General features: G+C 44.8%; 1 protein-coding gene and 2 pseudogenes across 5 annotated transcripts; all 3 read left to right on the top strand.

Annotated features, from left to right (window-relative positions):
• The first annotated feature begins 8349 nt into the window (after window positions 1-8349).
• On the top strand, window positions 8350-8978 carry LOC130882533 (high mobility group protein B1-like; annotated as a pseudogene).
• Window positions 8979-75202: 66224 nt separating this feature from the next.
• Window positions 75203-75637, top strand: LOC130887280 (60S ribosomal protein L36a-like; annotated as a pseudogene).
• A 3371-nt stretch (window positions 75638-79008) lies between these two features.
• Parp11 (poly(ADP-ribose) polymerase family member 11) lies at window positions 79009-117655 on the top strand. Of its 5 annotated transcripts, XR_009057388.1 has the most exons (10): window positions 79009-79189; window positions 94846-94965; window positions 96853-96981; window positions 97737-97857; window positions 100359-100434; window positions 103344-103416; window positions 103507-103637; window positions 112461-112612; window positions 115033-115930; window positions 116032-117655. XR_009057388.1 is itself a non-coding variant. In XM_057774180.1 (9 exons), the coding sequence occupies exons 3-9, from the start codon at window positions 96856-96858 to the stop codon at window positions 115347-115349; spliced, it is 996 nt and encodes a 331-aa protein (XP_057630163.1). In that variant the 5' UTR covers window positions 79009-79189; window positions 94846-94965; the 3' UTR covers window positions 115350-117655. The 5 variants fall into 5 exon arrangements, 4 of the variants coding, with proteins under 4 accessions (XP_057630163.1, XP_057630153.1, XP_057630177.1 ...); XM_057774180.1 differs by having other exon boundaries at window positions 96856-96981; window positions 115033-117655; XM_057774170.1 differs by having other exon boundaries at window positions 115033-117655.
• Window positions 117656-144179: the final 26524 nt, after the last annotated feature.

Below are 144179 nucleotides of genomic sequence, written 5' to 3'. Positions count from 1 at the left end.
GAAGCATCCAGGCTGCCAGGGGAACGAATGCACACACTGACAGTCTGTATCCCGCTGAAGGTTCACTGGGGCCCATGTCCTAATGGTGATCACAGTGCTTCATGGGTATTTGTGTCATGACAGATGCCATTCCTAGCACTTCCCTTTAAAAAACAAACTGAGTCTCTTAAGAGTACATTCTGTGGTTAGCCCTCAATTTAAAGATGGGGACTTCAAGGCTCGGGAAGATGAATCACTAGGTCAAGAGAGCAAAGCCTACTGTGATGGACCAACCATCTAAGCCTCAGCAAACTGAAGCTCTTAGACACCATAGGATCCCCACCCTACACACACCAGAATATTACTCCTTTATATTACTCCATTTTGGTAAAATTTGGGAGGGGGGAAGGCACTTTGTATATGCTTGGCAAGTGTCCTACCACTGAGTGATTCCTAGTACTTTTAAATTTTTTTAATTGATTTTATTGAGCTCCACATTTTTCTCTTCTCCTCTCCCTGCCTCTCCCCTCCCCTTCAACCCTCTTCCGTGGTCCCTATGCTCCCAATTTACTCAGGAGATCTTATCTTTTTCTACTTCCCATGTAGATAAGATCCATGTATTTCTCTCCTAGGGTCCTCATTGTTGTCTAGGTTCTCTGGGATTGTGGTTTGTAGACTGATTTTCTTTGCTTTATATTTAAAAACTACCTATGAGTGAGTACATATATTAATTGTCCTTCTGGGTCTGGGTTACCTCACATAATATGATGTTTTCTAGATCCATCTATTTGCCTGCAGATTTCAAGATGTTAGTTTTTTCCTGTTGTGTAGTACTCCATTGTGTAAATGTACCACATTTTCCTTATCCATTCTTCAGTTGAGGGCATTTAGGTTGTCTCCAGGTTCTGACTATGACAAACAATGCTGCTATGAGCATAGTTGAGCACATGTCCTTATGGCACGATTGAGGATCCTTTGGATATATACCCAAAAGTGGTATTGCTGGGTCTTGAGGAAAGGTGTTTCCTAATTTTCAGAGAAATCGCCACACTGACATCCTAAGGGGCTGTATCAGCTTACACTCTCACAAATAATGAGGAATGTTCCCTATACCCCACAACCTCCCCAACATAAGTTGTCATCAGTGTTTTTGATCATGTCCATTCTTACAGGTATAAGATTGATGGAGGAGGGTTTATGTGTTACTTTCATTGGTTAATAAAGAAACTGCTTTGGCCCTGATAGGAAAGAAAATTAGGTAGGCGGAGTAGACAGAACAGAATGCTGGGAGAAAGAAGCAGAGTAAAGCAGTCACCATAGCTCTCCTCTCCAAGATGGATGCAGGTTAAGATCTGACCGATAAGCCACCATCTCGTGGTGCTACACAGATTATTAGATATGGGTTAATCAAGATGTGAGAGTTAGCCAGTAGGAGGCTAGAGCTAATGGGCCAAGCAGTGTTTAAAAGAATACAGTTTCCATGTAATTATTTTGGGTAAAGCTAGCCGTGCTGGAGCCGGGCAGCGGGAAGCAGCCCGCAGCTCCCTACTACATAAGATAAAATCTCAGAGTTGTTTTGATTTAGATTTCTCTTACTTTTACATTTTTAGACTTTTTTTTCAGTCAGGATCTTATTCTGTAACCCAGGCTGGCCTCAAACTCACGGCAATTCTCCTGCCTCAGCTTCCCAAATGTGGAATTGAGATGTAAGTAAGCCATTGTGCCCAGTGCTCATTCATTATTTTTATTTGGAGACAAAGTCTCCCTAATGCTCAGGTTACTCTTGAACTTGCTGAATATTGCAGGCAGGCCTAGAACTTGTGACTCTCCTTTGTTTGTCAGGCTTACAATTAAATACCATCATGACTGGCAGAAAACTGATTTTATTATTTTATGCCAAATTTCCCCACCCCCATGTCTTGTCTTTGTAGATCTAACTGCTGTGAGTTCTACAGTAAATCCAAAGAGACACAGAAGAAGAGCTGACTTTTCAGGCCCTCTGCACACATGTCATTTCTGGTAACATTCTTAGCCATCTATAAGGGAGGGCTCCCAACTTGGAGGAATCCATGGGGTAGAGGGGGAAGTGGTCCTAGGAAGGGGTGACTGGTGTGCAGAAGTGCAATACTCTTGTATAGAAATACACACAAGGTGAGAAAAGACGGGACATCGTCACATCCCTGTGCTGTAAGACCATTTCTTTGAAAAGAAAATGTCTTCCATGCCAACTTGAGGTAGTGACCGCCAGCACAGAGGACTTGGACTCCATGGAGTAAGAGTTTAGTGTGTCTGTGGTTGGGCAATGCGAACCATGGAACCCAACTGCTGAGTGCTTGCCGGCTGCTGTGTGCAGGGTACTGCTTCCATCTCCACAGCCCAGACTCCAAAATTCAAAATCCAAATCTGTGTATTGGACATCCTAACGGTGTATCCGCAGACCCTCCAACAGTTCCTGCCTGTTTCTCCTGGGATCTGTGACTCAAGAAGACCAAGTTTTATCTAAGAGTTAGTCTTCCCTGAGGGCTCTGGGCCTTGACATGCTGCACTGTTGAATGGGCACATTTTGAACATTTTTAGCTAGAAAGCAAGAGAGAAAAGAGCTCAGAGAGTGTTGCTAATTATCCTTTTCCTCTCAGTACTTGTCCTGACTCTTGGATGGGTGTGTCTCAGCTAAACACTAATCTCAGGGGGTATAGCAATGATCTCCTGAGGGGTCAGAGTACCAAGACTCAGGATATCCAAAAAACTGGGGTTCAGAAGGGAATAGAGAAAAGGGAGGGCCGAGTTATGTTGTGTGTGAGGGGGTGGTGGGGAATGCTACAGTTTCTAGATCTAGTTAGATCCTATCTGGCTGAGGTCTGGATTTTGTCTGGCTTCAGTTCCCTGTGGGGGAGGAGTGTGCGTGAATACCCTGAACATCCACGTCCAAGATGGAACACGGGTGGAGTTAAATCCATCTGTGTAGGTCAGCCCCAGGGTGACCTTGGCCTCTTCCAAAACCTGTTCAGCCAGGCTAGACTAAAGGCCAGGGCATGTCAGGAGGCCATATGGCAAGGCTAAAGCTGGGGCAGGAGCTCTGTTGATGGGTTCAGAGCCCCTGGCTGGACTTCTGCCCCGACCCTAAAGAGATCTTCCTGCTCCTGATGGGAGGAAGAGGCTGGTGGCTCTGGGGATTAGTAATGAGATACAGAGCCATTCACCTTGAGGTCACTAGTTCAAAACCAGGTCACCAGTGAGTCAAAGTTCCTGACCAATGGTGGTAGAGCGAGTATTTCCTTTGAGTGACTCGAAAGCAGATATTTGCCCTCCCAGAAGCCAGCTCAGCCAGGTCAGATTGGCCCACAGGGTAGGAAACAACATCCTGCTGACACTCTGCGAAAAGTCAGAGAGGCCACGGAGTGGGGGTGAGGGGACTCATCCTTCTGACTCTGTTCTCCCCAGACCCCTGCATCGTTGCCCCCAGGCCAGGTCACACCCTGTGTTGAAAGGCCCCAGGTAGGGAACAATTACTCAGGTCAGACCCCATTTGCTTAAGAGCTCAGTCTGTCTGAAGCAAAAACCTGTTTCTCACTCTGTCAACATAGAAGAAGGCATCTGCCATCTTCTGCCCGCCCACCTCCATTTTTAATCTCATCATTATATAATTTTTAAACCTGATTTCTTTATCCATCTATTCTGAACCCTACCACTATCATTGCTTAAGCCCGTGGAAAGCAAACACCCTACCTAAGCCCCATCTTTGTTGAGAATGCTCTATTGAATGAAGGGGCAAATCAAAGACGTATGAAGTTTTCATTAGATACTGTAATAGCATTATATTGTATTTCTATCATGTATGTCAATTGTCTTTACATCACCAGTGAAGCTTAAAAAGTCGTATTGGATTAAAGCTGCATACCAGCCTATGAAAAAGGAGAAATAATTGAACGGTCTCTCACAGAGAAGGTGTACTGAATGAATTAAGTAAATGAATGAATGAATCACAGAATGAAAACTTTGAGAGATACTAGCTCCCAGCACATTGGCAATATCACTGTACACTTGGAGACTCATGAAGCTTTTCTTAAACACAAAGCAAAAGGCTTGGCTCAAACAGATGGTTAGGAAGTTTATTTTGATCAAATGAATCATAAATAGTGTGTGTGTGTGTGTGTAAATTGATGAATTAAGTGCAAAAGTAGGGTAAAACATAATATACTTAAAAGTAATGAATTCTTCATTTTCATCCAAAAAGATAACATTTGATTTTTTTTTCTCTGTCTGTATTTTGTTTTTGAGGCATTGTCTTATTATGCAGACCAGACTGGCCTTGAACTCACAGAGATCTTCCTGTGTCTGCCTTCTGAATGCAGGTATTAAGAGACGTAGACCTCGGCATCCAACCTTTCTCTATAAATATATCTGAGATTTTATTATGTATTTAGTCTCTACCTACTTACAACATTCACTTAGCTATCGCTCACTGCGTATGATTACGGACCAAGTAAAAATGAGTCAGGTGTAATCCAGGCCCTGATTCAGCGGTGGAGTCCTGCTCACTCAGGAGTCCACTGGGCACCTGTCCCATGCCAGTCACTGTGCTATAAGTGACCACTGGTGAGACAATTAGCCTGTGTGTTGATGTTTCTAAGCATCCATCTATCTGTCCATCCATTTAACCTTCCATCTACCCATCCATGCATCCATCTGTCCATCAGCCACATAGCTATCTGTCTATCCATCACCTGCCGATCACCATAGATCACCCAACTGGTGCTTGTCCTTTCTGTTTTAAATCATAAGTTCCTCCTTAGTGAGATACAAACTTGAATGATGTTGTGAATCAGAACTAGGATGAAAAATGCAAACATTCAGTCTTTTTGATCTGTACTGTGACCAAACCAGCCCCACTGTCTGAAGCTTTGTGAGACCTATGAATATATGGCTGCTCCTAACACTCCAAGGTATGCTCTCAAGCTGTGTTTCTCTGGGCCAGAGTTGAGTGGTCTCACAATTCCGGGCAATTGCCATAGAATTTATGACTAACTACGATGTGCCGAAGACTGTGCTGTGTATTGGAGGCGATGAATGGAATCTTGCTATCATCTGTGCTAAGACCTAAGTCAAGGAAAGTCTAAAAGCCCTGATGTCTGAAAAACCATGGGGAATACTGTGGAGGGAGAAATTGCTGGGGTGCTAGGCAGAAGAATGAATGAGTCAGACCCCCACACTGAGGCTGGGTTTGAATCCTTTCTGAAGAGCTATGGGGTGTCATCTTAGGAGTCCAGTTCAGTGCGGAAGAAATTAGCTGAAATACAGCTGAGAGAGAACGCATGCATGGTCGGATTAGCAGAGGGCTGTAATGACTGTCTCCTGGTGAGAATGCCATGGATGCGGCTGGACCAGGCTGTGGGGTCCTTGTTAAGACACCTGTGACTGTGCAGGGCCACCATCACCTGCAGTTCACTGTTCTCTGGAGCATACTGTCCACAAGGCCTGCTCTAGACAGAATTGTGTGTTTATATCTTGTTTGTACTCTGACAAAGCTTGGGACACATCTCAGTATAATTCCTGAGGATGACCAAACCAGAGAGGTCATAATTCCCAAATCCTAGTCTGACAGTTTCCACTTGCAAACTACCACATATACCTTGGTCGATGAAGACCGCTCGACATATTCAAAATGCATAGTGAGTGGAGAGGTACTACATATTAGCATTTTAAAAAGAAATATGTATATATATATATATATATATATAGAGAGAGAGAGAGAGAGAGAATTATTTCTATATATGAAAATATCATAGGAAGAAATGGGGGAGAGGGAAAAGGCCAGGCAGATTTGAACCAAGAAACACAGCATGATAAAAGTGCCATGTGATAGTTGACAGAAGTGGCATCAGAGTTTAAGAACCAGCAGGTCTGAAAAAAGAACCCAACATACAGTTCAGAGATACAAGAAGACAGAAAAAAAGCAAGATGGAGGGTTAGAGAGGCCAGAGTGAAGGTAAACATATGACTCATAAGAACATCGGGCAAACATTGTGTGAAGCGGAGGTGGGTGGGGGGATAACCAGGGAGAAAATGCCTGAGAATTTTCCAGAACTTATGATAGAAATGAATCTTCAGAGGTAGAAAATGAGTCTTAAGTCATATAAATAAAAATGAAATTAGTACTAAGTAGTACCATAGGAAACCTCACAAAAGGCAAAACAAAACCAATGATCCCTAGAGAAGATCTTGAGAGCAACCAGGGGAGGGGAAAGCACTTAGAGAGAAAGAAAAATGTGGATGTCCTTAAAAGGACTTCAGTAATGAGGCTGAAAACATTACATTTTAAGTTTAAAGCATTTCTCACCGATTCATTGTATTAAAGAAAGACTGTAGAAATCAGTAAATATTTAGAGAGAACAAAATTTTAAACCTTAGCCAATAAAGACCGAAGGCCACAAAACATGGAGAGCAGTTATTCTCCGGGGTTCACAGGACGCATTTACCAAAGTGTGGAAGCATGTTTGAATGTTATAACCATGGGTGGCACCCTGCCAGCGTCCTGTCCGTGGAGACTAGAAATACTGGAGTCCTGCAGCACATTGGACAGCTCTCCTCAGTGACAGTGACCTGGCCCCAAGGGCTGAAGTTGTGATGTGCTGACTCTGAGGAAATGCTTGCGTTTCAAGCATTATTCAGGTGGGCGCCAACCGCCAGCGGTCTGGTTTATGAGCTTTGAGCACTTATGTCATGAAAGTAATACGCATGCGGTAGAAACTGCACAGCTGATGGGCTGTAGCCCGAAGCTGTAGTTCCCTCTCTGGCCTGTGGTCACAAGGGTAAATGATATTAATTTTTAGTCCAATGCATACTCTGGTGAAGACATTTCCCCCCAGAAATAGTTTTTCAGTGAATTCCATGAGACAATCAATACCTTTATTATAAAATGGGCTGTGTGGGCTGGGTGGTGGTGTTGCTGCTGCACGCCTTTTATTCTAGCACTTGGGAGGCAGAGAAGATGGTCCAGCCTGGTCTACAAAGTGAGCTCCAGGACAACCAGGACTACACAGAGAAACCTTGTCTCAATAAACAGAAAACAAACAACAACAAAAGGGGCTTTGCATTCGATGGTTTTGCTCAACTGTAGGTCACATGAATGCTTCAAGGATGTGCAAACAGGTTAGACATGTTAAAGGCATTTCTGACGGAGAGTTCTCGACTTTTTATGGACTGATGGGATGCCACCCCATAAAACATTGAAGAGCTCCAGTACTCGAAAAGAAGGAGGAGACCCCGGGAAATGGTTCTTTTGAACAGAAAAGAGTCAGGTAGCACAGAAAGTTAACAGACTCATCAGCCAGTAAGGTGGACAACCAAGAAGACTCAAGCTACAGGAAGGCCAAGAGAAATGGAAAGAAAGATACGGGCAAACCTGCCAGGATTTGGGACTAAGTGAGGGAGGAAGATGGCAAAAACTGAGCCGCCTCAGAAGGGACGCCCTAAAGCAAACCATGATGTTGACAGATTAATTGATCAGCCATGGTAGACCTCCAGGATGACCTTGAATGGTCTGGGACAGACCTTGAATGGTCAGAACGGATGGAAGCCCCAGGGGACAGGTCGTCAATGTGGTGTTGACTCCCACAGTTCAAAGGCCCTGACTGACCTGCCATGGTTTCCAAAGGAGGAAATGAATTGAAGGCTGTATTCAGGAAGACTAGAGGGCACACATGTGCACGCACATGAACACACACACACACACAGAGAGAGAGAGAGAGAGAGAGAGAGAGAGAGAGAGAGAGAGAGAGAGAGAATTCCTTATCACTTATCAGGTACAGATATGAGATATGAATTCAGCTGAGGTGGGTGTGAGTAAGTTGCCCTCAGACCTTTGCCTTGCTCACATGGGCCTGACACAAGACACTGCAGAGCAGTTTCCAGTTACCCTGCGGTGGAAAAAAAAAAAAGACAGAGATACAACCACACACGCCACAGCTCAGAGTCTCAGAGACCACATTTAAAGCGTGCTCAAACAGACACTGTTGTGAACGAGCTCCGCCTAGATCCAGCCTGTGTGAACAGTTATCTTCACAGTCTGAGGACTGGAAAACAGGCAGCTAGCTCTTCCCTCACTAGCAATATCTGCACACCCAGGAAGGGGTATGTGAGGGGCGAGCAGCAGTTACTGCCTCAAGTAGGACCGATGGGGAGAGCTTAGCCAAATCTTTCCTTTAGGCTATGGAATGGGGTGCTTGTTTCATTCCGGGCTGCCCAGAACGGAAATAAACACAGAGAAACTATATTATTTAAAACTGCTTGGCCTGAGAGACAGCGCAGGGGCAAGCGAGAGCCGGACGGGCACTGGGCGACTCTGTGCCTCGCGGATGAAACCAACTAAACATGGGCAAAGGAGGTCCTAAGAAGCCAAGAGGCAAAATGTCCTCGTATGCTTTCTTTGTGCAAACTTGCCGGGAGGAACACAAGAAGAAGCACCCGGATGCTTCTGTCAGCTTCTCAGAGTTCTCCAAGAAGTGCTCAGAAAGGTGGAAGACCATGTCTGCTAAAGAAAAGGGGAAATTTGAAGACATGGCCAAGGCTGACAAGGCTTGTTATGAAAGAGAAATGAAAACCTACATCCCCCCCAAAGGGGAGACCAAAAAGAAGTTCAAGGACCCCAATGCACCCAAGAGGCCTTCGGCCTTCTTCTTGTTCTGTTCTGAGTATCGCCCCCAAATCAAAGGAGAACACCCTGGCTTATCCATTGGTGATGTTGCAAAGAAACTGGGAGAGATGTGGATGACAAGCAGCCCTACGAAAAGAAGGCTGCCAAGCTGAAGAAGAAGTACGAAAAGGATATTGCTGCTTACAGAGCTAAAGAAAAGCCTGATGCAGTGAAAAAGGGGGTGGTCAAGGCGGAAAAGAGCAAGAAAAAGAAGGAAGAGGAAGATGATGAGGAGGACGAAGAGGATGAAGAGGAGGAGGAAGAAGAGGAAGATGAAGATGAGGAAGAAGATGATGATAATGAATAAGTTGGTTCTAGCGCAGTTTCTTTTCTTGTCTATAAAGCATTTAACCCCCCTGTACACAACTCACTCCTTTTAAAGAAAAAAATTGAAATGTAAAAAAAAAACCACCATTTCTGGTGGAGCTACCTGGCTTCTCTCTGACTCTGCCTTCTTCCTCCCAGCATTCAGTTTAGTTTCCTCACCCAGCTCTGTTCTACCTGATCAGGCCAAGCCAGCTTTCTTTATTAATTAGCCAATCATATTCATGGCATACAGAGGGGAATCCCACATTCAAGCACTAGCAACACCCCTGTTGGAAACAGTTTTCTCCCCTCCAGATCCAAACAGTCTCTCCGGTTGACTGTTGGACCAGAAGAACCTAGAACATAACCTGGAACAGGAGACTGAGGGGACTTACAGGTTCACTGTATAAATGATGCTTCCCAAGGCACGGGGTTTCAGGCCTGTAATCTGTACCCTTGAGATGCTGAAACAGGAAGATTGCAAGTTCAAGACCAGCCTAGGATAAGTAGTGAGATCTTGTCCCACGATGAAATAAAATAATGCTTGTTAGGAAGGTCTTTGACTGTGTATGTAGCTCAGAGGTAGAGCATCTGCCTAGCATTTGAGAGGTGGTGGATTCCATCACCAGCATTGAAAATATACATATATGCATACTGATAAATTCGCATAAACACACAGGCATACACATACACACAGAGACATATACACATGCATATACACATACAGACACACATAGACACACAGATACACATACATATACACATGCATGTACACATATGCACATATAGTCACATGCAGAGAAAGACATATAAACATACATAAATACACACAAGCACACACATGCATTCAAATAAGAGACCCATCATACCCTGGCACGGAATAACTACAGATAACAACAATACACTATGTGTTGCAAAATTCTGGGTGAAAGGATTTTGAATGCTTCTACCCTGAAGAAATGATGGACGTTTATGGGAACAAACACATCTCCCTGATTTGCCCATATAATGTATACGTGTATGGAAATCTTACACAGTACATACTCCATTAGTGTGTACAATTTAATATTTTTTTTTCTCACGAGGTAATCAAAAATAATTTAAATTACAAACAGAAAAAAATATGAAAGTTATTCCTAATGCTAATTTCTTTGAACTTGATTTAGAGTCTATCTCACTCCTGTTTTAATGAATGGTTTGCTTTTTCTTTGTTTTCCATCTAGAAGAGAGACTATTACTACAGCTGCTACTTTTGTTCAGGTTTTCCATCAAACTGTGTCTCTGAGGTAGACACAAATCCTTTGTGTGTGGGGGGGGGAGCGTTTTTTTGTGTGTGGGAAAGATACAGTTAGGCACAGCCTAGCAGTCACAAAGGCAGGTAGAGAGCTGCAGTGTCTTGTCTGCTCTCAGGTCACCCCCTCTGCTCAAGATCTCTATTGTTGAACTGCCTTTCTCCATGAAACTGAAAATGAATACAACTTCCTCTGAACAAATGGCTTTGTGATAAAAAAGAACTAGCAGAGAGAAATACTAAGAGATGAGAGAGGAGGGCTGGCGGAAATAGGCCGGTCTATAAATTGCTTGCTGCACAAACATGAAAACCTGGGTTCAATTCCCAGAACCCATGTAAAAAAATATCTAGGCATGTTAAGCATACACTTGTAACCCCAGTACTGGGGCAGTGGAGACAGGGAGGTCCCTGAGGCTGGCTGGCCCGCCAGATTAGCCTACTTTCCAAACTCCAAGCCCATGAAAAACACAGTCCCCTAAAACAAGGTGGGAGGCTCAAGAAATTGCTCAGCGGATAAGAGCCCTTGCAGTACAAACACAAGGACTGAATTCAAATCTTCATCACTCATGTAAAAAGCCAGGCATAGCTGGGTGTGTTTGTAACTCCAACACTGGGCAGCAAAGACAGGCAAATTCCAATTGGTTGCCAGCCAACCAATCAAAACGGAAAGCTTCTAGGTCAATGAGAGATGCTGTCTCGAGGTAATAAGGCTGACAGCAGTAGAAGTCACCCAACATGCTAATTTGACTTCTGCGTGTTCATGCACAAGTGTGGACACAAGCATGGCCTTGTGACTACAAGACACACACAGACATACACACCTCACACCAAACGAAACGAATGGCACCTGAAAAACAACAGCCAGTGATTTCTGGTGTTTGTCTGTATGCATGTATGTGCGACACATGTGTGCCTAGTACCTCTGCAGGCCACAAGAGGGCATTAGATCCCCCGAGACTGAAGTTACATGTGGTTGCAAACCATCATGTCGTTTTAATTCTTAACACTGTCAGTAGAGACTGAGCTATAAAAGGGCCAGAATCTGTGTTTCTCTCCCAATAATGTTTTCAGAGTCTAGAAAACAACCTGACACTAATGGGCGCTCCCCAGAGAACCATTCAGTGTCACCTCCTGGAGTCACTGAGCTGTGTGCTGGGAGGTGCAGTCTGAGCTGATCTATGGGTGTGACTATGGGGTATCCCCAGGGCACCGAGCCTAGAGGAACCCTTCACCTACATGACAGCTCTCTACTCAGAGAGCCCCTGATACCACAGTGTTCATGTGGCCTAACACACTGCCATCGCCATCTTGAAATTCCCGAGACATTTAGAAGGAGACCTGCCTTTCTGTTTCACACTGAGCTCCATATCCTGTGACAAGTCCTTGCAGGAATCTGATGGTGCTGTCACCTCCAGGAAGGATTTGTCACTGAACAAGGAATCACAGAAAGATACATTCTATAAGCATTTATTTTAACCCAGAAGATTTATGTATACACACATGCATGCACGCACGTGCACACACACACGCACACACACACGCACACACACACACACACATTCCCATGAAACTTCCTTATTGTTGTCACTTTGGTTTTGGTTTTGTGATACAGAGTTCCATGTATCTCGGGCTGGTCTTAAGCTCACTACAGAGCCAGAGATGACCTTGAACTCCTGATCTTTCTGCTTCCATCTCCCGAGTACCAGAATCATGTCCGTGCACCACCAGGCCTGGCTCACACCTGGCTCATAAGCATCTCTTGGTGCAAAGCCCAAACTCTTTTTGTGATCTTTGTCTACACCACACCCCTTACTGCAGTGATTTCCTGTTTTCACTCTCTAAAGCAGAGGAAGAATTTAAAGGCACCCCTGAGAAGAACCTGGCTGCAGACTCTTGTAGCTTTGGAGTCACCCACTTCCCGGTCTTTCCGGTTGCTTGGCTGACTGCTGAAGGGGACTCTCCACTTTCAGGACGCCTTTCTGGCTTACTCAGTTTAGCTTGCAGATAAATGATTATCCTGCATACTCACGTTTCGTTGTTTCTGTAGGGCCAGCTTCACCTATGCACTTAGCATAAATCAACCTGGGCCACGGTACAAATGACAAAGCAAACAGGGTACAAGGAAGGAATACAGTTAGGTGGTCATTTTACAGAGTGGCCAGGTGGCTGCCGCATGCAGGATGCTGTAGACACTAATCTATGTCTCATGGAGAAGTGGGACTGCTAGTAGCTTGGGTCTTTGGTCCCTGACAGTTAGCTTTAATTATTAAGCTGACACAGATTAGAGCTGTCTACGAGGAAAACATCTTGCCTGGATCAGATTTCTGTGGGGGGGATTAACTGATGCAGGAAAACCAACCTACTGTGGGCAGCACCATCCCCAGGTAGGTGGTTCTGGGCTCTACACAAACGCCTGTTAAGCATGAGCCTGGTACTCGGCCAGAAAGTGAAGGAGCAAGCAGTGTTCCTCCACAGCTCCTAGGCAGATTTTTCTGTCCTGCCAGTCAGCTCCCAAATAACCACACGGAGACTTATTATTAATTATAAAAGCTCAGCTGATAGCTTGGGTTTGTTATTAACTAGTTCTTACAACTTGAATTAACCCATTTTTATCAAACTATGTTTTGTCTTGTGGCTTTGTTGGCTTTACTCTGTACCGCCATGCTGGTTCCTCTCTGGCGACTAAGTCTATCTGGTGACTTCCTGTTTCTTCTTCCCAGTGTCCTGTGTGCCTGAAAATCCTGCCAGCTAGTGGTAATTCAGCTTCTTAATAAACCAACCAGAATGATGCCTCTTCACAGCGTACAAAAAGATTGTTCCTCCACACTTCCGGCCTCTAGGTTTTTGCCTTGAGCTCTTGCCCTGGCTTCCCTCTGTGACGAAGTGTGAACCAATAAGCCTTTTCCTCCCAAGTTGCTTTTGGTCAGAGTGTTTCTCATCACATCAGCAGAGCTCATGCCACATCTGTCCTCCTCAGGCTCAAGGTTGATCCCTCCCCCCCCCCCCCCGCCCCCAGACACTGTCAGGATGCCGTGAGAGGTGGGGCATTATGGGAGAAAGTTAGGCCACTTTGGAATGTTCCCTTCAAAGAGATACTGGGACATATCACCCTCCCACATTGTCTGTATTCTGATATGAAAAGATGACTTTATATATACGATGTGCCTCTACACAAGCTCAAAATGATGGGGTCAACTAACGATGACTTGAAATTTCCAAAATGGAACCAAAATAAACCTGTTCCCTTCTTAAGCTGACCAGCTGGGGTACTTTGTTGCAGTATCAGAAAGCCAACATTGTTGTTAAATCTGGGGTGTCATTTAAGTGGGAGTTAGGTGAGAGGAGAGGGTGTCTATGGTAAGCAGCGCTGTGAGGGCAAGCGCCTGGCCAACCCTGGTGGGTGGAGGGCACCGCAGGAGGAAGTGGTAACTTCTGACAATCAGATGGGTGGAAGTCATAGCTTAGGCAAAAGGAAAGGGGTGTTGTAGGTTCTGGGAACATCTGCACAGGACCTGTGTGCACATGTGGTATGGATGCTTGTAGTGTGCACACTGTGTGTGTGTGCATGTGTACACGCCTGCACACGTATCCCTGTTCTTAGCTGTTGAGAAACCAGGTACCAAGCAAGTATGTGATTTGCTGAAAATCACAAAGAATGCCCACAGCCCCGCCAGTCCCTGTGTCTTTTGCGAGGGTTCAGTATGGCTAAGGAGGGAAGCTGGCAGCTCACTGTCTTTCCAAGCCACCGTTTCTTTAGCTTCACCACCCTGGCTGTAAGGATTAAGTTAAATAACCAGACTGAGAACCTGTGTTAGCGACACTTGATGAGCGTCAGTCCCTGCGTCTTCCTTATCTAGTGATGTAGCTCTCCCCTCCTCCCCTTTCTCCAGGAAGAGAGGATTGCAGGGAGGGGAAGTATGTGGCCATGTGTTTTGTGAAGGGCGGAGAGCTGTATACAAGGTTAACTTAGACAGAGAGAGACAGGCGTTCTGCCGAGAGCAGAGGAGAGCTGGACACTGTCTTTGCCTGCAAGTCTTCCAGGGAGGGCAGTTATGCCTTGCTGTGTACTTCAGGTCATTTCAAGTCTGAGAATGCCATAAGCGGCTCTGAAATGAACCACTTTCATTAGCATTTCAGAGACACGTCTAGCTGCTCCTCTGAAGGGCAGGCTCCCCTGGCCTCAAAGCACACTGGGCAGATTCCTGTGATGCGGGGTCACTGAGCTGCGTTTCCAAGGGTGACTGAGTAGGAAGGAGGCTGCTCCCTCCCACACCCCACAGAGTGCAGAAAATGCAGGTCACCTCTGGCCCCTTGGACCACAGGCCTCCATCGCAGCCCCCGAAGATGTTAAACCAAACCCAAGGCTAGACTGAGGAGGGGGGGAGCATTTGGGGCTTTCACTCAGTCAATTCTTCAGGGATTCTGCTATTTCTCCAGCGGAGTCCAGGCGAAGAACGAAGCCGTTTCTTATCAGCTTGAGCAACCCAACGAATATTGAGCATTACCTGAAAACTGGGGCTGGGACGAGGGTACAGGGTAAAGAGACCTCTTAAATTCTGTCTGCCACAGAGCATACAGTTTGCAACTTTGTAGGTAAAATTTGGCTTCTCCTACCCAGTGAGGTATTGTTTCTGTTTTTGACATGAAACTTGAAGATGACTCTCTACACGACTGAAGAGACAATTTTCCAGATAGCTCTGAATCTCAGCGGCAAGCCAGAGAGAGACTCCGGCACTGCCAGATAGGGACAAGGCAGAGGGGAGCAAGGGTCGAGAAAGCTGACTGAAGGTGGCTAGAATATCTGAGTGTGGTAGGGTTACAAGGCAGATGAGAGGCAGCTCTTGAGGAAGGGTAAGTCAACAACCCCGTATAAGATCTGAGCAAAAGAGAGGACACCCCAAATCTCGCATCCCTCAGAGACCTGTCTGCCTAGCGTCATTGACCTAGCTGTCCTCTCGGGTCACCCTCTTCAAGGACATATTTTCTTTCTATCCCCCTCCCTGCCTGTTCCATCTCATTTAGGTTAAAAGCATCTAATCCTTTATTTATTTATTTTCGAAGGGTCCAGCACCCAACTTGATATCTCCTTCCTTGCTGGCTTTTAGGCAGTGTTCAACATCGGATTGACAGTGCTAACATCTGTCTAAAATCATCATCTAGTGTTTTACAAGGGAGCAATTCTCAGCCTTCTCATCTGTTGTTTTCCACTGTGTTATATCAATTTTTCAAATTAGCCAATCAGAGCTGGCAAGACTGCCCAGTGGGTAAAGGCACTTGTCTCACCAAGCCCGGTGACATGAGTTTTATCCCCATGACTCACATGCAGAAGGGAAGAACTGATTCCCATTAGCTGTCTTCCAGTATCTACAAGGGACACCATGGCGTGCTTGTGCCTGCACACACAGACACATACAGATACATATATACACAGAGATACACACAAAGACACACATACAAACACACATACACAGACACACACACATACAAAGATACATACACACAAACACACATACATACAAAGATACACACAGACACACATACAGACACAGAGAGATACACACACTCAGATACACACAAAGATACTCACAGGTACACACACAGATACACCCAGACACACACAGATACACACACACTTACACACAGAGACATAGACACACACTAAATAAACATAAAAAAATTGAAAAGAATTAACCAATTAGTTACCAGACCTGATTCCTAATTGTAAAGATATTCCTACCGAAACCTTGTTCTATCTAAAAAAATAAAAATAAAATACTTGTTTGCATTTATTCTGCCTGCTAGATTGAGTGTAGAATCATTTTTGGAGGATATGCTGAAAATTCTGTTCCCGGTTTCACTGAGGTTTGATGCATTTTGGGTCATAGGTCATGAGACTTCACTTTTGTGTCACATGGAGACAGGTGAGGAGAATAGAAGGAAGAGGGCAAAGAGTTCTGGGCAGAGGAGACGGCCTGGCTAGCACACAAGTGGGCTGACAGGATGGTTCAGTAGGTGAAGGTGCTGCCGCCAAGCCTGAATGTCCGAGTTCTATCCTTGGGACCTACGTGGTGGAAGGAGAGTACTGGCTCCCACAGATTGTCCTCTGACCTCCACATGTGTGCTGAGGCATGTGTGAGCCCACAGACAGACAGACAGACAGACAGACAGACAGACAGACAGATGCACACCTGCCAAAACACCAAATATAACCCAAGCATCCACAGATGTTTTAAAGAACACCATTTGGAAACTATTGAGTTTTTTCTGTTACACTGTGTTACAAGAGAGTCTACAAAATCAGTAGAAGTCAAAATGCATTGAACATTTCTTATGTGCTGCACAGTATTCTTAGTCCTCTCTGGCTATGTCTTGGGTGGATGCTACCCCTGAACTGAATCTCCAGCCCTCCTAAGAGCTTTAAGTGTATTGACTCATTCATTCTCCCAATGGTTGTGTTTTATTACTCCCATTTTACAGATGAGAACAGTAAGGTACAGAGATGTTCACACATGTGGAAGGTAAAAGGCAGGTCCTGCAACCTGTAGAATGCTAGGACTCAGATCATGGGGTCTAGGAGTGAAGGGCTATGCAGACTGCCCTGGGAGCTCCTTCCTGTCCTCCAACTGATAATTTCTGAGCTTTGCTCTGTGGGAGCCAATGTTCTTCTTCTTTTTCTCCTTCTCTTTCTCCTCCTCCTCCTTCCAGATTTATTTATTATGTACACAGTGTTCTGTCTGCATATACACTGCACACCACAAGAGGGCACCAGATCTCACTACAGATGGTTGTGAGCCACCATGTAGTTGCTGGGAATTAAACTCTGGACCTCTGGAAGACTAGCCAGTGTTCATAACTTCTGAGCCATCTCTCCAGCCCATGTTCTTTGAGAAGCAACTTGCCAGCACGGCAGGATCAATGGACCAACCCTTTCTAGTTGTTTTATTTGATAGGTTGCTGTGTAATCACTGATTTGAGAAAACAAAATTCACTATTGTGAAAAGGATACCTTCAGGATGGAGAGGTGGCTGGAGAGGAAAGAGCACTGGTTCCTTTTCCAGGGGACTCGAGCTCAGTTTCCAGCACATCCCAGGCATCTCATCACACACTGCAGCTTCAGCTCCAGAGCTGAGGCACTCCTCTGGCCTCCTAGGACGCCTGTGCACATTGCTGGTAAATATTTGAGAAGGCTTCTTGCATGCTCGCCACTGTGTTATTTATTTCTTTATGATATTTTTTTTTCTTGAAAGTGAAGACAATTCTCTGGGCTTAGCGTCTCCCTGTGTATCCATGCTCCATATTAAACTACAGTGCCTGGCTTTTCCCCTGTGTTCTAGAGACTGAACGTGGGCTAGAAGGGCTGACGCCTTTACCTGCTAGGCCTTCAACTCAGACTCAGCCTGTGGTTCCGGTTGACTCCTTAACAGTATCTTTTGGAAAGCCAAAGTCTGACATTTGAGTGAAGTCTGACATCAGCATTTTCATGGGTCATACCTTTGGTGTTTGCAATTTGTCTATTTCCTAAGGTTCTGAGTTCAGTTCCCAGTAACCAAATGGTGGCTCACAGCCATCTGTAATGAGATCTGCTGCTCACTTGAGGAAGAAACCTGGTCAGTCATCCTCATCAGCTTAGACCACAAAACCCAACATGGACAAGTTCAACAGAACCGCCATATATGGGCTGCCTAAGCATGCTTCAGCATTGCCAGGGCATAAATTCCATTTCATTTGTTCACTTTGGGTGATTCTCCAGACAGAAAACACCTTGAATAGCGTTTGAAGACTGTGGATACCTGGTGGGGGCAGGTAGTAGACAAACAGTGTTTATTCTGCAGCACGGGACTCAGTTACAAGACTGAGTGCTGTATGCACTCACCCATTCATCCACCCAGACACCTTCCGATGGATTGAACCTGTCGGCTATTGAGAATCATGTTGCCGAGAATGAGAGCCCAGGTATTTCTTTAAATGAGCACGCAGTAGGGGAGTTCCCGGATCATGTGGCAGGCAGCAGGCATTGTTTTCAATCCCCATGACAGTATAGAAAGGATTTCCTTCTTTCTCCTTCTCCTTTCCTCCCTCTCTCCTCCCTTTACCCCTTCTCTCCTTCCTCCCATCCTTTCCTTTCCATTTTTTCTTTCTTTCTTTGTTTTTCCTGTTTCCTTACCTTTTTGATTATTTTCAGCATGCTGGGGTTTGAACACCAGTCCTTGAATATGTCAGGGAAGACCTGTCTCTGAGCCACATTCCCAGCTATTGCCCATTTCCCTACCCCTACCCTGCCTTGATCTTCCCTCCTTTCTTTTATTTAAAGGTATTTATTTATTTAATGTGTTTGGGTGTTTCTCCTGCAGAGGAGGTCACTGGATCCCCTGGAACTGGAGTTAGGTGGTTGTGAGAGGCTTTGATGCAGCTGCAAATTGAACCTGGATCCTCAGCAAAAGCAGCAAGTGTTCTTAGCCACTGAGACATGTCTTCACCCTCTTTTTCTTCTTCTTTTCAAGTTAGTCTCCCTCCTCCTTTCTTCATCCTGCCCCATCTTTTTTGAAACAGAATCTTCCTTTGTAGCCCAGGCTGGCCTCAACCCATGATCCCCCTCCAGAGCACTGGAAACATGTTCTGTGGTGACCCTGCTTAGCTAAAGAACTTTTTACATAGATTATCAGGACTATCTACAGGCAATAGATTTCCTTTAAATTTCTATAATAAAAATCCTGCAGGACATAGTGGCACTACCCTTATTCCAACACTCGGGACACAGAGGCAGGAGACTATCTGTGAATTTGAGGCCAGATTGATCCACATAGCAAAATCCAGGGCAGCTAGGGATGTGCAGCAAGACCTTGTCTAAAGCAAACAAACACATCTTTATTTCCCCTTGCTTTTGAAGGTTACAAAATTCTACCCTGGCCAGCTCTTTCCTTCAATAACAGTTCATCTGTTCCCTTCTTGCTTGCATGTGTTTGGGTGAGAATTTGGATGTAGTTCTTATCTTTCTTCCAACACAGGTAAGATCTTTTTTCCTTGGCCTCTTCCAAGGTTTCCCCCTCACACTCTGAGTTTGCTGTGCCTGAACGTAGGGGTTTGTTTGTTTAGGACACTTATCTCACTTGTGTGCTCTGAACTTTTTGGAGCTGTGGTTTTGGTGTCTGACCAAACCCAATTTGGGGAAAATCCCAGTCATTATTTCTTCATTTCTTCAAACAGCTCCCTGCCCTCTGGTGTGTGTGTGTGTGTGTGTGTGTGTGTGTGTGTGTGTGTGTGTGTGTGTGTGTTGTCTGTGGGGGTGGGGTTAAACCTGAAGCCTCCTGCATGCTAAACAAGGGCTCCATTAGGCCCTGTATCCTCAACCCACCCTGCTCCAGTCTTTTTTGATGCAGTCACCTCACAAACGCTTTTTTTTTCCTCTTGGACTTTTATTCTCTTTATTTTTCTTTCCAGTCCTTTTTCTTTTTGATTTTCCACACTGAAAGTTCCTAATGATACACCCTGATGCTCAGGGATTATTTCCTCAGCTCCACCCAGGCTACTAATGAGTCCATCAAAGGCAATCTTCATTGGTTAGCGTTTGCAGCCCCTCACGCTTCCTTCGGGCTGTCCGTTGCTTACAATGTCCACCTCTGTTCACAAGGCCCATCTGTTCCAGCGAGCTGTCTCCTTCATCCCTTCCGGCCCTTGCATATGAATCAGTTGTTTTAAAGTCCCAATCTAGCCGGCTCCCCACTCCTGTCATATCTGACTCTGGTTAGGATGCTCGCTCTGCCTTTTCAAACTGTCTTTAGCCTTTTAGAGCTCTTTTGCCCCAGAGTTGGACACAGGGGAGTGGGTGGCAGGTAGGGCAATTCGCAGGCCTCTGGGGAGTGTGGGTAAGGCAGACGGAAGATAAGCTAGGCACACTGGGATCAGCTCTCAGTATCTTGGTGAGCTTGCTCCCTGGCTATGAATTCCACCAGGGCTTCTCAGCCTTCTGCTTCACTCTTGACAATAGAGTCAGAAGGCTGAGGTAAAGGGGTGGGGGTGGGGGTGGGGTATAAGATACTTTCCTTCTCCCAGACCAAGGAAAAGTAAAGGAGAATTTTTGCTTCCTTCTAAAGTAAGGGAGAAATAAGGATTTTATCCTGAAAACAAATGGTGAAGCACGTTCTGCTCAAACCCCGGGGCAGGCCTTCGTAAGGACAGACAGTCTGGCGATCCCTGGCAGGACCTGGCAGGGTTCCTGAGGTCAGCTCCAGGAAAGGACGGCTGCCCCACAGAGAAGCCGCCCTGGACATGAACTCAGGCTTGTCCCTACAGACCCTGCAGCACCCTGCCAGCTGCAGTCTGGCTCATGGCCAGCTCCGGTGCCTCCAGCAGTTTCTGCTAGTCCATTTCAGTGCTTCCCCGTGTTTGGCAATCTGCAACTCCCACCTTGGGGTCAGCCATTTACCCTGTGACCTCACTTCTGTGATAGATCTAAGAAGAATTAGGTTTTCAGTGCATTTATTTATTTATTTAGCCTTGTGGGTCAAATGGCAGTTTTTAGACTTCCTAAGCATGGCGTGGGAAAGCAGAAGGAAGTCTCCGATACCCTGCACAAAAGTCTTTGACCATCACAGCTGCCCTTCAGGTGGTGGATGCTGCTTTGTTGGCAGGGGCTGAGAGGGAAGCCTGTAGTGTGGAGGCCGCAGCGTGTCATTGTCACCGTCTGTAATGGAATGGACCACAAAGCAGTAAGGAGTTTTAAGGAGATCTCCTCCTCCATGGACAGCTAGAATTGTTCTGAAGACTTTGTTCTTGTCACAGAGAGGGAAGGGGCATCCAGAAATACAGGCTGATGCTGCTCAACACCTGGTGAACTCCCCCCATCCCCCACCCCTCTCTCCCCCACCCCCATTTAAAGTCTCAGCTCTGCTTAGGTCAACCTTGAGACCAGTTGCCCCAGCTCTGGCTTGCCTTCCCTTCTTCAGTGTTGAACTAAGTCGGTGCTTCCAACACCCCCTGTGAGTGTAGCCTTTCAGCTGATTCCTTTTGTGACCTCCCATGTCTACGGCCCACCAGGCAGCATGCTTCCCCCTCATGATCTAGCATCATGCCCTCTCGTCAGAGATTGGCCGAGTCTCTCCTACCAGCCAGGTACACCACGGACCACAACGTGAGGCTCAGGGGCCTCGCCTTTTATACATGACAGAGTTGAAGCTGAGAAAAGTTGTGTGACATTCCCAGTTGAACTTAGTGCCTACTGCCCTTTGAATAATGTCAGCTCCTACTCTGGGAATCAAGAGAAGCCACCACAATGGCTTTCTTTGCTGGGGACATGGGGATGCCCAGATGCCCCGCTGTTCTGTAGCTGATACTCGGGGTCTGCCAAAGTTAAAAAGGTGAGACAAGATTGAGAGGGACCCATCGAGGAAAGGAGAGGGCTGTTGAAGGGCTGAGGTCCAAGTCCCCACCCAGGTGCTCCACAGGCCTCCCAGAGAGAGTGAATGGGTCCCAGTGGGGATAATAGTCTCTCCAAACACACTCATTGCTGGCCTCTCTCATTGAGCAGTGCAGCTTTCAAACGCTGTACTGTACAGAGCAAAGGATGGGTGTTTTGGAGCACCCCCCCCCCCCGTCTGCACGCCTTTTTTCTTTTTTAGGAAAAGCAATTTGCTCCTTTCTGATTGAGAACAAGATCTGGCAGGGAAGGGCTTGTTTTCCCCACTTCCCTCGCTCGCTCTCCCGTCTCTCCCCACCCTTGAGTGGAAAAAAAAAAGTTCTGGGGGGAAAGAGAGGGACTAAGAACACAGAATCCATGCTAAGCAAAACTATTTGCATAAACTGTACACTCGTGCTTAGAGCCTGGGCCCATCCAACCTATGACGAATTCCTCTGTCTCGGCTACCTGCCAGCTGCGTTTTCATGGGGCTGGCAAGACAGCGAGGTCTACATTCTGCACTGATTAAAGGGCTTCAGGGAGAAGACCACCAATCGCAATGCCAGCACACTTTGCTTGTTAAAGGGGACAGGGGGCCTTGTTGGACAAGGCCCAGGCTTTTTTCTTTGGGTGGTGGGCGGGTAAGCAGGCCAGGAAGGGGAAGGGTTGAGCTGGAGGGGGTGCGTGTGTGCAGTAAATAGACCAGAAAGACAAACCTCAAGTGGTAAGAAGGATCTCATGCCAGATCCTTGGGGCGCACCCAGGGCTTCTGCTAGGTAGTGTGCCTTGAAGGAGAGGGTTGGAGACATGGGGTAGGTCTGAGAGTTGCAGGTGCAGCCAAGGCTACAACAAGAGCCCCAAGTAAAAACACCAGAACTACCCTTATCCCTGGCTCTGTCTGTGCCGGGTGCTTTTAGCCACACCTATAGTGTAAGTTCATCCTTATGGTAGCTTATTCCTCCAGGGCAAAGGTCAGAGACACACCACTAGCTATGCAGGGAGGAAAGACCTGCCACTGCCTGGACCCCACTTTGATCTTCCGTTGCTAGTGGGTGTGTGGTAGGGAGGGTGACACGTATTTCTTACAATGCTTGGCATGAGGAAGCATGCCCTGTGAGCTCACCACCTGCCCTCCTGCCTGTGCTGCAGGGTACACTGCTGTACGTTTCTGTGTCTCTGGCCATGATAGGAAATGATGGAATGGCCTGTCTCTTTTCTTCAGTTGCAGCTGTATCTTGTGAGGGCTTGAAAGGGCCTTTTAAGAGGCCATCTCACTGGCCTCCTGACCTTTAATGGATGGGGACACAGGTGGATTTTAAGGTCCCACTAGGATCTTCCAGTGGCCTTCTTCCCCAGCTACATGTTGGAGGGGTACAGATTCTCCCTGTCTAGGAAGCACCTCTTCTTCCAGGCTCTCCTCTCAGTTCCCCACCACCCAGGGGAACAGTGGAGCCCTCTCTGTTCCAGAGAAGCCCTTGACTCTCAATCATCAAAGCTTCAATTCCTGTCTTACACCTACATCCGCTGGGACCATGAGAAGTGAAGGGAGGCGAGGACAAGGGTCCTACCCTCAAGAAGGAGCCTGATGTAGAAATACGGGGTGCCCCTCTCCTTGCTCCAATCTCTGCAGGCTCCAACCACCCCCGTATCACCAGCCCCATGCTTCATTAAGGCAGCACAATGTGTCCCCGTGGTCGCTTGCCAGCCGGGATGTCCTGTGTGACAGCAGATGCAAAGAGAATGAACAGGCGGCTGAAAGGGTTGGGGACAAAAAGAGCACATTGTCCGGGGCTCTGAAAGGGCTGCCTGAGAGGGGACATATGCATGTGAAAAAAAATACCCCAGTGGGTCCCCCCCTGCTGGCCCCAGCCGGCCCTCACCCAAACCTTCCCTTGATGCTGCATAAGAATGTCTCCAGGCTGGGCAGGGTCAATCTAGCTTGGGCTAACAACAGGCAAAGAGTGAGGGTAGAGGCCAGGCTTTGGGGCACAGATGCTCAAAGGAACTTCCCTATCCCCAGGAGCCTGTCTGCCATCATTGCCTAGGGTTATGGCATTATAGTTATCCATGCCTGTCAGGTTCATCCATTTGACAGGTGGAAAGACTGAGGCTCATGGTAGATGGATGACTTGGTAGATCTTGTCAGAGGGAGCAGAAGATTCCTGCATGTAGCTCTTGCCTCCTGGCCTCATCCTCTGCTGGGTACCAATCTTGACCATCCAGGTGGGATTCTGAAAGGGGTTTAGTATTTCTTCTGGGTTACCCCACTGCTGCTCTGCCAGAGTCAAAACCCAACTATAGCCCAGGCTAGATCCCATGAGTCTTGAGCTCCAGGGAATGGGAGAAGAAGGAAAAGCTAGCTTATTCTGTGAACTGCCATTTTGTGAGAAACAACTCTGTACTTCATGGCTTCCTAGAAGGAAAAGTGCACGGGCTTGCAGGTTGGCACCAGAGTCCCCATTCTCTTCTTCCTAGTAAATTTGGTCAGTTTCTGGATGAACATCCCTCCCAAACCAAAACCAAGTCTAATGGGAATGTAGGTGTGGCAGCCTAGGGACAGGTGCCCTGGCAGCTGCATCGGCTCCAGCACTAACAATCCTGCTTCTCCCATAGGACCACTTGTGACTCTTTGTACACGGTCGAACACTGCCACAGCTAGAATATTATTATTATTATTATTCATTCAAAAGCTTGTCAGGGGGCTGCAGTTGGCCATGACATTCCTTTCTAGAGGTATTCTACATCACCAAGCACTCCTTGAACTGGGATCTGGGAGGGCAAGGAGGAGGATTTGAGAGGAACTGGGTATCTTTTAGAAATCAGTTGCCTAAGGCAATAAAAGGAGATCAAGGAATTACAAATCAGAAAAGAAGAAGTCAAACTCTCACTCTTTGCTGATGATATGATAGTTTACATAAGCGACTCCAAAAATTCTACCAAGGAACTTCTACAACTCATAAACACTTTCAGCAATGTAGCAGGATACAAGATTAACTCAAGAAAATCAGTAGCCCTCCTGTACACAGATGATAAAAGGGCTGGGGAAGAAATCAGAGAAACATCACCCTTCGCAATAACCACAAATAGCATAAAATATCTTGGAGAAACTCTAATGAAACAAGTGGACAACCTATATGGCAAGAACTTTAAATCTTTGAAGAAAGAAACTGAAGAAGACATCCGAAAATGGAAAGATTCCCCCATGCTCTTGGGTAGGTAGAATTAACATAGTAAAAATGGCATTCTTACCAAAAGCAATCTACAGATTCAAAGCAATGCTCTTCAAAATCCCAGCAAAATTCTTCACAGACCTCAAAAAGCAATACTCAACTTCACATGGAAAATCAAAAAACCCAGGATAGCCAAAACATCCTGTACAATAAAGGAACTTCTGGAGGAATTACAATCCTTGACTTCAAACTCTACTACAGAGCTACAGTACTGAAAACAGCCTGATATTGGCATAAGAACAGACAGGAGGACCAATGGAACCAAATAGAAGACCCTGATATTAATCCACACACATTCGAACACCTGATTTTTGACAAAGAAGCAAAAAAATCAAATGGTAAAAAGAAAGTATATTCAACAAATAGTGATGACATAACTGAATATCAACTGTAAAAGAATGAAAATAGATCCATGTCAATTGCCATGCACAAAACTCAAGTCCAAATGGATCAAAGACCTCGATATAAAACCAACCACATTGACCTCATAGAAGAGAAAGTGAGAAGTACACTTGAATGCATTGGCACAGGATACCACTTCCTTTTTTTTTTTTTTAGATTTATTTATATATTTATTATGTATACAACATTAAGCCTCCATGTATTCCCGCACACCAGAAGAGGGCACCAGATCTCGTTACAGATGATTATGAGCTACCATGTGGTTGCTGGGAATTGAACTCAAGACCTCTGGAAGAGTGGGTCAGTGGTGGCGCACGCCTTTAATCCCAGCACTCAGGAGGCAGAGGCAGGCGGATCTCTGTGAGTTCAAGTCTAGCCTGGTCTACAAGAGCTAGTTCCAGGACAGGAACCAAAAGTTACGGAGAAACCCTGTCTTGAAAATCAAAAAACAAAACAAAACAAAAATAAAAAATAAAAACAAAAAAAAAAACCTCTGGAAGAGCAGCCAGTGCTCTTAACCACTGAGCCATCTCTCCAGCCCCAGGAGACCACTTCCTAAATAAAACCCCAGTAGCACAGACACTAAGAAAAACAATTAATAAATGGGACCTCCTGAAACTGAGAAGCTTCTGTAAAGCAAAGGACATGGTCAACAAGACAAAATGGCAGCTTACAGAATGGGGAAAGATCTTCACTAACGCCACATCAGACAGAGATCTGATCTCCAAAATATACAAAAAACTTAAGAAAACTTTTAGTCATCAAAAGAACAAATAATCCAATAAAAAATGGAGTACAGACCTAAACAAGAACTCTCAACAGGGGAATCTAAAATGGCTGAATGACATTTAAGGAAATGTTCAACATCCTTAGTCATCAGAGAAATGCAAATCAAAACAACTCTGAGATTCCATCTTACACCTGTAAGAATGGCCAAGATCAAAAACACTGATGACAACTTATGCTGGAGAGGTTGTGGGGTAAAGGGAACACTCCTGCATTGCTGGTGGGAGTGCAAGCAGGCACAGCCCCTTTGGAAGTCAGTGTGGCGATTTCTCAGAAAATTAGGAAACAACCTTCCTCTTGACCCAGCAATACCACTTTTGGGTATATACCCAAAGGATGCTCAATCGTACCACAAGGACATGTGCTCAACTATGTTCATAGCAGCATTGTTTGTCATAGCCAGAACCTGGAAACAACCTAAATGCCCCTCGACCAAAAATTGATAAGGAAAATGTGGTACATTTACACAATGGAATACTACATAGCAGAAAAAAAGTAATGACATCTTGAAATTTGCAGACAAATGGATGGATCTAGAAAGCATCATATTGAATTAGGTAACCCAGACCCAGAAAGACAAATATCATACGTACTCACTCATCAGTGACTTTTCGACATAAAGCAAAGAAAAACTAACCTACAATTCACAATCCCAGAGAACCTAGACAACAAAGAGGATCCTAAGATAGATATACATGAATCTAATCTTCATGGAAAGTAGAAAAAGACAAGATCTCCTGAGTAAATTGGGAGCGTGAGGACCATGGGAGAGGGTAGAAAGGGAGGGAGAGAAAAAGGGGGGGAGCAGAGAAAAATATTTAGCTCAATAAAAAACAATAAAAGAAAAGAAATCGGTTGCCAGTTAGTGGAACACTCCTGTACTGTCTGCACTCTGGAAGTGAAGGAAGAAGAATCAGGAGCTCAAGCTACGAGCTCAAGCTACTTATCAAGTTGGAGGCCAGGTTGGACTACTCAACAGCCTTTCAGATAAAAAACAACTAAAATAAATAATTGTTACTGAAAATAGAAGGGACTGTGAGAGAGGAGGGAGATTCTAGAGGAAGGAGGGGGAACAAGAGGAAGCTATTGGGAGGAGACAAACTGACCCACATTTTCTCCCATATGCAGACTCTGGAGCTGAACACACACACTCACATGCAGGCAGGCAGAAGAGGGACAAGTCAGGGAAGGAAGGAGTCAGGGGTAGGGAGAGGCATGGAAAGGTGAACGGGGCAAATATGGGCAATTTATACAAATAGTGGATATGAAAACTATAAATAAACCCATTATTTTATATGCTCCCTTAAAATCCATAAAAAATGAATTGCTATAATTATGTCAGGGAAAATGGATAGGGACATATAGAAAAAAATAGGTTTACAATATTTTTTATACCCACAATACATTTCAAATTTCAACATTTTATCGGATCAGTAGCATCCCCCTGTAACTATCACAGCTCCAGGGTTTTTCCAGAAGGAAACTGTTTCAACAAAGAAAGAGTCTGCAGGGTCACTCTCCCTGAGGCTGTCTCCAGTGGATTTTCTGACAGGAGGAAGCCCCCACACCCAGGGCCATTTCTCCTCTCTACACCCCCCACTCCCCACCCTCACCCCACAAAGCATGCTCTGTTATGGCAGTAGGCCCCATAGGTTGACTCCCCACCAGGGACATGAGCTAACACTCGCTAACAGCTGTGAGGAAGTCTGTGTGATCTCTACCAACAGCTGTCCAAGGTTCTTTCCCCTGAAGCTCCCCAGCTGCCTGTGCAGAAGTGTGCAGGGGACGTGCACAGGCCGGAAAGAATGTCAGCTCTCCACGCTGTTTGAGAGGCTCGCTATTTGAGACACATGCCACACAGGATGGAAGATGCCATTAGTGAGTTTATTTTGTTCCAGATGTATTACACCAGGAGCTCCGGTTTGGATGCACATGTCATGTTGCCATGCCAACACACACACACACACACACACACACACACACACACACACACACGGTGTCACAAACCCGGTTTAGCACTAATGAATAGGTACTGAGGCTAAGGGAATTTATTTTTTTGCTTTTTGTTTTTTTGTTTTGTTTTGCTTTGCTTTGCTTTCAAAGACCCTCTCACTGTGAAGTCAAGTAGCAGTTTGTTCCTGAACCATCTGGGGTCCCGGTGAGTGCCCTTGGACCCCAGGGAAGGAGGCTTCCTTTTGGAATAGGCTGGCCAGAGAGGCTCTGTGGAAGAGGCATGTTTGAGTTGGCCAGTGGAGGGCACAGTTGGACCAGGAGGCAGGAGCCAGTTATCATTTGTTGGTCACAAGGGCATAAGGGGGAGGAAGTGGGCAGAATGAGGTTTTCCTTCTCCCATGCACATCAGTAGCTCGCCAGTGGCTACCGACACATCACTAGATCTCAGGAGCCAAAGGAGCAGGCTGCTCACCCAGGATGGATTCCATAGTCTTCAGGGAGCTACTCAGGAGTTCAGACGCCCTAGTAACTGCAGATCTTCGTTCCCGTTTGCTTCTGCTTCCTTTGGCTGCCACAGTTGGAAAGCAAGTCCCAAATCTGTGGATTTCAGACCCCCAAGAGTTTTTGCACAGCAAAAGGGTCTCATTCTGCAAATTCCTTTTAAAGAAAGATTTGTTTATTTTTATTTGCATGCATGTGTGTGCGCCCGCATGAGTTTATGTGCACCACATGCATGCAGATGCCCATAGAGGACAGAAGAGGGAGTTGGATTCCCCTGGTAGTGGAGTCACCGGCCAGTGTGAGCACCTGGAACTGAACTCAGATCTACAGCAGTAAGTGCCCTTAGCCATAGAGCCTTCTCTCCAGACCCTCAACAAAAATCAAATGAGTCCCAACTACATGCAGGCCCCAATAATTTATACATAAATTTGAGTGTTCCTGGTTCAGGGTATAGCAAGTAATGAAAGCACAATATCAGAAAGTCTACTGAAAAATACAGGACAACCCCTCCCCAAAAAAACTTTCTCATAAGACAGTGTTATTAACTCTTTTTCAGAGGCCAAGAAATAACAAGGCAAATTTCAGAGGGGGGCCAGCTTCTCTGGGCATTGTGGGATGCATAAGAGTTTTGCAGACAGAAAGGAGAGGCATGGTTTTCAGATGCAAGAGTAAGACTTGATGTGTGGAAGAATTCCCCCTTCAGTATGAACCCAGGAGAAGGTGGATGAGCATCCTCCAGGATCTTGCTCTCACACGTAACACAGAGCCAACACTGAAAGATTAAAATATAAACATAGGAATCGTCTAGATTTTCACAGATTCATCCCGGGGATTTGACAACTTTAGAGGTTAAAGTGTCCATGGGGCTCAGGGCAGAATGTCCAAGATCGCTGAGACAAGAGAGCAGAGGGCTCATAGTCATGGTTTGCTTGCAGGCTGCCCGAGCAAAGCTCATCCTACATGAGGTCCTGCAGAATGTCAGAAGAACTAACATAATAAGAGGGGTTTGGGCAGGCAGAGGTTCTCCTCAGAGGTTTCTGTGCTGCACGTCTGTCTACTTTGTCTAGTTCTCAAGCACCGAAAGAGTCCTGGACCACAGAGGTAGCTGCAGTCACGGTAGGGATGCAGAAACACCACTCGAGCCGAACTCCCTCTGGCCAGGACTTCATATTGCAAACTCCAGTCTCAGTTCTGCAAGGTAGGTGCAGGTGGTGCTGGTCCCGTACTCCCAAAGGGAAGGGAGAGTTGAGCCCAAGGGCACAACACTGCTGAGCACCAAAAGCTGGGGTGGAGCCCAGGGGGAGTGATTCTGAATTCCAGTGACAGGGATAGGGATCCACCCACTTGGTCATCTCGTGAGGACACAGGCTGAATCCGAGCACATTGTGTGATTCCCGACCCTGTCTTTCTTTCCCTGCCATCTTGTCTTTCCCCAATATCAGCATAAAACCAGAGGGGAGCAAAGTGGACGTGTTCTGGGGAGGACACTGCCTGCCGTGGATTGTCAGGCAATAGAAAGGGGTCCCAGGCACCGCCCATTCCCAGACATCCTTAATGGCCTCAGTGTTACTCCTCCAAAATGCTAAGAGAAAGATACTTCCTTATGCAGATGAAAACCCGAGGCACAACCACAGCAGGTTATGGGTGTTGTGGCATCCTGAGAACCCAGGGCAAGGTAGAACAGAACTCCCATGGGATGTGTTGCCTGTCCCAGGGCTCCAGCCAAAAGACCAGGCCCAGAGCCCAAAGAATGGCAGCCTTGCTTGTGGTGATCACATGAGTCTTTCTGGTCTCGTGCCAGGACTATGGTCATGGTCAATGGGCAGAACCTCCTTCACCATCCACTGTCCTGGACTTCACTGCCCAGGGATTGGCAACTAAGAATCTAGGGGATGACCCTTGTGACCTCCTGGGACCACGCTGGGACTAGAGGAACTTATTTGCTGCTGCTGTCTTTTGTGACATGGGCATGTAGCCCAAGTTGCCCTCTAACTCAAGAATGACATTGAACTTGTAATCCGTGCCCTTGCCCTTGGTGTACAGGTATGTACCAATGCACCCAATTTGTACAGTGCTAGCATCAAACCCAGGGCTTTGTCCATGCCAGGCAAGCCCTCTGGCAAAGGAACTACATTAACAGCCCTCAAGGGGAGCTTGATCTAGACCCATATCCTGCCTCCATTGGCTCACTGTAAAGTCCTTGAGTTAGCTTCGGTTTCCTCCTTCTCAGCTGACCAGGGCAAGAAGAGAAAAAATAAAGGTGGTTGCCTTCTACGAGGTGAAACCCTTTCATTGGGTCCCATACCTGCTTACAAACAAGGTTTAGCATTCCCAAAGCTTAGCATCGGGCAGGGTGTATTTAGAGTATGTTGTCAATTCTACCTCATAAGGTTGGGCAGTGAAAGCCACACACTGTCCCCCGAGGCCCTCATACATCCCTCCAGTCCTGGTTTGATCTCTGTTGCTGTGACAAGATACTTTGACCAAAAGCCATGATGAAGAGAAGAGGGCTTGCATAGCCCACACTTCCAGATCATAGTCAAATGAGGGAAGTAGGGGCCAGAACTCAAAACAGAAACCGTGGAGGAATGATGCTTGCTGTCTTGCTCTCTGGCTCACGCTCAGCTAGCTTTCTTAGATAGCCTAGACCCACCCGCCTAGGAATGATGCTGTTCATGGAGGGCCAGGCCCCCCAATATGGATCATTAATCAAGACAATGTCCCATAGACATGCCCACTGACAATCTGATCTGGGCCGCTCTTCAACTGAGGTTCCTTCTTCCCAGGTGACTCTAAATTGTGTCAAGATGACAATTCAAAATAACCAGCGTTCTGCCTTTGGGCAGCTCAGGATGTCTAGTTAGGGTGGTCTTTAAACAAAACACCATAATAAAACTCGTTGCGGCACTCTCTGGGTACAAACAGAATGGAGAGGAGGCGGTGGGAAGACAGCGGAAGTGTTCCTGAAGATGGAACAGCAATGGAAAAGAAGTCCCCAAGCAGGATAGGAAATGGGGGGATTCAGGACAGGGTGTTAAGCTCATGAACAGCAACAGAAGGGTGGAGAGAGAAGAAATGGGGGAGCGGGGCTACATTCTTAGACTCGCTGAATCTTACTGGGCCCCTTCCAAGATCCTCTTGCTTGGGATGCTCAGGCTGTCAGGGAGAAAAAGGTCCTCAGAGGCCACTATGTCCAATGCAGACGGGGAGATGAAGAGGTTTGAGGGTTTTTTTAGCCACACCCACAATCCTCAGCCACACAGTCCCTCAGTGTGTAACATGGAGAGTAACAACCTCCTGCCTGTTAGGAAGAGCAAGAGCCAGAGGTGTGCTGGGCCTGAGGCAGACAGCCACCCTTCCCAGAGGCTCTTGGCTCTCGCTGTGTAGACAGAACGGAAGGTTTCAAACCAGCCAGACTGGCATCCAGGAAAACCCATGACATGTGAGGAATAGGTGGCTGAGTCTGCCAGAGGCAGGGTCAGGGCTCTGAGACTCTTTGTCCTGTGTGGTTGTCAGTCCTCTGTCAGGACTTGGAGCTTCATCTCAGCTGAAAAGACAGGCTATGTCCTAGGTGGGTAGAGGGAGGGGCTGGGGACATCCGGAGACTAAAGCTGTCTCAGGGAAAGCTCTGAGGAAAAAGTCACCCACCGCTGGTGGGCCTGTCAAGGCTCTGTACGCAAGATCGCAGAGGGAAATGCCCACTACTTTGCTTACAGCTACCATCTTGGAGCAGGGGGCACAGAAATCACACAGAGACTCAAGTCATAAGGTAAACGCTGACTGGCTATTGTGGTGCGTGATGCTTGTTTAAACAGACGCAGGATTCATGGTCACGGTTGCAGAGATTTATGTCCCCATCCTTTGTCTTTGAGTAGAGTACAGTGTCCACATCATGGCTGACTAGGATCCAGTTGACAGACCCAGCCTTTTACAACTGGTGTCTATTGAAAACTGGGCTCCCGCCTCCACCTGATACCCCGCCATGGCCCACTCTCTTTGCTTTATCTCTGCAAGCCTACATCTACTTTTGTATCTTACTTGGGTCTAAAATAAAGTTCAATTTATAAAATTAAATTATGAGTGACTGGATCTTCCTCTAGAGATTAGATTTCTTAAGGGGGGAGCATAGGGGAGGCAATGGGGGAGGAAAATAGCCCCCCACGTGCCCCCACTTTATGCATATATGTGGGTGGAAGGCAGAGAAGAAGACAACAGAGGCTGTCAGCTTTCGGGAGACAAGGTCTCTCACTGGTCTAGAACTCACCCATTAAGTTAGCCTAGCTGGTTGGCATACCACAGGGATCCCCTCCATCTGGTCTCATCAGAAGAGGTGCAGGCAGACTTTTCTTGTTACATAGCTGCTCTCAAATTATCACCCAGAGGCTTAATATTAATTATAAATGATCGGCCAATATCTTAGGCTTATTACTACCTAACTCTTACATTTAAATTAACCCATATTTCTTATCAATGCTTTGCCACGTGACTCATGGCTTATTACCTCATTTTCTATGTGTCCTGCTTCCTCAGTATCTGGCTGGTGTTTCCTCTAACTCTGTCCTTCCTCAGCCTATTATTCTCAGTTTTGCTTTGCTGTCTAACTTTATGCTGTTTAGTTATTGGCCAGTCAACTTCTTTATTAAACCAATCACAGTGGCAAGTCTTCGCAGTGTACAGAAGGATTATTTCACAGCATTGAGGTTACACGCATGCAGCACCACACCTAGAGTTTTTCAAGTGGATGCTGGGAATAGAACTTGGCTCCTCCTATTAGTATCGAGGACTGAGCTGTATCCTCGATCCAACGGAGACGTTTATTTTCTATCTTTAACTTGATTGGATTAAGAAACAGTGCATAATGAGGCATATCTTTTGGGTTTGTTCTTGCAAGATTTTACAAAGAGGGTTAGCTCAGGAGAGAGACCAGTCCTGAACTGTACCCATCCCATAGGCTGTGATCCTAGACTGAATAAAGGAAAAAGAAGGAAGCCAGTTGGGTGCTAACCATCTCTCTCAGCTTTCTGGCTGTGTCATGTGACCAGCTGCCTTATACTCCTGCTGCCATGACTTCCTCACCCTGATGGACTAGAACTTCTGAACCAGGAGCCAAACTACCCCTTTTCTCACTGAAGTTTCTTCTGATCAGGCATTTGATCACAACGGCCAGAAAAGAAACTACTATGGAAAAGAAGGAAAGGGGGGAGGAAAAATGAAAAGGAAAGGCAAGGCTAGGAAAACCAAGTAGGTGGTAAGAAAGAGAGAAGGAAGGAGGAGGGAAGGGAGAAAGGAGAGCAGGAGGAAATGAATAAAAATGGAGAAGAAAGAAAGAGGATTTCCTTAAAAACTCTAACATTTAATGAGACCATTTCTTGGTCTTCTAAAGATGTATTATTACTCTGAGTGTGTGTGTGTGTGTGTGTGTGCTCATGTGTACCACATGTGTGCAGGTACCCTCTGAGGCCAGAAGGTCTCTGATTTCCTCATACTGGAGTTACAGGCAGTTGTGAACCTGACGTGGGTGTTAGGAATCAAACCTATGTCACCTAGGTCATCTGGAAGAGCATTAAGTGCTCTTAAGTGCTGAGCCTTCTCTGTTCTTGAAGGTACACCTTACAAGCATGCTCTCCTACGCAGGTATAGTGAGTCCAATCCGAATGGGAATGCTGCAAGCATGTGATGGTGTTGCATATTAGATACTTTCGAAACAAATTAGTCATTATTATTTTGCAGGAGTGGTTTCTTGAGCACTTGCTCCACCGTATCTCATTCATTGACGATCTATACAGCATGGAGCCCAGCATGGACTTTGTCCTTAGGAAGTGCTGAGTGCACTGGGAAAGTGAAGATATGGGCCCAACATCAAGTGGGGGTCAGAAGCCCTGTAAAGTGTTGAGAAATGGAGAGGATGTTCTATCTTGAGCTTTCCCATTGAAGGCCTGGAGCTTATAAATGACTGTTCGTTGGCAAAGAAGGTTTGCCTTGGAAACCAAAGAGATGCAGACCTGGTGATGGAGTGTCTCTAAACTGGGTCAGGGACAAAGGAGAAGGCAGGCACCACCATAAATAATGAACTCACAGGCCAGATTGTGTCAACCCAAGCATTTAGTGGCTCTCTTCGGGGGACATGGAACCCAGAATGTAATGAGTTGCTGCGAGGCTTTGGGAAACTTCAGCCGCAATCCATTGACGAGTTATTTAGCTCAGCACTTACTTAGCCTGTTAGAACTACTTCTAACAGATTCTCTAGACCTCAGTCTGTCTTATCTGTCCTCTGCAGATTTCCAAAGTAGATCTTTCTGGAATCAGATGGACATTTACGGTCATTTAGCTTGTGTTCTAATTGAACGACCTCTCCAGGAAAAGTGCCCTGTGCTGAGATTGGGGAGTTTTTCCTATAGGGATTAGCTTGCCTGTAAAGAACTCATGTTCTCCCAGCACAAGGGTATTTCCAATGCATCTGTGAAACCCCTTGGCCCAAATATTAGCAGCATCCCTGTGTTTAAGAAAATAAGGAAAAGCAGAGTGTGTCTTGCATACAGAGGCTACTATTGTCGGTGGGTGCCAGGTTCTGGGGGAAGAACAGTTAGGCGTGTTAACATGTGCATTTGCTTAGGATGTGTTGGGAGATGGAATCAAGCACAGAGCAAACAAGAATAAATACAGTTACTTACAGCAGGTGAGCACAGGAGAGGTGCCAGATCCTTTAATTACATGTCTTTATGTGACTTCCTGGGAGCTGTTTCTCTCCCCTATCTGTAGTGATAAACCAGAAGATGAAACAAGGCCAACAATGATCACGGTGGCTTGGACGATGGTATAGATGCCGGCAGTAGTTGTGATGATGGTGGTGGTGACCGTAATGATGGTGCGAGTGACTGATTGTGATTGTGATAGATAGGCTGTTGATGATGACTGTGATGACAATGGCAGTGAGGTAGTGGTGACAAGAGTGATGAGGATGATGACAGGGACGATAGCGATGGTGGTAATAGTGACAATGATGAGGATGATGGCGGTGGTGGCACGGATGGTAGTGATGCTGCTGGTGATTATGATGATGATGATGATGGTGGTGGTGGAGGGAGAGAGATCCGGTCCCAGCACTCTGATATAATCTGCAAAGGGTAGCATGGGGAGCACTTGTGGTACAATAACAGTATGAGTTCTTCTGAATGGCCTTCCCTGGACATTTTGGGTCCATGATGGGCCCGGTTCTTCTCCTACACAACTGGACTCTTTCTCCTAATGTATCCAGTTTTGACTTTGTTCCCATCCTCCTTACTAATTATAAACCCCTTGTGGTGGCATGCAGCTCCCTTGTCCTTAACTTGGATGAACTTTTCTGTTACACCAAGGATCTTTGAGTCTGCTCTTCACCCTAAAGCATTCTTTTCATGTCCATCCCATAAAATCAGACAGGTTATGATACACAACACACACAGAGAAAGTTACAGTGCAATGGGACTTCACAGGACTCTTTAGAGCTAAGGAGTCTCACAATGACTAAGTAGTGTGTCATCTATGACTTACTGTGTGACCTTGGGGCCAGCCACTTGCCCTCTCTGTGTCTCAGTCTCCCGTGGTGGGATCATAATATCTACCGCCCAGCAGAGCTGGAAGCATTGAATGAATGATTATCTCGAACGCCCTCTGAGCTTCTGGGACAAAGGTGCTATGTAAATGCTCAGTACCCTTCTTCGTCTTCTTCTCATTAGTATTATTCAAACCCAGATGGCATTATTATTGTTGTTGATTGACAGCCCTGCATAGCCCCATTCACGGGTGTCAGAGAGCCAGGCGGTAGTTAACACAAGCAAAAACCATGTTTAAAACAAAGCCCAAGGAACACTCCAATAGTCTGTGCCTTGGGTTGCTATTAAAGCCACAGCAGCTGCGGTGGCAACACCGAGGGACAGGGCAAAGGAAACGCATCCCAGAGCACAAAGAGGGGAAAGTGGGTCTTGACACTGATCATATAATCGTGCTGGGCTTTTATAGACGCTGGGAGGCCTCAAACAGAATAAATGCTTGAACTTGATCCACGGTTTACAGGCAGCGGCTGTGAAGGTCTTTGTTGCTGTCGATGCCATGTTAATGACCCAGCTTGGGGCTCTGCCGCCGCTTCTTCCAAAGAAAACAAATCAAAATGAGGAACTCCATGTCCAGCAATGAGTTTTCCATTATATAAAAATAAATATAACTCTTGGAGTTGGGCGACCGCCCCGCCATAGTGGAGGCCAATGAAGGCATCAAGGTGGCTGTAACACTTTGATCCCCGCTAACCAGTTCATCCAAGGAGGGGCCTTGTCTCTTTTAATTGCAAATAAACAGAGAGAAATCCATCGCGGGGCTTTCCAGCTCTGAGGATGGTGTCTATTCTGAGAGAGCCTAGAGGCAGCAGCTGCAGAGGGAGGATAGGAGGCATTGACTGGCTTCTTTGCCCCATCCCCTGTCTACACGGGTGAGACTCTCCCAAGGGCACATGCTGGCCCTGCAGAAGCACCAGTACGTGCCACTGGAGCCCTTGATTCCTATGGGTGCACAGAGGACATGCAACGCACAGCCTGCAGTATTCTTTGTTTATGTGTTGTTGGCACGGGGATCTCATGTGGCCCAGGCTGATCTCGCATGCTGCGTAGCCAAAGACAACCTCGAATTCCTAACCTTTTCTGTTTCTTTCTCCCAAAGGCTGGGATTACAGCTGGTGCTGGGGTTAGTAACCAAGGCTTCATTCAAAGCAAGCACTCTTCTGCCTAACCCCTGCCCAAGGTTAACAACACTGATGGCCTGTTAAGTATCTGGCCACCCTCAAAATATGTGAGCATCCTTGGTGACAGCAAGAGTGCACTGCAGCCACCTTTCAATTTTCCAGTGTCAAGTGTGGAAATAGCATCTAACTCTAGGACACAGGCAAACCCGGGCAGCTGAGTGCCTCTATAAAATATGGTGAGGCCGAAGGAGGGAAGGAAGTGGGGACTGTGGGGCAAGAGAGAAGTCTTGGGACCAGGATCCTGCTAGGGAGGGCTTAGGGGGGAAGTGGGGGGGTGAAGGAAACCGAGACATCCGAGGTCCAGGAAGCTGGGCAAATGGAGGGCAGGTGGGCAAACGTGTCCTTAGAGATCTGGCTGTGGTGTCTTTGACCCTCCCTCCCTACTCCCCATTTCCTTTAGATACAACATCAAGAGCCATGAAGGAGAAGCCACTGGTCCTAGACAAAGCAAACATTTTTATTTGATCCCAATACTTTGCAACGTTGCTTTCTCCTCATCTCTCTGTTTCATCATGCTTTTCATTTGTATCCAACTCTTCTCCTTCACTGGACCCTTCCTGGTGGCCTTTTGATTGGCACCAGGAAGGCATCCACCCACCCATCTATACACCCACCCATCAGGCCATCCATCCATTTTTCCACCAATTCTACTATCCACCTACCCATCCTACCCATCAACCCACCCATCAATCCATCCATCCATCCATCCATCCATCCATTCACCCACCACCCATCCACTCACCCATCCACTCATCCATTCATCTATCTATCCATCCACCTATCCATCTATTCATCCTTCCAATCAAACACCATGGGTTCCCTCTCCATAGCTTCCTTCCACAAGCTGTGTAAGGTATACCAAATGCTAATTAGCAGGGTCTCTCTTCCAAAGCTGCTTTCTTTCTTGGGTTGGGAATGACACCACAGTGTTGCAAAGCATCAATACCGAAGCAAGCCCAAGTCATTCTGGGCAGATTCAGTGGGAAAGGGATGAGGTTAAAGTTGCAGGCTGGGACAAAAAGCAAGCTTGGCAGTCAGTCAGTCACTGGGGATGTAAACAAAGACAGTAGTCTAAAGTAAGAGGTACAGGGGGTTAGAGGCAAGTGGAATGCTGGTATAATAGTCTAAACATGGTAGCAGCGGCTTTGGGGCAGAGTGGGTAGAAGCTGGAAGGACCTGGAAGGGAACATTAGTGAAAATTACACAAGGCATTAAAACTGTCATGGTGACAAAATACTCAACTGAGACAACTGAAGGGAGGAAGGCTTGACTTGGCTCACAGTTTCAGACAACAACGTTTGTCATGTCATGGAAGAATGGAGGCAGGGTCAGCTCCATCCACAGCGCTGGGCATTCACATCTCAGGGGTTGACTTGTGTGCTTGAGGGCAGAAGCTAAACAAGGAGATAACTCTCAAAGACCCACCTCCAGGGGCCAACCTCCACCAGCCTGGCCCCACAGCATCCCCAACACAACACCACCAGCTGGGAACCAGGTTTTTAACACATGAGCCATGGGGGCACATTTCACACCCAGCTGGAGCAGACTCACAGCAACTGCTGGCAGATACCCTACATCTTAAGAAGACTGTCTGTCAGGCACTGAAGAAACACGTGAAAAGATGCTTCTGGAAACTAGAAAGAGGAAGATCTGTAATGCAGCAGCAGAAAGTTTGGCATCACACTTTCCTACAGTCACATGGGAAGCAGAAGCCACTTCTAATAGACAGGGTGATGTATATATCTCCAGAAAGGGCTACAGGGAATTCTGGCTGCTTCTTGCTAGTCAGGGGGCTTGTTCAAACTAGAGACTATAAATACAAAGGAAGCAAGTTTTCAGAGTTTGAAAATCTCATGTTTTTCCAGATAGAAACCGCATGGATGAACAAGGCTCTGAGCAAAATTAAACTTGGAGAAAGATGAGAACCTGGTCCAAAGATGAACTGAAGGCTATGACCATAGCATCCTTTGTTAAGACCTGGGAAGGAGCCAAGGGAAACCCTGGAGAATTGTTCATTCAAAATAAAAAGGAGAACAAGATGACATAATTTTTTTTATTTGTTGGTTTGTTTTCTTGAGACAGGGTCTCCCTGTGTTGCCCTGACTGTCCTGAAACTCACTCTGTAGTCTAGGCTGGACTTGAACTCAGAGAGCAGCCTACCTCTTCCTGCCAAGTGCTAGGATTAAAGAAGTGTGCCACCACCACCTAGCAATGACAGGACTTTTAAGAATCCTGAGCAGCAGCTGGAGCTAGAGAGATGGCTCAGTGATTAAGACACCAGCTGTTCCTGTGGAGGACCTGGGGTCAATACCTAGTACCCATGTAGAGGCTTACAGCAGTTTGTTACTCTAGTTCTACTAGATTTGACACTCTCTTCTGGCCTCCAAGAGTACTAGGCACATAAGTGGCACAGATGTACAATAAGACACTCATACACATTATATATTATATATATATATGTGTGTGTATTATATAAATATTTTAAATATATATTTAAATATATATATATATTAATCCTAAGCAGGAGGAGCCAAAAGTCCAGAGTGGTTTACCAGGGAGAGAGGCATTGGTGTGACCTTTTTCTCATTGTATGAACCAAAGAATGTACAAGTTTTTGTTTATTTATTGTCTTTTCTATCACAAAGTATATGCTAAAACCATCTCCTAACTTGTGACTGGTATATGGGAAGAGGAAGAAATGGGGAAGAGTGCGAATGTTCTAGACACTTTCTGGTGATAGTTAAATGAATAGTTTGCTTTTAGTGAGTGGTTTGTTTACAGAGCAGTGTCAATGGGTGGCTTAGTGGTTTGGTAGCACTGATAAGACCGCTAATGGCTATGTCATAGATGCCTATCCCCAGAAGGCCTCCTGCATCTGGGGTCACTGCTCTCTCCCAAGGCTTAGGATCAGCCCTGAGAGAGCACAGGACTAGAACCCAGCTTCCCACTGTCAGGCAAACTCCACCCTGAATGCCAGGGAGCAGGTTATAAAAGAGATAACTCAGGAGGGCTGAAAACAAGGCTTTACCAAAATATTTGCTCATCTATTCTTTTTCTAGTCTCCCCAAGAAAGCCTCAGAATCCAGACCTACGAATTACCAGAGATGCACATCCCAAACTGTTCACGATGTATACAAAAACAGTACAAGGTCCTGTCTGCAGGTGTGCTTTAAGAGGGAGAGACTGCATCTTCTTTTTCTAGGAGGACACAGCTTAGGGAAGTAGCATAACAGTGGCCTTACAGTTACTTTGGGTCAGTCTCCAAGGTCAGTCCTATTGTTCCAGAGGCCATCATTCCATCAGTTGGTTCTGATGTTTTAGAGGAGACAGAAATACCGTCACCCACCACTCTGTGAAGTGCAGGTTCTCATGGATACCAAGAAGATGCAAGAACACACTCAGCTCTTTAAGCAATCAACACACTTTACTGCCAAATGACAGTGACCAGAGGCCCAGCAAAGGAGATACAGATTATTGCAGTTTGAGCCTAAATGATTCCTTCACATTTTGAGCACTTGTTTCCCTGGCTGGTGAGGATGTTTTGGGAGTCTGGGGAAGTTAGGAGGTGAGAGCTAGCTGCTGGAACTAAGGCGCTGGGAGCTTATCTTTAAGGGTCTGCTCTCTCAGCCAATTTCTTGTGACCGAGGCTCACTGTGTTCTGGTTTCCTGGTTCACTGTGCTCTGAGGAGCCTCTACCATGCCTTCCTGTCCCTGCGAACTGAGCTGCCCCACTCAGTGGACCAAAACCCTCTGAAACTGAAAGACCAAACAAACCTTTTCCTTTTCAAGTTGTTCCTGTCGGGTGATGGTGACACCAAAGTAAATGATAGAGCAAGAAGCATGCCCAGGGTAGAGGTGTCACCCACTGAGAGCAAGAAGCATGCCCAAGGTAGTGGCATCACCCAGTGAGACAGCAGGCAGGGAGGGTTACGTGGAAAGCCACAGGATGCCACAGAAAACAATGGTCACAGAAGAGGACAAGGATAAATTGTCCTCAGAGTCACATAGACCCAGGAAGGGAGACACAGGTATACAGACAGGCACCAGAAGGAGACTGTAGTTTGGGTTTCTGCTTTTTTATTTAATTACTTGTTTGCATTCGTTTCTCTCCCCCAGAAGACATACACATTCAAGATGAAATTAAGATGTTTCTAGAACAACTATCCTACTTAGTTGTCTTTGGTCTTCACCGTGACCATGCTACTGAGCTGGAGGAACAGAAGGCTCAGGTAACTCTCAGAGGATGAAAATCCAGTCTTCCCAGGCCACTGTGGCACCATTTGCTTCTTTTGTTATTGAAGAAAAAGTAGGCTGAAAGATTCCAGAAAAGTTGGACAACTGGGAAAACATTTCTGCTTACACACCACACCACTGGGTACCGTTTTCGACAGCCGACCTTCTCTTTGTCAAGCATAGACTAAAAAGTAGCTCTCCCCTTCCTGAGATCAAATCTAATCTATGGATGGACACACCTGGGATTTTATGAGAATAAAAGCTACGAGGCACACTGAAATTTGAAGCAACTGTGTCCTTTTCCTTCATATTTCTAACTTTTAACAAGAGAAGAGCGCTGGTGCTGACACCCCGTCTGCTCGTCTATAGCGTGTGCAGCACTGTGAGACAGAGGAAGGAAAGGCGACTGTTGTGGCTCTTGCTCCTTCTCAGTTACAAACACCGCATTTCTACAAAGGGTGTCTTGGGATATCTCACCTGGTGTTGCTGGTAGTTTACTGTCCAGATGGTGAGAGAAGCTTCACGGGGGAAAAACCATGTCCACTGTGGTATCCTCATTTCTAAGAACAGTTGGATATGTACAGCACGTTAGCAAAAATATAAATAATGATTGTTACCGTGGAGACAATAACATGGCAATAAAGCATATGTTCTCTCTATTTCCCATGTATGTCTGTTTTTTATTCATTCATTCATTCATTCACTCACTCGCACAGCACATGTACACTGAGTACCTAGCTTGCGCTAGGTCCTTTACTGACTTCCAGGTATGTGGATAGAGATTGAATGGAATTTGGCTTCAGGAATCTCTCAGCCCAGCTCAGGAGATATCAAAAATTAAAACTTAAAGCTTGGTGACATAAGCAATAGAAAAAAATTAACACAGCAGACTGGGAGAAGTGCTGTATGGCAGTATTTAAAAGTACTCTTTTGCCCTCAGAAGATGTAAGCAAGTTTATATGTAGGAGCTTCCTGGCTGCAATGACTTTTGATGAAGGGCTTAAAGATAAAGTAGGAGAGCTGTCTGGTGAAGACACAGCATGGGCAAATGGAGTCATCCCTGAGTGTCCCTCTATGGGGGGGTAGATGCTAGGAGCGTCTATAGATACCAAGACCTGTGGATGCTTAAATTCCTTCTGTAAAACAGTGTAGTGTTTTCATAACCTCCTAAATACATTAAATCATCACTAGATTGTGCATGGTACAATGTGAATACTGTTGGAAATAATAGTTGTTTGCTTTGCTCTGGGTATCAAGACAAGAAAATATGTGGGGGCTGGAGCTACGGCTCGGAGGTTAAGAGTACTTGTCACTCTTGAAGGAATGTGGATTCAACTCCAAGCACTCACTTGGCAGTTCACAACCATTTCTAACTCTAGTTCCAGAGGGTCCAATACCCTCTTCTGACCTCTGTAGGCACTGGCACACATGTGGTGCACAGACATACATTCAGGTAAAGCACTCATACACATAAAAAATTAAAGAAAAATTAAAAATAAAAAGTACATGTACATGTTCAGCACAAGCACAGTTCAGAAATATATTCTCAGGCTGCTGGTAGAAGGGGCCCACAGGCGAGAGAGAGAGAGAGAGAGAGAGAGAGAGAGAGAGAGAGAGAGAGAGAGAGAGAGAGAGAGAGAGAGAGGATACTCAAGTGCCAAGCACTGATCAGGTCTCTGCTGGAATTGTACCAATGACCACCGGCCAAAGGAAGTCTCTCAGACAAGAGCAGATTAAAGGAGGGAGAAGCAGACACTACTTTATTGATCGGAAACATATGACAGTCACATGTCAAAGGAAGCACATGTAGGGTTTGGGATGAGTGTGTGTGTGGCAAAGCACACGAGGGTTAGGAAGATGGTGTGGGAGAATGGTCTGTATTCTTTCAATTATATTTTAAATAAACATTGATTGGCCAGTAGCCAGGCAGGAAGTATAGGCAGGACAACCAGACAGGAAGTAGAGGCAGGTCAATGAGAACAGGAGAATTCTGGGAATGAAGAAGCCCATTGCTCTGCAGTCCCAGCACAGACACAGAAGAAGCAAGATGTGACTGCCTCGCTGAAAAAGGTACGGAGCCATGTGGCTAACATATACTAGAATAATGGGCTAATATAAGTTATAAGAGTTAATAAGAAGCCTGAGCTAATGGGTCAATCAGTTTATAGTTAATGTAGACCTCTGTGTGATTTCTTTGGGACTTAATGACTGCAGGAACCAGGCAGGGAAGAAAACTTCAGTCAACAGGAGAGTGCCAGCTAATGATTGAGACAGGGATCATCTAACCCAGTGAGCAAGACCCAACCATGCATCTGACCGGAACTGCCTACTGGGGAAACATGAAGTCAAAGGTTTAAGATCAAGGGTGAGAAAAAAATCCATTGTTGAGCGGTAACATTAATATTTGACAAAATGTAATTTAGCTAAAAGGACATAGAAAAAGTGAAACACCAGGTAATAAAAAAATGGATCCTCAAGTTCACGAAGCAATCATGATATTGCATGTACCTAACAATATGCTTTTAATGATATAAAAATTGATAATTTTATACAAAATATACTGATACTTCTCTACCAGAAAGTATGAACTAAACAATCTATAATATTTGAAGAAGTATTCATAACTTTATTCATTAGACTCATAAAAACTCCTGCATGCAACACATAAAGACTATAAAATTTTTGGCTAGGTGGTGGTGGCACACACCTTTAATCCCAGCACTTGGGAGGCAGAGACAGGTGGATCTCAGTGAGGTTGAGGCCAGCCTGACTACAAAGCAAGTTCTGGGACGGCCAGGACTGTTATACAGAGAAACCCTGTCTTGGGGAGGGAGAGGGGAAGGTTATAGAATTTTCACATTGAGACATTTGTAAAATTGGTCATATCATGAAAAGATTTTTTTTATAATTTTCAAATAATTTATGTCATATTTTGACCATTGTACAGTAACTTAGACTTCTACAGACAAAATGGAAAGTCTTAAAAACAAGATAAAATATGAAAGAATACTATGTCTTCAAAAATAGAAATAGATTTACAGTTAACATCTGTATTTAAGTCTAAACTAATCTAAACTGAATGGAATGAAAGAGTCACATAAAAGCAAGCAATGCCGTGGAAGTGCGCTAACAGACATAGCTAGAACTTAAGGGAAAGACCAAAAGTTCCGAGTCTGCAGTCAGCTGCAGCAACAAGGTAACCTGAGGGTGGTAGCATCCGCCTGCACTCAGGAGGCAGAGGTGGTCTCAAGCCTTAGCCACCCCCTGCATCCTGGAGATCTTAGTGAGTGCTTTCTCTTCATGTCTGGAGGAAAGCAGGTGTCTTTCTTGTTTTGTTTTGTGAGATGGGGTTTCTCTGTGTAACCATCCTGGCTGTCCTAGAACTTGCTTTGTAGACCAGGCTAGTCTTGAACTCATGGAGATCCATGCCTCTCTGCCTCTCAAATGCTGGGATTAATGTCTTGCACCATAACTGCCCAGCACAGGTGTTTCTTTTAGGTGGTGGAGCAGCTAGACTGCGGCACGCTCTTTACATCCAGAGGTGGTTACCTCCGAGTATCTTGAATATGAAAAGCAAGCATCCATCTTGTGCCACTATTGCGTCTTAACCTATTGTCACCTTTGCAACCAAGCCTCATCCCATTAGATACAAAAAAAAGCACACTAGTTCAATAAACAGTATTTATAAAAATATATTGCAAAATTACTTGTAATGCCCAATACCTGTGAATAGTTCCCACTGGACTCATGCTGGGGATGGTCTGGAATAAACATTTATTTACACCTAAGCAAAGAAGAAGCACAGCTAGTTCTAGGCCAGGCAGTGGTGGTGCACACCTTTAATCCCAGCACTCGAGAGGCAGAGGCAGATGGATCTCTGTGAGTTCAAGACAATCCTGGGCTACACGAGATTGATAAAGTCTAAAAGAGAAACAGAGCTAGGCAGTAATGGCTTACATCTTTAATCCCAGTACTTGGGAGTCACGTGACTTTATTCCCAGTACTAGAGAGGTGGAGACAGGAAGGAATAAATCTGGGTGGAGAGAGGAACATAAAGTAGGAGGAGACAGGAGTGCATTGCTTTCATTCTGAGGATTTGAGGAGACAGGACCTTGCCCCCTTCAGTCTGAGGATTTGGTGGAGGTAAAATGTCTATCCAGTGATTGGCTCCTTTACTTCTCTGATCTTTCAGCATTTACCCCGATATCTGACTCTGGATTTTTATTTTTTTATTTTTTTTTTTTGCAAATGTAAAGGTATTTATTTTTTATTTTATTTTATTTTTTTATTAATTAATTTATTTAATTATTAAAGATTTCTGCCTCTTCCCCGCCACCACCTCCCATTCCCTCCCCCTTCCCCAATCAAGTCTTCCTTCCTCCTCAGCCCAAAGAGCAAGCAGGTTTCTCTGCCCTGTGGGAGGTCCAAGGACCACCCACCTCCATCCAGGTCTATTAAGGTGAGCATCCAAACTACCTGGGCTCCCACAAAGCCATTACGTGCAATAGGATCAAGGACCCATTGCCATTGTTCTTCAGTTCTCAGTAGTCCTCATTGTCCATTATGTTCAGCGAGACCGGTTTTGTCCCATGCTTTTTCAGTCCCCGGCCAGCTGGCCTTGGTGAGTTCCCGATAGAACATCCCCATTGCCTCAGTGTGTGGGTGCACCCCTCGCAGTCCTGAGTTCCTTGCTCGTGCTCACTCTCCTTCTGTTCCTCCTTTGGATCGTGAGACTTCAGTCCAGTGCTCCAATGTTGGTCTCTGTCTCTGTCTTCTTTCATCGCCTGATGAAGGTTAATATTCAGGGGGATGCTTATATGTTTTTCTTTGGGTTCACCTTCTTATTTAGCTTCTCTAGAATCACGAATTATAATCTCAATGTCCTTTATTTATGGCTAGAAACCAAATATGAGTGAGTACATCCCATGTTCCTCTTTTTGGGTCTGGCTTACCTCACTCAGGATAGTGTTTTCAATTTCCGTCCATTTGTATGCAAAATTTAAGAAGTCATTGTTTTTTACTGCTGAGTAGTACTCTAATATGTATATATTCCATACTTTCTTCATCCATTCTTCCATTGAAGGACATCTAGGTTGTTTCCAGGTTCTGGCTATTACAAACAATGCTGCTATGAACATAGTTGAGCATATACTTTTGTTGTATGTTTGGGCATCTCTTGGGTATATTCCCAATAGTGGTATTGCTGGGTCGAGAGGTAGGTTGAACCCGACTTTCCTGAGAAACCGCCACACTGCTTTCCAAAGTGGTTGCACAAGTTTGCATTCCCACCAGCAATGGATGAGAGTGCCCCTTTCTCCACAACCTGTCCAGCAGAGGCTATCATTGGTGTTTTTGATTTTAGCCATTCTGACAGGTGTAAGATGGTATCTTAATGTTGTCTTGATTTGCATTTCCCTGATTGCTAAGGAAGTTGAGCACGATCTTAAGTGTCTTTTGGCCATTTGAACTTCTTCTGTTGAAAAGTCTCTGTTCAGCTCAGTGCCCCATTTTATAATTGGATTGATTAGCCTTTTACGGTCTAATTTCTTGAGTTCTTTGTATATTTTGGATATCAGACCTTTGTCAGTTGCGGGGTTGTTGAAGATCTTCTCCCAGTCAGTGGATTGCCTTTCTGTCTTAGTGACAGTGTCCTTTGCTTTACAGAAGCTTCTCAGTCTCAGGAGGTCCCATTTATTCAATGATGTCCTTAGTGTTTGTGCTGCTGGGGTTATACGTAGGAAGTGTTCTCCTGTGCCCATGTGTTGTAGAGTACTTCCCACTTTCTCTTCTATCAGGTTCAGTGTGTTTGGACTGATATTGAGGTCTTTAATCCATTTGGACTTGAGTTTTGTGCATGGTGATAGATATGGATCTATTTTCATTCTTCTACAGATTGACTTCCAGTTCTGCCAGCACAATTTGTTGAAGATGCTCTCTTTTTTCCATTGTATACTTTTAGCTCCTTTATCGAAAATCAGGTGTTCATAGGTTTGTGGGCTAAAGTCAGGGTCTTCTATTCTATTCCATTGGTCAACTTCTCTGTTTTTATGCCAGTACCAAGCCGTTTTCAGTACTGTAGCTCTGTAATAGAGTTTGAAGTCAGGGATGGTAATGCCTCCAGACGATCCTTTATTGTATAAGATTGTTTTGGCTATCCTGGGTTTTTTGTTTTTCCATATAAAGTTGATTATTGTCTTCTCCAGATCTGTGAAGAATTTTGATGGGATTTTGATGGGGATTGCGTTGAATCTATAGATTGCTTTTGGTAGAATTGCCATTTTTACTATGTTGATCCTCCCAATCCAAGAGCAAGGGAGGTCCTTCCATTTTCTGGTGTCCTCTTCAATTTCTTTCTTCAAAGACTTAAAGTTCTTGCCAAATAGATCTTTCACTTCCTTGGTCAGAGTTACCCCAAGGTATTTTATGCTATTTGTGGCTATCGTGAAAGGTGATGCTTCTCTGATTTCCCTCTCTGCTTCCTTATCCTTAGTGTATAGGAAGGCAACTGATTTTTTGGAGTTGATTTTGTATCCTGCCACATTACCAAAGGTGTTTATCAGCTGTAGGAGTTCTTTGGTAGAGTTTTTGGGGTCGCTTATGTATACTATCATATCATCTGCAAATAATGAAAGCTTAACTTCTTCCTTTCCAATATGGATCCCCTTGATCCCCTTATGTTGTCTTATTGCTATTGCTAGAACTTCAAGCACTATATTGAAGAGGTATGGAGAGAGTGGACATCCTTGTCATGTTCCTGATTTTAGTGGGATGGCTTTGAGTTTTTCTCCATTTAATTTAATGTTAGCTGTCGGCTTGCTGTAAATAGCTTTTATTATATTTAGGTATGACCCTTGTATCCCTAATCTCTCCAAGACCTTTATCATAAAGGAGTGTTGAATTTTGTCGAATGCTTTTTCAGCATCTAATGAAATGATCATATGGTTTTTTTCTTTCAGTTTATTTATATGGTTGATTACATTGATAGATTTGCGTATGTTGAACCAGCCCTGCATCTCTGGAATGAAGCCTACTTGATCATAATGGATAACTTTTCTAATGTGTTCTTGGATTCGGTTTGCCAGTATTTTATTGAGAATTTTTGCGTCGATTTTCATGAGTGAGATAGGCCTGTAATTCTCTTTCTTGGTTGGGTCTTTGTGTGGTTTTGGTATCAGGGTAACTGTAGCTTCATAAAAGGAATTTGGCAATGACTCTTCTGTTTCTATATTGTGAAATACATTAAGGAGTATAGGTATTAGCTCTTCTTGGAAGTTCTGGTAGAATTCTGCATTGAAACCATCTGGCCCTGGGCTTTTTTTGGAAGGGAGATTTTTGATAACTGTTTCTAATTCTTCGCGACTAACAGGTCTATTTAGATCGTTCACCTGGTCTTGGTTTAGGTTTGGTATATGGTACTTATCTAAAAAAGTGTCCATTTCTTTTGCATTTTCCAGTTTTGTGGCATACAGGCTTTTGTAGTAAGATCTAATGATTCTCTGAATTTCCTCTGTGTCTGTGGTTATGTCCCCCCTTTCATTTCTGATCTTATTTATTTGTGTGTTCTCTCTCTGTCGTTTAATTAGTTTGGATAGGGGTTTGTCAATCTTGTTGATTTTCTCCAAGAACCAACTTTTTGTTTCATTGATTCTTTGGACTGTTTTCTGTGTTTCTATTTTGTTGATTTCTGCCCTCAGTTTGATTATTTCCAGTCTTCTACTCCTCTTAGGCGCGTCTGCTTCTTTTTTTTCTAGAGCTTTCAGGTGTGCTGTTAAGTCCCCAATGTATTCTTTCTCCGTTTTCTTTAAGTGGGCACTTAGTGCTATGAACTTTCCTCTTAGCACTGCTTTCATCGTGTCCCATAGGTTTGAGTATGTTGTCTCTTTGTTTTCATTAAATTCAAGGAAGACTTTAATTTCTTTCTTAATTTCTTCCTTGACCCAGGTGTGGTTCAGTAGTTGACTGTTCAGTTTCCATGAGTTTGTCAGCTTTCTGGGGGTAGCTTTGTTGGTGGCTTCTAACTTTAATCCGTGGTGATCTGATAAGACACAGGTGGACACTGATATTTTTTTGTATCTGTGGAGGTTTCCTTTGTTTCCAAGTATGTGGTCAATTTTCGAGAAGGTCCCATGAGCTGCAGAGAAGAAGGTGTATTCTTTCCTATTTGGGTGGAGTGTTCTATAGATGTCTGTTAAGTCCATTTGATTCATTACCTCCAACAATTCTCTTAATTCTCTATTAGTTTTCTGTCTGATTGACCTGTCCATTGGTGAGAGAGGTGTGTTGAAGTCTCCTACTACTAGTGTGTGTGTGATTTGATGTCTGCCTTGAGTTTTAGCAATATTTCTTTTACATAAGTGGGTGCTTTTATATTAGGGGCATAGATATTCAGGATTGAGACTTCATCCTGCTGAATCGTTCCTGTTATGAGTATAAAGTGTCCCTGTCGATCTCTTCTGATTGATTTTAGTTTGAAGTCAGTTTTGTTAGAAATTAGTATGGCCATACCTGCTTTTTTCTTAGGACCATTTGCTTGAAAAACCTTTTCCCAACCCTTTACTCTGAGTAGATGCCTGTCTTTGTGGTTGAGATGAGTTTCTTGCAAACAGCAGACTGTTGGATCCTGTTTTCGTATCCAATCTCTTAGCCTGTGCCTTTTTATTGGTGAATTGAGACCATTAATATTAAGTGATATTAATGACCAGTGGTTGTTAACTCCGGTTATTCTTACTGCTTTTGGTAGAAGAGTTTGTGTGTCTCCCTTCTTTGAGTTGTGCTGTTGAAGGGTCGCTAGATGCCTGGGTTATTGTAGGCAGTGTTGGCAATGTTGGATTCCTTGGGTTGTGATTTTCCTTCTATTACTTTCTGTAGGGCTGGATTTGTGGCAACGTATTGTTTAAATTTGTTCTTATCCTGGAATGTCTTGTTTTCTCCATTGATAGTGAACGATAGCTTGGCTGGGTATAGTAGTTTGGGTTTGCATCCATGGTCTCTTAGTTTCTGTAGTACCTCTATCCAGGACCTTCTGGCTTTCATCGTTTCCATAGAGAAGTCAGGTGTAAGTCTGATCGGTTTACCTTTATAAGTTACTTGGCCTTTTTCCTTTGCAGCTCTTAATATTCTTTCTTTAATCTGTATATTTTGTGTTTTGATTATATGGCGAGGGGACTTTTTTTTTGATCCAGTCTGTTTGGTGTTCTGTATGCTTCTTGAATATTCAAAGGAATATCTTTCTTTATGTTGGGGAAGTTTTCTTCCATAATTTTGTTAAAAATGTTTTCTGGACCTTTGAGCTGTGCCTCTTCTCCTTCTTCTATCCCTATTATTCTTAGGTTTGGTCTTTTTATTGTGTCCCATATTTCCTGAATGTTTTGTGATGAGAATTTGTTGGTTTTGGTGTTTTCTTTGATCAGTCCGTTTATTTTCTCTATGTTGTCTTCAGAATCTGAGATTCTTTCTTCTATCTCTTGTATTCTATTGATTATGCTTGTTTCTGTAGTCTCTGCTCGTTGACCTATATTTGCCATATCCAGCTGGTCCTCAGTTTGTGTTTTCTTCCTTGCTTCCATTTCAGTTTTCAATTCTTGGACTGTTTCCATTACCTGTTTGATCGTTTTTTCTTGGCTTCCCAGGGTATCATTTACGTATTTACTCATTTCTTCAAACTTTTTGTTATACTTCTCATCCATTTCTATGAGGGCGTTTTTTACATGTTGTTTAAGGGACTCTATTGCTTTCAAAAAGTCAGTTTTTTCCTCTTCTCCTGTGTTAGGGTGTTCAAGTCCTTGTGTTGTAAAATCATTGGGTTCTGGTGGTTTCATGTTGTTTTTCAGATTGTTGGGTGGATTCTTGCCTTGGCGTCTGCCCATCTCCTCTTACTGATGCTATCTATTGGGTTTGATTTAATTGTAGCGGGGCAATCTGCTCTCAGTGCAGGCTTCACTGTTTCTTGCCCGCACTATCCTGCATCCAGTGTCTCTGCCGCCCGGGCCTGCCTGCCGGTGCCTCCACCGCCCAGAACTGTCTGTGCGCCGGTGCTTCCGCCGCCTAGGCCTGCCTGCCAGTGCCTCCGCCACCCGGGCCTGCCTGCACGCCGGTGCCTCTGCCGCCCGGACTTGCCTGCGTGCTGGTGCCTCCGCCGCCCGGGCCTGTCTGTGCGCCGGTGCTTCCGCTGCCTAGGCCTGCCTGCCGGGCCTGACTGCCGGTGCCTCCGCCACCCGGGCCTGCCTGCACGCTGGTGCTTCTGCCGCCCGGACTTGCCTGCCTGCTGGTGCCTCCGCCTCCCGGGCCTGCCTGCGCGCCGGTGCTTCTGCCGCCTAGGCCTGCCTGCCGATGCCTCCGCCACCAGGGCCTGCCTGCCGGTGCCTCCGCCGCCCGGAACTGTCTGTGCGCCGGTGCTTCCGCCTCCTAGGCCTGCCTGCCGGTGCCTCCGCCACCTGGGCCTGCCTGCGCGCCGGTGCTTCCGCCGCCTAGGCCTGCCTGCGCGCCGGTGCTTCCGCCGCCTAGGCGTGCCTGCTGGTGCCTCCGCCACCAGGGCCTGCCTGCCGATGCCTCCGCCGCCCGGGCCTGCCTGCGCGCCGGTGCTTCCGCCGCCTAGGCCTGCCTGCCAGGCCTGCCTGCCGGTGCCTCCACCACCCGGAACTCTGGATTTTTATTAAGACCCATTAGAATTCAACCTACAATGGACTTCACAAATTATTGGCATTAATGAGTGATCACTAAACTTAATCCTAGACCAACAACAAAATAAACAGTTTATCTCATCTCCAAAAAAATTACAAATATAGAGTAAAATATCTTGATTACAAAAATGCATAAAATGTCTATATAAATATGTGATGACATATTTTTAAGGGAAATGAAAATTATCTGATGTGTTAATTAGAATGTTTTTACATGTAAGTTAAATTATTCAACAAGAAATGTCTTTAAAGAACATTTTTAGGTCTAGAAATACAGCATTTTCTTGGCATTCATGAGGTCCTGAGTTCCATCTTAATCAACGTAAGATAATCAATCAATCAACCAACCAACCAACCAATCAATCAATCAATCAATCACTAATGTACCCACAGCCTGATGCCTCAGTAGCCACCAAGCCTGATGATTTGAGTTCAAGTTCTGGAAGCCACATGGTGAAAGCAGAGAACTGGTTGCCCAAGTTGTCCCCTAGTCTGTAAATACATGCACATGCATGCACACAAACAAATAAGTAAAGGTAAACACCTTTGTTCGCACAGCAGGAAGGCTATTCTAACTTGGGTGGGTCCAAGATTGGTCTATTTGGCAACTCAAACCTTCAGGCTGTCTCCTGTGTTCTCCTCAATCACTCCAGCATGGTTTTCATCCCCAGGTCTCCTCCCAGTAGGTAGGACTTCATGTAGAGCTATCTTCACAGGGATCTGTCCTCTTCATGCATCCACTTGAATAAAACGTTTCCTGTAAAACTCCACCGTGCGTCCCACTGCCCTGGATTGAGTCTGTCATCAAGGGAAGATGGAGAGTACCTCAGGCCTGTACAATATCTATTCAGAGAGAAGAGTTCCCTGCCAGTAAAAATAGGGGCAGAGGGGCATAACTTGCTGAGGCGTAGGCAGTCCCCCAGACCCTGCAAATAAGAGATAAAGGACTCAGGTTGCCATCAACTCCTGTAATCTATGAGTTAAGTCTAACCGCAGCCAATAGCTGGAATGGGGTTTCCTCAAGGAAGTTCATAGCAAAATTAACACAAGAGAACAAAGGGCCAAGAGTAGCTAATACATTTCCATAGGGGGAAAATGAGGGCACCCGATCTACTAGAGATCAAGCACTATGAAGGGCCCTGTTGGTTCAGACAGTGGGACTTCGGTACAGGGGGTGCAGGCACAGGGTATGTATTTTTAAAAGCTGGCATGTGACACATGTAGCATCGTCTCACTCCTTAGGTCAGTGTTTCTGTGATAACCAATCCTGGTTGTCAGCTTGACATCCCTAGGAAGAAAGAAGCTCAGCTGAAGAACAGCCTTCACCATGTTGGCCTGCAGGCATGGCGGTGGGGCATTTTCTTGACTGCTATTTGATGTAGAAAGATGTAGCCCACCACAGGCAGTGCCATCCCTAGGCAGTCTGGCCTGAACTATATAAAGTAGCCAAATGTAAATCTAGGAGCAACCAGGAATCAGACTTTCTCCATATTTACTGTTTCCAGCTCGTGCCTTAAACCTTGGCTTCCCTTGAGGGTGGGCTGAAACCTGTAAGAGGAAACAAACCCCCTTCCTCCTTGAGTTGCTTCTGGTCAGTGTTTAATTATAGCAGCAGAAAGCTAACTGGGAGAATTTCTCAAAGAAGCACAATAACCAAATTTATGACCTATTTGATCAGGATTAAAAAAATCTCATGCACTCTTCCCAAAAGTCAAAATAATGTGTTCGCCCAAAGACTGAGTTCTAAAACAGCCAAGGGATCCCTGCCCAAGAAGAAATGCCTTCAGGAAGCAGTTACTTCACTTATTCTCTTCAGTGAATATATGGCTACCACTGCCTCATTTCCGCCCAGCATTTGGTAACGGGCACTAATCTCTTGTCCCCAGCTCCCATTCAACTGGGTTAAGAGTCACTGTGGGAGGGATGGAGAAGTCACGAAGAATTTAAAACAGGAGGCTGGCAGGACCAGATCTGCCTTTTATACAGATTGTTGAACCACAAGAGGACAGGATACAAAAGCAAAATAACAGATAATCCTGCCCTCAAGGGCTTAAGAACCTACCTGAATGGATTCTGAATACACCCAGTAAAAAGGACAAAGAAACTGCGCATGTTGGCTCATGATTGATAGCCTGGGAACTCAGAGAGGCTGGAGGAGCGGTGGCCATCATGGAAGGTGCTAGGAAGAAGGGCTTGAGGGCTGGGGTTTGCCACTTTGCTCAACACTTTGGGGCTAAAATTTCTTTATAATTAATTAAATTATAATATATATTATATAGTTATATAATAGTGTATATATATCTGGGATGTGTGTATGTGCACGTGCACACATGTTACAGCAAGTGTGGAGAGCAGAGAACAAGTTTTAGGAATCTATTTTTCTACTTCCTCGAGGCAGAATCTCTCTTGTCCACTCTGTGCCCTCCAGGCTGGCCAACCGGTGAGTTTCCAGGCGATCTGTCTCCACTTCCCAGCTCACTGCGGCAGCTCTAGGATTACTTATGCAAACCATTGGACCCACCAGTTTATGTGGATTCCTGGGTTCAAACTTAAGTAGTTGGGCTTTCAGAGCAAGAGATTTGACCTGGTGAATCCTCATGCCCTCCTTGAACCTCAAATTTCACATCTATAAAAGTGTGATAATGTCCACTACTATCTCCCAAAACTTTTATAAGAATTAAATTATGAGCCGGGCGGTGGTGGCGCACGCCTTTAATCCCAGCACTTGGGAGGCAGCGGCAGGCGGATCTCTGTGAGTTCGAGACCAGCCTGGTCTACAAGAGCTAGTTCCAGGATAGGCTCCAAAACCACAGAGAAACCCTGTCTCGAAAAACAAAAAACAAACAAAAAAAATTAAATTATGTTCAAAACAAAAAAACAAAAAATTAAAGGTTGGTATACACCTTTAATCCCAGTACTTGGGAGGAAGGCAGAGGCAGATGGATTTCTGTGAACTGGGAACCAGCCTGATCTACAAAGTGAGTTCCAGGACAGCTAAGGCAGTTAGTTACACAGGGGTGCCGCTCATTCTGCTGGTGGGCTGCAGGGATTTGTTATCCATGGGGCTGAAATCAGACCCTCTCCAACCCCTCCTTGATGTGGGATTTCATTGGTCAATAAAGAACTGCCTTGGCCCATCTGATAGGGCAGAATTTAGATAGGCGGAGTAAACAGAACAGAATGCTGGGAGGAAGAGGAAGTGAGCTCAGATGCAGGGCAGCTCCTCTCAGAGCCAGATGCGATGCAGCCAGCCGCCAGGTCAGACATGCTGAATCTTTCCTGGTAAGCGCATCTAGTGGTGCTACGCAGATTATTAGAAATGGGCTAAATTAATACGTGAGAATTAGCCTAGAAGAGGCTAGATATAATGGGCCAGGCAGTGTTTAAAAGAATACAGTTTGTGTATTGTTATTTCGGGGCATAAGCTAGCCAGGCGGCCGGGAGCTGGGTGGCAGGAACGCAGCCCGCAGCTCCCCTCAATACCTCCTCTGTTCTTAGTTTGACCTGCTGGAGCCACCGAAAATGAATTCACTCCCTTTCCCATTGACGGCATTTTGGGAGTTGGGGGACAGCTGTCAGGGCTCCTCTCTGGAACCAGCCTTCACAGGGTTTGGAACCACCCCTCTTGTGACATGATTTCTGGGACAATTCACTAATCCAGTGTTCTTCCTGGATTGCCCACTACTTTGTCAGTATCCTGTTAAAATCAGCGTGCCACCTTGCCACCGCCACCTCTCAGTGGAGGAAGTGTAAATACTCAAGACAGAGGCATTTGAAACCAAGCCCGTTCGTATATAGCGTAATACATACCTAACAAAGCCGTGTTTTCAAAGGCAGTTTCATTAGTGCAGGATATAAATGCACAAACCTCACTTTATACGTCTTTCCATGTAGCTCCTTGAAGTATGAAAAAAAAAAAGACTTCAGGGACATATATCAAGATGAGAACAATTGCCTATGAGGTGAATGCCAAGTAACTTTTTTCTTCTTTCTACCATTCTTCCCTTTGTGATGGTGACTGTCTTTTTCTTTCACGACTAAAAAGCTGACAGTGCAGGAGAAACGTGGTACCCATAACAAGCCGTGATGTTTGGGTGCCGACAAGGCCAACAATAACCTCAGTCTCGCCGTGCTTGCTCTGAACAAATTCCTCTGAAACATGAAGGTTTGCTCATCTTTGTTTGTTTGTCCATTTGTCTTGTGTCTGTACCAAGAACTGCTTCTTTGGTCACGCCGAGCTTTTTTTAACTAAAACTCCTAAGACGTTTTCATGTTGTCTTGCTTCACTGCTTCAAAGAACTGAGCTTTTTCAAGGTTTTCCTTTTTAACTGAAATAAAGAACCTTTGTTTCCCTCCCATTCCATCCTGCTGTGTTTCTTGTGGCTTCTTGTTGGTGGAAGCCCATCCCGCCTCTACCACCGGTTACATCTTAGTAAGTCTTCCTTGCATTCTGTCAGTCCACGTACAAGCTGGCACACTGTTTGTGTCACTGGGCCCAAACAAGGACTGGTGGCATCCTGTTTGGGCCCTCTCTGAGTTAGTGAGACTCTTTTGTTGGCTTCCTGGGTACAGTGGTTTTGCTCATCGAGGGCTTCAACCAGCAGGTCCCTCGGTCTCTAGCTACCTGGTTTATAAAGTGTTTTGTCCACAGCCTTGCTGAGAGACTAGCTAAAAACAATCTTGTGAGTTTTGAATATTTTTCAAAAGAGAGACCATGATAGCATGGTGTGGTTTGTCTACATGGCTTGCCCTGGCTGCTTGAGACACCACTTCCTTTTCTAAGCGATCACAATCTCTTTAATAATGCAGGTTAGAGTTTGCTGTGGATCGAAGCTCAGCTCGGCAGTGCAGTCTTTCCCTAACCTACACATTCCTTGCTTTTGACAACTCGGACAGTTGCCCATCACTAATCTTTGGCATGAATACCAAGACTCCTGCAAAATCCCTGACTGCGGCTCTGTGATTAACTCTCCAAGTTCCTTCCATCCCAGACCCAAGGTGGGTATTCATTTTTCGTGAAGCTTCACACCCAGCACTGCAATTTCCTCCTCACCATGTTTATTCTACCTGATCCTCTTTGAAGATTCCTCTTGGAGACAGAGATGATGGAAGTTAAGTAGAACTTGGGTAACTCTGCTGTCTGTCTGTCATCTGCTAACATTACACCATCGGCGCCGAGCACTGGCCCTGGCTCTTCCCTCTTCTTCCTGTTCCCAATACACCTGCACAAAGCAGTTTCTGTGAGTCTCAGGCTTGTTTTGAGCTTCTGCCTTGTAATGTCATGGGCCTGGAACACCTCACCCCCCCCCTTCTCTTTTAGTTATGTTACCTTCCTTGCCTTTTGAAAACCTAAGAGGGCATGCTGGAGGATTTCTCTGCTGGGTCAGGGTCTTCGCTTCGCTTCCTAGTCAGGACCACTGGTGAATGTATTGCCAGAATTTAATTTTGGAAATAGTGTTGCTCTAATATGGCTCCCATGTTCTTATCGTTTGAAGAACACAGCAGTGAAAAAGATACAGAAACTCTCCAGGCTCACTTCATATCCTAGCTGTCAGTGGGACCAGATGAACAGCTGGCCCAGCACTGTCCCTTTTAGGCTGAACAAGTTAAGTTTCCCTACAAACACACGTGACAAGTGATTTTTTTTTTAAAACTGTTCCTTAGTTTGCTTTAAACAAGGCTGTGGAAGGAGGGTTAGCTTCAGTTTATTGTGCAAGGATAAAGAGGGAGAGAGCAGAGATTAGAGAAAGAAGGAAATGGAAGGGGGTTTCCTGCAGCCTCGTCTTCATCTGTCTATCAGTCCTGGGAGCTCTGTCCTGATTTTAGAGAAGGGAGGGAATGAAGCACAGGTCATGTGACCTTTGATAGCACTGCTCACGGCACAGCATCAAGACCAGCAGTCAAGCCTGGGCAGTACTATTGGAGCGTTCACTCTTTCCTACAATGCAGGCCGCTAACAGGCAGCTTATTGGATCACTTGCCCAGAAACGTGAACTACTATGAACATTTAAGAATTCATATTTTGCTGGGTGGTGGTGGCACATGCCTTTAATCCCAGCACTTGGGAGGCAGAGGCAGATGAATCTGAGTTTGAGGCCAGCCTGATCTACAAGAGCTAGTTGCAGGACAGGCACCAAAGCTATACAGAGAAACTCTGTCTTGAAAAACCTAAAAAAATTCATATTTTACATCAAATTCTAGATTGATAACTTCTTTTTTTTTTTGGTTTTTAGAGACAAGGTTTCTCTGTGGCTTTGGAGCCTGTCCTGGAACTAGCTCTGTAGACCAGGCTGGTCTCGAACTCACAGAGATCTGCCTGCCTCTGCCTCCCGAGTGCTGGGATTAAAGGTGTGCGCCACCATTGCCCGGCTGATTGATAACTTCTTTTGAACATTTCAGGACCCACATTTTTGCCCTGTAGGAACCATTAACATCATGCTCAATCCCTTTAGACATAGAGAGCTCATTCTAGTTGCTAATAGTCCCCAATTTTTGTTTACATTCTCTACTTGGTCTTGAGAGACATTTGAATTTGGAGTGTTATAAACCCCCTTCCATGGATGATTCACTGCTTTTCCTGGTTTCTAAGAGAAAGTCTTCTGCCTTATAGGAAAGAAGAAACCAAGGGAGGCAGAAATCAAATATGCAACCTCCACACCCATGTTAGCTTCTTTATTCCCCTGGAAAATGGCAGCCCAGAAACTTGAGAGGTCCCGAAAGGACCAGGCTTCATTTACTCAATTGGCTCTCCCATTCCCGGTAATGTACCTACTTTCTGTATGGTTCTCTCAAACCACAGAATCTAACCGGACCACTGCTAGCAACCACAGACCCTCTAAAGATAGATTCTTGGGTAGCAGGATACCAGTGAACAGAACATTTGCTGTAGTAACAGACTCTTGAAGAGGTAAGAACAAAATGGGGCCCCATAGAATGAAGAGTACAGATGGAATCTGAAAGCCAGGAGAAGGAAAAACACCATTCATTTGTTCAGGCTATGACTTGCTGGATACGTTTTTATTCTGTGTCCACTATCACACCCAACTAGGCAATGGTAACTCAGGCAATTTAAGTGCTGTAGATGGTAAGAATCCATATATGAGCACATTGATAAACATCTTTACTACAGGGGACTTGGGGGTTAGTAAAGAGGTTGGAGATGAGGGCTAGGACGAGGGCAAGGATGCTGTGCTCAGTTTCCTTGGTGGCTCTGCTGGACTTTAGCAGGTCACAGTGCCAACAGAAATGTGAGCAATAACGACTGTTCTTGGGGTTTCATATGGAACAAGGACTCTGTTAGGAATGGAACTGGAGACCGTTCATGTCACAGTCAGTAGACTCTCTGGGCTTTCTTAACAATGCTGGAACTGGTAAGACCCCTGCCACTCTTGAAGTTGAACTAAATGCATTTTAAAATTACCAGATGCCCACGAATCTTTGGTGGTCAGTGGTGGGATGGAATGGTTTGAACTGGAATGTCTTCAACAGGAATATCTTGCAAGCTCAGAAATCAACTGTAGTGCTATTTTGAGGACCATGGAGGCTGTGCAAGGGGGTACAGGGAACTGGAAAGATGGCACAATGGTTAAGAGCACTGATCTTATAAAGGATATGGATTTTGTTCCCTACGCCAGGCAGCTCACAACTACCTGTAACTCCAGTTCTGGGGGATGTAATGTGTCATACCCTAGAGGGTGTCATACCCTCTTCTGGTTTCCATAAGTACCTGTATGCACTTGATGCACATAAACTTGTGTTAGTGTGCGCACACACACCTCTCACATTCTCTCTCTCTCTCTCTCTCTCTCTCTCTCTCTCTCTCTCTCTCTCTCTCTCTCATACACACACACACATACACACACATAAACTAATAAAGCAAATACTTTTAAAATAAAGACAACTATTTGGGACTGGAGAGATGGCTCCATGGTTAAAAGCACTCTCTCCTCTTGTAGAGGATCCAGGTTCAATCCCCAGCATCCATGTGATGGCTCATAACCATCTGTAATCCCTGTCCTAGGCAATCTGACGCCCTCTTCTGGCCTCTGCAGGCACTACATGCACCTGGTACACAGGCATGCATTCGGGTAAAACCCATAAAATCAAAATAAATAAAATCTGAAAAATAACCCAAAACAAAATATGGGAAAAGCCACATGCCTAGAGATGCCCATTTTCCACATGCCAGTCAGCTCTGTAAGTTTATTTGTTGCTGAAATTTTTAATTTAAAACTCTCTCTCTCTCTCTCTCTCTCTCTCTCTCTCTCTCTCTCTCTCTTTCTCTCTCCCTGTGTGTGTGTGTGTGTGTTGCCTGAATATAAGTTACAGATGGTTGTGAGTCACTAGGTGTGGATGCTGGGAATCAGACTTGGGTCCTCTGGAAGAGCAACAGCTGTCCCTACCACTGAGCCATCTCTCCAGCCCCCTGTAGCTGAAGTTTTTGAACGATTTTATTATTCTTGTGTCAGAGTGTTTTCTTTTTCCAGGTCTGGGGGCAGGACTTGGGGCTCACACTGAGACAAGCACCCTGTCACCAAGTCAAACTGAGACAAGCACCCTGCCCCTGAGTCTCACACTGAGACAAGCACCCTGTACCTGAGTCTCACACTGAGACAAGCACCCTGCCCCCGAGTCTCACACTGAGACAAGCACCCTGCCCCCGAGTCTCACACTGAGACAAGAACTCTGCCACTGAGTCTCACAAGTTAGACAAGCACCCTAACCCTGAGCTACACCTCCAACTGCACCCTTCACCCACTGCGCTGAAGTCTTACCATCAGTCATTTCCCATGTAATGTTAATATTATAGCAATGCCAGGAATCTGAGGGCTCTGTTCAGAGTACTTACAGGGGCTGGAGAGATGGTTCAGCTTTGAAGAACAATTGTTGTTCTTGCAGAGAACCCATGCTTGGGTCCCAGCACCTGTGTCCATGGTGACGTACAACCATCTGTAATTCTAGTTCCAGGAGATCAAATGGCTTCTTGACTTCTCAGGCATCATATACATACCTGGTGCATATACATACATACATACATGCATACAAGACACTCATACACAGAAAGTAAAATTTTAAAAATTAGGAAAATTTTTTAAAGCTTACTTATCATAACTTATAATTTTGTAAATATTGTGGAGGCCGTGATTAGTCTCCTTTTCTGTGCATTTACGTATTTATACTTCCCATGTTTCCTGAAAGTTATACTTAGTATAATATAGATGTCTTAGTTAAGGTTTCTATTGCTGTGAAGAGACAACATGACCATGACAACTTTTATAAAGGAAAACATTTGATTGGGGTGGTTTGCTTACAGTTCAGATGTTCAATTCACTATCATCATGATGGGACATGGTGGTGTGTAGGCAGACATGGTGCTGGAGAGGCAGCTGACAGTTCTATATCTTGCAGGCAAGAGGAAGTGGATGACAACACTGGGCGGTATCTTGAGCATATATGAAATTTCAAAGACTGCCTCCACAGTGACACATTTCCTCCAACAAGACCACACCTACTCCACAAGGCAACATCTCTTAATAGTGCCACTCCCTTTGGGATTATAGGGGACAGTTGCAGTCATGCTACCACAAGAGGGCACTGAGAAGTCATTTCCCCTTATTATTAACTGTAACTAGGGATTGGAGGTGTAGCCCAGGTGCCAGAGTGCTGGCTAACGCAAGCCTCAGGTTAGACCCCAGCACTGTATAAAACCAGATATGATGGCACATGCCTGTAATTCCAGCACTAGAGGGGCAGGAGGGGCAGAAGAACAAGGCTATCCTTGGCTGCATGATGAGTTCAAGGGCAGACTGATCCCATATGAGACCCTGTCTCAACTAACTAACTACCCAAATGACTAACTAAAATATCACTTACTAAATGATAATAAAAAAGTTTGGCTTTGCAATCCACAGAATTCGGCTACTTTGTGGTTAGGTGGGTAGCATAGTGGTAGAGAGCTTGCTTATTGTGCTCAAGGCTCAAGTTTGATGCCCAGCTCTGATAAGCAGGTGGATGGGGGAGAAGATAGGCTAGGCTGCTGTGGCCCTAAGTGAGCCCTAAACTAGGTTAACTACCGGAGAGTCTGATTCCATCCTGGAACCTATTAGTACTTCTGCATATTCCAGAATTTTCTCTGATCACTCTCATAGGGAGGACAGTGACCCAGTCTGAGATTTGCTTCCTTCCTATACTAAAATTGCTTTCTTGTCTTCAAATACATAGATATATGATGAGTTATTGACTCTTCTTTCTAAGAACCCAAAGATAAAAAGTATAAATACTGCTGTGTGAGTTTCGTTTGTTTGTTTTTGTCTTTCAAAACGGGTTGCCCTGGCTATCTTGGAATTCACTCTGTAGACCAGGCTGGCCTCAAACTCAGAGATCTACCTGCCTTTGCCTCCACATTTCTGTGTATTTATTACTGAAACACTCTGATTAAGAGGAACGTTACTGATAATGCCTTAAAATTCATGCCATGTTCCTCTGAGAATTTACTGAGCGTCATCCAGAACAGTGTTCACCTATGAGTGGGGCCAGGGCAGGAAGGCACGTGAATCTATGAGGGTAAAATTCAGTAGGGCATCTACACCCAAATGCCACAGAGCATTATGACAAATTACCAGAGATGTGCATGGAGCACATTAGATGTGTAGGGGAGGGGATTATTGCAACTCAGGATGTCTACAAAACACTTCCTACAGGAGAGTTAGAACTCAGGATGGCCTGAGAGCTGGGATGGGATCTGGCTGAGAGAGAGTGTTGGGGAGATAGTCCACCTCAGGGATGTAACCTTAGCAAAAGGCCCTGAGGACCATGCGCGGGACATACATATCCTGGGAGTGACATGGGATGCAGAGGTTTGTCCCCAAAGGAATAGAAGATAATTGTAATGAAACATAGAGTCTAGGTTATGTGGTCCCCAAGTGCCATAGTAAGATATCCAGATTCTAAATTGAATGATGTTCAGGGCTGGCATGGAAGGAATTTCCCACCAACCCTGACTACCTGAGTTCATTCCCCAGACCCACATGGTAGAAGGAAAGGGTCAACCCCCTCAAGATGCCATCTGACCTCCACACACTCACTGGGTGACACGTGTGTACACACATGCACATAAAAATAAATAAGCAAATGGCTATAAAATAATGGATTCTCAAAATCAAAGAGGATAGGAAAAATATTGAGAGGATATTAAGAACCAAGATAAGTGAGAAAAGTTAGTAGGGAAATGTTTGCTGACTTAGGACATAGAAGCCATGAGACCTTGATGTGACCTTCAACTTCATCTGGTCCAAAAGCTTTATTTCGCAGATGGGGCCAAATTTGGGCTAAAACAAAATCAAAAGCTGCCTGTGCGCTCGGGCTAGCGAGCGGCAACGCCAGGGCTGAAAACCAGTGTGGCGTTCTTTTCACCCCTTAATAAATTCAAATCTCCAGACTTAGACAAATCACGTCCCAGGTTGTTCAAAGACCTCTCAGAACCATTGTCAATAACCTCTGAAAAAGCATGGAGAATGGGAGCCTGTTAACAGACAAGGAAAGGACAAAGGTGTCCTCATTTTCAAAAGGGGGGAAGGGGCATATTATAAAAACTATAAGCCAGTCAGCCTGACAATTACCCCTGGCAGAATTCTAGAGCAGAATTTTAAAAAGCTATTTACTCCACAAACATTATTATAATAATAGAAACGAAGGGGAAATAACCCACAATTTTGCCACTTTTAACCCATCAACTGAACGGATTATTAAGTAGACTCTTTGTACGTCTTTAGAAAAGCAGAGATCACTCCGAGCCAACCCCAAATCTCTGAAACAAAACATGTCTTCATTTATTCCTTTTTTGATAGGGATATTAGATTGGTAGAGAGAAGAGGCATCAAAACTATCCTTGCTTTCAGCCTGGCCTTTGACAAGCTCCATCATGATTGAGGCGCCATAAGCCGGGAACTGGCCGGGCGCCATGAGGACAGGCGAGGCTGCGCTGGGAATCACACCTGCAGCGCTGATTAGTGCCGGGGCAGCCCGAGGGAGACGGGCGGGGGGCCTTGAGCTCTCTTCTCCGCTTTCGGGAGAATATGATTTTTTGTCTTAGAGGGGACAGTCATCAGATTTTCTTATGACACAAAGGAGAATGGCTGACCTGAGGGCCGAGCTGATAACTAGTAACAGTACCAAATACTTATCAATCGCTTGCTAGGTGCTATGGATTGTGGGAAATAGACATTTAAAGTAATTATCACATAAAACTCTTAACCGATATATAGAGAAGGTAGCAATAGTATCTCTCTCTCCACTTTAGAGATAAGGAAATTGATGTTTGAAGAAATTAAGTCTTTGGCCCAAGATCACAAACACGGCAGGCGTGTGAAGGAAGGAACAGACTTTTGGACCCCAGCAAGGTCGCAGACCTGGTTCTAAACAGTTCTCAGTAATTTCTGCAACTTGAAACCTTACCACAACATAAGGCTTAACGCCTATATTCTACTTTTCAAAGTGAATCACAGGGGCTGTAAAATAGCTTAGTGGGAAAGGGCTTGCTGTGCCAGAGTGAGGCCGAGTGTGGATCCCCAGCACCCGTAGAAGCTGACGGTAGGGGCACAAGTCTGTAACCCCAGCATTTGGAGGGTGAACAGGGCCAATCTCTGGAGCTCACTGGCCAGCCCTCCTAGCTGAATCTGTGAATTTGGGGTTTAATAAGAAACCCTGTCTCAAAAAAATAACTAGAGAACAAGAGAGGAATACACCCAGTTTTGACCTCTGACCTCCAAACACATGCACACCCATGTGTATCTGCATGCACCACACACACACACACACACAGAGGAGTTTATGTACGATAACGGGAACAGTTCTTGTCAGGACATAACCGTATGGATGACACAGGAGGAGTTTTGGTTGACCAACAGTTCCAAAGAAAACTCAGTGTGGCATAGCCATGAAAGTTAACCACATTTTGCCCCCACTCATAGAAACATAGCAACTGACATGCCGCTGTTGGCAATATGTCCGGAACGTGTTTTATGGCAGATCAGCCACACTTTGGCTCTACGGAAGATCATTCTAGCTCTTGGAACCATCAAACAACTCAATGGGGTACTTGCTTCTCTGAGTCGACAGTTTTGTTATTACTGTAAGAATTTAAACAGAGCCGGGCGGTGGTGGCGCACGCCTTTAATCCCAGCACTCGGGAGGCAGAGGCAGGCGGATCTCTGTGAGTTCGAGGCCAGCCTGATCTAGAAGAGCTAGTTCCGGGACAGGAATCAAAAGCCACGGAGAAACAGTGTCTCGAAAAATCCAAAAAAAAAAAAAAAAAGAATTTAAACAGATTGGAGGTGGGGGGGGAGTTGTAATGTGGCAATCTCTGCAGGCAGACGGAGGGAGACTGAGGCCAGGCAAACTCCTTTCTGATGCCTGTTTTGTCCTCAGGTGTATCAGAACTTGGTTGGTAATTATATATAGTTCAAGTAGTCAACTGACCACCAGACAGTTCATCTAAGAACCCCCAGATGACTCTGCTGTGCATTAAAACAACTCAGTCCCTGAATTCCACCCTGGCACTAAGTGGTTCGACACATTCCATATCAGAATGCAAGACTCATCACCTTTGATCAGAGTCACTCAGAAAGACCTCCTGACCTCCTACCTGCCTCGGATTTTAACGGGTTGTTTCTGACCCTCTACCTTCGTTTTTAAGGGATTTCTAGTTTTAGCTAAATATCTTTACTCTTACATACACATTAGAATTATCACCTCCACCATCAAGGATAAAGCAGCATGGCCCACCAGAGCCCTTTGGACACCGCCTTCACAAAAGCTGGGCTTGTCCATCCAGAAACCTGATAGGTCTTCTCTGCCTTACTGGAAAGTTTGTGGTTGTGCTTGGCCTTCGCCTCCCAGCAGAAAAGCTGTTGCCTGTGTGCCAGCGCCATCTTGTGTTGGAAAGAAGCAAAATTTCCAGCCACAGAGTAAAAAAGGCTACTTCTTTCTGTACCCAGAACATGTAGATTGGAAGAAACCCCCAAATCAAATATCAAATGGGTCAAAGTTGTCTAGGAAGAACTTAACTATGGTCCTTCCCAAATCTGGATGTTTTTAGTCCTCAGTCTGAGTGTAAGACCAGAAAACAGGAACTGTGAGAAACATCCTTAGGATGAATGAAAACGAAAATGTTCCACGCGAGAGATCACAACCAATTTCCCTTCTGATTTCCTTTTAGTTTCATTTTCTTAGAACCCCTGGCATGTTCAGACCAGTGAAAACATGTGACTAGAGGCCTTCTGGAAAGCTTAGAGGTGGCCCTGGAAGATAGCAGCTAACGCAATGGCAAGATCCTAATTCATAGAGAAGGGTATTTCTTCTTTCTTTCTTTCTTTCTTTCTTTCTTTCTTTCTTTCTTTCTTTCTTTCTTTCTTTCTTTCTCTTTCCCTCCCTCTCTCCTTCCTTCCTTCCTTCCTTTCTTTTTTTCTTTCTTTCTCTTTCCCTCCCTCCCTCTCTCCTTTCTTTCTTTCTTTCTTTCTTTCTTTCTTTCTTTCTTTCTTTCTTTTTTCTTTCTTTCTCTCCTCAGGACAATACTTTTAAAAACTGGTTGCCAGGTAAATCTTGTTAAATGCCATACCAAACCATTCCAAATCATATTTGCTCCACTAGGGTCTGAGAAGTAGATTGTTAAATGTATTCATATTGTAGCTTCAGGCAAGTATCATCTACCATAAATAAATAATATATTAGAAGAGGGGTTATGGCAAATTTTACATGTAGGGGGAGGTGGAGCAACTGCTAAGAGCCTTTCTTTGTGACTTGGGGTCATTCATGAAGTATGTTAATAGTGGCCGGTCCAAAGAGCCCGACAGTTGGTGGTTAAGAGTCTCTCCACAGCACTTTAGAGATCTGGCCATTTATTCCTGCAGCTTTTTTCCTTCTGCCTTGTTTGGGTGGTGTGTGCCTTTGTAAGTTGTTCGTGTGGGCAAGTTTGAGTTTCCTTCAGTCGGTGGAAAATTCCTCAAAGACAGGGACAGGATCTTTTACGCACCTGTTGGCGCCTTGGTCAGGATGCACCTGAGCCTTGCATCTGATTGTATCATGTTACAGTAAAAGTCTTTAGCCTTCTAGAGATGCCAGCAACCAGGATGATCACCAAGACCAAACCATTTATCTTAGACAAAGACGCAGGCTCCAGAGTGGAATTTGGTTGGCTCAATGCCATGCAGTGGGACAGGCCAGAAGGGCTGGAGGCTCCTGACTCTTTTTGTTCACTAACAAAGCACCCCAATCTCCTTCCTCCACTTCCACTGAAGCGGCTAGTCACATGCAAGAAAGGGCTTCAAAGTAGATCAATGTGGCCTTCTGTGTCACAATGGACAGGTTTATTTCAACATGAAAGGTTATATATTTTTGTCTAACAAAGAAAGTGAGAACTGAAAGTGTAAGGAAACGCCCCACCCACCCCACTCCTGGCATAATGCTACGATACGAGCCCCCAGAGTTCCTACAGAGCTGTAACTGTGGGCAGAGTAGCTGGGATCTGGGAACAGTGGGCAGCTTTCAGAGTGGGGCCCTATGTGTCTGGAATCCCTAGGAAGAAAGACAGGAACAGAGGGAGGACAAATAATAGGAGAAAAAACAAGATTCCAGCTTTTAAGAAAGTAATCTTACAGATTTATTGATGTATAATTCACTCACCATACAACATGACAATTCACAAATGCCCGGTTCCCTGGCGTTCACTGGCGTTTACTAACATACTTGAAGGTGCCCAGCCTGGGGAGAAAAGGTTAAAGAGCACCGAAAGCCTGGAGCTGGGGGCAGGGCACTACAAACACCACCCCTCCATACACACACCTTGGTGGTATCTTTATACTATGGGAACAGGAAAAGACAGCTTTAAACTCAGGTCATGCTTTCTTGCCTCTGACCTGTTGGCACTATTAACTGAAGAGGCGCCCCCACCACCCTCACAGACTGGGCCAAAGCTCCTCCCACGGACGTGTGCTTGACTTGGCAAGCAGAAGCCTTGGCCACCAAGGACTCGCTAGCAGAAAGTGTCACAAAGGGTGGGGTAAGGGTCACAGGCATGCCACAGTGAGGGAGCAACACAGCTTTCTTTTAAGGAAAGCATATGTTTATCTTAGGAGGATACCTAGATCCTTTCGGAGTTGAGGAGTCAGAAGCGGGTGACTTAAAATCACACTGAGAAATTGTGTAAGGTAGCAATGGGGGGTTTGGGCTCTGGAGTGAAGTACCAAGGTTAAGCTCCTTGCCCTTAACCAACTTCTCTGTGCCTCAGTTTCCTTGCAAGAAGAACACATGTAATAAGGCAGCCCTTTCATGCTATTGGTGGGCAAGTATATTTGCTTACATGCATATACACCTATAAATGCATGGATACATAGATCTCACAGATATGCATACACATGTAAAGGGCTTTTAACAGCATCAGGCAGATGCTTAGTTCCACGGAAACATTGGCGAATTATTACAACAGGCTCTGTTCAAGTTGCAATCCTCATGCACACCCTCTATTCCCAAAGCATCCCCCCTCCACCCCCAAGAAACCACGCATTGTGGCTGCTTCGAAGTTTTGCATTGACGGTCTCCTCTGCTTGGAACAGTGTTAGGATCTCTGTTAACCGTACACTCCTATCTTCTCCGAGTTGCTCCCAAATGTTACCTTTCCCTAGACCTCTCCTGGGTACTCACAATGCTCTTTACCCTGACCTCTGTAATATACTTATCACACTGTATTGTACTTGGCTTCTGCTCAGCTCCATCTCAAGGCTTTTTGACCCCTAGTAAGTAGCACAAAGGTAGGGTTTTGTTATGCTGTTGTTTTGCTTTTTAACAGTTTACTGATCTAAGCAAGAGTGAGAAAGAGAATGAGAGAGAGACAGAGTCTGGAAAATGGAAGGCACTCTCCAAATATTTGGAGAATGAAGAATGGAGGAGTAATTCAAATTAGACCATTGGCTGCGATTTCTCAGTGTTCCTGGCTGTACTCTTAAGGAACAAGCTGAACTCACAGATCTGGAGTGACCTAGCGTGGGCAGGCCACCCTCCACCTGCTCTTTCCGCTACTCCAAAGCTCTCTTCCCCCTCACCTCCTTCTCACGTGCTTTTCTAGAACTTCTCAGGTTTGCATTCGTGCCAGTGAGCTTTCTTATCTCCATATCAAAGCTTCTAGCACCCTTCCCTAAGTCGGTCATTCCTTTAAAAAACAAAACAAACAAACAAACAAAACGACGTGGTGATGGCCAAAACCTGAACATGGCATTCCTGGAAGGAAAGCCCCAGCCAGGAATGCGGCAGCTCGAGGGTCTTTTCAGAAGGCTGTATCCTCTAATTAGGATGGCCGCACATCTCAGCTGCTGCTTTTGCCTGCTGCTGTGAGCTGCATGCTGATGCCCATCTTTGTGCTTGGATAATTTCCCCCAGCAGCTCAAGCTAATAGTCCCTGGTATTTTCAATAGAGCCCTTCCAGTGAGTGTGGGCGAGTTACTTAGCACTTCATTTTTTTTAAAGGTCGAATTTAATTCCTTGTCATGTTTCCTAATTAAAATTTGTGGGGATTGCATTTTGATGGTTTTAAAAGAGAATTCCTTCCCAGGAATGCTTATCTCAGCTTCTGCAAACGTTTCACCTGCTTCTTTCACCTCTTAATTCCTGTTGGGGTTGTTAACTGTCAGACTTCAACAGTAGGGCAGACTCTGGGGCCCGGGCCCCATTGTTGGCTCTTTCTCAGACAGAGCTGGGTCTTTACATTCAATGGGTGCAAATGCGCTTTCTCCAGCACTCCCTCGCTCTCTTTTGGCCCCTCCCCTCTCTTTCTGAGCCTCCTTCCAGGCCCCTCTTCTCCTTTCTGACACAGGAGCTTGTCCCTCATGTCCTTTCCTAGTGCCCCTCAAATTCTTGATGTGAATATGGCCTTTAGAAAAGCAACCAGAGCGAGGGGGAGAGACAGGAATAGACAAGAATGTGATCAAAGTATGTTACAGGCGTATGGTAAAACATTACAAAACCCAGTTAATATGTGGCATTGAAACTACAGTGTTAACATTGGAGAAACTAGACAGTTATATGGAGGTCCTGTGTAGCATTCTCACTAATTTTCTTTTTAATTCTATTAAATCAAAAGTATCCTGAAATTCAACAGTAAGAATGCTCACTCTGATGAAAGGCAAAAGGCTGGACTCTGTGACTTGGATTATGAGACTACTTAGATCTTGGGACATAGAAAGAAGGGGCTGAATGAAGGATGATAATGAAAGGACTGACAATTATGACAATAACATTAAAATACTAGGTAATATTGCATCCTATATGCAATACTACTACTTGCTTAGTTTTCTCTCTCTCTCTCTCTCTCTCTCTCTCTCTCTCTCTCTCTCTCTCTCTCTCTCTCTCAGATATATTTATTTATTATATATAGTTTTCTGCCTGCATATATGCCTATATGCCAAAAGGCACCAGATCTCATTATAGTTGAGAGTCACCACCATGTGGTTCAAGTCCTCTGGAAGAGCAACCAGTGCTCTTAACCTCTGAGCCATCTCCCTAGCTTTTGCTTGGTTCTCTTTTCTCCTTATTGGCTTAGGATAAATTTATTCCCCACCCCTATAAATTCAGTTTGACCCTGCCTTCATTCATCGCTGCACCTGACTATTTTCAGGTCCCCCAGTGGGGCCTCTCCTTGCCTCTGATCCCTCCTTTCCCATCCTGCACTTCTTACTACACTCCCCCTGGTATTCAAAGATCTAAAAGTCTTCCAGTCACCCAGGAACCTCCGGGCTAAATTTAGCTTGGCTTATGACATCTCCATCAGGGTCAAACACAAGAACATGAGATAAAATCAAATGTCTAGTTTTCCTTAGAACAGAGGTGCCTGTGATCAGCACACATGGTTGCCAGGGCTGTGGCTATGGGCCCTAGCACAATGAAACAGAGAGGTGTTCCCCTGTAGGGTGCCATGCTACTACAGACATCACACAGAGAAGGTGGTTCCTGGGAAGGCCATGAGGTTGAGCCTCAGTGATTAGCAACCCCCACTCCAAGAACCTGTGGGAGGCAGTAATGAAGCTGCTCTTCACTGAAATGTTTTAGAAGGTCTAAGATTCATTTTATTCTCCAGTAAGAGTTAAATCATCATAACTTATGACTCCAAATACCCCCAACGAGCCTAGGCAAGCCAATTCAGTGAGCTAGAAAGCCCCTCCGAGTCCCAAGGGGTCAGCATGGCTGAAGCCAGTGGTTGGCAAGTAAGAATCTCTGGCAAAGGGAAACTAGAAGTACACACAGTTTTATATAAAATTTCCCATTTATAAAATCATATTTTTATCACATATACTTAACATTACCTATCCTGTGAAAGCTTATCAGCTACTAACTTGTGACCCAAGAACTAGATATTCATTTGTTCACAATTCTTCCCCATACTCGCTCCTTAACTTCTCAAATCAATAATAAGAAAAAGTATCTCTGAAATTGGTGTAGCTGTCTTTGGTTTTCTTCCTGTTACGTGGGGATGGGACAGCATATTTTAGAGTGTATTAATCCCACGTACATCAACATCAGTCAAGCTCCCTCCCAGCCCATCCCTCTACCAGTATCCCTGGGAACACTAAGGTTTCAAGGAAGTGAAGTTTACCCCAACCCACAAAATACTAAGGACCTTGTCCTAATTTCCCTGGTTAACTTGTTTTATAAAGACACACTACAGCTTTTTTTTTTAGGGGGGAGGGGCTCGAGACAGAGTTTTCCCGTGTAGCCCTGGCTATCCTGGAACTCGATCTGTAGACCACGCTTGCCTCAAACTCATAGATCCACCTGCTTCTGCCTCCCAAGAGCTGTGATTAAAGGCGTGAGCCACCACCATCCTGCTCCCACTCTGACATTTAAGAAGATGAATTCCAAAGTTGCTTCAGATGCTACTGCTCGCTTCTCGGGGCTAGAATCACCCTGATATCACAACTTGTGAAAGGCAATCAGGCTCTCTTTATGTAGCTCAAGTTGACCTCAAGCTCTCCATCCCCATGCCCCCATACTCAAGTGCCGAGATTACAGTCATGGGCATCACATCCAATATAAATTATAATCCTAAACAAAGGATAAATTAAACTAAGAAAGTCTTATAAGACTTATAAGACTAGGATAAGTAGAATTTGTTTCAGGAATGTGAGGATGGACTAGAGGTGAGCAAATCTATTTATTCAAGTCATTCATTGCACTGATGACCCAGACTGAAACAGATAAAACAATGAAATAGAAAAGTCATGGATGGCAATTAATATCTTATCATGCAGTAAACTAGGGATAGAAGGAAACTGATTTAGAAATGATTGTGTATTTAGAGTACTGAGTATCAGCTAGGGACCTGTTCTTATTTTATTACATTAAAGCTGAATGACTACTATCTATAATCTACATAATGACTATTATTTTAAAATCTCTGGAAATTTTCTGAGGTTTTAGAATATTATATAATATGTATAAAATATAATATTATGCATGATGATACACAATAACGTATACTATTATGTATAAATAATATTATTTAAATAATATTTCTCAGATTGACTGATAAGTTACAGAACTAATAGAACATTTTCAGGGTAGTATGACAGATGACAAATCCACAAAAATCAATAGCTTTCCTAAATTACAGCAAAAATATTCCACTTGAAAAAAAATGATAAAATATCTAAAACACATAAGAACTGTGCAAATTTCTATAAAAATATCTTAAATGTATTTAAAGATATCATAGAGCTAGGGACTAGAGATATATCTCAGTGTGGGGAATGTGTTTGGCATGTATGAGGATCTGGTTTCAATATTCAGACCTTCCCTCAACACATAACATAAATACTGGAAGAAGTGTGTTCTGGATGAGAACTCGTTCTTTTGAAAAAATTGAAAAAGAAAATTTAAAAATGTTCTTTATGAAATAGCAAGTACATGAGGAATCTCTGTATTATAATATCATGGCATAGCCTAGGAATAAGCAGATGGCTAGCAGACAGGTAAGAATGCTCAGAAATATATGTAAATGCATATACATACAAATTTAACCTCATAGCAGCAAGTAGAGAACAGATGATGCTATGCAATAAATATTTGGACAACTGGTTAACCATTTGGCAACATTTTTTGTTAATGTCTTATTGAACACTTTCATTTCTAAGAATCAGTTCCAAAGAGGTGAAGGGATAAATGCCTGAATGAAACTGAAAATCATAGTAACTTTTGGGAGCATGGAAATCTTGTATCTATCACAGTAGATAATTTCGGAAATGTGTATAACATGTAAACTATGGAACACCATCAGTCTATTTGAATGAAACAGATTCACACATATGGGAATGGAAGGATACCATATTAAAATGTAAAGAACCACGTTCTAAATCTGAGAGTATTCTTTTACCTATTTTTGAAAATGTGTGAAGAAAAATCTTTTATTTTACTACTTCTTTGCCTTTAAGAATATTCAGCTGTGTACAATAAAAGAACTTCTGGAAGCATCACAATCCCTGACTTCAAACTCTACTACAGAGCTACAGTACTGAAAACAGCCTGGTATTGGCATAAGAACAGACAGGAAACCAATGGAACAGAATAGAAGACCCGGATATCAATCCACACATCTTCGAACACCTGATCTTTGACAAGGAAGCAAAAAATATCAAATGGAAAAAAGAAAGCATATTTAACAAGTGGTGCTGACATAATTGGATATCAACATGTAGAAGAATGAAAACAGACCATATCTATCACCATGCACAAAAGTCAAGTCCAAATGGATTGAAGACCTCAACATAAACCCAACCACACTGAACCACACAGAAGAGAAAGTGGGAAGTACACTTGAACACATTGGCACAGGGAACTACTTCCTAAATATAACTTCAGCAGCACAGACACTGAGAGAAACAATTAATAAATGGGACCTCCTGAAACTGAAAAGCTTCTGTAAAACAAAGGACATGGTCAACAAGACAAAACGACAGCCTACAGAATGGGGACAAGATCTTCACTTACCCCACATCAGACAGAGGTCTAATCTCCAAAATATACAAAGAATTCAAGAAGTTGGACACCAAAAGATCACATAATCCAATAAAAAAAAATGGAGTACAGACCTAAACAGAGAACTCTCAACAGAGGAAACTAAAATGGCTGAAAGACACATTAAGGAAATGTTCAACATCCTTAGTCATCAGAGAAATGCAAATCAAAACAACTCTGAGATTCCATCTTACACCTGAAAGAATGACCAAGATCAAAAACACTGATGACAGCTTATGCTGGAGAAGTTGTGGGGTAAAGGGAACACTTCTGCATTGCTGGTGGGAATGCAAGCTGGCACAGCCCCTTTGGAAGTCAGTGTGGCGATTTCTCAGAAAATTAGGAAACAATCTTCCTCAAGACCCAGTAATACCACTTTTGGGTATATATCCAAAGGATGCTCAATCGTGTCACAAGGACATGTGCTCAACTATGTTCATAGTAGCATTGTTTGTCATAGCCAGAACCTGGAAACAACCTAAATGCCCCTCAATCAAAGAATGGATAAGGAAAATGTTGTACATTTACACAATGGAGTCCTACACAGCAGAAAAAAATAATGACATCTTGAATTTTGCAGGAAAATTGATGGAACTAGAAAACATTATTTTGAGTGAGGTAACCCAGACACAGAAAGATAATTATCACATGTACTCACTCATAGGTGGTTTTCAAACACAAAGCAAAGAAAGCCAGCCTACAAACTACAATCCCAGAGAACTTAGACAACAACAAGGACTCTAAGAGAGACTTACGTAGATCTAATCTACATGGGAAGTAGGAAGTAGAAAAAGACAACATCTCCTGAGTAAATTGGGAGCATGGGGACCTTGGGAGAGGGTTGAACGGGGGAGGGGAGAGGCAGAGAGGGGAATGGAGAAAAATGTAGAGCTCAATAAATATCAATTAAAGGGTTTTCGGTTTCGGATGCCAGCCCTCTCATTTCCATCGGGTAGACGCTCTACTGCAAAGATGGTCAACGTACCCAAAACTCGAAGGACTTTCTGTAAGAAATGTGGCAAGCATCAGCCTCACAAAGTGACCCAGTATAAGAAGGGCAAGGATTCCCTGTACGCCCAAGGAAGCGGCACTACGATTGGAAGCAGAGTGGTTACTGTGGGCAGACAAAGCCAATTTTCCGGAAGAAGGCCAAAACCACAAAGAAGATCGTGCTCAGGCTTGAGTGTGTGGAGCCCAACTGCAGGTCCAAGAGGATGCTGGCCATTAAGAGATGCAAGCATTTTGAACTGGGAGGAGACAAGAAGAGAAAGGGCCAAGTGATCCAGTTCTAAAACTTGGATTTTCTGAGAGGAAAATGCTGAAGCAGTAGGAAAATTACCTGTTAGAAAATAAAGTTATTGTTATTGATAAAAAAATAAATAAATATCAATTAAAAAAAGAAAAAAAAATTCGGCTGTCCTTGAACACATTGGCACAGGAGACAACTTCCTGAATAAAACCCCAGTAGCACAGACACAGAGATAGACAATTAATAATGGGAACCTCCCGAAACTGAGAAGCTGCTGTAAGGCAAAGGACACGGTCAACAAGACAAAATGGCAGCCTACAGAATAAGGAAAGATCTTCACCAATTCCACATCTGACAGAGGTCTAATCTCCAAAATATATAAAGAACTCAAGAAACTAGACATTGGGGGCTGGAGACATGGCTTAGAGGTTAAGAGCATTGGCTGCTTCTCCAGAGGTCTTGAGTTCAATTTCTAGCAACCATATGATAACTAAGAACCATCTATAATGGGATCTGATGCCCTCTTTGGGCATGCAGGTGTACATACAGATAGAGCACTCATATATATATAAAATACATAAATAAGTCTAAGAAACTAATCAAAAAACTAAATAATTGAATTAAAAAATGGTGTACAGATCTAAACAGAGAATTCTCAACAGAAGAATCTCGTGACCGAAGTAAACTTAAGGAATCCTTAGCCATCAGGGAAATGCAAATGAAAACGACTCTGATATATCATCTTATACATTTCAGAATGGCCAAAATCAAAACCACTAATGACAGCCTATGCTGGAGAGGATGTGGAGCAAGAAGAACATTCCTACATTGTTGGCAAACTTGTACAGTCAATTTATAAATCAACATGACAGTTCCTCAGAAAATTGGGAATCAATCTACCTCAAGAACCAGCTATACCACTCTTGGGCATATACCCAAGGCTGCTCAATCCTACCAAAAGGAAACTTGCTCAACTATCTTCATAGCAGCATTATTCATAATAGCCAGAACCTGGAAACAACCTAGGTGCCCCTAAACCGAAGAATGGACAAAGACAATGCGGTATATTTACATAATGGAGTATTATTCGGCTGTTAAAAGCAATGACATTAGGAAATTTGCAGGCAAATGGAAGGAACTAGATAAGATCATCCTGAGTGAGGTAACCAAGACCCAGAAAGACAAACACTACTTGCTCGTAAGTGGTTATTAGCTGTTAAAGTAAAGGATCACCATGCTACAATCCACAGTCCTGGAGGCCAGGCAACAAGGAAGACACAAGGGGAAACCTGGATCTTCCTGGGAAGGAGAAATAGAAGAGATCTCCTGGGTAGACTGGGGACACATGGGGGTGGGAACATGGAGGATCGGGCTGAGGGGTGAATGGAGCGGGAGAGTCATTAAAGAAATGACTTGATGGGGGGCATTTCGGGGTCAGGTAGAAACCTGATGCAAGGAGAAATGCCCATGAATCTACAAGGATGACCCCAGCTAAGACTTCTAGCAATAGTGAGATAGTCTGAACTGGCCATCTCCTGTAATCAGATTGGTAACTACCCCAAATGTCATTGGAGAGCCTGTGTCCAGTAACTGATGAAAACAGAGGCAGAGATCCATAGCCATGAGCTCGGCTGAGCCAGGGGAGTTCTGTTGAGGAGGAAGGAGGAAGAATTTAGAAGCCAGGGGTCAGGGTCATCACAAGGGAAAACACAAGCAACTGGCCTGCTCATGGGAGCTCAAAGACTATGGTCCAAAGGCGAGGGAGCCTGCATGGGACCAGCCTAGGCCTCTACGTATGTCTGACTTGTAGAACTCTGGTAGTGGGAGCAAGGCCTGTTCCTAACTCTTTGGCTGGCTTTTGGGACCCTGTTTCTAATGTTAGATTGCCTTGTCCAGCCTTACTTAATACAAGCAGAGGAACTTACTCCTACCTCAACTCGATATGCCATGCTTTGATGGCACCCATGGGAGACCTGTCCCTTTCTGAACACAGATGGAGAAGGGGTGGATTGAGAAGAGGGGGCAGAGGGGAGATGGGGGACAGGAATGGGAGGAGGGGGAGGGGAAGCTGCAGTCTGGATGTAAAATAAATGAAAAAAATTAATCTATAAAAATGTAAGCAATTAGTCTCCCCCCCCCCCCAAAAATGGCTTAGTTCTTTTCATCCACATGATTTTAGTGTGAGTACTTATTTATGGCCCTAGCTTTCAAGAGACTCTAGGTAAATGTGCTTGGAGACCTCCATACTTGCCAGGGTGTCTATAATTTCATGTTATACCTGTTATTCCCCAGAAGGCCCCTGAGCGTGGCTCGCCTGGGGAACTACATTTCCCAGGAGCCCCTAGCGTTCCACGCAAAGGCTGCGCAGGCGCAGAACGTGGCCCTTGACGCACGCACGTGGGGGACCCTTTAAAAGGCTGAAACGCAGCCTGTTCCCTCTTTTTCCCTTCTCTCCTGCACGCCACAATAAACCTTGCGCGCCGAGCTTTGTTGTGTCTTGCGTCCTCCTTTCCCTCGAGTCGCGGCAAAGAAGACGAAGAAGACAGAAGACGAAGATTAAGAAGGCGAGGAACATTAAGAGAAGAAGAGCAATACCTTCTTATATTTCCAAATTACTTTTTGCTTTCTTCTCTCATTTCTAAAATCCATGAGGACAGGGATAATATAGAGGTCAGTGTGTGTAGTGGCATTTCAATTGTATTTTAATAAAGAAAGACTGCCTGAAAAACTGAGAGTCAAACAGTTCCACTGGTCAACCTTACAGACCAGGTTATGGTGGTAACACACACCTTTAATCCCAGTAACCACAATGCCACACTAGTTGCCATAGAAATCTGATGGTGCACGCCTTTAATCCCAGCGCTAGAGAGGATTATAAAACGGGAGGAAAGAGCTCTCAAAACACAATCTCATTCTGAGATTCCGTGAGGCAGGATTGCCATATCAGTCTGAGGTCGAGGAAAGAGCCGGTGGCTGGCTGTTTTGCTTTTCACATCTTCAGGATGAACCGCAATTTCTCTCTCTCAGTTTTTATTAATCATGCTTCAAGTGCTCACTTCCAAGTCCAGAGACACCTGGCCAACACCTCACATACCCCCCCCCCCGTTGCAAACACCAAAGTACTTGATATAAGTAGGCTTGCTACATCCTTTGGTAGAATTATCATGATATATACTTCGAGAGAGAAGGAAACAAAGAGGCCTGAAGCTTGATCCAAATGCCATTGGTTCAGCGAAGCTCCTCAGGCCTAGCATTGGGTCACTAGACTCAGTATAAGGTGATCTTAGTAAACGTCCATTCTACAAGGAGGAAATACAACCTGCCAAGCCCTCATGATGGCGGAAGATAGCTGGATTTAAACTCCTTTACAACCCAGGAAAAGGCCCCGCCCGCAACGACATGCGCGGAAGTTCCGAAGGGGCGGGGCGATCTCGTGTGGTGGGCGGGGCCACCGCTGATTGGCTAGATCCAGGCGGAAGTCGGGAGGTTCGAGGGTCCGAAGACGCCAGCTTGTGACGGGGAGGGGGAGGAGGAAGGCTTCCGTAAAAGGTGCCTTTCGGTCCCTTCGCTCCCGGGGACCCTCGGAAAACGCCCACCATACTGACCCCGCGGCTAACCCCTCCCTCAGGCTCTCTCCGCTTGATTTCGCACCGTTATGTGGGAAGCGAATCCGGTGAGTAGCCGGCGGGACGGGGCGGGCCCAGTGGGCGGGGTTGCCTGAGAGGCGCGGGAGGCGTTCCCGGGAACTCGCCCCCGTGCTGCCTTGGGCTTGGGGTTTGCTTTCCGGGTCGCGGACGTCCTGGGTCTCGGGCCTCCTGCAGGCCGCGGTACAGCGGCTTTGAACGGTGGGAACGTTCCGTGGTCGCTTCCACGTTTTTGCTTTCCATTTTCCGATTGTTGATTTTACTTCCGGGGGCTTCTCCGTCTTCGCTTTTTCTTTTATTATTATTATTATTTTTTTTTTTGTATTTTGATTTCGATTTGGAATTACTGGCTTTCGAATTTGCTAATTTGTTTCGGCCCCGCACCCTCATTGCTGCTTCTCCTTTTTTTGGAGCTACAGAGGTTTCGGATCCTCTTTATGCACGGAGTCTCAGTGGATGACGTTCTAGGATGTTTTCTTTCCTTGGTTAGAACAATAATCTGGAATCCTTCTTTGTTTGCCTTCAGTAGTTCTTATATCTGCAGGCATTTTTTTTTTTTTTTGCTACTTTGCTTTTATTCATTCATTCAAACTCCAACGCCACGCATAAGGATATGCCAAGAATATCCAGCTCTTGTTATGGGAATATAGTAGTGAGAAAAATGTACACTGACGTCAGAACTTCGTAGTTGACTGGCAGAATCGCATTTCAAGAAATCTGTGGACTTACTATGTGAAGCTACCCCAGAGGCTGGGCTAACCAACCATTAAGTTGACTTTTAGTAACTGCCACTGTCTATACTTGAAATAACCCTCTTTCTGATTCTGGAATGTATTTCCAGTTATGTCTATCAGAAAATTCCCTGATGTTTTAAAGTTCGTACCCAGTAGTAATGAGCCCATTGATCGGGATTCGGGTGCATATGTGATTCCATCCCATCATGACAGCCATCAGATGTTTTTGATTGGTACAGTAGAATACTGTCATCAGTTTGGGTCAGAGGAAGGTACTTGTTTGAATATGATTTTAGCCAAACCTTTAGCATTGGGATAAAACTAGCTTATAGATGTTCATATACTCTTTTCCTGTTAACTATTAACGTTTCTTCAGTTTTATATCTATCCATTTCTATACATGCATATATGGATAAGGAGTCAGTTTTTATTAGTAGCCCCTTTCTGTTGATTTCCCACAAATACCCATCACCGATATGGTTCAAGGTCACGTACTATAAACCTTCTGAATTATCTCTTTGTGAACGTGAAATGTATATTCAACTAGAGGACAGATCCTGTTGCATAACAAATATTTGTTGAGTTCTTGACAGTGACTGGCTCAGTAATGCACTCTGAGGCCTCTGCCTACCCTGTTCATCTTTTCTTCTGGGTCACACTTATGTTTGAACTATTGGGCCAGTTATACTTTGGGGAGAATTACAAAGGATGTAGTGAATGACTCCTGTATTTGGTTTGTTATGTCACTATTTCTTTGTAATAAAAAAAGGCCCAGTTTTCTGTGGAATCATATGTAAGTCTTAAGTTTTGCCCAGCAAGTTGACTTTTGTCAGTCATAATGAACATACAGCCTTGGGTTCTTTTTTTGGCCCCTCTGCCATCCTTATGTGGCTGAGTGCTGTTGTCTTTTATTACCTGCTGGTACTGTTTTTGTTTGGTTTTTGTTGTTGTTGTTGTTTTTGTTTTTTCCTTTTCTTGTGAACACCTGAATGTTGTCAACAGGCACAGTGTTTTATTATATGTATATGGGTGTTTTGACTTCATGTATGTTTGTGCAACACATTCATGTAATGCCCCCAGAAGAGGGTGTTGAATCTCCTGGAACATGGAGTGCTCTGTGGGTGCTGGGAAGCAAACCCGGGTCCTCTGGAAGAGCATCCAGTGTCTTAACCATGGAGCCATCTTTCCAGCCCCCACCACTTAGCTTTTATTTTATTTCGTTTTTATTTTAAGTAAACTTTGCAATTATGGGTTCCACTGATACCCGTGAGTTTCTTGTGATAGAAGCGGTATCTGCATAGCTTGTCTAGCTTTGCCAGGGAATAAAATTAATCACCCTAAGCCATGCACATCTGGGAAGATTTAAAATCCAAGTAGAAGAGGAAAACAAACCCCCAACCACAGTGTACTTAAATATCAGTGCGGATAGCATTCGCATTCCTGACCGAATTCTTTCTGTAATGAGGGAAGGTTTTGTTAAATGATGGTGAACTGATTTTGTCTAGTTTCCCCTTGTTTTGATGGTCTCCATGGCCTTAAAGGTGCAGCCTGTGACCTGAAAATGATCCTCCTTCCTCCTATGGGAAAATGGCTGCCTTGTGAAAACTGTTTCCCAAATTTTTCCCAAATGTTCTGAGGCATCATGGAATAGTACTGCAGATTTTGCAGTATTTCCTGGGCCCCAGGGGTGACAACCCAGAATGAGTACCTAAGGAGAGATAAACAAGTGTTACCCCCTTTTACTCATCTACTTTGAATACAACATAATGTCTGCATTGCTTTTTTTTGCCCTTCTGCCCAGGCAGGTCAGGTTGACGGGGCAGCAGGCAATTCTGTGAGCTCTTGGTATCATAGGAAGGAGGAGGAGTACTCACAAAAATGGCAGCCCGAGGGAAAGGTTAGAGGGTTGCTGTCACTGCTTTGACTCTGAACCCTGACTCTGTCCTTTCTTTCTCAGCTGTTTGTCTGCGTCTTCTCTCTTTGCTGGGAATGGAGTAAATATTTCCCTGGAATTGTCACATAGATGAAGAGGATTGAAAAGTAACACATTTGTTTGAGAGTTGTCTTAGTGAGAGTTCTATTTCTGTAAAGAGACACCCTGACCACGGCAACTCTTGGGAAGGAAAGCATTTGATTGGGGTTGACTTTGCAGAGGTTTAGTCCATCTAGTCCATGACGGGAAGTGTGGAGGCGCACAGACAGACATATTACTGGAGAAGGAGAGTTCTAAATCCGGATGAGCAGGCAGCAGAAAGAGAGAGACACACTGGGTCTGTCTTGAACATCTGAAACCTCAAAGTTCACCCCCATGACACACTTCCTCCAGCAAGGCCACACCTACTCCAACAAGGCCACACTGCCTAGTAGTGCTCCTCAGAATGAACATGTTTTCATTCAGATTACTGCAAGAGTACACGGTTTATTACACTGGCAATGTCTTTATAGAAATTGTTAAATTCTCCCAAAAGTCATTTCTGTTTATTGATTCATATTGTCAGAATAATCTGAGTTGGCTCAGGGAGAGCAAACGGTTTTCCCAAAATGACGCCATAGTTGTCTTCAGAGCTAAGCCCTCTTTCTGTTCCATCTTGATCCCAGGACAGTGCTGGCTTTCGGATGTCAGTCCCTACTTTGTCTGCAGAGCCACCTTTTCTGTTACTTTTTATTCACATCTGCTTCTCACTTCCTTGAAACTGTGATTTTTGTCTCTCTCCTGTCAGTCTGCTTGAGGAGAATGACCACATACTTGTCATTCTTAGCCATAGTCCATTCCTGCAGTCTGGCTTCTGCCAACACTGCTTTCCAGGAAGTCTCCAAGAATCTCTGAATCACCACATACAGTGGTACCCTAGGTACCTTAGGTTGATCCAGCAACTTGGATGCCAATTACAGATTTCCCTTCAAACCTTCCTTTTCATTGTTCCCGGTACTGTATCCTCACTGATTTTCTTCTATTTTCCCTTTTTATTTTCATTTCTCTCCCCTGAGCATGTATGTGACTTCTGGGGATTGAACTCAGGTTGTCAGGCGTGGTGGCAAGTGCCTTTATTGACAGAGCCATCCTCCTTTTCTGAGATTTGTTTTCAATTATAGTTCTGGGCTAAGCTGCATGCCCTCCTGAAATATCCCATCTTTGATTTTTTTTTTCCTTTAGCACATCCTTTTTGGCAAGCTCTGAGGCTATTCTGTGAACATGCCTGCTTAGGGTCATCTTTAGTCTTGACCTCTCTCGCTGCTTGTCCCTTTGATGGAACTAAATCCTTGGTCACTGGTTCATTTCACCCAGCAAGTCCTCAGGAAGTGTTTCCTACTTACTAAGCATGGTTCTGACACTTGAAGGGAGGAGTGCAAACATGAACTGAGTCAGAGCCTGTCTGCCCCATGAGGTCACTCACTGGATGCAGTGTGACTTGTGAGAAGAAGGTGGGATCTGAGGGTGACTGGCATGCTGGGAAGACCTGTTGAAGTAACTGACATGAGAAGAACAAAGCAGACAAAGTGACCCAAGCCCATGAAATGGAGCGTGGATGTCAGATACTGAGACATGGAGGAAGTACTTCCAAGACTAAAGATGGAGGGGTTGTCTTAGTCACCTTTCTACTGCTGTGAAGAGATACCATGAACAAGGCAACTCTACAAAAGAAAGCAGTCATTTGGGGGCTTGCTTACAGTTTCAGAGGTTTAGTTCATTTTCATCATGGTCGGGAATTTGGTGGCATGTAAGCAGGTGATGGAGCAGTAGCTCAGATTTTACATCCTGAAATGTAGGTGGGTAGAGAGAGACCTGGAACAGGCTTTAGAAACCTCAAAACCCATCTCCCCCCCCCCCCAGTGAATGCTTAAGCTATTGGCCAAACAGTATTGTAATTAATACGATTTCTGTGTGATTTTTTTGGGGTCAGGGTGGCCAGGAAATAAACAAACAGCCTCCACTTACATAGGAGGGGTGGCAGGTTTGGGCTGCAGGCAGAGGACTGGGGTTTGTGGTAGAGATTTGAAGCTATAAGTGGACACCTGGTTGAGTGACCCACTGGGCCTAAAATGCTAACACTGAAATCTTTGGTTTATTTAACTCACACTTCACAAACTAAATATGTTGTTAAGATAACCCTTGTTGACACTTATTATTTGTTTACTTTTTGACCCAGCAACCAGTTGGTGAGCGTGACGGTTTTGTATTTGCCCCTTATAGGTTTGCAGTGTGATGTAAATAGGTAGACCTAGCATAAATAACCACACAGATGAACCCTAACTCCAATAATGTAAAAACTATGAAGGAGAAAGAATGACAGTGTAAGAAGAACTTGGGGGTAGGCTGAGAAGTCAGGGAGGTCACTGTGTGAATGTGGTGACTTTTAGAGATACTGAAAACTGATTAAGAGCTGGCCTGATGAAGGTTGTTCAGGAGGTGGTACAGTGGGAGTGGCAACAGCAATGCGTTTGAGGCTGAATGGGACAGGATAGTTAAGCACCAGGCAAGTCTGTAAAGCAGGAACACAGGGAAACAGGAAGTAGGGTCAGTAAGAGGAAGCCAGGCTGTGCCTGGCTCTATGGAACATGACTGGAGTTTTCAGCTGCATGCTGAAAGAAAATTCCGTCAGTTTCCTGTGATAGTGTGATAGCTATTCTTGGTTGTCAGTTTGACACACTTGGAAAGAGGGAGCCTTCATTGAAGCATCTCCTCCATCAGATAGATCTGTGGGGCATTTTCTTGATTCCTAAATGATGAAGAGCACCCAGCCCACTGTGGGCAGTGCTGTCCCTAGCCAGGCAGGCCTGGGCTGTATAAAAAAGGTAATTGGATGTGAGCCTGGGAACAAGCCAATAAAACAGTGTTCCTCCATGATTTCTGCTTCAAATTCTTATCTTGCCCTCTCTCAGGATGGACTGTCAGCTGTAAGATAAAATAAATCCTTTCCTCCCCAGGTTGCTTTTGATCATGGTGTTTATTGAAACAAGAGAAACAAAACTAGGACAAATAGGGAGATTTAGCTTGTATGATTCAGGGCAGCCTGATGTAATCAATCACAAGGGGCCTTCCAAGTTAAAGTTGGGAACAAGGAAGTACCATTGTAATGGTGAAAGTAAAATGCTGTGGATCCCCAAGTGGCTGCAGTGGGCAGCAGGCCATGAGACCATGCCGCAAGTCCCTGAAGTGGTGGCAGGCAGCAGGTCCCGAGACCAGCTAGTCCCAGGCAGGGATGGCTCAGTTCCCTGAGTGGCTGCAGCAGGCCACAAGTCCCAGGCAGAGACCCACATGGTGGGTGAGAGACCTCGATGGGGCAGCCAGTTTCATGAGGAGAGACAGATAGATGGGCATGCCATGAGACCACGCTGCAGGTCTCCTGGGCAGGAAACCACATGGTGGGCGAGAGAAAAGAGACATGGATAGGCACGCCATGCAGAGTGAGGTTGGATATTTATTTAGTGGGTTATAGAGGAGAATGGGGAGAAGGGGAAAAAGAGAGAGAGAGAGAAACAGAAGGGAGAAAGAGGAGAAGTGGGGAGAAGGGAGAGACAGAAGCTGCCTCTTTGAGAGGGAGACAGAAAGGGAAGGGATTCAGACTGGAAGCTGAAGATCAGCTTGCCTCAGCCGAGGGGGGAGTAGGCGTGGCTTGTCTCTTAAAGGGACAGGACAGATCATTACAACCATGACATTGAGCAAAGCAACATCAAGGAGGTCCAGTGTCCTTGCTTTGGAGGTGAAGGGAGGGACTTCAAGCCAAGGTTGTTGGCTTAGCTTCTCAAATTGGAGAAATCTTGTTTTAAGCTACTAAACTTGAAGTAAGCTTTCCCAGGAGCAGCAGAACATGAACAAAGAGGAGCCATGAGGTTGTGAAGAGGCAGGTTCAGAGCCTGGACCACAGAGCAGAGGAGAAAATGTTTTTGTAGTATGATGGATGCCAGATGGCTAGAAATTGAACCCAAGGCTTATCATGTTAGGAGCTACACTTTGTAGGATGGATGCCAGATGGCTAGGGATTGAACCCAAAACTCCTCATACTAGACCGTGCTCTACCACTAAGCTGTGTCCTCAGCCCAGGAGTTTTCTTTTGGATCAAACAAGTTTAATGTGTTGATATTGTAATGGATTATGTAAAATGCTGCAGGTTCCTGAGTGGCTGCAGTGGGCAGCGGGTCATAAGACCATGCACAGGTCCCCAAACGGGCAGGCAGCAGGGCCCTAGAACAGCCAGTCCCAGGCAGGGAGCTGCACTGCTGGTGAGAGACAGAGACATGGATAGGCTGGCCATGCCAAGTGAGGTTGGATATTTATTAGTGGGTTATGGAAGGGAGAGGGAGCAGGGAAGAAGAGGGGGGGAGGGGAGAAGTAGGGAGAGACAGAAGCTGCCTCTTCAAGAGCAAGATGGAAAAAGGGAAGACTCAGGCTGGAAGCTGAAGATCAGCTTGCCTGGCAGATGGGAGTGGGCGTGGCTTGTCTCTTAAAGGGACAGGACAGATCATTACAAATACAGTTTGGATGAGGTCATACTGTGTTTGCCCCCCCCCCCCAAAGTTTCATGTGTTAAAAACTTGGTCCCTTCTAGAAATTGATTGGGTTCATTTTCTATGCCAGTTAAAGAATTTAAAGGCAAGAAAAATCTCAAACTCAACAGGTAGCAGAGGGAAAATCTGACAGAGAGAAGCAGATGCAATTAGTGTTAAAGAAAGACTTTATTCATGGCGAGGAAACACATTCAGCAAGCACACAGAGAGAAAGGTTCTCCACAAAGCAGAAGGGTCCTTGGGTAGCCAAAGTCCTTTAGGGCTGTGGTGTTTTGAAGTCCTTGAAGGGTCTTCTCTAATTTAGGATCTGAGGAAAGACATGATGACTGATTGGTCCACAGCTCTTGTGTGACACGTCTATTGATCTTGAACTTGTTGAGCCAGTACTGCTGTCATCATGGGCCTTTGGATAGGAGAAAAAGCCCACAAGACCTTTGTTTTAAGCTGCCCGGCTTTTGTCTCAGGTCAGGAGATTAGGGAGGAAGGCACCATCTTGGAAGTTCTCCAACTTTATTATTAACGCAGTGGCACTTCATCTGTATTTTAATAAATAAAGCTTGCCTGAGGAAAAGTAAAATAGCCACACTGGCCAGCTTTACAGACCAGGCAGCAATGACACGCACCTTTAATCCCTGTAGCCACACTAGTTTGCCATAGAAACCAGGTGGCAGTGGTACACACACTTAGTCCCAGAACTAGAGAGGATTATAAAATGGAAGGAGACAGCTCTCAGTCTCATTCTGAGATTCCTGGAGGCAGGATTGTCATTTCGGATTGACGTAGAGTGTCAGAGACCGGCCTCTATAAAAATATCTCTTGCTAGGGTAGGGGTGTCGTGATTTAGAGATACAAAAAATACAAAGACACACTTAAAAATAAAACAGAAATATATAGAATAGTACCAGGAGGGAGTTTTAGTGAATACTAAAATCACCCGTGTTTAAGTTTTAATTGCTTAAAATATCCTTGATCCCAAAATGTAGGAGTAAGGAAAAAAAAAAAAAAACTGTATTAACAAGATACAAGGAAATGAACGGACCAGTTGAAGGTCGTGGGCTAAGCACACAGTTAAACATTCTGTTGTTAGAACAAAAGAACTCACGCTCATACCCTAGACCAAAACATTCTGTAAGTAAACCACTCCTTGGGTGAAATCCCAAATTATCTCCACAAACCCTTAGTGACCCTTAGTCGGAGCCTTAGACTTTTCTTTGGAGTAGAAACACATCTACTCTATTCCTGAAATACAAAGGCTGGATGTTAGCCACACCTGTTGACAATAACCTTGAGAGAGCAGAAGTCTGTTCTAAATCTAGGTGGGACCTTTGAGATAGAAACACAATAACTTGAAGGAATAGAGGTAAGGTCCAATTCTCTGGCCTTTGGTCAGCATAGAAACAGGCTCACATTTTGGGGCATCCACAGTAGAGGTAAGAGCCAGTGGCTAGCTGTTTTGCTTTTTTGACCTTCAGGTCGAACCCCAATTTCTGTCTCTGGGCTTTTATTAATCGTGCTACATTTATGACATAATCATGGCCCCCATATGTCTGCCATCAAGAAATATATCTCTTAGTCCCTTAATGCTATTTGGATATAGCGGATCCTTTTTAAGAGGTAGAGCTTAATAGAAGGTTCTTAGGTCTCTGGGAGGCATGAGGAAGTTCCCATGAGGCCCCTTGAGGTCTTGCAAGAAAGGACCAAGCTTAGTTCCGATTATCCTTTCTGCTTCTTCTTTGGGATGCTTGCTTGCTCTCATAGCTGCTGTTTGCTACAGTTACAAGACTGTGTCCTTGAACCTTCCAAATGCTGGACTTCTAACCAGAGTCGGGTTGCAAGTGCCTGTGGGGGTATCAAGTACTATAGTCATGGAGGGAGCTGGGCATTAAGTATTAGCCCTTGAAATTACAAAAGTAGATGCAAGTCTCAGAAAAGGACTCTGCAAACCTTTTGCATGCCAGTAAATAACAGCATTATGTGATTGTTGTCCTTTGCTTTCATTTTGAAAAAGAATCTTTGTTGCTCAGGCTGGTCTCAGATTCATGGCAGACCTCCTGTTTCAGCCTCTCAAGTTCTGTGTTTACACATGTATGTAATCCTGTCTGGTTTATATTACTATTTTTACATTTTAGATAATACAGGAATAGTTTTCAAATTAGGCTGTTTATAATTGAAAAGGGCATTTTTGCAGCCTCTTGGAAGGTGCCCATGTCTGACTTGACTCTGGTTAGCCCAGGATGTAGGTTAGACCCAGGTGCTTCAATGTTTTTTCACCACTGAGGTTTTACTAAAGTAGGACGTCCTCTGTCATAAGTGTGGATTATGTTTGCTTGCCCGGGAGGTGACTTGTACTGAAGATCAAACACAACTTTGAATGCTCTGTAGTGCTCTGTCGGTTGTCAAATTAAATGACCTTGTGCTATTACACAGCTTCGGGTGTGTGTCAAGCATAGGAGCAAATGGATTCTCCAGTCATTTCTGGACTGTTTCAGTGTAGAGAAAGGTAACACAGAGGCAGGGATGAAAACCTGATCTCAGCATTAAAATTGGACTGGGGACTGGGCAGAACTCACTGCTAGAGTTCATCCCTGCATGCACAAGGCCTTGGGTTTCCAAAACTACCTAACTGGACATGATGGTACATGCATATAACCTCTAGGCTGGTAAAATGGAGGCAAGAGGATCAGGAGTTCAAGGTTGTCCTTAACAATATAGTGAGTTTGAAGCTAGTCTGAACTGAATGAGACCCTATCTCAAAAGAAGAGTATTTGGGCCTTGAAGTTGTAGGTTGGGGTTCTTTAAAACTATGGGCAACTCCTATCCTATACTGATGAATATCTTGCATATCACCTTAGAACCTTCATCTGGCGATGGATCGAGGTAGAGACAGATTCTCAATTTGGAGCAACGGTCTGAGCTCTTAAGGTCCAAATGAGGAGCAGAAGGAGGGAGAACAAGAGCAAAAAATCAGGACCACGAGGGATGCACCCACCCACTGTGACAGTGGAACTGATTTATTAGGAGCCCACCAAGGCCAGCTGGTCTGGGACTGAATAAGCATGGGTTTATTCCGGACTCTCTGAGCATGGTGGTCAATGAAGACTGATGAGAAGCCAAGGACAATGGCACTAGGTTTCAATCCTAATACATGAACTGGCTTTGTGGGAGCTTAGCCTGTTTAGAAGCTCACCTTCCTGGACGTAGATAGAAGACCTTCGTCTTCCCGCAGGGCAGAGAATTTGGACTGCTCTTCAGTATCGAGAGGGAGGGGGAATGGTGTGGGGGGAGGAGAAGAGGAGTGGGGATAGGGGGAGGGGAGTGGGGGGAGGGGGCAATATTTGGGAGGAGGGGAGGGAAATGGGAAACGGGGAGCAGGTGGAAATTTTAATTAAAAAAGAATAAAAAATAAATAAATAAATAAATTAAAAAAAAAACTATGGGCAACATGGGATAGAAGGGAACTCACTCTGTGCAGCAAGGCAAATTACAAGCTTGTCTCTGTCGTAGTCTGGAACTTCAGGGAGCGAGCTTTGGAAATGTTTGCCTCTAGAGAAGCACAGTACATGCCTGAGGCCCTGGGCCTTGCCACAGCAATTTGTCCAGATATTTATGCTGGAGTGCTTCAGGGGAATGTCTCTTTTCCCTCGGGATATGGAACTTCATGCAGTTCAGTCCCGTGGGTACTGTGTGCCAATGCCTGTGATTCTCAGTAGAAATCCTGTCCCTCAGCTCAGGTGACCTCTCACGGCTGCGGTGTTTACTGAGAAGCAGCTGTGTGCTGTGTCCTGGAAGGGACACTGTGGTGCTTGCCCACGATTTCCTCTGGACTTTATTCCCTGTGCTTTTTGCTTTTTTCCCCCCTTTGGTGATTGCATTCTTTATCCTTGTTCTGTAATAAACATCTACAATTTCAAAAACTTCTGAGTACCAAAAAGTCATTCACCCTGAAGCAGGAATGCCCAGAGGTGTAGGTACCATCTGAACACAAGATCTGGCTGTGTAGCCGAGGCTGGCTCCAAACTAATCCTTCTACCTCTGGTATCCTTAATGCTAAAATTGCAGGTAGGTGCTACCATGCAAAGGGCAGTTTCAAAGGAATGGCCACTATTACACTGTCTCTTTAATTTTAGCTAATTAATTAATAAAGTTTTTTTGTAGTCCAGGCTAACCTGGAGCTTGTTTCTTAGCCCAGGTTGGCCTTGAACTTGTGAACTTTGTACCTCAGGCTCAAGGATGAAAGACATGCACCATCATGCATAGTCACCATCTCTTTAGGGATGGTATCTATTTGGTTAGACATTTTCAGTTTTAATTGCCCTGATTTTGGTCTCATATATTCCTTTTTGTGTATGTTTGTGGAAACCTGGGTATTCAATTAAAGTAATTAATTTGTTTGAGACAGAACCTCCTTGTACATTGAACTCAGTGATCCTCCTGCCTCTGCTACTTAAGTAATGGGTGTAATGGTCTGCTCTGTCCCTTTAAGAGACAAGCCATGCCCACTCCCTCCCCTGTCTGCCAAGGCAAACTGATCTTCAGCTTCCAGCCTGAGTCCCCTTTTCTGTCTCCCTCTAAGAGGCAGCTTCTGTCTCTCCTTTCTCCCCATTTTTCCCCTTCCCTTTCCCCGTTTCTGTTTCTCTCTCTCTCTCTCTCTCTCTCTCTCTCTCTCTCTCTCTCTCTCTCTCTCTCTCTCTCCTCTTCTCCCCATCTCCCCTTCTTCCCTTTCCCCTCTATCACCCACTAAATAAACATCCAACCTCACTCTGCATGATGTGCCTATCCATGTCTTTGTCTCTCGCCCACTGTGTGGCTCCCTGCCAGGGACCAGCCACCTTCAGAGACCTGCAGCGTGGTCTCATGGCATGCCCATCTGTCTGTCTCTCCTCGTGGAACTGGCTGCCCCATCGAGGTCTCTCACCCACCATGTGGCTCCCTGTCTGGGACTTGTGGCCTGCTGCAGCCACTCAGGGACCTGCTGCATGGTCTCATGGCCTGCTGCATGCAGCCACTTGGGGATCCACGCATTTTACATTTACCATAACAATGGGATCATGGACAAATAATACCATGTTCGTCTCTAAAAATAGTTATTTTATTTTATTGATCTGACCTCTTTTGGTGGCTGCCATAGCTCGGACTCCATCACTCTGTGTTTTGGTTACTTGGCTGAACTTACATATGAATGTAGCCTTCTTCACACTGTTCTCCTCTTGTCCTCACTGCTCGGGCAGCACTTCTAGGTTGACAGGTTGACAAGTTATGGGTTGAAAGCTGTGCTGGGTCTCCTAGGTAGTCAGGCTTTAACTCTTCAGAGGCTGCTGTTATGGTTGAGTAAGGTTTGGGTTTTTTGGGGGGGGGGCGGTGCTATATTAATATTTATCCAGAAGTAGGTCCCCCCCCCTTGGTTTTTCAAGACAGGGTTTTTCTGAGTAACAGCTCTGTGGACCAGGCTGACCTCAAACTTACAGAGATCTGCCTGCCTCTGCCTCCTGAGTGCTGGTTATTGATGTGTGCCACCACTGCCTGGCAGAGGTCTCTCTTTTGGATCACTCCTGAGAGGACATGATGGTGGGCTTATCGTCTTCCACACTGCTGAGGGTGACTGGGCTATGAGAATGCCATAATGAAACCTGTTATGTGTAAGCTAACTTATAGAATGAATTCTTGGGATCGGTGAAAAGGCTGCCAAGGTGACGTTTACCCTCGGGAGGCACTTGGTGGAAGGAGAGAAGTGACTCTTGAAAGTTGCTCTCTGAGCCATGAGCATTTGAGCCATGGCACACATGTGCAGGTATATGCACACACTAAATAAATAAACAAAATTTTAAAAATTAAAAAAAATCAACTCCTGCTTCACAGCCTTTGTCCATGAGCCAGAGTAACTTCCTGTGTAGTCAATGTTTATCAGCAGTGATGTTAAAGCCCTTTGCCCGCCTCATGTTTCTTCCTGTGTTGATGGGCACATCTGTCATGTGGGAGCATTTTCAGGTCTGTCCAGTGTCTTGCTCTGTTTGTTCCTAGATGGGTACAAGCTTAGTGCTGTTAACAGCCCTTTCATGTCAAGCAGTGACTGATCAAGAGGCCTCTTCCCTGCTGTCTCCTCTTCTCTGCCACTTCTGTCCACTCCACTTCTGCCCACTCCACTTCTGCCCACTCCATTTCTGCCCACTCCACTTCTGCCCACGCCTCACTTTCCCTGGTTTTCATGAAGCTGACCACTGTTTCTCTGAATTCCCTTAGTCTCGGGTCCTCTGTTGTCTCTTCCAAATAGAGCTGCTCTCTCAGGCTGCAATGTGGCCTTCATTCCTTGTGTCCATTTGCCCTTGGGCAGAGATCCTGTGTCAGGGTATCTGCAGTTCAGGTGGAAGCCCTCTTTTCCTAAGGTGACATTCTACTCCTTGAGAGGACACTAGATGAGGGAGTTAGCAGCCCTAGAAGTGGACTCTGGGTGGGAGAGGGAGTTTGTTTTCTGTTGTTTGTCCAGAATAGAACTTCTGCCTCATGGACTGAGGGGGATGAGGAATACCAGCAGCCTGCCCTTCCTCAACCTGGGATACAGGGGCCCCATCTTTGGCCACACACAGAAGAGCCAGCAGGACATTTCTTGTGTGTATTCCATCATTTGCAGACCCCCTAAGCATACGCTCCAGAGTTAAACGATTTTGAAGAGTTTTACTAGTTGAAAGGCTGATCTTCTGGGAAGAAGGTCCACTTCCAGAGTTTCTTATCCTGTTAGTCTGGAAGATCCACCCCTTACCAGCTTTGTAGCAGATTTTGGAAACATATGCATGTGCATACACACACACACACACACACACACACACACACCCCTACACCCCTGATGACCTGAGTTCCATCCCTGGGATAAAAACAGAGAACTGACTTCCAAAAGTTGTCTAATGACCCCCCCATATGTGCCATGACATATGTGTGCTGTGGCACATACATGCTCACAAAAATGCAATAAACAAAATGTTTCTTTGTGTATGTGCATGTACATGTGTATGTTTTGAGACAGTGTCTCCTAAAATACCCATGCTTGCCTTGAACTTGCCTTATCCTGCCTCAGCCCATGAGACTCAGTGCTGATTCTTTATAGAGAGGCAAAGATGCCTTTATCTCCAAGTATGACTTCCTCAAGTATGCTTATGTTAATAACTATGTAGTAGTACTCTCACTAGAAATGATAAGTCTAGAATGCAGCATTGTGTTCCAGGATATGGACCAGGATTTGACTCTGAACTCATCTTTCCTGTTACTTTTCAGTTGGAATGTTCCCAGGTGCTGTGATTACAGATCTTCGTTAGTACAGATGGCCTTAGAGATGGACTCCACCTGTATGCACATTTGAAAATGAGAAGGATGCTTTGCCACTTGGTGCTGGCTGTTTCTCCTTGGCAGCCTTTTGTATAGGAAGAGTTGTTTCTTCCCAGTTAGAAAGAGGAAAGTCAGGCCAAATATGGCATTGTAACCGAACTGGCCCTTTCTAACGTGCATTAAGTGCCTTCTCCGTCTTGGATAACTTGCACGTGTTCTTTTGACTTCCTGTCGGTGTGTCCTAACTAGAGTGAGCCATCATTACTATAGCGACAGCATTCTAAATTATTTTATTTAAGCCAGTTTTCTCTTTGAGCCAAATTATACAAAATAGCCATTCCTTTGGAGAGGAAGCACACTATAGAAGATGCTGTGGCTGTTATGATATAAAATGAATTGTTTGAAAGAAAGCCAGCGCATCTGTGAAGCTTGGCAGCGAAGGTGGAAATGAGGCCGAGAGGTGGACACCTGGAGGGAGATGGGACCCCAGCAGGCCTCAGGGCTTCTTTAATCTTCTCTGTACTGTACGTGCACACCCTGATTGTAGACAAAATATTATATTATTTTCTACTTTGTATTTTCCCTGCTTTAACTGGAAAGTAATGACTTCTCTCTCCTGTACATGAGACTATAGAGGGAAAAAATAGTGTAAAGTGTGACCAAGAACTGGCCTCGCTAGTTAAAACTCAGTCAGAGCTATTGATCACAGAGTTCCTCTCTCTCTTTCTCTCCCTCCTTTCCTCTCTCGCTTCCTCTTTTCCCTACCCCTTTTTCTGTTTTCTTCTCCTTCCTCCCTTTTTCCTTTCTCCCTCAGGTTTCACTGTGTTTCTCAGATTGGCCTTGAACTGGACTCAAGTGATGGTCCTGTCTCAGCCTCAGGAGCTGGGACTTGGGCTCCAGTGCCTGCGTGTAGACGGGCCTGCAGTGACAGCTCAGGGACAGAGCACACTGCTGTAGCCATAGAGGGAACTTTCTGTTGCCTGTCCCTTTTCTGATAGAGAAAATCCAGAACCCACAGCCCAGTTCTGTCTTAGCTATTTGCTTCAAGCTTGTCTTTCCAATTTTTCAGGGTGTTTCCCAAACAAAAACTAAGCCTGTGTTCCCTGGCTTGCTTTCTTATTCCTTCACAGTGAAATGGCCAACCAGTATGAGGAGTGCTGGGAGAGGAGAGTGAATGTCCGGACTAGTTAACGGCACAGCTGAGTTTACATTTTGAGTCATCATCTTATTATCCACTTAAGGCACAGAAGGTAAATAGTGTGTTCTAACCTGGAGCTCGGTCCAGGCTGTTCTGGTGTTGTTGTTGTTGTTCTCAACAGCTAGTCAACTTGTAAAACATGAAGGAGTGAAAACAAGGACATAATCAGAAAAGTATTCCTTGGAAAGCTGCTGGACATGAATGAAAAAATCAAAATTAACTAGCCCCTTCACGGAGTTCAGGTATTCATCCCAACCCCAAGTGAGGAAGGAACTTTAGTTTCTGCTGTGTGGGAGAATGTGGCCTAGACAAAATAATGGGAACTTATCCTGGGTTACACAGCCCCTACATTTTATACAGTGGCTTACAAATATTTTTCAGTTTATCAGGAAGTACAGATTCTTTGTTAAAAACAATCAAAGGTATAAGGGATTGTGTTCTAGCCATATTGCCAGTGTAGATGTGTATATACAAGATCCTACAACACACTCATATGCATCACACCCCTGAGAGATGCATTGTAAAGTGATAGCATTGGTTAACTCTGGAAAAGGAAGGTAAAGAATGTCGAGGATAAAAGTGTGATGGGCCAACAAGTCTTCAACATAAGTACTGTGACCTTTTAGCAAGTCATATGCTAGTTGTACAAATTTAGTTAATTAATTTTGAGGCAGGGTCTCTCTATATAGCCCTGACTCACCTGGAACTCACTGTGTAGACTATGCTGGCCTTGAGCCGCAGAGATCCACCTGCCTCTGCCTCCCAAGTGCTGGAATTAAAGGCGTGAGATACTGTGCCCAGAAAGTGCTTTGTTTTTTCTACATTCCCTTTGTAAGAAGCTCCAGAGCTTGTCTGTTGTAGTCTAGACTGGATATCACCCATCCAAGTACTAACAAGGTCTGACCCTTCTCAGCTTTGGAGATCAGGCATGTTCAGGGTGGTATGACAATAGACTGGACTAGTTGTACAAATTTAAATGAATTATTTAAGAACCTTTAGAGAATGATGATAGGAAGTCAAATTGCAAGTGAAATTAAATTAACCACTTGGTCCCTTTTCTGGTGACTTTATCACAATTTCCACCCAAGAACATCAGTTTGTTTTTTTTTTTCAAAGATTAGGTATATATGAGTTAATGCTCTAGTCAACATTATAAAACTTATTGGTCATGAAGCATAAAACAATGTAATGTGTGACCTACATTGTACAGATCCTGAGGCCATTCTGCCTGAGCTTAACTTCCCCCTTGTGTGACCACTCTGCCTCAGTTCCCTAATTTATATCAGGAGTACCTGTATCGTATAGGTTGTTGTTAAGCCTAAATAAGTTATCCCTATAGTTCCTAGACCAACACTTGACACCTAGTAAGAGCCAGATTCTTGTCACTGCTGTCATTATACTCTGAGCATCTTAGTGCTTAGAGGACACTATGACAGCTTCTTATCTCCTCAAACTTCTGTCCTGTGTACATGTGTGCATGTACATACTCATGTGCATATCCATGTGTTTATGAAAGCAAAGTATAGATATATTTTAACTAAAACTTTATTATATTATTCTTTACTGTTATAGCTTTTTTTAAAGGCCTCACATATTGTAGAAATGTCTCTTTATGCCATTAAACAAGATGACTATTGGAAATAGAAAAGCAGATACATCTGATCTGCAGTAGTTGTGATGCAGGGGTGCCTGACAAATTCACAAACGAATGTTGAACTACTACTTGGGGCTTCATGGGCACTGATTTATCCCACCCAAGGAGGATCATCAGCCTAACATTTTAGTTGTTTATCTTCAGGGCCACTGTGCAGATAGCTGTCAGGTGTCACTGTGGGGAAGACGTTGGAATCTGGTTCCTGGTAATGAAGTAGAATGGTCCATAGAAAGCACATTGGTCGTTAATGGGTATTTCCTCCTCCACCTCTCCCTGGCTTTCCAGAAGATGTTTCACAAGACAGAGGAACTCTTTCCCAAGAAGATGGAGAGTGACGTGGATGACATGGACACCTCGGACACACAGTGGGGCTGGTTCTACCTGGCGGAATGTGGGAAGTGGCACATGTTTCAGGTACCCCACCCCAAACTTCACAGGCAAGGGCTTGCCACTGTGTAGACTCTTGCTCATGGAGCTCTGGAAGGTTCCAGCCCTGATGGAAACCAGTGTAGCTAGAAGTTTGTTTTTTCCCCCAACAGTAACCTCGTAGAAGCAGTGGTGAGACAGGGAGCATGCCCGGGTGGTGGACTCGGCACATACAAGCACATCCGGGTTTGATCTGGTGGAAATAGGGAGGGAGGAGCTCGGGTGTGACGTTAGGTGCTGTGTGCACCCTGTGTGTCCTCACAGCAGTTCTGAAGCGAATGACACTGCTCCGTCTTCTGTCAGAGGACAGGGAGCTCAGAAAAGTTCATTTGCTTGGTCCAAGTTGCAAAGAGAGTTTAACTGAGGTTTGAACCCCCACACAAGAACTTGTCGTTTGGGTTTTTGTTTTGTTTTTTTTTTTCTCCCATTGTATGGTTACCAGGCTGATGAAAGGTTTACTTTGAGCCACTTAGTGCAATCATTAGATAATTTGTGAAGCTCATGGTAATATGTGAGATGGCTGTGGCAGAGCCTATCATAACAGTCGCTGTTTTCTCCTGGACGCCGTTAATCATTTTCCACATGCAGGCTTGGTTGTGCTCCCTGTGTGTGGGGGAGGTAGAGCAGGAGGCAGTAGGCACCCTTCATTCATCCGTTCTCTGTTACGTGACCTCAGCTCCACTTTGTGGCCAACCCATTACTGTGAACAGCTGGTAAATGCAACTTTCTGGTTTGTCTTAAAGCCGGATACCAACATTCAATGTTCAGTTAGCAGTGAAGATATCGAAAAAAGCTTCAAAACAAACCCTTGTGGCTCCATTTCCTTTACTACTTCCAAATTCAGCTACAAGATAGACTTTTCAGGTATGTTTCCCCTCCTAGTTGTGTGTTTCTAGAATATTCTTAGACTGTTGACACAGTGCAGTCTGCAGCTCAGGATTAGCCAAGATATCTTGAAGCATGAAGTAAATTCTCCTGCTCTATGCAAAAGGAGCTCTGTAAATCTGCACTGTTAGACTCTTGAGCAGCACTGCCTTTTATAAAAGCATGTTCTGTGTTCATGTGTGTTAACATACGTGGTGTTGCCGTGTGTTTTGAGTTTGTGTAATGCTCTTTATAGCTCTTGTTTATGTTTTGATTTTTGAGATGAGGTCTCGCTGTATTGCTGGACTGGTCTTGAACTCACAATCCTTCTGCCTCGGCCTCTGGAGCAGCTGGGATTGCAGGCCTGGACTGCTGTGCCTAACTTACAGCGCTTATTTTACTCGGTACTACATCCCTGGATATTGGTTGGAGTTGGGAACCGTTTTACCTTAAACATCAAACTGATATTAAATGATGAGGAAGTCACTGGTAGCTGGTGGTTGTTTCAAGACCAAAATGAAGCCAGGCGACCTTCCTGTTGATGGTTTGCTTAGATGGCTGCCTCTTCAAAGGATACTGCTTCCTAGATGAGCCCAGCTAATGTGCAGATCAGCTTCAGTTAGACCCATGCCTCTTTGGGTTCCTCACACCATGTGGGGTCCTGTTATCAGGTGTCTCATGGAAACACTGTTGGATTCACTCCGTAAGTTCCAGGCTACTGTCACCCACTGTTGATGGCTTTGAGGCAAAGGAGATTTGAATGGGGCAGCTTCTTAATAACCGCTCACTCTTAGTCACTCTACACTTTGGTCTTCTAGCTATTCTTGTCCAGTTGCTGAGTTGTGTCTTTCTGACCGTGGTGGTGCTGATGTGCTGAGGATGGAGTGTAAGTCTGAAATGCTTTCCCAGAAGTGGTAAAGGGTTCTCAGGGACGGTGTAAACAGAGCTAAAAAATACTATCTACCAAACTTGTAATTGCTGATTATCAAGAATGATTCAAAGAATAGATGAGTACATTAAATTTAAGAAGAGTGAAAACAATTCTCTTTTTACTGTCAATTAATCCTGACTTTCAGAACCAGCATTAGGCAAGCTGACTTCCCATAAGGCATGCTGACATTGGTGCTCTGTTCCAGCAGAAGGTGTTTGGTAGATGTTGCTGTGTTCTGTGCTAGTGCTGTATTCAAGCACAGTTTTGGTGGCAGAACAGAGTATGATTTACACAACTTCAGGCCTTGTAAAGGGGATGCCATTTGTTGAAGTGTGTGGTAGGTAATTCAGCAGGCCACTTGTGACTAAGAATATTCACTAGTGAACTATACTCTCTGGGAGATTCCTGTCAGGAAAAAAGATTAATTCAAAATATTTTTGTAGATGCTCAGAATGTAGTTCACTTGGTAGAGTACCTACCCAGTATGCACGAAACCCCAGCACAGCATAAACCAGGTGTAGTGCACGCCTGTAATCCCAGCACCCAGGATGTGGATAGGAGGATCACAACTTCAAGGCCCGCCTCAGCGACATAATGTGTTCAGGCCATTTTTGCCTACATGATATATATATATCTTTACTAAATGATGACAGTGGTACGCAGCATAAACAAATAAATGGTGATATTTTAAGGTGCAGCTACTAGCATTTTCCATACACTGTTGGAGGACCTTTAACCCAGTCATCCTGTCACTGTCCAGCTTCTCTCTCTGAATGACATGGAAAGTAAATGCAAAGGAGACAGCTGTGAAGATGACTCCACAGGTTTTGTGCCAGGTCCTGAGGTGATCTTGCTTTTCCTTGAATGGTGGCAGTTCCCTGGTGTTTCGTGTCGAGGAGAATACAGGAGTGGCAGAGCACACAATTGACAAATGCATTGACATTTGTTAAAATTTACTGCTTGAATGGGAAGATAAACAGGACCTGGTAAATACTGCCAAGGCCGCGGTGCAGCAGAAGATGCTCACTAGATAGTGGCCCCTTCACTGGGAGTCTGTGTGTAAATACGTGTTGTCTCTGGCTGGGTTTTCTTTTCCTTTGGTTTAGGTGTGCAGTTAAAAAATGACTAAAGAAACGCAGTTTTGAAATTATGTGAGTTGTGCAAATGTTACATGGAAATGTATCCCTTTCTAATTTCCAAATTCTTAGGGAACTCAGAGTGCATTTCTCCATGTAACAAATCCAATGGAAGACTTAGTATGATGTCATTTTGTGCTCTCAACTTGGCCACTTTTGGTCTTGTATTTTAGTGTCAGTTTAGCTGAGGTGTGACGCGTGCGGAGCAGGGTGTGAGGTGAGCATCTTGGTGTGGCCTTAGATCAAGAAGCAGGGCCCCTACACTAGCACCTTTACAATATGACAGATAGGTTGATGGTGAAAGATCATAACTACCTGGCCGTCGTCTCCTCCCAGAGCCACATGACCGCCCTGTACTGTGGCTCCTAACGTGCATGAGACCTCGGAGCACTGTGTGTTTCTGCGGCTCATCTGACCTGTCTCTTTGTGTTCAGAAATGAAGCAGATGAACCTCGTCACTGGAAAACAACGCCTAGTAAAAAGGGCTCCTTTCTCCATCAGTGCCTTCAGGTATGGTGAATGGGGCAGCACGCGGGGTGGGCTTTCCTCTCCCTGCTTTCTTACTCTTTGGCAGAAAACCAGGTAGACTAACATTCATCTCATGAACTAATAGTGATTTTTTTAATATTAAACCTCTTATTTGCTGATTAAATAATCACTGTCTTCTGCCATTGTCTATGTATATATTTTTTCAATTCTTAGACCAGTGTGCATGATAATTACAAGATGCCATGTGGTTTTTTGTTTCAAACCCTTAAAATGACCTATTGAATTTAAGTTTGAATTTGAACTGGCCATACTGTCAGAGAACATTCCAGATATTTGACCATGAATCCTAGAGAACTGCCCACGTGGTCTGCCTCTGCACTGATGTACTCCCCATTGGGCGTCTCTGAGGTACAGCGCCAGTCCACATCGACTAGAGGGGCAGTAGTGCATCTTCCCTGGATCCATTTTCCTTTTGCTTACTTTTGCCATATATAGACTTAAAAAAAGCGTTGTCCCAAAGGTTAATGCACCCCTGTTGCACATGGGAATGGAAAACAAGCGGAGCACTTTAAGAGTGTGTCTCCCATTTTCTAGAATGATTCCTCAGGCGAATGTTGAGTTCTTTCTCTTCAGAGAATTTAAGATCCAGCTGGGAAACAAAATGACAGTGTGTGAATTGTAGGGATGCCCTCATGCGCCTTCCAAAGAGCTGCAGAGAAAGGGACTGAAGGAGATAGCAAGAAGAGAAATGCTTTCAGTTTCCTTTCTCAAGGTATTTGGCTGATACTTTAATATCACGACTTAAAAGATAATAAAGGCTTTCCTGCATCTGTGGGACGCAGACTGTGTTCTTACTTCCTACATCATGTATGCATTCTACAGTGCCAGGAATAGAATGCATTTCTTATCTTCTCAGAGTGTATCTGGGGCAATGAGACACAGTAGCGGGAAGAGTTTCACATCTGTGTGTTGGTATAGCTGGTCTCCCTTTGAAGCTGGTGAGAAGTCCATGCTGGGGTCAAACATTTTCTTCTTTCTCAGGCTATACAAACTATACAACAAAAACAGAAGGAGCAGGGGGAGTAAGCAGCGGAGGACAGCAATTGAGGCTGTAATGAAAGGGGAAGAGTTAAGTGTGAAAGCTAAGGGGATGAAGGTCAGGAGGTGCTGATGCAGAAAGGCTAGATGTAGGGCAGCACCGGGCACTCATCACAAGCCTGGCCAATGTGCATTCTGTCAAGGCTGTGAGTCCATACAAGTTATTTGAACCTTTCCACCATAGATGAAAGATATATTGGACAAAGTGGGGGGGTGCAACTCAGGGTTGAAGTTAACTTAAATAATAATTCCTATAGTATTTGAAGTTCTTCTAGAACTCTCCTAAAACAATTTGATATTCCTACAATCACACACATGATGAAGAAAAATATCAATTTATGCCAGACTCCTTTGTTAGCAAACTGACTAAAATTCAAAAATGGAAGAGGATGACTCTGAAGAGGTTGCTAGAAGCAAGCTAAGTATCACCAGAAGCAAGCATTTAAATAAAGTATGGTTCTGTCTCTGTTTGGGGCCCAGAATCCTAGGGAACTGCCCACTTTGCTCCTACACCAATGCAGAGCCCCACTGGGCAGTCCCTAGGTGACATGTCAAGTCCATAGTGACTAAAGGAGACCTAAAGAAGATGCTCCACTTCAGCTCCGGCTCCCCTGTCCATACCCAGATGATGGAATTGTGTGTGTGTAGCAGAGGAGGCATTTATTTGTTGCATGTTAGCTGAGTGTCTGCCATGTGCTGGGATTCCTCTTGACCCTGGGAATGAGGAGATTGCATACATTTTTATAAAGATCATAGTGAGAATTGATTAAATGACAAAAACAACATAGGGGCAAAAATGTGTGCTTTGTGTTGCCATTTGTGTTGATCAAAACTTGGCTTTCTGAACCTAAGGGAGCTCTAACGGACACCTGGGTGTAGAGATGGCTGTGAGAAGGAGTGAAGAGCCAGAGCTGACCAGAACCCAGACTGCAGCAGGAGGAAAGGTTCCCACTCTGTACTTGCTGGTGCACTGAAGACCTTCCTGAGTGGTTTCCAGCACCCACGTAGGCAGCTCACAATGACTGTGACTCCAGCTCCAGGGCATTGGATGCCTTCTTGTCCTTCTGCAGCCACCTGCACATATATAGCACACTTGCACACAGATGCACACACATACAAATAAAAATCTTTTAAGAATTATATATTATATTGTTTTTTTCCAAAAGAATTATGAAGTTTGACAAAAATGAGCTAAGGATAGGTTTGAAGGTTGTTAATTTCCAAGGAAGGTTATTGTGCCTGTTTTAGTATTTTGCTGTTTATATCCTGTGGCTTGACCATATTTTATGGCTTTTAAAGATTTGCTGCCAAGTGTGACTGCACTGAGTAAGTCAGGGTGCAATGTCTAAGGAAACAGAAGACAGAGAAGAGGGCTGAGTTAGGTCATAGAGGACAGATGGTGGGGATGACTGAACCATCTTGGAAAACAGCAATGACTGGTAGAGTTTCCAGTTTCATTCAGTACAAATATCAATAAATGCTTTGGATTTTTTTTTAAAAATCAGCCTATTTTTTTTTAGAAATTCCTTTCTTTGGCTAAAATTTTCTTCACATTTTATAGATATCTCAACAAAAGAAATTGAATTAATGGTTTCTGAAGTGTTGAAGCTATGTAGATTTGTATATTCCTGTCAAAGATTATAATTCAGCATTTAAAAGTTAGGAAAGTAGACTTTCAGTAAATATTTCTAAGTGAAGTCAAAGGTTAAACTTTATCGTGTTTGTCATAAATACTTTGCAAACAGAAAACTCAGCCGCGGAGAAAAGGCTAAACCACTGACACTAATTATAATCCTCTTCTGATACTCTGCTCTGTCTTTTGCTGTTTGAAGTTACATCTGTGAAAATGAGGCCATCCCCATGCCAACACACTGGGAGAACGTGAATACAGAAGTTCCCTACCAGGTGAGAGCAGATGACTGTAGGGCAGGCCAGCAGGCTGTCCCGGGACAGATGGGAAGGCCACTGCTAAACTCTGCAAACTTCTTCTCCCAGCTGGTCTCCCTGCAGAACCAAACGCACGAATATAACGAAGTTGCCAGTCTCTTTGGTAAAACAATGGATCGGAACCGAATTAAAAGGATTCAAAGGATTCAAAACTTAGACCTATGGGAGTTCTTTTGCAGGTGAGTGGGTTCCTTGTCTCACTCTTCCAGACTGTAGGGATGGCTCCACACAGAGCTTAGCTGGCTTCATTTCAGCCACAGACAGGCTGTCCTTCTCTTGCCATGCCTTAATTTTTTTTACATTGATTTCATTTCATGAGTATGACTGTTCTTCCTGTGTGTTTGTCTGTGCACCATGTGCATACGTGGTGCCTGAGGAGTTCAGAGAGGGCATTCTGTCCCTGGGTACTGCAGTTTACAGAAGTTGTGAGCCACCATGTGGGTCCTGCAAGGGCACTGAGTGCTCTCAACTACTGAGCTATCTCTCCAGCCCCTTGCTGGCCTCTGCCCTCGTCTCTGTCCTCAGAGAGTAGGCAAGGTCTTCTCTGGGATACATTCAGTCAGCACAGTGGGAGAAGCTCTATCTTTGCTAGGTCCAAAACTGCATGTTGGTTGAGATGGAGGTCTTTAGCTTGGAAGGCGGCTTGCCTCAGCCCTTTAGATTGCATTAGAAATCTCTGGAAATACTGACTGTTAGAAATGACTGTTAGTTTTTTCTGTGTGCCTTTAACCTAAAAATAAAGCTTTTTACCTAAAACTTGTTACCCAAATTAACCTGTTATGTTGTAATAAATAATACTTAAATAAGTGGTTCTCTGAAATATATTAAATAAAAAATTTGTAGACGAGATTTGATTTCTGGTATTTTTATTATAATTTTTTGGGTTTTTTTTGTTTGTTTGTTTGGTTGGTTGGTTGGTTTTTTTTTGAGACAGGGTTTCTCTGTAGCTTTGGAACATATTCTGGGACTCACTCTGTAGACCAGGCTGACCTCGAATTCACAGAGATCCACCTGCCTCTGCCTCCTCAGTGCTAGGATTAAAGGCGTATGCCACCCAGTTTATTACAAACTTTTAATGATTTATTCAGAAAAATTTCATATTAACACAGAAGTAGAATTCTGCCGTAATAAGCCCTGTGTGCTTGTGATCCTTACATCTGTCAGTGTTTGCTGCACAGGCCAGATGAGGAGGCACACAGCTGCTAGCTCAGCACACAGAAAGCTAGAGCAGGAGGATTGTGAGTTCAAGGGCTACAGAGCAAGTTCAAGGCCAGCTTGCCCTACTTTATGGTAAGGCCCTGTTTCAAAAAAAAAATCAAACAAATAAACATGTGCCCAAAACAGACTAACCATGCATGATCGTTGCTTTATTATCGGAAAGTATTTAAGGCCATTCATTCCCAGCCTGTCCCCCATTTCATTTGCATATACTTGAGAATTAGACTGACTTTCCTTTGGTGATTTTTACAGTTTTGTTTCCTGTTGTTATGGTAAAATATCCTGACCAAAACAACTTAAGGGAGAAAGAGTTTATTTGGCTCACAATTCCAGGTTACAGTCCATCATTTCAGGGAAGTCAAGGTGGTGAGGAAGGTAAGAATATTGAAGCAACCAGTCACGTTACATCCACACTCAAGTCCTGCGTTAATGAATGCTTGCTAATGCTCAGGTCGCTGTCTCTACTCTTAACTGAATTCTCCTGCCTAGGCAATCATGCCACCCACAATGGGCCATTCCAGCTAATCAAGAAAATTCCTCAAAGGCATGCCCACAGATCAACCTAACCTAAACTGTTCCTCACTGACACTCCATCCCCAGGTGACTCCGCATTGTGCAGAGTCCTCAGTCAAAGCCAGCCATCACAGTAGTGGAACATGGATTCTCCCACGGAGTCCCAACTCTCTGGGCCTCAGTTTGTTCCAGCTATCCTTGTAAGAAGTTAGAATAACAGTGTCTGTGCTCTTCAGCTTGTGCTTTTTATAGTCTTGAGTATTCAACCAAAAACCTTATATTTCTGACAGTCACTGAATTTACCTAAATTTAGAAGGTTTTATTCAGTTTATTTGGGGGAAAATAGACACCTCTGCTCCCTATGATTTTATTCTTTCAATGATTAAACTAATTTTTCTAAGGTGAGCTGGTGAAACTTATTTATTAGATGTATTTTGTGTGTATGAGTTTTTGCCTGCTTGTACATATGTGCACCGCATGTACACCTAGTGCCCATGAATGTCAGCTATAGGTGGTTGTGAGCTGCCATGTGGATTCTGGGACCTGAAGCGGGTCCTCTGTAAGAGCAACAAGTACTCTTAACTGCCGAGCCATCTCTACAGCCCCCGTTACTATTGTTCTTAATTCAGGCCTCTGAACTGAGTTCATATTGGTCTCCTTCATACTCAGAGCTCTCAGTAAAAGCATAAAAATATGGTGCTGAGTCCTATACCATTTAATACAAGAATCTAGTAGACATTTTCTTTGGTTTATACCCTTGGTGATCTTCCTTAATGTCAACCCATCTCTAGCCCCAAATACCTTAGTTTTTTAGAATGGAATCTAGTCATTACAGCTCAATAACTTGATCTGAGAAGTAAATGTATTAATCAGGTATTTGCTTTAACAAAACAATCATGATATGGATTAATGAATACCAAACTCAGTAAGTTTAGCATTGCGGTCTATGGGAAAGCCTTTTGGATAATTTAACTTGGCCTCTCTAAAGTGGTTGAGAAAGTTTCTTACGATGGAAACAATATGTTCCAGGCGATGATACAAAGAAAATGTATCTGGAGGTCTTTTGCAGAAACTTTAATGGCACGCTTGCTTGCAGCTTCATCCCCTCAGTGTTGTCAGGCACTTAAATGAGTGTAGGTTTGCTTGTCACACTCAGGTAAGATTCAAAACCGAAAAGGAAAGGACAGCTTGAGGTCGGTGGTGGCGCACCCCTTTAATCCCAGCACTCGGGAGGCAGAGGCAGGTGGATCTCTGTGAGCTAGATGCCAGCCTGGACTACAAGAGCTAGTTCCAGGACAGGCTCCAAAGCTACAGAGAAACCCTGTCTCCGAAAAAATAAAAAAAGGCAGCTTGAATTCTGAGTAGGAATTACATGTGCATTGGTAAAAATCAGTGAGACAGTTAATACACACGGTCCTAGAAGAAGAAACTAGGAAGAATTTCTTAGTGGAAAACTGAATGAAAGAGCCGCTTGATGCATGCCCTTCTATTATGAGCAGTGGTCTGGAAAGACAGTCGCCCTAGATCAAAGCCCATGCACTGAAATGTGGTTAATATTGCTCAATGACTGCTGAGGAATATGCATTTTCATTGCTGTCACCACTTGAATGCATGTGCTTTAGCTGCCTGTTTCGATAAAATCTGTCAATTTATAATATGGGTGTTTTGCTTTGCTAATTAATTTTTACATTTGAAGCTGAAATATGTCAGAGCATTAGGTTTACCTGTTAGTTGTTCAATTAGCTGGGAGCAGTCTGATTTGAAAAACCCTGAGAATTTTATTTGGCTGCACATAGTATGGAAGCCATTTGATGGCACCGTTCGCAGTGCAGTGTCTCTGGTCACACAAGGATCTGCTCCCTACCTGCGTTTATAAACTAAGAGGTATCCAGTAAATTCTGGTTAAGTAAAGATGTTTGCTGTGTAGAAGGGGCTGGAAGCTTTACTAAAGGCTGAGGAATAGCTGGGGAGATAATGTGTGTAGGGACATAGCCCCACCCATTGGGGGCGTGTTCGCCTCGGGCTAATGTTTACGGATAAATCTGCCGGGTGTGAGCCCAGCAGCCCTTTTTTCTTTTGCTCCGCTTTTCCGGTACACCGCGGGAACCTGTGGTCCTGTAAGTTTATTTCCTTATTAAAGCTGTATATATCTATATAATCTGTCTACATTCATTTGCGCCACCACATTTGGCGCCCAACGTGGGGCTATTTTGCCCCCGACCCGGCACAGGGGGGGCGCAAGCTCCACCTTTCCCGGCTAGTTGCCTGAGCTCAGGAAGGCGATTTACAGCGCGCTCCCTGCTCGCTTTCCCTTCCCCCACTCCAGGCCACTACAGTCGCGGAGCAGCGATCCCCCACAGAGCAGTTAATAGCTCCCTGCTTCTTCCAAACCCTCACTGCCTGATTTAAGTGAAGCACCCGCGGTTTTGAAGTAAAAGCCACCAACCCCTTCCCTTAACAGGCAGTACAATAATTTTTGTTTTGAGTTAATTGTTTCAGACCGGCTCTGGCTTAGACCACGTGGACTCAGGTGCATTTCTTTAGCCACCACTGGCAGGAAAACTTCATTACAGGTACATAATTTTCTTTTATAAATAAAAAAAAATGTCTAAAAACATTACCATTCAAGACTTTAACAGCCTTTTCAGTTGTACCATGTGGGAGATTTTACAAGAAGTGTCTGTCAGCCCACAGATATGGATCTTTCTGGGATTCGTAGTTTTCCTTGGTACTGTATGGTTTGATAATAGAAATATGATAAAGTCTTTACGAGACGAGGTTGAACGCTTAAAAACAATTGAGAATGACAACAATCTTCTCAAAAATCAGTTTGAAGTTCTCCAGGCAGAGAACAGATCTTTGTTTAACACAACTCGACAAACTGAAAAAAATTTAAAAGAGGTACAGGCTGATGTTAAGGAAAAATTCATTACTATGGAAGAGGGAACAGCTGATTTGGATCGTAAGCTTCAGTCCCTTTCAGTAGGAACTGAAATATTAACAGCTGATATTAAGGAGAAATTTATTACTATGGAAAAAGGAACAGCTGATTTGGATCGTAAGCTTCAGTCCCTTTCAATAGGAACAAAAACATTAACTGAGAGAATCAAAACTGCTGAATGTGACAATCGGATTTTGTCTAAAGCTTATGACAGATTGACAGAAAGATTATCTATACAAAAAGACACGGTATATGCTATAAAACTTATGTCCAAAGATGAGACGTTATCTCTAATGGACAAACTTCATACTTTAGAATCCTCAATAAAGGCTTTAGAACATAATTCTGGACAGGAGATTCAGACATTAAAAAAGACAATGATAAATAAAATTAAAAAGATTGAGAAATTTCTAAATTCTGAGAAAAAAGAGCAGGAGATAGAAAGGCATATTTTAACTAAATCGATGGGTAAATCCCTCCGGGACAATTCCCACAAAGCTCTACCTACAGTTCTACCTGCCTTTCCAGTTGTAACAACTGAGAAAATAGTTGGTTCCAGAAACCCTAGGGTCATCAAGGAAGATACATGGGAACCTGTCCGTATAAATGATCTCAAAGAAATTAAACAGGCTGTAATGACTTTTAGAATGAATGCCTCTTTTGTTAAAGAGATGCTAAGATCTTGGGCTACCACAAATAAAGTCACACCCAATGACTGGTTTCAACTGAGCTCTGCTGTCCTTGAGAATGGAACGCAATTGAAATGGAAATGCTTATTCAGGCAAGAGGCTAGACTTTTAAAACAGCAAAAAAGAACAAAGGGAATTAAGATTTCCATAGATCAAATTTTGGGAGAGGGGCTATTTTCTGAGAAGGGGGTAACTGGTTTTTTGGGATGATTGGTATTTGTGAATTACTGTCTATAGAAAATTGTACTGGTACTGTTTCTTGTATATTGATATGTTAAATATTGAATATGAGTGTTCCTACCTCTATTTTTGTATGAGTATGCTTATAACTTTGTCCATATTGTATTGATACATCTACCATATTACATTGTACATTTCTACCTCTGATACTATGACATTGTTTACAGTTGAAGATCATTGTCTTCATATATTGCACAGTTGTTTATTCTTTTAGTCTTCAAAGTTAGATAGGTATTGAGAATTATATGTTTGTCATATTTATTTTTAAGTTTATCAGGTCTTTTAGTTACATAGAGATTATATTTAGTATAGATAGTATGATCTTCAGCCTCTTCGAAGAGCTGTAGAAAATGGCCTTTAATCTAACCTAAAATTTCTATGCCAAAGAGACACAATTACTCCTGGCAACACCACTCTACTCCCGAGAGAACGTTGAGCACCAAAGACACTCCACTGGGAGCTTGTCTTCTTGGCAGAACTGGCCTTTGGGTTAAGAAAAGCCCATACCTCAACTTCTGACAATCCCTAAGTGGATAAAACAGGATTGTCTTATCTTGCCAAGACAGGGTAGGATAGTCCTAAGAAAGTTCCTTGCCTTTAATAATGGTATGCCAGTTATGTTAGGCCTTAGCCAAAGTTGGTTGACTCAACATTGCAAACGAGACTTTGGGTGATTGCCCAGGTAGTCAGATGTCTCTGTCAATTGTTGCACATTTTGGATATCTCTCGATTGTTAAGTGATATTTATTCCCTTCTCAGATCTTTGACGGAGTTAAAGATTATATAATTGTAGTTACTCTCTATGTTATTTAGACTCCTTGAGATAAAATGTTTAACAAAAGTTTTGTTCTCAATATTGTTTGTTATATTTATTATTTGTTATTATTGTATATAGTTGTATTTGGTTTGGTTCTATCTTATTTAGACAAAAGGGGGAGATGTAGGGACATAGCCCCACCCATTGGGGGCGTGTTCGCCTCGGGCTAATGTTTACGGATAAATCTGCCGGGCATGAGCCCAGCAGCCCTTTTTTCTTTTGCTCCGCTTTTCCGGTACACCGCGGGAACCTGTGGTCCTGTAAGTTTATTTCCTTATTAAAGCTGTATATATCTATATAATCTGTCTGCATTCATTTGCGCCACCACAAATGTGTATTTCCTAGGGAACAAAGCTCATAGCTTTTTGGAGGGTGGTTTCTATGGAATTATAAAAGAGAGGAACCGTTGTGTGTTTAAGAATGGCGTAGGCCAGTCAGTGAACGTGGGGGTGGGTTCTAGCTCGCTATTGGGATGGATGCACATTGTAACAGTTAGTGTTAATCACAGAGTGATCCAGCCACAGGTCCTCCATCCTGGAACGGGCTAAAGCAACCTCAGGTTTTTCCAGAAGGCTGCTCTCCTGTTCATTCATGGTTCAGACTACAGAAGAGTCCTGTGCCTCAGCCTTCCTATTGGACCTTGCTCTTTAGAGTTATAAAATTGTAAACGCCACTTCTGAGTGTGCTTTTGTATCTACATGCATTATGTTCTTAAGGAGAAGCTTGGGCACACTCAGGTGAGCTAGCAGAGATGTTTAGGCAAAGCATTTCAAAACCCAAAATGCAGCAAATAGTTGTCGAACCCCACAGTCCCGTCATCAGACTTGATATTCCAATACCTGGCTCGTTGTCTTTATCTCGCATCTCTCTGATAGAGGCTTATTTCATCCCATTGCTTATTGAGGCTTGTTTCTCAAATGGATATGTTCTTTTGCCTATAGTTTTGTGTTTTTACTTCATGGATATACATATCTGTATAATAAACAGTATTATTTTGCAAAATACATTGATTTAAAATATTCTATTTGGACTTAGTATCTTTTATATTTACAGTGCACCTAGACTTAGTTTATTACATTTAACTTTTGGTAGCCATGGCTGGACTGGAACCTACTATGCAGACCAGGCTGGCCTCAAACTCACAAACCATCTTCGTGCTTCTGCCTACCAAGTGCTGGAATTAAAAACAACTTCTACCATACCTGGTTCCTACTTTTAATTTTCATATATAGATAACTAAGTACCCATTTTTCTGTAAAAGGTTTTTAGGCTTTTGGTTTTGATTTTTCTGTTACTAATATGACCATTCCTCATTTCTGATACATTGAAGATGTATGCATTCACTAAGAAGAGCTTGATGCTTCTAAAACTTCCAGATTCAGTCAGCTGAGAGAATAGAATGTGTTTCCAGCTCAAAGACAGAATTCTTTGTCTTAACATCTAAGAACTTTGTATTATCTGCTTAAATTCTCATCTGCAGCTATCTGTACTGCTTAGCTGCTTTAGACGATCAGTTTCCCCGTCCTCTCTTTTCCTCTCTGTTCCAGAGTGCTGACGATGGATCCCAGGCTTTCCCACGTGTCAGACAAGCACTCTACCATGGAGCTATGTTGTAATAAGAACGGCGGGGCTGCGTCCCCCGGCACCCGGCCGCCCGCATGGCTAGCTTATGTCCCAAAATAATTACACGGAAACTGTATTCTTTTAAACACTGCCTGGCCCATTAGTTCCAGCCTCTTATCGGCTAGCTCTTACATATTGATCTAACCCATTTCTAATATTCTGTGTAGCACCACGAGCTGGCTTACCAGGAAAGATCTTAACCTGCGTCTGTCTGGAGTGGGAGAATCATGGCGACTCCTGACTCGGCTTCTTTCTCCCAGCATTCTGTCTGTTTACTCCACCCACCTAAGGGCTGGCCTATAAATGGGCCAAGGCAGTTTCTTTATTAAATGAAAGTAACTCCTCCATCAGAGCTATATGCCCAGTCTTTTTGGATATGATTTCAGCCTTCAGTCTCAATGCTAGCTATACTGTTTGTTTGTTCCCTTTGTTTGTTTTTTGAAACAGTTTCATGCAACCTGAGCTAACCTCATTTTTTTTTTTAAGCCTAGGATAGCCTTGAATTCTTGATGATCTTTGTCTGACTCTTGTTCTTTTTTGTTTGTTTGTTTTGTTTTGTTTTTTTCGAGGCAGGGTTTCCCAGAGCCTGTCCTGGTACTTGCTCTGTAAACCAGGCTGACCTTGAACTCACTGAGCTCCACCTGCCTCTGCCTCCTAAGCACTAGGATTAAAGGCTGCACCACCACGGCCCACCCAGCTGTGTCTCTGTCTCCTGTACATCGGGATTACAGGCATTAAGTACCACACCTAGCTGATCGCTGTCACATGATTTTTATGTATCCAAGAGCAGTTGAAACAATTTCTTTGCTAGAATTGTTCTGTCTACTCATTTGCATTATATGATTTATATTGTTGTTTCACCTTTTCTTTTGAACTTTGCCCTTTAACCTTTTAAATTAATAAATAGCACTCAGTAGTATATTTTTCTGTGTTTTTGTATCCGGATGTTTTGTGATTTTAGGAAGAAGGCTCAGCTCAAGAAGAAGAGAGGAGTCCCCCAGATCAATGAGCAAATGCTGTTCCACGGCACCAGCAGTGAGTTTGTGGAAGCGATTTGCATTCACAACTTTGACTGGAGAATCAATGGTGTACACGGTGCTGTCTTTGGAAAAGGTAACATCCGAATCTCAGGTCCAGCTTCAGTCACAGGAGAGAGTGCCCACTCGTTAGGGAGGATTGGTTGCTTTCTGATTCAAAGTTGGGCGTGATGAAACTAAAAGTTACCAGACTATTGGCTTTAGACAGGGTGGAAGCAAGACTTGCACATCTGCCATATTCAACAGGTTCCGATAGGATGCTCTGTGTTAGAGAAGCCCTGCAGTATCTGTGGTGTCCGAGTCAGCCCTTCCCATGGATGAGCCTTCACAGGGAACTGCTCCATAGCAAACTCACAGAGCGATAGAAACATGTTAATTACACACAGGGAACTGCTCCATAGCAAGCGCACAGAGTAATAGAAACATGTTAATTACACACAGGGAACTGCTCCATAGCAAGCGCACAGAGCGATAGAAACATGTTAATTACACACAGGGAACTGCTCCATAGCAAACTCACAGAGCAATAGAAACATGTTAATTACACACAGGGAACTGCTCCATAGCAAGCGCACAGAGCGATAGAAACATGTTAATTACACACAGAGAACTGCTCCATAACAAGCACACAGAGCAATAGAAACATGTTAATTACACACAGGGAACTGCTCCATAGCAAGCGCACAGAGCGATAGAAACATATTAATTACACACAGGGAACTGCTCCATAGCAAGCGCACAGAGCGATAGAAACATGTTAATTACACTCCACTATACTGACTAGTGGCTGGTGTTTGGTTGTTTTGCTTTAGAAGATGATAGGTAAGAATATCAGCATGCACTGAAGGGGGAAAGTGGGCAAAACTCCACCTTATTTCTAGTGTACATGCCCTGGTTCTCTGTGGCATGCCTCAAGCAGATAGGGAGTAGCCTGAGGAGGGCAAGGGGCAGGCATTTGTTCTCATGGTCCATCCTTTGTGCCTCACTTCCAGCAAGAGAGCTGACTCCCATTTAGGATTAGGAGGAGCTAATTTTGAAGCAGTGAATTAATTTAAGGATAATTACCGTAAAAGCTGCTCACTTCAGCTGTGAGAGCTCAGAAAAGTCCGACACCAGTTCTATCAATATTGGGTAGTTATGTGACTTTGCCGTTTATGTCCCAATTTCTTAGAAGTAGGTACTTGATTGATTGTGTCAATCATTTCCAGAGAGTTGGCTGTTTTATTGAGTGTTCATGACAATAACTGGCAGTGTTCTGGAATGCTCAGGCAGGAACAATGTGCCCGCTAGTTTCCTCTTACTATATAGCAAAACCCAGAGACAGCTTCAGAAGAGGAAGGATTCACTCAAACTCACAACTTCAGACGTTTCAGCCTATGCTACATTGGCACTGCGGAACCTACTTTGAGTCTGACCATCATGGCAGAGCATGCCGTATAAAGTGAACTGGCCCCTCTGACAGCTAGACCATGAAAAGTATGAGGAAGGCCTGCTGTTCCTAATTTCCTCTAAGGCATCTCACCTCTAAGTCCCACACCTCTCCTTAGCACCAAGTTCCCAGAAGACTAAGCCTGTGACACTCAGGCCCAGGGAGACTGAAGAGCCAAGGCACAGCTTTGTACAGTCTCAGAATTTCATTCCCGCTTCTAGAGTTCCTTCTGGATTGCCCCCATGTCATAGCCGCAGCTTCTTGGGTGTGAGCTCCTCAGGCAGAGCAGAGTTTGGCTGGATGCTGGGTAAGAGCTACAGGGTGATGGAGGTGGGTCTTGTATTAATCTGTTGCTTTCATTGGTTAATTAATAAAGAAACTGCCTAGGTCCATTTGATAGGCCAACCCTTAGGTGGGTGGAGTAAACAGAACAGAATGCTGGGAGAAAGAAGCCGAGTCAGGAGTCACCATGATTCTCCCACTCCAGACAGACGCAGGTTAAGATCTTTTCTGGTAAGCCAGCTCATGGTGCTACACAAAATATTAGAAATGGGTTAGATCAATATATAAGAGCTAGCCAATAAGAGGCTGGAACTAATGGGCTAGGCAATGTTCAAAAGAATACAGTTTCCGTGTAATTATTTCTGGTAAAGCCATGTGGGCGGCCGGGTGCCGGGGACGCAGCCCCGCTCCTCCTATTACAACAGAGCACAGGCTGAGGAAGGGTACAGCTAAGAAGGACGACCTCCGGTGAAATCCAGACCTGCCGCACTTCTCACAATGGGATGGTTTTGTATTTTGTTTATTGGATTTCCTTGCAAACTCTTGGAAACACAAGTGTGGCACTTAGTTTATCCAAGGCACAGGAGGGCACTAGTAAGGCCTGGTACATCCATAGTTGCCTCATGTGGTGAGCATGGGAATTGTGTCCTGTTTTTTAGGTGTGCAGAGGAGGAGGTCCCACATCTGTCCCTGTGGTACGACTCGTGTCTGTTCTCCTGTCAGTCAGAATGTTGTCCCTGCATTTCGTTTTTTCTCCCAAGTAACTTTGGCCCTTTCCGTTGCAGGAACCTATTTTGCTAGAGATGCCGCGTACTCCAGTCGCTTCTGCAAAGATGACATCAAACATGGTAACACGTTCCAGATTCACGGGGTCAGCGTGCAGCAGCGACATCTGTTCAGAACCTATAAATCCATGTTCCTTGCTCGAGTACTAATTGGGGATTACATAAACGGAGACTCCAAATACATGCGACCTCCTTCCAAAGACGGGAGCTATGTCAATCTGTATGACAGCTGTGTGGATGACACCTGGAACCCAAAGATCTTTGTGGTGTTTGATGCCAACCAGATCTACCCCGAGTACTTGATAGACTTTCACTGACCCCACTTTCCAGGTGACCCCACTTTCCAGGCTCTGGTCAAAGCTTTGCTCTCTCATTGCAGGCGGATTTGGCCCCCTGTCTTCTAGCCGCTAAATATAAATATTGGATACTTCTGAAACAGATGCGGGAAAGATGCGGCTGCATGTGTAAAGAAGTACCAGCTGTCAGGTTGGTTATGTGTCGTTCTGCTTCTGTCAGTTACAGTTTTGTTAAGACCAATACTGTTGCCGTTTTAACACACAGCAATGAGAGATGACACTTAAAACCAAATGGGTTGGGTCTAATTACCGAAGCCAGGCGGTCTTTAAAGTTCACATGTTTGTGATCAGGTCAGATGATTATAGTTTGTGTTCCCCATTTGGAGAACTGGCCCTTGAGTTTTAACATTATTGTCTGTCAATGAGCTTGTCCCTTTGTTGGTCTTCTGAAGGAGGGGAGGCATTTAAAACTCTGAAGCAGCCCCTGGTGCTCCAAGAAGAAGGAAACAAAGACATTGTCTGCCATGCTGGCAGCCAAGCTAGCAGAAGAAAGACCAAGACAGAGGGCTGCAGTTCCCACCGTTCTCACCTACCTCCCACAGGTGAGCTGACCACGGCTGCCCGTGGTCACCAGCTCACAGTTCAGCCCCCATTGCTCTGTGGTTCCTGCCCCCAAAATGTTTATCTTCTCTTTGTTTTCCAGGCCCTGCAGTGATCATTTCTAAGAGGCTTTATCTGTGTCTGTCCATGCTCCCCCTCCCCCAACACACACACCTGTAGCTGTTCCATGATGATCCCTAAAATCCACATGTCTTAGTAGTTGGGTATCTCTGATTTGAATGATTGTGGAGAGTATGGGATGCTGGGAAGAAGTCTGGTCTCTTTAGAGTAGTGACTGACAGTTTCCAACGCCTGAGCAGCCGTCTAACTTAGAGTTGTGCTCATGGCTTTGTGTGCCTCTCCACTTACCTGCTTTGCTGTCCTGAAGATGAAGTGGACAGCAACAGCTTCTTGCTCGTCCGTGTTCTAGCAGAGGTAAGACAACACCCAGGCGTGGTGCTGTCTAGGTGTTTAAGTATTAGACAAGGAGCTACCTGTCTGATTGTCTTCCCATTGCTTTTTCCATGGGGAAAAGATCACTCCCCAAGCTGTTCACCCAGAACTTTTCCTAACTCTTAACACTGCGATTTGTCTCTGTTGTCCCACCCAGCTTTGGCTCAGAGAAAGTGAGCACAATTTAGCATCTAGAGCCCATGCCCGTATTCTCTTCTGAATTGGGAAGCACCTAGAAAGAATGAATACATGTGTAGAATATGATTGTGGATGGCGATTCTTTCACCTTGGTATATTGCCAGATTTTCCTTATAGCCCCGAATATGTGTAACAGCACAGTGGGCACATAAACAGCACACGGGAAGCTGTGAGCACAATTCTTTGGGAGCTCTCTGGCAGTAATAACTTACTGGCTCCAATGTGTAGGTTCACTATTGGTTTAAAAAGGACAGAAAGGACACATTTTAAAGCCATCAGTGGTCACTGCAGCAGTGCCTGGAGGCGAATTGGCTAGACTGCCTACCTGCTCACCAGAACCATTGTTAGAGGCATTCGGCATTCAGGATCCAACAGTCTCTGCTAGCTAAGTTCATGCGAAGTATTGGAGCCCATCTTCTTTCTAGGCATCTCCCCCGTTGTCCATGCACACTTCTCTCAATACTTGAATGACTGTTGTAGTTGGGGTTGTTTCCTTTTAGACTTGTGTATCCGTGTCAAGGTGACTGAGAAAGCAGGTAGTCTGTACAATCAGTTTCCTTCGTTGGTTTGCATGAGGAAGGCAGGGCACGTCCCAGGGCGGCCATCAGGCAGCACTGCATTGCTGCTGGACTGCCAGCCCCTTTTACAGGAAAGATGTGATTTTGATACATGTTTTAAATATAATAACATAGAATTCACTCATGTTAAACTTTAACTTGTTTTGTCTGATAAATGTATAGTAGAACATTGTTTCCTCTGCTCATTGAGTCCAGTGGAAGGGAAGAGTAAGGGAAGCTATTACGTAGAGATGAGCTGTGTTACAACGGTGGCTGAATAAATCCCATTGAGTGCAAACTTGTCTTTTCCCTGTGTGGAGTCTAGACTTGGGGTAAAAAGAATTGTGTTTATGGAAAACATTTTCCTAAATCTTTTATCTCCCACCAGGAACAGTTGAGATTAGTGGATCATTTTATTTCTAGACTGGTGGTGGTGGCAGTGACAATGGAGAATTCCTATATTTAATGTCTTGAGTGTATTGTTTCCACAATTGTTGATTAAAGTTTTCTGTATCTGGACTTGGCCTCTTGTGTGTGCTATGTGTATTTCTGATTCCTGGGTCTCAGATCTGACTGGGATTTTCCTCTCAAACTTCATAGACTCTCTTGGATTTTGCTGCTTGTATCTGCCATGGACCCTGTCAAGGGACACCTCTTGGTCTTAATTTAGGTTGTTTTGAACAATGACTGATGAAATAACCTGAGGATGAAGTCACGTCCTCTGGCCCGTTAGGAATTATGAACAGATCAAGGCCTGGTCACCGCATCACCCTTCCCTTAAGGGTACAGACCCAGAGGGTAAGTTCTGGGGGTGTGCCAGGTACTGCCAGTTACTAGCTCGCCCAGCTGTCTATGATGCCTTGCTAACAAACAAAGGGCAGCAGGATGGACCCTGCCTACAACTGTGTCTCTTCCTGTCTAAATGCAGCTGGTAGAGAGCAGCATGCGATAGCAGTTCAGTTGACCTTTGGTTGGCAGAAAGCAAGCCATCTTCATGTGACCTTTTCCTGGCTCAGCTAGGCTGTTGAGTCTCCTTGAATGTTTGGAGGGTCATCTGAGAGTCACCTGAGACGTGATCATCCATTGTCCCTGTGGCGTGCTTCCCCAATTTCCTTCCCTCCTTGGCAGAAGGGGATCTTGTTTAGTCATCTTTATTTCATTATTTATTTTGAGATAATGTCTTACTACATAGTCCGTGTGGCCTCAAACTTTGTACACAGCCCAGGCGAGTTAGCTAACTCACAGTCATCAGATTACAGGATCTGCCACCATGCCCAGCCTGCTTTTTATTAATACTAAAAAAAACTTTTGGGAACCTGGAGAGATGTCTCAGTGGTTAAGAGTGCCTACTGCTCTTCTAGAGGACCTGAGTTTGGTTCATGGCACCTACATGGCTGCTCACAGCCATCGTAACTCCAGCTCTAGAGCAGTCCAGTGCCTCTGGAATCCACGGGCATCTGTACTTTTGTGTTCACACCCCCACACACACACACACATATACAGGCATACTCATGCGCACACACCTACTATAACAATAAAAACAAATGTTTAAAAAGTCTTTTTGGGACCTGGTGAGATGAATCAATTGGGAATGCACTTGTCATTCACATGGGGAGACCTGAGTCCAGACTCCTAGAACCTGAGTGAAAAGCCAGGCATGGTGCACATGCCTGCATCCCAGTGCCGAGGAAGTGGAGACAGAGCATCCCTGGGTTTTGCTGGTCCTGTAAACTGATATGGCCGCTCCATGGTATGGTTAAGGGGAAGGTTTTTATTGTAGATCTGAGAGAACATCCAGAGACATCTGGAAGGGTCCAGAGCAGAGAAATAGTGGACTGTACTTGGCCAGCAGACTGAACCTGACCGTAGGAGAAGTAGGAGCAGAGCAGCGACAGAGAGGGGACTGAGGGGGAGGGAGAGATGAAGACAGTAAGGGCAGACAAGGGAGCAGAGTGGAAACAGCAGGCTACAGGGAGAATGAGTAACTGGCCTGGGGAAGCTCCTCAGCTGGGGAAGTTTAGGGTAGGAGGGGAGGGGAGAAGAATCAGGATGCCAGTGTGGACTCTTAAATGTGTAACAGATACTTGTGATGCTGAGGAAACCTGGAGGTCAGCATGTGCTTTGGTGTGCTAATAGGCACCACTGTAGCCATTTGTCCCTTTGCCAGTGATAAGGGATATGGTTCCAGCTTCACAAGTTCCCTGAGGAATGCTGGCTTTTGTCTAACTGCCAGAATTTGGGGAAATGGAGTTTCCATTGATCCTGACATTGGTCAGCTGCTTCTGCTGAGTCAGTGAGCTTTAGGTTCAATGAGAGACCCTGCCTTAAAGAATAAGGGGAAACTGATAAAGACACCTTAAGTCTACCTTTGGCAGTCTTCCGCATGCATGCATATGCACATGTACTCACATGCACACCTTCAGATGCACACACACAAAAATGCATACACACCCAAATGCTTTTGCTTAAGATGAGAGATAATTAATATCTCAGTGAAATTGTATCTTCAGAAAGAGAGGAAACATAAAAGTCATGAAAGGCGGCAAAGAGAGTTTGCTAAATTCCAAGTTGCATGGCTGCACATTGGGAGTTAACTGGAAGCCAAGTCCCTGTAGCCTGCAGCGCCGAAGAGTGGGAGCCAGGCAATTAAAGAGGAGAAAAAGGGCAGGAAACTTAGATCAGTCACAGGCAGAACCTGCTGTCTGGTGTTGGGAACCCCATAGGCACCTCCTTCTTGGGATGGAGCAAGCCCAGGTCCGTAAGGAAAGGATGGAGTAGAGAGAGCAAACAAATGTTCTGGAGTCTCATTGTCTTGTCCAGACTGGCCTCAAGAAATCCTCCTGCCACAGCCTCTGGAGTAACCAGACTAGAGGTATCAGCCACCATGTCTGAAAATGGTTTTGGTGGGGAACATCAGCAATGTGGTGTGTGTGTGTCTGTGTGTGTATTAAACTTTTAATGTTTACTTTTATTTATATCTGTGTTGAAATATATGCCTCGTGTATTCAGGTGTCCTCAGAGGAGGGCATTAGGGTCCTCTACAGGGGTGAGGAACCACCTGTTGTAGGTGCTGGGAACTGAACTCGGGTCCTCTAGAAAAGTGACAAGAGCTCCTGACAAGAGCCACGGTCCAGCTCTGCTGTCACTTGGTTGTGACCCTTCTTTTAAAAAGATCTCTTCACATGATACCTCCTAAGAATCTTGGTGATACATAGCCCACACCACTTCCCCCACCTGGGCAGTAGGTGAAGACCTGGACATACCAAAGAAATGAAGTAGACCATGATCTGAGAGCTTCAGGTTTCCCGTGGGTGAGAATCACAGGGAGGGCCAAGCCCTGAATCCTAAGGAAGGATCCACTGGATAGCTTGTGTCTTTACTTTTTCCCAGGGTAGTTTCCCTTCTCACCCCATCTGAGGGAAGGACAGAGAACTCCCTGGAGTCTAGGCAGTCTCCCTCTCTACTCTGCCCTTTCCCTTACAGACCTGGGCTTGCTCTGTCCCAGGAAGGAGGTGCCTATGGGGTTCCCAACACCAGACAGCAGGTTCTGCCTGTGACTGATCTAAGTTTCCTGTCCTTTTTCTCCTCTTTAATTGCCTGGATCCCGTTCTTCAGCACTGCAGGCTACAGGGACTTGGCTTCCAGTTAACTCTCACTGTGCAGCCCTGTAACTTGGAATTTAGCATTGGTCTTGCTCATTTCCAAGGGGTTTCTCACGAGAGCAGAACATGGGTTTTATGCCAAAGACATCGGTATTTCCTGCAGCTTCCTAGCTTTGCTGTGCCCTCCACTGAGCCATCAGACAGCAGGCTGCTTGCTTCTTCCTTGGCGGATGCTGACTCCACTGTGATGTAGCTTAACAGAGTCCCAGTTCAGAATTGAATTCAACTCGCTTTGCTGTGTTAATTAGAAATCCAGATGGCTCGCCTTGTATTTTTCCATCCCTTTTTAAAAATACCTTTTCCTGTGGGTCTTATTACACCGCATTGTCTCCTAAATACCAGGGAAGCAGCAGACTTTATAAGCTACACTTGATTAAGACTCTCAGAGAATCTGCGGCAAACCTGCTCCCTCCACTTAAATCAGGTACCAATTTGGGAGCCAGCTGATCTGAATTTTATTTCTGGCTGTACTGTTTGGCTCGGTGTGACCTTGGATAACTTGCCAGAAGGCAAAGGTGAAATTGATGAAAAAAAACAAGCAGGAAAAGGCCAAGGCTCTGGGCCCTCAGCTGGATGTTGCTCCGTGCTGTCTGTTCGGCAGGAGCATTCGCCAGTTTGGGCAAAAAAATACAGCTGGAGGCACCATGGAATGTGCAGAGAAGGAGTGCTTGGTTTTAAATATTGCTGTTTGAGTTACTGACTTGAGTTCATTAAAAAATCATTAAATGCATTTTGATTTGGATCGGGATGGAATTCCGGCAAGGACTTAAAAGAAAGACTGCCCTGGGTCTCATTCAGAGCCTGCCACTCAGCAGCCTCCCATGCCTGCAGAGTCCCAACTCTGGGCTCCTCTCTGTAGGGTGCCAGGTGGGGAACCCATTGAACCAGGTCTGTGCTCTCATATTAGCAAGGAGGACATGCAGCCAGACATCACGCTTGCCACCGTGAAGTGACAGTCACTGGCCACCTGGAGAGCCTGGGACAAAGGTGGTGTGCAACTTACTCCACAGAGATCTTTAAAAAACAGTGTGTGTGTGTGTGTGTGTGTATGTGTGTGTGTGTACATGTTCTCACATGAATGCAGGTTGTGCAAGGGGGCCAGAAGAGGGCGCCAATATCAGATCCCCTGAAGCTGTAATTATAGGCAGTTTCAGTAAGACATGGGTGCTTGGAACTGAACTCCAGTCCTCTGCACATGTTTCTAACACCAAGCCAGCTCCCCGGGAGGACTTTTAAAACTTTGCTTACTGTAATGTAAAAATTAAAAATGCTGCAGGATCCCCAGTGGAGACAGGCTGATCTTCAGCTTCCTGCCTGAGTTCTCTTTTCCGTCTCCCTCTCAAAGAGGCAGCTTCTGCCTCTCCCTTCTCTCCCCCCTTCTCTCTCTCTCTCTCTCTCTCTCTCTCTCTCTCTGCTCTTCCCCTTCTCCCTTCCCCCTCCATAACCCACTGAATAAATATCCAACCTCACTCTGCATGGTGTGCCTATCCATGTCTCTCTCTCTCTTGCCCCCCACCCTATCCTGGACCAGCCACTGCTCGGGGACTTGCAGCCGTCCCTGCCTGGGACTGGCTGCTCTTGGGACCCCCTGCCCACTGCCTGCCACCACATGGCCTGCTGCCTGTCGCCGCCGGGGATCCTGCAGCATTTTTAATTTTTCCATTATATTTACTATTCTTTCATACCATAGAAAATGTTAGGCAACCCCAGGTGTATAGTTACATTAAATAGGTATACAAATCAAATGTGTACTGATAATCATAAATAGATTTATTTTCAAACAATTCTGTGGGATACATATAATCTTACCATTTATTAAAGACAAAAGTAGATTTATATACCAACAAAATGAAAGTGTTTACTTTTGCATAGACAAGTAAACCTGGGCTAAATCCTCAATACTGCAGGATGTGGCACATGGTTAGCACTGTTCAGTCAATCAATATTTTGATTTGATAAACGTCAGTGCTGAGAATTCCGCTTTGCATAGCTGGGTAGCACAGAATGGACAGCAGTCTGTTTAGGGCCGGCTATTTTGGAAATTGCCGGAAATTCTGTCTGAATCCAAGGCCAAAATGTATTTAATGAACTCAAGTCAGTAACCCAAACAACAGTTAAAATTAAGCAGTTCTAACACAGTCCTATCCAAAGACAAACCAATCTGAGCTCTCTTTGCTGAACAACAGTGGAAGGGAAGTAATGAAAGTTCTTGTTTTCCATACATTAAGTCATCATGTTTCTGTAATTTCAGGGAACTTTGTATAACACCATGGGGTATATGAGAGAGGAGAAGGCATCCTGTAATGAGGGCTGGGGAGATCATTCAGTGGTTAAGAACACTGGATACTCTGGAAGAGGACCCAGGCTTGATGCCTAGCACTGACATGGCTGCTCACAACCTTCTCTACTCCAGCCTCTGGAGGGCACCAGCAAGAACATGGTACATACACATGTACATGTACATATCCACAGGCAAAACACCCATATACATAAAGTCATTTTAAAAAGAGCACTGTAATGTATGACATCGCAGATGTGAGCCGAGGTGTGGCAAGCAGCGTTTACCAGCATCTCATGGGGCATCAGCTTCAGACGCTGCAAAGTGTGATGCTGTGTGTGCAGAACAGGAGCCGTGGTGATGCCATATGGCATCCGAAGTACCTCGGCTCATAACACATCTGATTTTGAACTAATCTTTGATCTTTGTATGTTTGCAAACATCTTACCGTATTTTCCACAACCATCACATTTGTTTGTATAACTCTGATGCTCACATTCCCTTAGAAGGCCTTATATGGAGTCACTGCCACAGTTTCTGAGAAAATGAGTCCTGGGGAATGAGAAGTTTCCCTGGGGAGTGGCATTGGAATGTAGAGATGGGAAGAAGAAGCTTGGACCCCTGGCCACACCCACCTCATCCACACCCTTGATGAGAAACAAGCTGAAGCTCAAGGTAGCCTGGCCTGTGTTTTTGTTGTGGAACTGAAGGTCTAGAGTAAATAACCCATCACAGTGTCTTGCCGCCAACGCCCTGCACCTGCCTAAGGCCTCATTTCCCAGGGAGCTTTGATGAGCACTGAGAAGTTCATCGGGAGAGCAGAAGGGATCCTGTAGATTTTTGGGCAGCTTACTGTCAAGATGTTGATGTGTCTAAGATCAGTCTCAGGCCATCAGCCACACCTTTCTGCTTTGGACACACATTCCTTTCTTGTGTCTTGCAAACTATGTTTATCAAAGTGGTGGCTCAGGAGTCAGGCAGTGGACCAGTAGGCTATACCCTGGCCTTGGGGAGGGGACTGAGCCTCCCTGTGGCAGCGGTGCCAACCCCAGAGAGTGACGAGGAAAAAGACTGTATTACACCTGGAAGGGCTCAGGACGTGTGAGTGTGTGTGTGTGTGTGTGGGGGGGTGATATCAACGACCCTCCTCTTTGGGAAGGATGCTGCCCCAGCCCAGCCCTCACACAGGCTGGCCAGGGCATCTTCCTATAGGAGCCACACAGCGCTTAGAGTCAAGGGCAGACTTTCTCCCCACACCCTGCACATTTGTTCATTCAGTGTCTTTCAGCCAAACCCCACCAGAAGCAACTCTGTAAGCTAATCAGATCAGCCTTAATGCTTACCACAGCAAAGGGGACACGGGACACACACCAGGAGCATTGTGGGTATTCCAGAAAGGAGAATGGGGAAATTTTCAGGAGGGGTCTTGTGGTTTGTGGGTGGTCTGGGTAGCTGAGATTTCACATTAGATGGATACTATCAGAGAGCCCGATTTGATGTGTCTAAGTGTCAGCTCAGAAGTCTGGCTCCAGATGAACTGTCATTGATAAGAGCAGACATTTAACATTTGCCTTCGGTGGTGAGTGCCACAGTGACCTTATTTGTGTCTGCTTAGACAAAATTAAGTGGTGTCCTTGCCTTGTCTCAATTCCTCGTGGGCTCAGTAACCTTGTCTGTCTGGGGTGTTTTTGAGTTTGGGGTGTCAGATGGCTCAGCAGTGAGTGCCAGGCCATTTCCAAATGTCAGGGCTCTTTTGTTTTGTCCTTGTTTTTCTTTCTCTACTTATCTTTTTTATCAGCTATTTTTCTCCCTACGTGGAATTATAGGTGAGTCTGTTCATTCACTCCACAAAGGGCTTTGTCCTGCGCACGTCACTACGATGCACATACCCAGGCCTGCCTGGTAGAACTCCAGGTGTAGAAGAGGGAAGAGAAAGAGGGTGTTTGGTCACCCAGCCGCTCTGCTAGTGTCCATACCTTGCCTAACTCTCCACAAGACTCTATGTCCAGATTCTCCCCAGGTAGGAGGCTCCTGCCTGCTGAGGACCACACTGAAGAGTTAGTGCATTCATTCCTGGATCTGTAATCTCTCCCCTTGTGCATTCTAACACCGGGACCCAAGTCTGCCCTCAGGAGAGTTCCCAGTGTTTGCTATGGTTTCTCTGCATGGTTACTCCATGGGTGATGACCTGTTTGCTCCCCGTGACTCTAATGGAACACTGCTCAACAGAAACTCAGGACGGGAGAAAAGGGTCCGTTCCATCTCACACTCCTGTCACCGAGGAAAGTCGGACCAGGAACCCCAGGAGGCAGGAGCTGAAGCAGAGGCCACGGAGGAGTGCTGCTTACTGGCTTGCCTCAAGGTTACCCTATAGCTACCAGGACCACCTGCTCAGTGGTGGCATCACCCCCAGTGGCTGGCTCCTCTCATGTCAATCTTTAATCAAGAAAATGTACCACTGATTTGCCTACAGCCAAACTGATGGAAGCAATTCTCAATTGGCATTTCTTCTTTCCAGATGATGCTAGCTTGTGTCAAGATGATAAAACAAACAAACCCTAACCAGCGCGGGTAATGGGTGACACAAACCAACCATGATGTCCTGCCTACCCTTATTACAGTCTTCTCAAAAAGAAGGCTTTATTTTTCAAGAAAGAAATTTTTTTAAGTAATTTAAAAAATTTTTCTCTGTGTACATGTACACAAGAGTGTGTGTGTGTGTGTGTGTGTGTGTGTGTGTGTGCTGTATGCCGTGTGTATCCAGGTGCCCCAGGAGGCCAGAAGAGGCCATCCGATCACAGGTGGTTGTGAGCGACCCAATGTAGCAGGTCCTCTGGAAGAGTAGCATCTTAACCGCTGAACTACCTTTCCAACCCCAAAAGGACATTTTAATTAGGTACACAATTTGACGTTGATCACATCTTCTGACTGGTTTTACGGTTTGGGTTTGTTTTGCCTGGTTAAAACGTTAAAGAAGGGAATAGGCTTTCAGACAGGTATCTAGACAAGTTCGTGCTGTGAGAGCAGCATCCACTAGGTGGCAGCATTTAACTTGTGAACCGAGTCAGCAACCCCCCCCCCCCCCCCCGAAGATTAACGAACGACTCTCCAGAAACCATCTAGTCCATTTCCTGCCATCAAGCTGCAGAGCCTTGCTTGTTTTGCCTGAGTTGTGTGTTTATCCCATTTATAGAACTTACTGGGGGAACTGAACCCTGCCCTAATAATAACCCAGCCTCATAGTTGTCAATCTGGCCAGTTGAGTTTTCTTAAACCACCTCATATACTAAATACCACCTGAGTTCACTTGTGTGCTTTCCTCATGTGAGACATGATTGAACCCAGAAAAATGTTTCTGGCACTTTCTGAGCCAGTGAACAATGTGTTTGCTGTCTGTGAGTCGCCTGTCCTCCAAAAAGCCGTCCTCCCTCTGTTCCTCTTTAATCCATCAGTCTTCTTCCCAGGACTGCTTATGGCGCTGCCCCTTGACTTCAGTTAAAGAGCCCACAGGCTTTACCATCCTCCTGATGCAGAGAAGACACCAGGTGCTGGGTTTCCCACTCAGCAGCCCAGAGCCCCTGGGCTCTCAGGTTGCACGTTCCGTGCCACGTCAACCTCCCTCGCTGAGGTGTCAAACCTGGGCAAGCTAAAATGTTTAAAGCTGTGGTGTGTGTGTGTGTGTGTGTGTGTGTGTGTGTGTATTGTTCCTCCGAAATGGAAGCAAGATGAAGTCGTTTGCCACAGCCAAGAACTGAGTGTCTGACATTTCCGTGTCAGAGCCAGGCATAAGTCCCTCCCCTCCCCTTCCTGTATCTTTTTTTCCTCTTACTGTGATCTTACTCGCTTTGTGCCTTGGTTGCTCTGTGGCCATGCTGCCTCACTTCATAGCAGTTAGTGCTGAAAAGCCAGGTACCCCAATCTGGCCCTGGCACCTGTCAGAGCGCCCTACTTACAGACCCTGATTTACGACTTACCAGTCGAGTAAAAGTTGACCTGATTTTCGGAACGGCTGCTTCTTCACCCCTTAGTGCTGTTGGAGATGCCGGAGGCTATTTGAGGGTGCGAAGCCCTTGGCACGGGGTCTGACACTTGCTAGCTGCTCAGTACTTAGTGGGACTATTCCAAGAACAGGGCCTCTGTGGAGCGATGGTTAAAGGCCCAGAAGGTCTGGAGAAGCTGGTGTGTGAAATCTCCCATCCGTCTGTCCCTTCGAGACAGTATGGATGATGGGATGCAAGGGAGAAACGCTAAGCCAGAGAAAGGTCAGGCAGCAGAAACTAGAGCAGAAGTGAACTTCAGGGCCCTGCCTGTCCACACCCCTAGCATTGAGACATATACCTTACCCATTCCAGAGAGTGGACAGCAGGCAGGCTTGGTCACGGGTATGAAGAGTGTGGACGGGCCTGCAGCTTTAAACTGCCTACAGTGGCGGGAAACCACTTCTCACAGCGTCTGGAGACTTGTACCAGATGGCTCAGGGTCTTAGTGGCGTTCTTCTGGAAAGTCCTGGGCTGTGCCTCTATGGCAGCTCCCCAGTGCCTCAGATATCCACATTTACGTAGATGGTTTTAGAAATACTTAGATTAACTTGGATCTAATCCTGGCTCTTCTATCACCCCCTTGTCCCGAGCCCTGGTTCCACATCAGTTAGTTGAAGGGTGGGCTTCGCTGTCCCTCTCAGATATAATTTGCTGTGACACACAGCTTTTGCCCCCTCTACCGCGGTGATTCACGGTGGGATTAAGACAGTAATCCAGCAGAGAGCCTAGTTTTTGTAGTCATTCTGGTTTAGGTCAGACTTGGGCCATAAAAATGGAGAGCAGACAAAACCCTGGTGTGCGAAATACTCCAAACTAAAGGTTCAGTCATGGAGGATGCTTCCAGGGTAGCCTCCTGGGTGATTTCTAGAGAACAATGGTTCTCCCTCTTGCCAGAGTTGGAGAAGTCTACTCCATTCTAACCTGAGGATTAGACCAGAAGGGTCACAGGGCCGTAGCACCACTTATGATTGCTTCCACAGTGTTCATCTGGAACCTTTGCCTCTCTTTAACAGCTGAGCCATCTCTTCAGAAGATTAGGTGACCACAGGCAGAAAACAGTCACAGAGGTATTTGAATTTTGAGAAAATGTCCCCAAATGTGTTATAAACACAGCAGAAGCTGCAATTGACTCTGCTTGTTGGTGAAAAAGAAACCGCAGTGGGGATACTGTAGTGGGCTTATAGGACATCATGCCTTCATCATCCATGCGGAAACAAATGAGGGCGGAGCCAAGGACAAGCCTTATTTAATAGCAATGTGCAGAAGGCTGCCTTTAGCCAGTGAAACCAGCAAAGGTGCCCATTGGACCTTCTGTTTCCTGCTGGTCCTGGGTATCCTGAGGCTGGGTTAACCCTTGCCGTGGTCTGGTTATTATGAACCAATACATTACTGTTTCTAAGATGAGGATTGTGCTACAAGCCTGTATTCCCAGCTCTCAAGAGGCTGAGGTGGGAGGTTCATGAGTTCAAGGCTAGCCTAGGCTACATAGTTCCAGGGTAGCTTTGAGGTTATCCTGAGACTCCTTTGCCCAAGCTGGTTTGGGTTTCTGACACATTCAACCAAGAGTCCTGACTAGTGAAGTCAGGAAGACAGCTCTGATTTTGACATAGTACATTTCAAAAAGACCCCCTGAATAATTGAGCACAACAGAAAATCCAGAAAGCCTAGTAATTTTCCCTCATTTCTGGCTTCTAGGTTTTGCATAGATATATAATATCATGTCTGTATGGCATGAAAGTAGAAACGAATCTGTCTGGAGCAGTGGCTCTCAGCCTTCCCAATGCTGCGATCCTTTAGTACAGCTCCTCATGTTGTATTCTCCAACCATAAAATTATTTTCATTGCTACTTCATAACTGTAAATTTGTTACTGTTATGAATCATAATGTAAACATCGGTGTTTTCCGATGGTCTTAAGCAACTCCTGTGAAAGGATCATTGGACCCCAAAGGGGGTCTTGACCCATGGCTTGAGAAACACTGGTCTAGAGGAACAAAGCAGGCTAAGAAGGAAAGGGAGAAGAAAGGAGAGGAGGTTGAACATGTTCGGCATTCATGTATGTACTTAAAAAATAAAGTTTTAAAATGGTAAGGATAACTGTCTGTGTATGTGTCTCTGTATGATAGATAGATAGATAGATAGATAGATAGATAGATAGATAGATAGATAGACAGACAGATTGCAGATTGCTTTGAGGAAAGACCAAGGCCCTCCTACTATATCCAGGCTAAGCAAGGTATCCCTCCAAAGAGAATGGGTCCCAAAATGCTGGTACAAGCAGTGGGGATAAATCCTGGTGCCACTGCTGGTGGCCCCGCAGTCTTCCCCAGCCATATGACTGTCACCCACATTCCGAGGGTCTTGCTTGGTCTCCTATGCTGCTTCCTTCCCTGTCGGGCCAGAGTTGGTGAACTCCCATTAGCTCTGGTAAGCTGTTTCAGTGGATAGCCCCATCATGGTCTTGATATCTTTGCTCATACTCTTACTCCTCCCAACAGTTACATTTCTTAATTGATGATTTATTTGTGTGTGTGTGTCCCTGTGCAGGCTGGCTAGGAAAAGGTGGCAAGCATCCTGGAGCTGGAGCTGGAGTTGCAGGCAGTAAGAGCAACTGACAAGTGCGCTGGGATCCCAGCTCAGGTCCTCTAGAATAGCAAGTGCTCGTAACTGCTGAACCGTCTCTCTGGCTCCCACGGTTTTATTTTAGAGCCTAAACAAAGACTTTTCTATTGGCTCAGATTTATTTCTTTACACAAAAGATCGTAGCACAGCTCATGGGTTAGTCGCTGGAAACACAGCAGCCCTCAAACAGGGAAGGGTTAAATTTCATATAATCCACATATGACACAGGGTCACATGTCTATGAAAAGCATCAGTCTGAAGAATAGTTGATGTCATGGCAATGTGCTCACGATACACCATTAGGAAAAATTCAAGGTTCAAACTACATGTAATACTAACAGGTCCAAATTCCTCCCACGGGAAGGAAGGAAGTGTTCCTGTCAAATTTTGTCTGACTTGGATTAACTGATGAGTCCATCTTTAAAAAATACTTTTTCACCTTAGTTTTTCCCCAGCCATCTTTCATGCCTTTGTGTCGACCAAAAATTGGTTCACTAAATAGGACATAAAAGTGCTCACGCCATCGGGGAAATAGAAAGGAGACGTTGGGGAATGCCCTGCATTTGGGGTCAAAGTAACCCAGAACTGCCTAGAAGTGCTATTGAATGATTACTCTATTACAGTGCATTACTTGGAAAGGCACCTGGGCTGAAAGCCTCTTAAAGGGCCCCATTAGGGGCTTGGAGCTCAGTGGTAGAGTTTGCTTAGCATGTGCAAAAGCACGGAGTTCCACCCCCTCCCCCCAAACCAAAAAGATTCATCTGTCTCCCCAACGCTTGCCAGGCTTGATGCTTTAGTTTGGTTCGTCATCTCAGAGTGCTCTGTGCCAAGGCTTAAACAATAGAAACCCACTCTCCTTGGTTCCAGAGGCTGAGAAATGCAAGTTCAAGGTGCTGGAGAGTCTAGTAGTGTGTGGTGAGGGTCTTCACCCAGGTCCTTGACATCTCCTAGAAAGGAAAGACGCACCTATGTCTCCTAGAAGGGCAATAATGTCATTCATGAATACTCTTCATGGCCTCATGACCTTCCCGAACTACCTCATGGGGAAGTACGGCTTCGACATAGAATATTGGGAATGACACTGGAACTCAGGCCATCATGAGCATTTTTGCCCTGATTCTGACAGCTTGCCTAGCAGTTCAAACTCTGAATTCCCTTGTGTCCCATTGTATGATTTCAACCAAGACCTGTAACCGAAGCTGCTGTCTCCCCCTCTACAAAATGGGATTTTCTCTTCTGGAGGTCTTCATGTGGTACAAACAAGACACCCTTGCATTCTGCTGCCAGAGAAGACAAGTGGATTAGAGTCCAGCTCTTCCATCTTACGAGCTGAGTTCCCGGGGAGAGGATCAGGTGGGAATTCAGCTCCAACCGCACAGTGTGGAGGATAAGAAAGAGAAGCGGGAGAGGAAGATGGGTGTTCTGACAAATCGAGACAGACGGCACCTGCAGACGCTCTTTGTCTGGATGACGGCGAGAGTGATCATCTTACATGTCACGGAAACATTCCTTGTCTTTAACAACCCCTTTGTTTTCATGGAGTTCCTGAAGACAGAAGAGATCCACATGTCTGCACACCATCAGTCAGGGAACAGCTACGTCAGTGACCTTCTGAATACTGCCTGAAGGCTGGTGTCTATAAAACACGGGCTTTCCAGGAGGGGCGTGTGTTAAAATGCAAGCATGCTTTATGGTCAGCATTTTAAAACCAAAGCATTTATGCTCCTTTTCCTCTTCTATTTGCTTTCTTTTCTTTTTCCCCTTAAGTTTCTCTGTGTAGCCCAGGTTATCCTGGAACTCACTGTGTAGACCAGGTTGGCCTTGAACTCAGAGATCCTCCTACCTCTGTCTCACCAGTTCTGGGATTAAAGGCATGAGCCATTAATGCCCAACAGCAAGGCATTTCCTACTTTGAAGTTACTACCCCAGAGACTGATATTCTTGTCCAACAACATTCCATAGTGTAGCTTACGATGTTGACTACCCAAGACATTCTCTCAGGTGATTTAAGAGATGGCAAATCGCCTGAGGTTTCACCCACTGCTCCAGTCTGGTTGTTTCCTTTAAGTTCACGTATCAGAAGCTTAGTCTGCAATGACACAGTGGTGGGAAGTGCCACCTAAGGAGAGGCGTTAAAGCCTGTCACTGTGAAGGCCTTTTGAGATTGTGTTCAGTCCTCCTGCTTTCTGTCATGTGACCATACAGCAGAAAGACCCTCACCAGCGTTTGCTCTTGTTTCAGCCTGGGCTTTCTAGCCTGTGGAACTGTAAATAAGAAAGATCTATACTTACAAGTTCCTCCATCTCAGGCATTTTGCTATAGCAGCACACAGCAGCCCATAGTGCTCACGGTCAGAGTAATCAGTGTGTTGAGGTGTCAGACGGAAGAAGAGGATGCCATGTGCATGAACTTGTGGTCTTTATTGTGGTTTTCTCGGGCTGGAAGGATCAACACAGGTAAGAGAGACAAATTTAGGACTTTGACCAAGTGTGTGATTGGGTAGTTTGAATTTTATCAGGCTCTGGGGCAGGAGAGTGGCCTCTGGTGTTTGGTATCTGGTCCCGTGGTGTTTTGGATAGGGGAAGTGTTGTCTGCCTGCATGGCAGTTAAAGGGGGTCACTGATAGGGGCCTTGGCATTGGTCAGTTTACATGTGGGGGGAAGCCTTTGCTTTTCCAGGAACCAGTGTTGGGGAGGGCAGTCTCCTTGGCCAGCAAGGTTCCCAGGGTGTCAGAGCACCACTGAATAGAGAATGCATGTCTTTGAGTGTGAGATAAAATTAGCATTAAAGTAAAACAGAATCTTAAGTTCTCTCTATTCCTTATTTTGTCACCAATCCTCCCTAAGAAAGTGGTTGGCCACATATGAGGGGAATGATGGGTTTCTCCCCCTTTGGTACCAATTCTGTAAGGTTTTTTTTTTTTGTTTTGTTTTTTTGTTTTGTTTTGTTTTTTGTTTTTCGAGACAGGGTTTCTCTGTAGTTTTGGAGCCTGTCTTGGAACTAGCTCTTGTAGACCAGGCTGGTCTTGAACTCACAGAGATCCGCCTGCCTCTGCCTTTCAAATGCTGGGATTAAAGGCGTGCGCCACCACCACCCGGCTTAATTCTGTAAGTTTTGATAGAGATAACTGTTTGATGGGATGTATTATAGCATGGCCTATTTACTGTTCTTGGGAGAAAAATCACTGGCTACCTGGTAGCTGCTACCCTAATGTCACATCTGTGCCCAAAGGTAATTTTTTTTGTCCCTGCTGATATGTATTCCCATAGGAGCTCATCGTCCATAAAAATGAAGGCTGCATTCAGTTTTCTTGGCAGTCAAGATGGGTCTGACTTCTAGAGCTCTAGAGAAACAGAGTAGCCTCTAGGGGTAGAAGTTCATGTGAGGTAACTCTTTCAGAGAACACAGGGACTCTTAAAGCTAATAGACAGTCTTTATTCACCAGCCAATGGGCTACACGGGGAACTGGCCCAAATTGTATTCTTTGCTTACCATTCTTGGCTTTTTATGCACAAAACCATATTCTGGTAGACAGACTTCATTTAGCAAGAACAGTTAGCAATAAGCAGAGCTACAGAAACCAAAAGGCAAGGTTAGGACATTTAGGGACTTTCCCAGAACTATGGAATATGATGGGTTAGATCTTTGTTCTCGTTTTGGCAGATGTTGGGGATCTATGAGGTCAAAATCGTGCCTTAGTGCTTCTAAATGGCATCGGCTGTGTTGAGGTCTGGGGGCCTGTTACAGTAGGCGATTATTCAGAAGACAATGACCAGTAGCGACCATATCAAGAAGAGCAGAGAAGTCCCCTCGTCCTCAGAGTAAGTATCCCAGGACCGTGGGCGGGCTCCTGAAACACACGGAGCTCAGTTTGACCAGCATCAGTGTTTCTGCTCTTGTCTTCACTCACAAACGTGATGCCTTCCCTCCTCCACTGCACATACTGCTTACTGTGGCCATGGCTTGTCATCGGAGAAACAACAGCAAAATCATCATGAACTTCTTTCCCCTGTTTTGCTGCTTCATAGATAGAAGTTTCTTCTTTCCTATGATCCATTTACTAATTCCAGATGTGATCATTCCCCCCTCTTCCTTATAAAACATCTGGAGCCTCCTATCTTTTCCTTGAACCACTTTACAATTTCTCTTTGGATACACTTTATGGTCACTATTACTGTAATCTAAAAGTCATTTGAACAAAACTGGGTGTGGTGGTGCACACCTATATAATCCCAGCCCTTGGAAGGTAAAGATGAAAGGAAGGGGCAAGAGTTCAAGGTTATCCTCAACTACATAGTAAGTTTCAGGTCAATCTGGGCTACATGAAACCTTCACACACACACACACACACACACAAATACAAATAAGGAAAAGACAAATTACTTGAACAAAACTACTGTGATACTGTGAGTCAATCTTATAATCTGGACAGTTACTGAGTGACTTACCGGTAGGTAACATGTATGATGGGGAAACACTCACATCCCAGGCAAGGCAGTAAAGGGTTTTGCAAGGTTTCCATGGCCAACTCAGGAATGTTGACACTTTATTTTATTTTATTTATTTATTTATTTTGGATTTTTCGAGACAGGGTTTCTCCATAGCTTTTGGTTCCTGTCCTGGAACTAGCTCTTGTAGACCAGGCTGGCCTCGAACTCACAGAGATCTGCCTGCCTCTGCCTCCCGAGTGCTGGGATTAAAAGCGTGCACCACCACCGCCCGGCGACACTTTAAAACTTAGGAATTACTTCTGAAATGTTTATTTTCAAATACTGCATTTTAGTATTTTTCATACTTGGTTGACTGCAAGTTATGGAAAACATGGGAAGCAGAGATAAAAGTGGTGGAGGACTGTTGTAATCAGGTTTTACGTGGAGTTCATTGATGGAGGTGGTTCTTGTATTTTATCTGTTGCTTTCATTGGTTAACTAATAAAGAAAACTGCCTTAGCCCATTTATAGGCCAGCCCTTAGGTGGGTGGAGTAAACAGACAGGATGCTGGGAGAAAGAAGCCGAGTACGGAGTCGCCATGATTCTCCCACTCCAGACAGACGCAGGTTAAGATCTTTCCTGGTAAGCCAGCTCATGGTACTACACAGAATATTAGAAATGGGTTAGATCAATATGTAAGAGCTAGCCAATAAGAGGCTGGAACTAATGGGCCAGGCAGTGATTAAAAGAATACAGATTCCGGTGTAATTATTTCGGGGCATAAGCTAGCCATGAGGGCGGCTGGGTGCCGAGGACGCAGCCCCGCGGCCCCTATTACAACAGAGTGGCACCCAACGTGCTAATGAACTCCATGTAAAACCTGAGAGGGCTTAAAAAGGACAGAAAGAGAATTTAAGACAGCTTTTTGCTGTTTGTGGGTTGCGTGCTGCAAAGAAATTGTCCTGACTCAGCAACAGGAAAAAACTGGCTGTTTTAAAATGCCGGCTTTCTGGGCTGTGCCGCCATTGCGATCTCTGTCTGGCTCCTGCAGGAGACAGAGCTTTTGAATAGAGCATTTGGAGTAAAGTGCTATGATTTGTTTGATGGCAACTAGACTCACTGTATGCCTAAAAGGAAGTCATTTTGTGCTGCGGCTCAGAGGCACAAGCAGCTCCACCACGCTACTGGTGCAATGTACAAGGATCAGAGGCACGAGCGGCTCCGCCATGTTGGACTGGGCGGGGCAAGCAGGCAGTACCTGTTTTTGACCTAGGAATGTCACAGCTTAGATTCTTAAGCGCTTAGCGATTTATAAGCACAAAACAAAGTGCTCCTGGATACTAAAAAAGTTACAGATTCACAATAGAACTGATTCAGACACTGTTGGATGAATGTACATAGGCTTGAGAGAGAGAAAAATATATATATAAAGAATAAAGTTAATGTCTTAAAAAAGGGTAAAGTCTTTAAAGAGACAGAGTACAGATTAAAAAAAATAAAGAAAAATAAGCCACGTAAAAATGGAAAATTCACAGAGAGTCTGGATTCTTTGTATTATTGTGTTTTCTTTAAAATTTTTGACTGTAAAGGAGCTAAGTACAGAGAGACATTTCATTATATGGGCTGCCAAGCTAAACCAGAATGGATATAAGGGTATTATGATTTCAGAATATGGGTCTAAGGATATGATGCTTTGGAGAGGGTCTTCTTTTGTTTTCACAGAGGATGCGACCCTGTGGATTTCGTCTATCCCGATATGGTATGATAGACCACACCCTCCTGAAAGGTTACTGTGAACACCCTCAAAAAATTACTTCACTCAACTGCCAACTGAGATGACCCTGACACAGAGATTATACCATTAACGACGCCCCCATTCAGCAGGAAGCAGTTTGGAGAGAAAAAACTGCGCCCATGTTCCCAAATATGGTTTATAAACGTTATTTTACATTTAAAGGGGGAAATGATATAGATATGAATAATTTGCATTGGTATGGATTATAAGGTCAATTTTGTTATATGTATATGCATATTTCTAATATTGATTAAGGTATTGTGATTGTGTAGTTCATTTAAAAATGTAACGTATATAGGTTGTTAATGGATAATCATCAATAATAGTCAAGCTTGTAGTCATGTTAGTTAGATTTTCTAGATGTGTATAGATATATTTCAGTTAGATAGGCATTCTTCATATCTTTCAAAGGCTACAGAATATGGCATTTAAATGTTTTAATAACTTAGGGCTTTTCATGACAATGAGACACGTCTGCTCCTGGCAGCACCAATCTACTTCAAGAGGATGATGGGCATCGAAGAGGCTCCTTATGGAGTTTGATAGCCATTTGAGCAAGAAACTTCTCTTGCCTGGACTGTTGCATAAACTGGACACAGAGAACCTGCAGAAAAAGGACTGCTGAACTTGCCTAAAGGTGAGATGGATTTTCAGGGTTCCTGACTCATAAAAGAGTCTGCGAGACATTCTGCAGGACACAGCAGAAAGTGACTGAACTGTCTTTGGAATTTTCCTGCTTCATGGAAATGTCTGCTGGATACTATGGGCCTGAAGGCTGAAGATGGATGCCCCAACGGTACAGAGGAACTTTGAGTGACTGTCCAGGCAGTGAAATGTCTCTGTCATTTCTAGAGTTTTGGATCTCTTGTTTGCTTAGGTAATATTATATCCTTCTGGAGTCTTTGATGGAGTTGAAGAATGGATAGATAGTTATAGTTTTCCTTAGTTATGATAAAATAGATATAAATATTATAACTGTAATTCTTGCCTGATAACTGTTTTGCTATATGTAATCTTACTATGTTAAAGTGAAAGCCTTTCTTTTTTGTTTAAACAGAAAAAGGGGAAATGATGGAGGTGGTTCTTGTATTTTATCTGTTGCTTTCATTGGTTAACTAATAAAGAAAACTGCCTTAGCCCATTTATAGGCCAGCCCTTAGGTGGGTGGAGTAAACAGACAGGATGCTGGGAGAAAGAAGCCGAGTACGGAGTCGCCATGATTCTCCCACTCCAGACAGACGCAGGTTAAGATCTTTCCTGGTAAGCCAGCTCATGGTACTACACAGAATATTAGAAATGGGTTAGATCAATATGTAAGAGCTAGCCAATAAGAGGCTGGAACTAATGGGCCAGGCAGTGATTAAAAGAATACAGATTCCGGTGTAATTATTTCGGGGCATAAGCTAGCCATGAGGGCGGCTGGGTGCCGAGGACGCAGCCCCGCGGCCCCTATTACAACAGTTCATTAGCACGTTGGGTGCCACTCTGTTGTAATAAGAGCGGCGGGGCTGTGTCCCCGGCACCCAGCCGCCCACGTGGCTAGCTTATGCCCCGAAATAATTACACGGAAACTGTATTATTTTGATCACTGCCTGGCCCATTAGTTCCAGCCTCTTATTGGCTAGCTCTTACATATTGATCTAACCCATTTCTAATATTCTGTGTAGCACAACGAGCTGGCTTACCAGGGAAGATCTTAACCTGCGTCTGTCTGGAGTGGGAGAATCATGGCGACTCCTCACTTGGCTTCTTTCTCCCAGCATTCTGTTCTGTTTACTCCACCCACCTAAGGGTTGGCCTATCAAATGGACCTAGGCAGTTTCTTTATTATTTAACCAATGACCTTCCTCCATCAGAGGACCCCTTTGCAACACAAGATGTTTTAGTAGACCCCAGAAAGAAACACCTGTTAACACAAGATTGATGGCCAAAGGAAACCTTGCAATGGAGCTCTCCCACAGTAGAAAAGGCGGGCTAGTGATGAGGCAGCCTGCTAGGGTGGGCGAGACACAGAAAGTACCCTGGCTGATCTCTTCCCAGGTACACCTGTACTTGTCCGTACATAAGCTTTTTCAGAGACTTGTTCCAAGGTGACTTCATAACCTTATTGCCTAACAATCTTCATAACAATGCCCGCGTACAATGTACAAGATGCTGTGTATATGGTAGATGCTCAAGAAAGGTTATTTGGAGTAAATGAACTAAATCCAGATAGAAGTTGCCTTCAGAAGCCTTCTGTCTCTCCCTCGCCTTTCTTTTTTCACCTTAAGCATCTTCCTGCCCAGGAATATCCATGAGATCTCTCTCGGTCCTGACCTTGGAGTATGGTGGGTCAGTTTGTGCCATTGCCAAACCATTCTCCTGTCTTTGGAAATGCGAGTTTTAAAAATCATACCTGACTGGGAATTCTGTAACAGTGGGAAAGACTGTGTCTCGTCACACACACACACACACACACACACACACAGAGCGTGCGCACGCGTGCGTGCTGTCTTACCCCACCCTCATCATGCCCCAGGCTTTATTCACACCACCACATAGCAAACAAAGGGAGGCATTGAACGTGGTGAGCTCAAGGTCACAAAGCTAATAGTGATGTAAATCTCCATCTTCCCAACTCCACAGCCCAGCACCCATGATTGCTCCCTTGCAGGATATATATATACACACACACGAAGATTGGAAAGAGAAGAGCCCAGGCAGGTAAATCTCCAAGGGACCAGTGAACCCTGTGGAGTGGAATAAAGGAGGCACACATTGATGTGTGAGGAGCCGAACATTCCACCTACAATCGAGTCAGGCCTGGGGCTGGAGAGATGATGCCTTAGAGTTTACAAGAGCTTGCTTTTTGTGCAGAGGACCCGAGTTCTGTTCCTAGCACCCACATCAGGAAACTCATAATAGTAATGGCTCCAGGGGATCCAACACCCTCTTCTGGGCTCTGTGGGCGTCTGCACAGACATGCACACACACATACAGGCACACACACACACACACACACACACACACACACCAAATACCTAAAACAATTAAAATACCAAACTGTCCTGGTGTTCTGTGGCGCATACCTGTCTAATCCCTGGCTACTACTTACAGCCTGCAGGGTGCAAGGTCCCCATTGTCTACCAGGGCAAGGACATGTCAAGTTCCAGGAGCTTTAGTGGTGCTGAGGGCCCTGCAATTGTTTTCCATCTGTTTAAAGAGTTCATTTTTCACCCCTTTCTGGCATATGACCAGCTGGGAGTGGGACCTCTCTGTCAACAGCATTCTGACAAACCAGTTACCCTCTCCAGCTGCGGCTTGCGCTCACCTTGAACCATCAGAGCCCGTCCCAGAGAGCCTAGTGTGCTTAGCTGCTGTATCAGAAGTGACAATATTTCAACATGAAATGTGATGAAATGTGCTGACCTTCTGTGATGAGTCCTCCCAGTGAGTCTCCTGCCTTCTACCAAACACGAGGTTTCTTTTTATAGAACACAGCCAATCCTCTCCCTAAAGGTGTGCTGCCATTCAGTGAGAAAGGAGGCTGTGATTTGTGTATCATTTCTGGGTTTAAATAACACTAGGGCAACATTCAGCTGAAGTTTGGTTCTTACGGAGCCTGAGAAGACTTGTCTGCTATTCCTTAGAGTGGGCAGTGGCCTGGGTTGCGGTGGGGAGGGAGAAGGGGGATGCAGGCTGATTTTTTGGCGGCTCTAATCTTCCTTTCTGGCTGAGGCAGGATAAAAAGACAAAAAAAACTAAGGGGACATGAAAAGGAAAAGAAGCCCCTTGCCCTGGGATCCAGTTTGCCTTTCTTGTCGAGAGTTCAACACAACTGATAAAACCAAAATGGCCTATAGAAATGATGTGTGTTTTCAGTGTGTGTCTTCGTAACGACATCTCAAGCAAGGATGTGGACGGCAAGTGACCTGTGCTTCTGAGGGCAGACTGTGAAAGTCTACAGTGTTTGCACCATGGGAAGACATGAAAGTCTTACCATGTTAGCGCTCCTCTCTCACCCTTAAATCCAGTGTGCCTCATAAAACCACCTTAACGATTTTGTTCACAAGGGAAATTCTTTAAGATATAAAGAGTAAGTAAGGGGCTGAAGAAATGGTTCCGGGGTTAAGAGCACTACATGAGCTTCCAGGGGACCCAGATTTGACTCTCAGCACCCACATGGCTCAGAACCATTGTAACTCCAGGTTCAGGGGAATCTGATGCCCTCTGCTGGCCTCCTTGGGCACTGCATGCAGTGGTTCACAGACATCCAAGCAAAACAAACACCCATATACACAAAATAAGGTGAAAAGAAAAAGACTCAAACCAGTTCATATATTTTACCTATTTTTAAAGTTGTCTTTTTCTTTCTTTTCTTTTTTGCTTAGCATTTAAACTTTATAAATGATGCCCTCTGAGGAATATAACTTGGAAAGCCACAGGATCACATATAGCCATCAGGAAAAGTGCACCAGGCCTTTCTGGTAATTCTGTCTAAATGCTTGATAAATTCGCTGGCTCTGCTTCACCCTGGGTCCTCTTGAAATCTTCTCTGCAACTTAGTTACAGAGACACAGGGGAAGGAGACTACTTAGGCTGCGGGTGGCTGTGGGGCTGGGTCCTTTCATCTTTACTAACACCACCGTTGCCCTCTCCCATAACTGAGAGTTGATGCGGCGGTAGGGGCTGGAGCTTGGAGTCCCCACTTTGAAAAGATAACCAACTCCAGATATGCACTCATCAGACCTGGGCAGTCTTTGGGGATAAGGCCTGTGATCTGTCATCTCGGCAGAGTCTGGAACTGAAGCTAAGCAGTCTGGGTTTTGGTCCTGCCTGCAGCAGTGGCTGCCTGAGTCGCCTCTCTTATTTTAGTTCCCCCACCAATCAAGCCATGTCTCCTCCAGAGCTGCTGTGTTGATGGCTACATGAGCTCACATGTAAGGAATGCTCGGGATGGAGCCTGGGCCTATGCATCAAGTACCGAACGCCAGGCCTGGAGCATGGTGGGCTCCATGGATATCAGACTAGATATGACATGCTGTCTATAATAACTCTATTATGGCGTCCATACAGAAAGAACTAACAGAGGGCATCAAGTTCTGGAAAGAAAATAGTAGCTAGTTGGAAGGATTGATCAAGAAAGGAAAGAAGGAAAAAGGATTTGGGGTGTGATTCTTGTAACAGTATCTTGTTTAGGGGTTCCCTTGCACAGACCTAAAGGCCTGGGAGTCAGGGGTCGGGGAGATCAAGGCGCGGGCCATGGCTCACAAGCTCTATGTGCTAATCCTATTTGAAGGGCACCGTTGGGCTCACCAGGGGGCGCTGCAGGCTTTCAGCATGTTTGTTAGTTCTGAGACGCCTGTCTCGAACTCAAGACCCTCCAGGTAGGCTGGTTTCTCCCACTTTCAGGGATCCCCACTGTGACTCATGCTCTCTTACTTCATCTGCGTGTGTCTGCCTCAAACAATGCAAGTTCCCTTTGTCCTCCTTCATGCGATTTCAGTCGTTAATAACTGGACTGTTCCTGCATACGTAAAAACCACAGAAAGCTTGTGCTCACCAGAGGGGAGTCACCTGGCTGTCCCCTAAATATCATGCACACATCTTCACTTCTGTGCATCTTAATATGTGTCTGATGTATGCATGTTCACACCCATGGGATCAAACATTTAAAAAAATGTTTAAAATTATATTGCCCTAAACTATAATTATGCCTTGCTTCTCCTCTTCCATAGGGCTTTCAGCTTCCTGGGTTCATTCTGCGTTCCTATAATTGTCCTGTCTAGAATATTTAGTCTCACCCAATGCCAGGCATGCGGCAATACCTGAAAGTTCAAGAAAGAAAAGGAGAAAATGGTCCCATCTCATAGTTTACGATCATGTGACTGTACCATCATCCCTTATCTATACTCAAGTCTTCCTGCACTCTTACGGCTCTCTAGGAGAGTAGATGATAGATAGATAGATAGATAGATAGATAGATAGATAGATAGATAGATAGATGATAGAGCACTTTTCAACTTTGGTCTGTGTGTGGTATATGCTGCGTGCGTGCGTGCGTGCGTGTGTGTGTGTGTGTGTGTGTGTTGGGGGGATGGTGGTGCCTGCTTGTGCATATGTGGAAGCCAAGCATCAATACTGTTTGTCTTCCTCTATTGTGTAGTATGAATTCTATTTCATCTTAATAATTAAATCCCGAACTCAGATGAAGGGGTAAATGCTGAAAGATCAGAGAGTCAAGAAGCAAGCCATATCCACTTCTTAACTCATCAACTCCTCAGTCTGAAAGGGGACCAGCTCCTGTCTGCCCGCCTCATCTTCCTGACTCCACCCAGCCATATCACTTCCTGTTTCTTCTTCCCTAGTGCTGTGAATAAAGGGACATGCCTCCCAAGTACTGGGATCAAAGGCATGAGATCCCAAATGCTGGGATTAAAGGTGTGTGCCACCACTGTCTGGCTGACCTCTATGGTTAACTAGTGGCTAGCTCCACATTCTGATCTCCAGGCAAGCTTTATTTGTTAGAGCACAAACAAAATATCCCCACACTAGTGCTATGAACTTTTTCCCCTGAGACAAGGTCTCCCAGTGAACCTGGGGCTTGCCATTTCTGTAGGCGGGCTGGCCAGTGAGCTCCCAGGATCCACCTGTCTTATTCTCCAGCACCAGACTGCAGATAGGCTTTGCCCTGTCTTGCTTTTTCATGGAAGCTGGGCATTCAGACTCAGGTCCTCCTGCATGACTGGCATTACTCACCGAGTCCTCTCCCCAGCTCCTTTCTCAGCTCTTAATCTCCACTTTCCCTGACCATATCCAGCAGATATGGAATGCAGTGAGAATGCCCACTTATTTGAGTGTGTGTGTTGTTTGCAAAGGGCAGAAGCTCATTTCTGTTTTGTTCAAGAAAGGTTCATTGCAGATAGTGTGCCAGCTGGAGCGAGGGCAATTTCAGGATGTTAGCAGGTTAGAGTCACCGGCTTTCTACCACCCCCTGCCTGAGGGGCCGTCTCACTGCGTATCCTAGGCTGATCTCCGATTCTTACCTGGCCCCCTGCCTCAGCCTCCTGAAATGCTGAGGTTACAGGCATTCAATGCCAAGCCTACCAAGCCTAACATAACAAATGCTCTCATTGGTCCATAGCTGCTCTTCTTTCCATCCACCCCCATGGGCTCATTCATTCCCTCTTCCCCAGCCTAAGTTCTGACTGGTCTAGATAATTCCTTTACAGTCCCCTTCTTGCCAGTATCTCTCCTGGATTGACGCCCAGTCTATGGCTAGCTCACTTAAGTCAGGGGCACACTTAGATCTAATGAGTGTCACACCTGCCCACACGCTACCTGGCAGCTTTGAAGGATGGAGGGGGAGGAACTTAAAGGACACTCAGAGGGAACAGTAGAGGAAACAAGAGCCCTACAGTTCACAGCAGGGAATCCTCATAAAAGGGTGACACCATCAAATAGAGATGACTTGGAGCCCAGGGTGTGATTCAGGGCGTAGTAGAGCATGAAGCCCAGAGTGCTGTCATTGGCACGGTCCCAAACTGGAGCACTACTAGGGGGTAATTTTCCAAGTCTGTTCCACACCTGGCACTCACGTTAATTCATCCAACCTTTTATGACGTCACCTTTGGCCTGCCAGGCTTAGCAAGTACAAGTCAGGATGAATGCCCATGTGTCTCCTGTTTCATCGTGAGCCCAGAAAGAATTTGTTGTTTGTCTGAAATTCAGACTTAACAGAGAATGTGGTGGTTCACTGGGTAGCCCTGTGTATTCCCATTTTACAGATGAGGATGTGGAGGCTCGGGGACAGCTGGTGTGCAGCACACAGGAGACGTGGCCAAGCAAATCAGCTTTAGATCCCGTGTTCTGACCCATGATGTCACACTGATGCCTTTAAGCCCGTGTCAGTGGCAGAGACACAGACAGATGGACAGATAGACACACAGAGATGAAAAAAATCCCACCATTTTCCTCTGTTCTTGTTACTATCTCTCAAAAATAAAAATCTAAGACCAAACTTCCCTGAAGTATTGGACCAATCAGAGTCTAGAGATGAACAGTAGAAATTTGAACAGGGGAGACTCATATAAAGATGTGGTTTTGTTGTTGTTGTTGTTGTTTGTTTGTTTATTTGTTTGTTTTTTCCAAGATAAAGTTTCTCTGTAGTTTTGGTGCCTGTCCTGGAGACAGATCTCCAGGCTGGCCTTGAACTCACAGAGATCCACCTGCCTCTG

This window comes from Chionomys nivalis, chromosome 1 (genome assembly GCF_950005125.1).
Source record: "Chionomys nivalis chromosome 1, mChiNiv1.1, whole genome shotgun sequence".
Taxonomy (NCBI): domain Eukaryota; kingdom Metazoa; phylum Chordata; class Mammalia; order Rodentia; family Cricetidae; genus Chionomys; species Chionomys nivalis.
The sequence above is the reverse complement of the archived record's forward strand: the minus strand, read 5'-3'. Positions and strand labels throughout refer to the sequence as shown.

Excerpts from the sequence above, each read along its gene's own strand:
- Parp11 (XM_057774180.1), top strand. The coding sequence starts at position 96,856 with ATGTTTCACAAGACAGAGGAACTCTTTCCCAAGAAGATGGAGAGTGAC. Across the intron at positions 96,982-97,736 it reads GGAAGTGGCACATGTTTCAG|CCGGATACCAACATTCAATG; the intron begins GTACCCCACCCC and ends TTTGTCTTAAAG. Across the intron at positions 97,858-100,358 it reads CTACAAGATAGACTTTTCAG|AAATGAAGCAGATGAACCTC; the intron begins GTATGTTTCCCC and ends CTTTGTGTTCAG.